The sequence below is a fragment of the Myripristis murdjan genome, chromosome 15 (genome assembly GCF_902150065.1).
Source record: "Myripristis murdjan chromosome 15, fMyrMur1.1, whole genome shotgun sequence".
In the NCBI taxonomy this organism is placed as follows: domain Eukaryota; kingdom Metazoa; phylum Chordata; class Actinopteri; order Holocentriformes; family Holocentridae; genus Myripristis; species Myripristis murdjan.
In genome coordinates this window covers 3,408,144-3,551,435 of record NC_043994.1, presented here as the reverse complement: position 1 = coordinate 3,551,435, position 143,292 = coordinate 3,408,144, and the positions used below count along the sequence as shown (strand labels likewise).

General features: G+C 40.7%; 8 protein-coding genes and 1 long non-coding RNA gene across 12 annotated transcripts; 2 read left to right on the top strand and 7 right to left on the bottom strand.

The window, feature by feature from the left end:
- The first annotated feature begins 11,316 nt into the window (after positions 1-11,316).
- Positions 11,317-19,144, top strand: inaa (internexin neuronal intermediate filament protein, alpha a). The gene is made up of 6 exons (XM_030071183.1): positions 11,317-11,625; positions 14,094-14,324; positions 14,818-15,345; positions 16,782-16,906; positions 17,997-18,261; positions 18,702-19,144. Exons 1-5 carry the CDS (start codon positions 11,332-11,334, stop codon positions 18,199-18,201), a joined length of 1,383 nt encoding a protein of 460 aa, XP_029927043.1. The 5' UTR covers positions 11,317-11,331; the 3' UTR covers positions 18,202-18,261; positions 18,702-19,144.
- Positions 19,145-20,672: 1,528 nt separating this feature from the next.
- pcgf6 (polycomb group ring finger 6) lies at positions 20,673-30,267 on the bottom strand. Of its 2 annotated transcripts, XR_003929498.1 has the most exons (11): positions 29,829-30,267; positions 28,825-28,924; positions 27,823-27,919; positions 26,980-27,035; positions 26,723-26,782; positions 25,357-25,474; positions 24,899-24,926; positions 23,753-23,851; positions 22,268-22,354; positions 21,949-22,097; positions 20,673-21,261 (listed from the first exon to the last, which is right to left on the bottom strand). XR_003929498.1 is itself a non-coding variant. In XM_030071360.1 (10 exons), the coding sequence occupies exons 1-10, from the start codon at positions 29,907-29,909 to the stop codon at positions 22,047-22,049; spliced, it is 777 nt and encodes a 258-aa protein (XP_029927220.1). In that variant the 5' UTR covers positions 29,910-30,267; the 3' UTR covers positions 20,676-22,046. The 2 variants fall into 2 exon arrangements, 1 of the variants encoding a protein (XP_029927220.1); XM_030071360.1 differs by having other exon boundaries at positions 20,676-22,097.
- A 1,814-nt stretch (positions 30,268-32,081) lies between these two features.
- Positions 32,082-46,221, bottom strand: LOC115372789 (RING finger protein 122). Its single transcript, XM_030070920.1, has 6 exons — positions 45,216-46,221; positions 40,349-40,502; positions 37,161-37,203; positions 37,011-37,052; positions 35,702-35,784; positions 32,082-34,854 (listed from the first exon to the last, which is right to left on the bottom strand). The coding sequence occupies exons 1-6, from the start codon at positions 45,238-45,240 to the stop codon at positions 34,734-34,736; spliced, it is 468 nt and encodes a 155-aa protein (XP_029926780.1). The 5' UTR covers positions 45,241-46,221; the 3' UTR covers positions 32,082-34,733.
- Positions 46,222-54,729: 8,508 nt separating this feature from the next.
- calhm2.1 (calcium homeostasis modulator family member 2, tandem duplicate 1) lies at positions 54,730-57,512 on the bottom strand. Its single transcript, XM_030071025.1, has 2 exons — positions 56,964-57,512; positions 54,730-55,143 (listed from the first exon to the last, which is right to left on the bottom strand). Exons 1-2 carry the CDS (start codon positions 57,510-57,512, stop codon positions 54,730-54,732), a joined length of 963 nt encoding a protein of 320 aa, XP_029926885.1.
- Positions 57,513-60,812: 3,300 nt separating this feature from the next.
- On the bottom strand, positions 60,813-63,824 carry calhm3 (calcium homeostasis modulator 3). The gene is made up of 4 exons (XM_030070926.1): positions 63,538-63,824; positions 62,935-63,062; positions 62,600-62,727; positions 60,813-61,262 (listed from the first exon to the last, which is right to left on the bottom strand). Exons 1-4 carry the CDS (start codon positions 63,822-63,824, stop codon positions 60,813-60,815), a joined length of 993 nt encoding a protein of 330 aa, XP_029926786.1.
- Positions 63,825-66,095: 2,271 nt separating this feature from the next.
- hells (helicase, lymphoid specific) lies at positions 66,096-79,829 on the bottom strand. The gene is made up of 23 exons (XM_030070322.1): positions 79,501-79,829; positions 78,892-78,986; positions 78,192-78,310; positions 77,955-78,077; positions 77,743-77,784; positions 77,056-77,089; positions 76,782-76,840; positions 76,649-76,690; positions 76,245-76,472; positions 75,791-75,973; positions 75,491-75,634; positions 74,706-74,902; positions 73,639-73,735; positions 73,324-73,485; positions 72,732-72,886; positions 71,930-72,074; positions 71,143-71,226; positions 70,744-70,863; positions 70,162-70,278; positions 68,969-69,128; positions 68,584-68,680; positions 68,231-68,307; positions 66,096-67,084 (listed from the first exon to the last, which is right to left on the bottom strand). The coding sequence occupies exons 1-23, from the start codon at positions 79,506-79,508 to the stop codon at positions 66,996-66,998; spliced, it is 2,577 nt and encodes an 858-aa protein (XP_029926182.1). The 5' UTR covers positions 79,509-79,829; the 3' UTR covers positions 66,096-66,995.
- Positions 79,830-83,249: 3,420 nt separating this feature from the next.
- On the bottom strand, positions 83,250-109,973 carry LOC115372434 (protein FAM111A-like). 3 transcript variants are annotated; one of them, XM_030070323.1, is made up of 7 exons: positions 109,856-109,973; positions 101,999-102,096; positions 100,649-100,706; positions 99,989-100,048; positions 99,636-99,695; positions 98,629-98,969; positions 83,250-84,732 (listed from the first exon to the last, which is right to left on the bottom strand). In XM_030070323.1, the coding sequence occupies exons 1-7, from the start codon at positions 109,856-109,858 to the stop codon at positions 83,274-83,276; spliced, it is 2,079 nt and encodes a 692-aa protein (XP_029926183.1). In that variant the 5' UTR covers positions 109,859-109,973; the 3' UTR covers positions 83,250-83,273. The 3 variants fall into 3 exon arrangements, with proteins under 3 accessions (XP_029926183.1, XP_029926185.1, XP_029926184.1); XM_030070325.1 differs by lacking the exon at positions 109,856-109,973 and adding an exon at positions 103,420-103,509; XM_030070324.1 differs by lacking the exon at positions 109,856-109,973 and adding an exon at positions 103,415-103,507.
- A 15,340-nt stretch (positions 109,974-125,313) lies between these two features.
- On the top strand, positions 125,314-126,387 carry LOC115372435 (uncharacterized). Its single transcript, XR_003929451.1, has 3 exons — positions 125,314-125,402; positions 125,478-125,554; positions 125,635-126,387. It is a non-coding gene; the product is annotated as an uncharacterized LOC115372435 (long non-coding RNA).
- Positions 126,388-139,398: 13,011 nt separating this feature from the next.
- LOC115372862 (protein FAM111A-like) lies at positions 139,399-141,891 on the bottom strand. The gene is made up of 3 exons (XM_030071024.1): positions 141,833-141,891; positions 140,724-140,939; positions 139,399-139,997 (listed from the first exon to the last, which is right to left on the bottom strand). Exons 1-3 carry the CDS (start codon positions 141,889-141,891, stop codon positions 139,421-139,423), a joined length of 852 nt encoding a protein of 283 aa, XP_029926884.1. The 3' UTR covers positions 139,399-139,420.
- Positions 141,892-143,292: the final 1,401 nt, after the last annotated feature.

The window sequence follows — 143,292 nt, the reverse complement described above, 5'->3', positions numbered from 1 at the left end:
AAATGAGAAAGAACATCTATCTACAGTACAGTAAAATTTCAAAGTATAAAAATATACTACAAATTTTCAGAAGTATAGACAGGCTTTCTCTAGAAATGTGTAGAAACTCTACAATTTTGTCAGTTTAGCTTGCCTCAGTAAGCTTTCAGTCTAGCTGCGTTACCTAAAACATAAAAGCAACATCTCCCTCCCCCTAAAACTTCTCAATATGCTCAGAACCTACTGTAGATTCTTCAGAGAGCCTTGGAAACAAGATTCACTAAACTCACAACATTGTTCTGGAGGTGATGGGGGAGAAAAGAACATAGAGAGTGAAAGGATGGAAGGAGACTGGCTTCTCACTGGTCGTTGGATAGCAGGATGTGACACTGGCAGCGCCTCTGAAGATCGTTAGAAGAACATCCTGTGGAGGGAGAATTGTTTTAGATAAAATTGCCAACATTCCCCTTTTTCTTCAACACCGTGAAACTGCCTCATCCTGTGACCTTTCTGTTATGAGATGGTCACTCTCTGCCCTAAGCCACCCTGCCACCTTTACACACACACACACACACACACACACACACACCTGTAGATGTTGGGGTCAAGGAGCACGGCTGTATCTGTGGGCAGCTTGGACAAATGCATCACTTTGGTTTTCTGCTGCAACCTGTCGCTCTCATTCACCCAAACATCTGGCAGTCTGAGACAGAGAGACAAGATGACATGAGGAGAGGATAACATGAAGTCACGTGGAGCCATAGATGTTGCCACAAATACTTTTTCTGCATGTTGACAAACCATTGATTTTTTTTTTTTTTTTTTTAATGCTTAATCATAAAGCCCCAAACTGTGAAACAAAAAATAAGAACACTAGAGGAAAAGGACGGGGGTGGTGAGGGGACTGAAAGAAGAGTGCAGGACTCACGTCTTCAGGTGTCCAGTGCAATAGGACCTTGACTTTTCCAGAGTCTTCTTTCCTCCTCACTATTACCTGAAATGACAGAGAGCCAGATAAAAATATAACCAAGTGCAGGGACCATTAACCTGCATTTCTGTCATAGATGGGATCCAGGCCAGTGTCATTAAAAAGATGCATAATGACCACAAGGGTTTGGCTGTATTAATGTGGAGGCTGGTATAGTGGGCGGGTAGTTAGTATGTTCATATTTTATTTACAAGGATACAAGGAAGTTTATTGGTCATTATACAACAGGTTGTATAATGAAATTAAAATGTGGTACCCTCTTGATTGATTAATTGATTGTATAAAAAAAATAAAATTATTAAACATGGAGGAGTGCAGATGGTGCATTAAGTAGTCTCACAGCCTGAGGGAAGAAGCTGCTCTGTAGTCTGGTGGTACGGCAACGAATACTTCTGTATCTTTTGCCTGATGGCAGCAGGGTGAACAGGCTGTGGCTGGGGTGGGTGTTGTCTTTTAGGATCCTTTTGGCTCCGCGCAGGCACCTCACCTCCCCGATATCACTGATGCTTGGTAGATGGGTACCAATGGTGTTTCGGGAAGTTTTAATCACTAATTGCAGAGTCTTCCTGTCCTGGGCCGTGCACATCCCATGCCAGTTCGTAATGTTTCCAGTCAGGATGCTTTCAATTGTTCCTTTGTAGAAGTTGACAAGAACTTGGTGCGGGAATTTTGCTTTCTTAAGTTTCCTTAAGAAATACAGCCGTTTCTGAGTGTTTTTAACCAGGGCAGAGATATGTGAAGTCCATGACAGGTTCTCTGTTATGTTGATTCCCAGGAACTTAAAACTGCTCACTTGCCCCACCTCAGCTCCACTGATGTAGACAGGGTTGTGTGTCTTTGCCTCCTTTTTTCTAAAATCAACTATCAGCTCTTTGGTTTTGCTGACGTTGAGCAGTAGGTTGTTTTCTGTGCACCATTCTGCAAGATGGTTGATTTCCTCCCGATATGAAAACTCATCATTGTTGGACATCTGGCCAAGGATGGTGGTGTCATCTGCGAACTTCACAATAGGGTCATTCCACGTCATTTCACCAAATGGCCCATGCACTTGGGTCTCAAAAAATTCCAAGAGTACCTTGCTGCAGGCAAGATGGCGGACATGGGCCATACATCCAATCCATACCGGAAGCCCATACCGGAAGTGTCTTCTTCGTGTAATTTATGGTCCATACGATGCCGGAAGTCTCAAGCAGAAATCTCAAGCGGAAGTTAGTTAATCGCTACTCCGACCAAAAATAAAAATAAAAGCATAAAAAACACGAACTTTTACAAATAATTCTATGGATTTTTTGGCAGTTACATGTTTATCGTAAATGTATAATTGACTAGTTGTTGTTTTTTTTTTTATAACTTTATTTAGTCATCTGAAAAATACAACATTTAAGGCACCATTTGTGTATCCATTATCCAAAGTTGAAATCCATTAAAGAAAAGAATGTTCGGGCGTTTTTGTTAGACATGTAATATACAGATTTTTAGAATAACTTGAGATTATTTATCCATCCGCTGATGTGGGGAATTGACTAGTTATTTTGACTCCGCAAGTTTATAGGCTACTGTAGAACTCACTAATCACTAAGTTTTAATGTTAATGTGTCATGAAGATAACTTTGATAACAACGTTATAAATACAAATGTGAATATTATGTTTGTGTGGTGGTGGTGGTGGTGGTGGTGGGTCCACCCTCACACACACACACACACACACTCTCAATACGACTGAATAATAGCTAATATTGAATAGACTGAATTCTCATATTAAATAAACTGAGGATTAATAAAATGAGAATTTACACAACCAAATTAACTGAAGACTTTCAGATTAGGCAGCAGTTGCAACATGCACAGTCACAACAAATGTCATACTTACTTTGACATTAATTTTAATAAAAAAAAAAAAAAAAAAGCCACTGTAAATCATTGGTGGTACTGCCCAGACATTATGCATTGATCATAAGATCCTTCCTTTATCTCCTGGATCACAGATTACCTGACAGGAAGGCCAGTTTGTCAGGTTGGGGAACTGTGCTGTCTGAGCCACCTCTTTTTCTTTGTCCTGGTTGATGCTGACATGCTTGGTAGAGTAAGTTCCCAAGTCAAACCAACAACCTGCCTTTTAGACCCGATCCCAACATCACTTTTTAAAACATTTTATGGATTCTTTGAAGTTGAGCTCTTAAACATTGTCAATTCTTCTCTTCAGACAGGCGTCTTCCCTGCAGCTTTTAAAACAGCTGTAGTGAGGCCTCTTCTGAAGAAGAACAATTTGGATCCCAGCATTCTTAATAATTACAGACCTGTATCCAACTTACCATTTTTAAGTAAAATTTTAGAAAAAATTGTTTTTATTCAGCTGAATAATTTTTTAATTAACCACTCAATCTTTGAGAAGTTTCAGTCTGGTTTTAGGAGGAACCACAGTACAGAGACTGCACTGCTGAAAATTGTTAATGACCTCAGGTGCAATTTGGACACACACAAGCTTTCAGTCCTTGTGCTACTGGATCTAAGCGCTGCTTTCGATACAGTAGATCACACTATTCTTTTAAATAGACTCAGACACCTGGTTGGCCTCTCTGGCACTGTTCTTAAGTGGTTCATTTCCTATCTCACAGCAAGAAAATTCATGGTAAGCTTGGATACATGCTCCTCAAGAATACATGAGATAAAATGTGGTGTGCCCCAAGGATCAATTTTAGGCCCCATTCTTTTTAATTTATATATGCTCCCACTTGGCAGTGTCATCAGGAGACATGGGATCAATTTTCACAGCTATGCTGATGACACACAGCTGTATATTTCCATGTCTCCTGATGACACAGGGCCACTTGATGCCCTTTTTAACTGTATTTTAGACATCAAATCCTGGATGGCAGAAAACTTCCTGCAGCTCAACCAGGACAAAACTGAAGTTTTAATCATCGGTCCTGGGGCCCAGAGAGTGAAACTTTTACCAAAATTACAAACACTGTCTTTAAACCCATCTAATCACATAAAAAATCTGGGCGTCATTTTTGACTCTGAGCTCAATTTTATTCCACACATTAAAAATGTTACAAAAACAGGATTTTATCATTTAAAGAATATAGCCAGAGTCCGCCCGTTTCTCTCTTGGGCAAATACAGAGATGCTGATGCATGCTTTTATTTCCAGTCGTATTGACTATTGCAATGCCCTGCTTTCTGGTCTTCCAAAAAGAAACATCACAAGTCTACAACTTTTACAGAACTCAGCTGCACGTGTGCTGACGAGGACCAGAAGGCAGGCGCATATTACACCGGTTTTAGAATCACTGCATTGGCTCCCTGTATGTTTCAGGATCGATTTTAAGGTTCTCTTAATAGTTTTTAAATGTCTTAGGGGTCTTGGGCCTTCTTATCTTTCTGAATTACTTTTACGTTATGAACCCTCGCAGACCCTCAGGTCCTCCGACACCGGCCTGTTATGTATTCCCAGAGTTAAAACACGAACACACAGTGAGGCATCTTTCCAGTTTTATGGCCCCCGATTGTGGAACAGCCTGCCGGAGGACCTGAGGGCCGCAGAGAATGTTGATATTTTTAAAAATAGGCTCAAGACCCACCTATTTAATTTGGCTTTTAACTCATGCTCTTAATATACTCTTTTTTAACATTTATTTTATACCCTATACGTTTTGTTTTGGCTCTTAACTTAATGTTCTTATATGTTTGGAATAAATGCCAGAAGAGACATTTAAACAGTGAATTAAAAGGTTACTATATACATAGTAACCTTGAATTAAAATGTTACTATATAACAATATCTAATATATATATATCTAATATTTAAATATCTGTTCTGGCATTTAATCCTTATATTCCTTATTAGCGCATATCAAATCAGATAATGTGTGATATGCATGTGTAAACAGAATAATTCAAAGAAATTGTAACAGACTTTTTTTCTTGTCTTTGTGTGTGTAATCAACTTGTGAATTTTTATAGTGATATCTGAAAGTAAAATTTTTAACTCCTTTCCCCCTGTGTGTTAAAAACAGTGTTTTTTGGTATTATGTGGTCATAAATAGGTGATTTTCAAAACTTTCCACCAATGGGATTTCTTGGGATTTTTTCCCCCTCACTCAGGACAAACTGAGGATCCAAAATCAGTTGAGTTTTTCTCTCTTGCAATTTGTCCTAGGTTTTTTCATAAAATGACTGGACTATACTGTTTGATGATCATTTGAAGATGAAGTCCATCCTCCTGTCCTTTTCAATGAAGTGGCTGATGGCGGGGTCATGCAACCGATCCTTTGATTTCAAGTCCATCAACAGTTCCTTTTCGATGGAAATTAAGGCCAAATCTGACAATCGGGCCTGTCCAGTCGTGTTCCTCGAGCAGGTTTTTATGCGCTTCAGCGCAGAGAAAGACCTCTCCACAGAGGCAGTGGACACAGGGATTGTCAGGATGAGGCATGTGAGGTTGTACACTTGTGCCATGCTTTCTTTCAGGTCTTTTTGGACGAGAAACTGATGAATGTCGGCTGGGCTCTTCCCCGCAAAGTCAGACATGCCGTACATTACTGTGAGTTCGGTGTAGAGTCGGGGCTGATCGAAATACGCACCATAACTCTCCATCAAACTGGAAAAGGCAGCATTGGGAAAGTGGTCACTGTAACGTCCGAACTGTTGTGGGTCCAGAAGGGCCAGGAAAGCGAGCTTTTTGTGGTCACTAAAGCGACTGGCAATCTGGGTCAGGAGGCTGTCGATTACGCTGCAGTAGAGCTCCCTGTACCGTGCGTGAACGTCTCCTTGAGCCCCACGGCCCCGTGGAGGGCCAGCCAAAGCTTGGGTTTCTTCGTAGACCCGGTCAAACTTCTCTTTCTCCTTTTCGATGTTTCTGTGTAGCTCATCTACTCTGGCCAGGCAGAACTGAACATCGAAACCTTTGTTTTGGAGAATTCCAAAGACAACATCCGAATACGAGAAGATGGCGTGGAAAGTTTTCAACCAGAAGCAGAAATCGAAGCTGACAAGGAGGGTGATGTATCCATCAGCACAATTGACAGCGTCATCATCAAATTCCGTGTGGTGGTATACGATGTGCTCGAACACCTAAAGAAGGTTACATGGCTTTTACCTTATGGAAACGACTTTTGGACCTCCAATGAACACAGATTAATCAACCCCCCCCCCTTTAACATGAATAGCCCAGGCCTAGTATCATTAGTTCTTAACATGTTTTATGAGTGGTGTATTCCTCCACACTATCCAATTTCTTTATTATTATTATTATTATTATTATTATCATTATTATTATTATTATCATTACTCTGTCCTACCTCTCTCAATTCCCTGGTCTTCTCTGCCACTGTGCACACCAAACGAGAATTGAAGCACCAGTGAGTAGGAGCTACTCGTGGAAGCCTACGCTGGCAAACATCATCCAACAGCTTGGTGCGCTTTGCTGAGCGGGTGAAAAAAGCAGCCAAGCCGGAGAGGTGTAAAAAGAAGACCTTGCACTCTCTGATCTTGGAGGCTCCCTGTGCCATTACAAGATTTAGAACGTGGGCATAGCAGTGAACAAAGAGGGCCTGTGGAATGGTTTCTTTGACTCTCGCTTGCACGCCGTTCAAACCAGATGCCATGACTGCCGCTCCGTCGTAGCACTGGGCAACCGCTTTATCGACACAGCCACAGCCCCGCAAGAACTCCAGCAGCCGAGTAGCTATGGCCTCTGCTCGTCTGTCCGCTGTCACATCTTCATACTTGAAAAAACGCTCTTTCACCCCATCTTCAGTGACATAGCGAAGCACGTATGACATCTGGGCCACGTTGCTGATGTCTGTGGTTTCATCTACCATGACAGCCACAAAAGGTGTCTTCCTCACCTCCTCCTTCATGTGATCTGTTATGACGCTAGCAACGGCGCTGATCAGGTCATTCTGAATCTTTGATGATGTCCCACTGAAAACTGTTGATGTGGCAAGGTGAGTGCGCAGGTCGCTGTCATACTCTGCCACTAAATCCAGCAATTCCAGGTAATTCCCCCTATTGGCCGAGCCTGCTCCTTCATCGTGACCTCGGAACGGCAACTCCTGCTTGCCCAAGAACACCACACAATTAATGAGACGTTTTAAAATATCCCGATTCCTCCTGACCTTCTCATTATGAGCGGTAACTTCCCGCCGTTGTTGCTCATCCAGCTGGAGCTCTATCCTGGTGGTCCCAAACGTTTTAAGGCGAATAGTAGCCTCAAGATGGCTTGAAGCATTATGATGGCGATGGGCTGACTTGGATAAACTTCCTAAATCAGAAAATCCATCTTTGGCCCGGGACCCACTCTCCGCGCCAAACAGCAGACAATCCCAGCAATAAAGCTTTTGCTCCTTGGTCGATCCTGTCATCCATGGGTATCGCGCGTAATTGCTGGTGTTGAAATGCCTCTCAAAAGCCTTGTTTTTTTGCACCAAATTAAGGTCTGGTGTACGTTTTCCCTTGCTGATTAACTCCAACTTGTCACTGAATGTTAGTCTGGAAAACGGCGTGTTTAATAAACTTGAAACGATATCCTCCTCACTCGCGGCGCTATTCACAACCTCCATCACGAACCAACAGCACAAGCTAGCTAGCTAGGGTGTTTACCGCCGTTTTTTTTTTTTTTTTTTTCTCCCGCTAGCTTGTGATTTGCCCGGGGGACAGCGGGCGGAACTTGTCACTTGTCAAAGTTAGCGATGACAAAGCCCACCCATTCATAGAGAAAATATGATTGGTCAATTTTACTGTCATTTGAAGTTGGTCTCTCATTGAATTACTATTGCTGGGCCCTCTGTCAATTTACAGCGGGCCCGCAGCATTTCCTTCCCAGCAACTGCAGGGGGAGACAAAGGGCTTCTTTCATTTAACCATTCACACTCCAACACAAACTGAACAGGCAAATTTGAAGGGTTTATTTCCTCAGAAACATTTTAGATGTTGATTGCCAAATTATGAATTGATAAAATAAAATTAGAACTGATGACATTTTAAATATTATTTTTAGAATATCTTAGGCCCTCAGAGAGGGCCTAGAGGGCCCTGAGGGTTCCCCTCTGAGTAATAGCCTAGTCAGTTTTATTCGTAAGGGATAATGCGTCGTCCATTAATTTCTGATAATGGACACCTCGTCGGGCATTATCCCTTACATAGCCTACTGCACATAAAACCCATTTGCCCATAAAGCTGACTGTATCAAGCAAGAGCTGCTCTGTATCTGCTGGTAGTAACAGCAGATTAGGCCTATATGATGTGAGTGATGAGAGCCACTTAGTGGTGATTTTTGTTTTCCACTGTGCCCCACTGAGGCGAGCCATTAGTGTCACTGTGGGGAAAGTTTCCGAGTTCACAAATTTACAAGAAAAACTCACAAATTTACAAGAAAAAAACTCGGAAAAAAATAGTTTTTCTTCTCTTTTCTTCTCTCTCTCTCACTCCCTCCTTATTTTTATTTTATTTTATTTTATTTTATTGTTCAAGGAAACATATGGTCTGACTTTGAGTTAATCAGCCACACACTGCAGACGCTGCATCAGGCCGTGTATCAGGCCTGCAGCTGGTGACCACATAAAATTTTACTTTACCATGGTATTTAATAACAAGGAAATCCTGCTGATTTGAGCCTAAAATCACAAGATTGTTTTCTTTTAAATTGGCCCAAGTCAGGGCAATGTCTCCTCAATACGACGGCGTACTGGGGACACTGAAGAAAAAAAAAATACGCGGAGCATGGGGGGTGCGGTGGGGGGGTAAAATTCTGAGAAAAAAACTCGAAAATTCTGACTTTATAAAGTCGCAAATTTGCGAGAAAAAAAGTCAGAAATTCTGACTTTATAAAGTCGCAAATTTGCGAGAAAAAAGTCGGAAATTCTGACTTTATAAACTCACAAATTTGCGAGAAAAAAAGTCGGAAATTCTGACTTTATAAAGTCGCAAATTTGCGAGAAAAAAAGTCAGAAATTCTGACTTTATAAACACGCAAATTTGCGAGAAAAAAAAGTCGGAAATTCTGACTTTATAAAGTCGCAAATTTGCGAGAAAAAAAGTCAGAAATTCTGAGATTATAAACTCACAAATTTGCCAGAAAAAAACTCGGAAAATATATTTACTTTTATGCTTCACTTTGCAAGGTTGGATCAACCACACACTGAATAGCCTACACTGCTGCTTGCCGTATATCATGCCTGCAGTTGATGACCTTATCAAATTATACTTTGCAATCGGCTTTAGTAACAAGGAAATCCTGGTGATTTTAGCCCAGAATCACAATATTATCATGGGTATCCGGACTTTAAAGAGACATTGCCGTGACTTGGGCCTATTCAGAAGAAAACGACACACTGATTTGGATGAGGTGATCGCTTATGTGTATCAGGAACTACAACGCAATGGACAGATGCAAGGATATCGCTGGTTACATCTGCATGCAATTCAGATGGAGTTTGTGTGTGTGTGTGTGTCTGTGGGTGTGTGTGTGGGTGGGGTGGGGGGGATTTAACTAAAATACATTTTTGTACCTTGTAAGGGATGTTTGTGATCTAGCCTATCTGTTGAGCCTGAGAAAAGCCACTTGTGATCGATAAGTTATGCCTACAGAGCGCCCTGCGATGGACTGGCGACCTGTCCAGGGTGTTACCTTGCCTTCGCCCTATGAGCGCTGAGATAGACTCCAGCCCCACCCCCCACCCCCTCCGCGACCCTGGTGAGGATAAGCGGTTTAGAAGATGAATGAATGAATGAATGCCTACAGAGCAGAGGCTGCGGCGACTGGGCCACTTTTACAAGAGGCCCAGCCAATCAGAAGGATCTCTTCGATCAATCAGGGACTTCCACTCACCCCACCGACATATTATCCAATGAAATGAATGAGTTAGAGGCTACTCACATTACAAAGTTTGTATCGCGCCCAAGCGTTCATGCACGAGCACATGCACGGTCACGCACTCAGCGCGAACATGGATACGGTGTAAATCATGCAACTTTCCTCTTGCCTCCGCAAAATTGTTTAATGCGGGCAGTGCGATTACCGGCGAATCGCCTCGTTGCGCAATCAATAATGAACCATGTCGTCTGTGTTGTTGTCCGTTGTGCTGCTGCAGCCGCATATAAACAAAAGTCGGTTTATAATGAAAGTACGGCAGTCTGTGTGCGCGGGGCACCTGTCAGAGTCGGCAGACCTGGTGCGCCGCGGTGCCGGCCGGCACCAGGTCTGCCGCGGCACCGCACAGTGCGCGGCCAACCGGTCAGGTCTGGTCTACCGGATCTGACAGGTGCCGCTCCGGCTGTCAGTTGGACCTTTCTGAAGGAGGAAGTTACCTCCGAAACTGAATGTAAATAAACATCCCTTACAAGGTACAAAAATGTCCCACCCCACACACCCACAGACACACACACACACACACACACACACAAACTCCATCTGAATTGCACGCAGATGTAACCAGCGATATCCTTGCATCTGTCCATTGCGTTGTAGTTCCTGATACACATAAGCGATCACCTCATCCAAATCAGTGTGTCGTTTTCTTCTGAATAGGCCCAAGTCACGGCAATGTCTCTTTAAAGTCCGGATACCCATGATAATATTGTGATTCTGGGCTAAAATCACCAGGATTTCCTTGTTACTAAAGCCGATTGCAAAGTATAATTTGATAAGGTCATCAACTGCAGGCATGATACACGGCAAGCAGCAGTGTAGGCTATTCAGTGTGTGGTTGATCCAACCTTGCAAAGTGAAGCATAAAAGTAAATATATTTTCCGAGTTTTTTTCTGGCAAATTTGTGAGTTTATAATCTCAGAATTTCTGACTTTTTTTCTCGCAAATTTGCGACTTTATAAAGTCAGAATTTCCGACTTTTTTTCTCGCAAATTTGTGAGTTTATAAAGTCAGAATTTCTGACTTTTTTCTCGCAAATTTGCGACTTTATAAAGTCAGAATTTCCGACTTTTTTTCTCGCAAATTTGCGACTTTATAAAGTCAGAATTTTCGAGTTTTTTTCTCAGAATATTACCCCCCCACCGCACCCCCCATGCTCCGCGTATTTTTTTTTTTTCTTCAGTGTCCCCAGTACGCCGTCGTACCTCAAAGTCCAGATCCTGATGAGAAGATTGAGAAGAGAAGATTTCCTTCTGACTGAATCCCAGAGAAGAAAAATTAGTTTTCCCAGTATTGCTCCTTAAGTTTGTGGCCCTATAATCTCTTTTTTTTTATGTTTTTTTTTTTTTAAGTTTTTTCTCATAAATGTTTGAGTTTTTCTTTCCTGGTGTCCTCTCCATTGGACATAATGGTTTGTTCCACCTGCAAGGTTTATAAGCTCCCGCAAAGCTCTTAAGTCTCTCAGTTTTGATCTGTCTAGCCCACAGCGAAGATGAGCTACGGAGACCACTACCCTTCGTCATCCTACCGGAAGATTTTCGGGGATTCGTCCAGGTTTCCAGTCTCGTCCTCCCGCATGAGCAGCGGCTCACCTCGGAGCTCCCCGGGCTTCAGGTCCCTGGCTGCGCACCGCAGCAGCGCCTCCTCCCTGGGCCTGTACAGACGGGCGGGCCGGCCCTCCACCTCCCTCTCCGTGGTGCCGACAGACTGTGTCGACTTAACCCAGACCTCCGTGGTCAACAATGAATACAAAGTCATCCGGACGAATGAGAAAGAGCAGCTGCAGGTAGACGCGCTGTGTAGGGGACAAAGAGACAAACACGAGACACGTTTTGCGCCGGCATTCACAGACAGACAAAAAAAAAAAAAAAACAACAAGAAAGAAATTTCTGACCGGGTGTAATTTCAGAGGCAATACATTTTTAGGGCTGCAACTAATGAATATTTTCATTGTCAGTCAGTTAGTTTTCTATTGATGGAGTGACCATTCAGAGGCAAAAGCAATGACATTCGGAATCAGAATCAGAAATACTTAATTGATCCCCGAGGTGAAATTGGGTCAGTTACAGCTGATCAAAATTCTCAAGCGAAGAATATAAGTATAAATGCAATTATAAAAGGAAATAAGAAACATGTGCATTAGGAAAAAGTGTGTGCTTTATGTAGAAATATGTGCATTAATCCTACTTTGTGCATAAATCCTAATTCGTAAAAAAGTATGTGCATGATGTGCTTTATGTAGATATGTGCACTAATCCTACAATATTATTTCAACGATAAATACAGAAATGAGAAATTCAGATTATGTAAATGTACATCCTTTATATGCACAGGGGTATTGCACTGATGAATTGCTGTAAGGTCCTACAGGTATTAAATGGTTGCACAGTTAAATAGTTAAATAAACAGTTAAACAGTGCACTGAAATAGTTCAGTACTATTTAAGTACTACTACTACTACTACTACTACTACAACTAGCCTACTACTATTACCACTTACTGTTGCTCAGTCAGTCAAATCAGCAGCCCAAAATACATTTTGTAATGAGAGGAATGGATCATATTTGAATAAACTGAATAAATCGTAGCATCTTTGTGATCTTAGTGAAGATGCCATCAGCATTTGTTTTGGGGATTTTTGCTTGATAGGATAAATGACTGAGGGGACCTCTCATTAACTAATTGTTCCAGGGCTACATAGTTTAAAACGCTGGTGCTGTGGCACAACTTGGCAGGGCCGACTCATAGGATGATAGTCCTGTAATGCACGTTTTTAAAAAATGTAAAGGAGCAGACCATCACTGAGTGTTGTTGGCTAAAATCTTAAAATTCCTCCTTATTGTCTATAGGCTATCTACACATTTATACAACAAAGTCCAATCTATTATAAAGGAAATAATGCTTATTGCTTAACATAAGCTGAAACATGAAGAGTTTAGACCTGCTATAGAAGAGGTGTTCTAATTGTAATGTAGTGTAATGTAGATATCACATCTGTGATGAGACAACTCCATATTTGCTTTACTTTTTCCGTGCGGTGTCTATAGCTCTAAATTACATGTGACGGTGCACCTAACAGCCCTAAATTTTAAAGCGACTGAAGGGACGATAAAATAAATGATGTCACAAATGGGATTTGTCTGGGTCTGTACTGTGAATTGTTTAGTCAAGCCTGCATGTAGGATTTGCACATAACCATGAAATAACCCAGACAGTGAATGATGGTGATCGGGGCACCTGGTGAGATCTGTGCCCAATGTGGCCAGTCAGTAATCCTGCCCATCCTAACAGCTTATGGGTAAATTGAGCATAAGGATGGGATAATTACTGGCTCAGCTTCCTCAGGGCTCATGGCATGTTGTACCTCACAACCACCAATTTGACAAAACTGCTTCACATTCCTACTCAGTTCCACAGGTGCACAAACTTTACAAACTGATATTTCACATTATTTAAAAAACGAATATGTGATACAGTCTTATATATATATATATGTATATATATATATATATATATATATAAAGAATTGTGTTCATCTCCACTGCAGACTCAAGGAAATTTATCACCCTAGCTAAATCTGTGAAAAAATAAATACATAATGAAGGAGGCACAGGTGAACTGTAATTGTTTTGTTTTTGATTTTTACAGACAATAGAAAAACAAGTCCTATTCCACCATGTGTGAAAATACTATCAGACTGTTTATCCCTGACGGAAGGCTTAAGCAGAGGTTTTCAGTAGACGCTGCCTGTCGGCTCTACTTTCCATTTGAAATAAATAACAAGAAAAGAGCAATTTGATTTCCTCAAAAAATGGGTACCAGGATTTGTTGCCTTTTACATTGGCATAATCTGCTTTTTTCACATTGGTTCATGTGCTAAAAAAGTAATTTTTGGGAGTTAGTTTGCGACACTATGGAAGTGAATGGAGAGATAGAATTGCAGTATTGTGGATTAGGAACCCAGGGGAGCACAGAGCAGCTAATGTGGGGTTTCACCACTATGTGGACTCAAAACACACCCAGGTAACTACACAGCTCAACACTTTACCAAAGATAAATTTTGCTTTAAGAGAAAGTAAAATATAAGATGTTTATAATTATGGCAGCCTACTGAAAAATCGTGACACCTGCCTCTTCACAGGAGAGATCAAAGAGAGGTTGAAGGTCATGTATAGGGGGTCGGGGAAATGGGCCTTCCTTGCATATAGTGGCTACACTTGAATGTTAACTCTTGTCAAATTGTCGTCACTACAGGGTCTGAATGATCGCTTCGCCATGTTCATTGATAAAGTGCGGCACCTGGAGCAGCAGAATAAAATGCTGGAGACGGAGCTGGTGACGCTGCGGCAGAAACATGGCGAGCCGTCCCGCGTGGCTGATCTCTACAAGCAGGAGATGCGGGACCTGCGGGCGCAGCTGGAGGAGCTGAGCACCGAGAAGAACCGCATCCTCGTCGAGAGGGACAACATGGAGGAGGAGCTGCAAGTAAGTTCACCTGGCGGTTTGGATACGGTGGACAACTGGTTAACTGTGCAATAAGTATTGCATGCCAAACTCTCAAAAATGTTATAGCTTAATTCCATCATGCTTATTGAAAATGGCACAGATATTGTAAATGACATTGCAGGAATTGTTAGGGTGTTTCCAGTAAATCCTGAATTCAAGTGTTTAAACAAGTGGCACTTCATTCCAGCCAATGGCAACATTTTGGATTGGCTCACATATCCTGCTGCTGGCCTCTATGGTGTGTTTTGCTGGGAGGAAATTGTGGTAGGCTAATAGTCCTTGAAAATGGATCATTTGTATCTCACATTTACCAGTGGTTGTGTATGATTCTGAAGATCTTAAGTCATGTCTTTCAATTTTATCTTTCACCATCTCATCTCATCTGTCACCACCTCATCCTCCATTATTTCATTCCCAGTAATCTCATCTCTCCACTTTCTCATCATTTCGACTCATGGCTCTCATCTTTTAGAAACTCAGTGTGAAGTACGATGAGGAGGTGAGGGCACGGGAGGAGGCTGAGCAGACCCTGAAGGTGTTCAGGAAGGATGTGGACAACGCCGCAGTGGTTCGATTGGACCTGGAGCGCCGCGTTGAGTCGCTGCTGGATGAAATCTCTTTCCTGAAGAAAGTGCACGATGAGGAAATCCAGGAGCTGAGCATTATGATGGAGGCAGCACAAGTCTCTGTGGAGGTGGAGCTCTCCAAACCAGACCTCACCTCGGCTCTGAAGGAGATCCGCAATCAGTATGAGTCCATCGCCTCAAAGAACCTGCAGTCGGCAGAGGAGTGGTACAAAACTAAATTTGCCAGCCTGAACGAGCAGGCCACCAGGAGCAATGAGGCCATGCGGGCCAGCAGGGAGGAGATCGGTGAGTTCAGGAGGCAGCTGCAGGCCAAGACCATCGAGATGGAGACCCTGAGGGGCACCAACGAGTCTCTGGAGCGGCAGATCAGAGAAATGGAGGAGATGCACAATGCTGAAATTGGAGCCCTGCAGGCAAGCTGAGCATAATGATATTCATTTCACCAATGACTCTTATGAGTATGCTGTAATAGAAGTAAAACATAGGGATATATGGGCCTACAACCCATTGTAAATAAGGCATATTCAACGCCAATGTTTGATTGAAGAGAGAGATGAAAGGGAATTACTCATACAAACATGACAGACACTAGAATTTAAAACAAGAAGCATGGTAAACTTTCACTTTGGAGAAAGTGCTTGGAAATGAGCTGATTATGCAGTTGTATGAACAAAATGTGGGCCAAGATATCAAAGGAAAACAAAATGGGAAATGTTTAAGCTATTACTTTGTAGCTGTGCTTGAAGATTAACCATATCCTGGTCTTACGAGCCTTGCTGTCCATCGTACTGCATCACTGGCACAGTCTACATTTAGGTCAGTGCTGTCTGCACACTGTAAAATAATAGGATTGGAAGTGAGCACCTCTCACTTCAAGTTCAAGTTCCTCCCGAATTATGTCATGGCTTGAGAAAAGCTGTTAGGTAATAGTCTAGTGCAGGGATTTCCTAACATTTTATACCATGGGCTCTCAGATAGATCCGCATAGACAACTGACCCCCAAAATTTTGTCTGAAGAACTTTGTCCTTGGCCATGATTTACTAGAAAAGTCGATGAAAACAGTGGAGTAAATCTTACAATCAAAATGAGTCATCTTTATACATTCTCTTATCGTACTAATGTCCAAGGAGTGACATAATAGTGAAATGCTGTTCATCCCTTGAGATCCCCAGCTTTGTCCAATTTTGGCAAACACTGGTCCACTCATTGATTTAGTCCATGGCCCATGCAGTAACGCCTGATGCAGGTTTAAGTTCTCCACTCAAGGCCTGACTTGATCATCATGGTATTAATATGGTCTGTTTAACAAGAACAAATCTCAATTTGTGAGACTGACCGAACCAGTTCTTAGAGAATTGACCTGCTGTGTCTTAGATTAACCTGCTAAATCGGATATTGGGATGCCATCTGCTTTCACTGGCTTTTTAGGGTTAGGGTAGAGTTAAGCCCCAAGGGTTTCTGCATTCCCTTACAAAAAAAGAGCTGGAGTAATTCAGTTATACATTGCAGAAGAATATACGTATCAGGGGAACTTTAAAATATCATACAGCTACTGTGTAACAAAAATTATACCACTGCAATCCTGTAGTTATATCATAGCAGTTGATTATGTCTTTATAAACTTACAACTGAGTACTACAGGCACACTATAAGATCCTATAAGAGCACTATGTAACAATTTTAAGATACCAAATACCATAAAATACACTACTATACAATACTGTAACCACACTACAAATCGCTATAGGTATATTGTATCTGTGACTAAATTCAGGTGTTAGCCACTATTAATCATCTCTCCGCCTCTTTGTCTGTCTCTCTTCTCATTTCTTATTTCCAATGTTACAGGACACTATTGGCCACCTGGATAATGAGCTGAGGAACCTCAAGGGGGAGATGGCCCAGCATCTGAGAGAGTATCAGGACCTGCTCAATGTCAAGATGGCCCTGGACATAGAGATAGCTGCCTACAGGTAGTGGCTGGATCACAATAAGGGAGTACAACAGTCCATAAATCCTGGGATGAGGCCCAGGCTACTGGGCTTAATAGCCTTTTTAGATTTTCAATATACTGTAGCCATGGAAACTTTAACTTTTCCATTTTAACTTTTCTGCAAAGCCCCAAATAAATGGAGGTGAATGGAGCACATAGGAAAACTCATCTTGTCCATTCTACCCAGACTATTACAGTGTGACATATGATTATCAGGCAATACTGTAGGAAGAACAAATTAACAACTTAATTTCCAATAAATTACTGGGTAGAAACTAGCCAACAGCATAATGCCAATTCTTACCAACAGTAGTCAGTAATTGACTGCAGTTTGCTTTCCACCATATTTTAAGAGAGTTATAAACACGTCTGACTGAACTTAAAGGTGGACAATGCCAAGACGTTTTAGACTCAACTGACCAAAAACAACAAAATACGTTATTCCATGACATTGTTAGATGAGTTTAAAGCAGTATCACTCATAAACTATTTTAATTATTTGATTTTTTTGTTTGTTTGTTTTTTACTTTTCTTTCAAACTGCAATTTAGAAACTCTCTCCCCAAATTTTCTCCTTGGAGTAGATCACTAACCAGGGATATTGTTAATCACCCCCCTTACCATATCATCACTACAAGTGGATCAGTACCAACAACTCAATGATTTCTTGGCCAGGTGCTGAGTTCAGCTGTGGAGGCCAAAAAGCCTTCATCTTAAAGGACTCATCCACCGCTAATAGAGGTTGATAAAGCTCCCCTTTAGTCTCTTTTGTAAAAGAAAAGACACAGCCTAAGCAGACGTTGGCTATCTTGTAAAGTGGCTGGTAGACTAACAGTCAGTTCATAAGCACTTGTTTGATTCTTTGCATTAAAGATGAAATTCAATTCAGTAATACCATGACAGACTTTTAAACAGTTCCGCTGCTCTGCCCCTCCCGTCAAACAAAATGTTTCGTTCTCCTAAAGGATACTGTATGCCATCCTTTTACATGTAGGATGCTCTGCAGAATACCACTTTATTGTGACCTTAATTGTGTTTTCTAGCCTGACATTTATTTCCATTGGTGTTAAGGAAACTGCTGGAAGGGGAGGAGACTCACTTCAGCTCTGGGATTGCATTCGGTGCTGTCGGCCCCGGTATGAGCTACAGCTTCCAGTCCCGGACCTCAGCGGGCTCCTCCACCAGTGGCAGCCGGAAGGACAAGGATACCCGCAAGGAAGGCTACAAGGAGATCAGTGAAGAGAAAAATGAGTCAGACATCAACTCCAACAATTAAAGAGGGAAAGTAACAAAAAGAGAAAAAGCACGTATGCATAGAGAGAGTTCAATGTTCATATACCGTATTTCACCAATTAATCGCCCGGCCGCAAATAGCCGCCGGGTTCTTATAAACGCCTAGGGTCTGCACGCATTTTGCGTATTAAACGCCCACCCGAATAACCGCCGGGGCGATTATTTGCGTCATAATGAGGTAACCCAAAATAAGGCTACTCACCTTATTTTTGCAGAAGTAAACAGTTAGCTGCAGACTAACAGTGCGGCACTTCTGTTTTCTGTCAAAATAAGAGCGCTAGCTAACGTTAGAACAAAAGGGTGTACCGTAATATTAAATCGACCGACTGAAAGTATGTTGGACAGTAGCTGTCATCACGATAATGACCTGGTGCAAAAATAAATAAAGGCCTGCAGCGAATAGCCGCCTGGTTCTTTTAAACGCCCGGGGTCCAAGTCGATTTTGCATATTAAACGCCCGGGCGATTAATTGGGGAAATACGGTATTTACATAAGTATAAGGTATACAACAGGCACATGAAACTAGGATTAGACCAATATACAGTATATGGGCTTTTGAAGGAGGATACTGAAAACAGCTGCTCCTAGTTCATATTTTGTGCTGATATTCAATACATTTATTTTGCACTATTTTCACAGTGAAACCCAATTAGAAACAAAAAACAAAAAACAAAAAAAACAAGTGCTCAGTGTTTCCTATACATGTTTAGTATTATCAAAATGGAAAAGCCTTTAGATTTTGCATTTAGAAAATCATGGGACAGAAAAGCTCTCCACTGAAATCAATGGAGAGTTTTAATCTTTTTGAGGTGGGTTGTCTGCTTCTTAAAGGGACAGTATAGTTCACCCAGATATATATATATATATATATATATATATATATATATATATATACACCCCCAGTTGTTACATAGGACAGTAGTGGTGCTATCTTCCTCTCATTGTTACTGGAGCTGGATACTGACTGGATGCTCCAAATGCTAACTGTTAGCCTCCTGACATTGAAGAGGACTTCCCCCCAGCTAACAATTTTAAAATAACCTCCTTTATCCACTCAAAGAAGGTCACATTCCAAAAGTAAAATGTACATACAATTACTGGGTGCACATTCCAAATTTTTCAAAACGGGTGCACTATACCTTTAAATGATGCATTAGAATAGAATGAATAAAATATTCTCTCCACCATACTGAAATGATATCCCTAATCAATATGATTTTTTTTAAAAAAGGTAAATAGTAGGTCAGTGTTACCAAGAGGTGAATATAAGATACTGTAATATGTTGTATGTTGTTATAGAATACTAAAAGCCTGCTTCCCTGTAAGGTGTTGATAATATTGTGCTATAGTCCATGTTTCAAAGCTGAATGTTTCTAGATGGATTTCTGTGTTTGTGCTGTGTGAAATTTGCACAAAAACCTACACTGAATGCTGCTAAAAGGGAAGAGTGTTTTGTGTTTGTGTGTCTGTTTGTTTTAGGTAAAAATGTTTTTTGAATTTCTGTATTTTTGTAGCTGGAAACTGAAAGGTTAGTGTAACCTAGTGCCTCATTTCAGTCGTCGCAGCATCCTGTTGTCCTATTGTCATTTGACTAGTACTGTACGGTGAGTGGCACTGGTATAAACCTGGTTTATGATGTTGTGAACCTATTCAGAATTTGAGCCATTTCAAAAACAGAACTAATGAACCTTAGTGGCCATTTTCGTTCCTCTCATTACCAGCAAATTGGCTCACCTCCATGGCTGTTGAACTGACCAAGACCAGGGAATCTGAAATGTTACACTTTCAATAAATTGGTGTTTGCATGTAAAGACAGTTGTTCTTTAAATCATTCCTGGGGGAAAATCCTCCATCACACAGGAAATGATGCATTTTAAGTATCCGGTTTCTGGTTCAATCAGTTTGGAATAAATGATAGAAGGCTACAAAAACCCAGAGCTGCCAGGTCATTTTGTCCCAGACAAGTTAGTTATCAACCTACACACAGTGGGATGTAGGTCTCGGGAACAGAAAATAGGATTGGATTACATCAAAGTCCCAGTGAGCTCCTCTCTCTACTAGGTCAAGACATCGTGTAAAAAGTAATGAATTAATTATACATTTCTAACTATGCAATTAAAATCTCAGACCCATATTTTTCATATATGGGTCTCAGAAATACCCATATTTCTGAGACCCATATTTCGTGTAAACATTCAATGATTCCAAATATTTCAAGTACAATATATTCCAAGAATTAAGCATTTCTGTCAGAACCTTTAGCATTGTTGATAAAGCCACCACATTACACTAAAAGCATACTGAAACAGACTAAATAAACTCTTTTAGGACTAGCAACTCTTCAGAAGAACAGAGCACTGACCATACAAAATGTCGATATACCACTGAGCAAACTCTTCTCCTCAGCTGAAAGGAGACAGAGCACTAAACATGTAGGAAACACATCACAACCAGTTACACAGTCAATTATTTATTCAAGCTGAAAAAAATCCATGTAGCAAAGGTGTTGCATAACAAATCCTATCAAAGATTTTCTATATAAACTCCCTTTATTAACAATTGACAGTTGTATGGAGATATGAAACAGATTTCCTCTGGGAAATGGCATTTATTCACAGCAGACAGCCTGAAAAAAGTTAGCAATTCTTAAATTAGGTGTACACATCAATAAAAAAAGGCAATCAGTTCTAAAGATACAGTGTAGATTTAAACCCCTTAAGAAATATACAAGCCTTTGGTAGTCGGAGTAGTACAAATCTTTTAGTTTGAAGCCCTTTGAAATCACATCAACCTCTGGAATTTAACTAAGAAGACCACAACTGAAAACCTAAAATCCACAAATCAAAAGAAAGAAAGAGGTCCCACGTGTGCCAACAGATGGCTACTCTAGACTGGTTGACGTTTTCAGGGAAACTGTGTCTTTGTTGCATTGGAAGACGTAGTGGTGACAGACAGAGGTGTCTCCACGCTCCTCAGGTAGCAGTGTTGCATCAAGAATGCCTTGACGTTTTCAGGTTTCCCTCTCGTGTTTTTCTTCATCAGGCTATGAGGTGAGGGAAATGCACTGACATTTCAATAAATCAAAACCATATATGACTGTATATTGTTACCTGTATCAAAACGTGACATTTTACAGCTTTGACACGTTTCTACTGAACACTATTAAAGGAAGAAATTACACTGTCACTAGCAGTAGCATTTCACTTTCAAACCAAATGCTTATGCCAACCATATGATACATTTTCTGAGTTAATTACAGAACATTTCACCAAAAATACATTTAAGAGGAAAAAAAAAAAAAAGCTATTTTCGCATTTACCCCTTGGGTAATCCAAAGATGGCTTTGTGTGATTTTGTAGTTTCCAATCTATTGCCATCTCACCTGTCTCTAGGCAAACTTTTATCTATGCAGCCCCAATAAATATAAATTTGGGGGCAGATAGATTCAGTTTGCTGGTGTTGTTCAGCAGTAAAGTCTTTGACAGTTTGAGCTCCACAAACCATTGTTCTGAGGGGAGACAGGGAGGATCGCGGCAGACTGCAACCACACCACACAAACTACGTCTGTCTTTTCTGTTTAGGTGAACTGTTGCTTTAAGTTAGCAGCTTCAACAGTTTTGAGCTGGAGTTTTTGTTAGCAGCAAGTGACAAGCCATTTGATTTATGATAAATCTAACAAGACTAATCAGTGAGTTTTTGAGAGACAGCCATACTCATGCAGAAACTTCACCTTCCACTGTGACAAGAGTCTGACGAAAAGAAACGACAGATAAAAATCCAAAAATGCCAAGGTATCCCTTCAAGTACTACTACAGCTTTCTCTCCAGCTCAAGACTCAGAGGGCAGGACCAGGCCAAAGTGCAGCACCAACAGACCATCCTGTGGGAATATGGAAATTAGGATGAACATAGCAGCCTACATCACATGTATGCATGCATGTATGTGTGTATACAAATGTTCCACAATTTTCCACACAACTTCCATGACTGATGTGATTGATTCAAATACCAGCTTTAAATAGAGTGTGTGTGTGGTTTTATAATGCCTACCTGCAGGGCCTCCTCTCCCATAGAGTTCTGAATGTCTCTGAGTGACTGGTAGTGGTCTAGCAAGTGGTCTCCACAAACCACATCTACCTGGAGAGCACACACAACACCACTGCTTTCAGAGACTGACTCAAGCACTTCCGGCCTGTCCACGGCTATAAAGTTGTTCCCTTTGCTGGAAACTGATTTCCCAATCAATAAGTACATAAATAAATAAATAAATAAATGCCTCATTAACATTACATACTGCATGAAATGCTTATACAGGGTGACCCAAAAAAACGGGAACTTTTGAAGTGCGTATTGGCAGACATGAGCAAGTGGCAGCACAATTTTTAAAAAATGAAAATTCCATCATCGTTTCTTAAATGGCATGTTTTAAGGTTTCAATTACTATGAATAAAATACTTTTCTTACATCACTCTTGGTTTTATTGGATTGTTTAAAAGTTCCCGTTTTTTTGTGTCACTCTGTACAAGTGCAGAGGGGAACAGAGGGGGTGGTCTGGCACAGTATGAACTATTCTGACTTGCAGGAATCAAAGTAGTTTTGCAAAATTTTGGAAGGACTGAATATTTAACTCAGCACTGTAAACAATGGGCTACACGCAGGAGTTTTGAGTTTGACATCTTACTAACACATTCTGTTGCAGCCAGTGTTGCGGAAAAGAATGTGAAGCAAACTATGAACTACTGCTAAGGTTAACTAGTTATAAATCAGAGGGTACTAGTGTGAATAGACAGGCAAATTTAAAATATTGAGGAAACTTTACAGATTGAAATAATTCTAAGACACTACAAGTTGATGTTGTATGGCTGGCTGAACTTCAGGGACTGTCCTGCACATCTCACTGTGCTGAGGTTTACTGAAGTACAACGCTGGAGCCAAGAAATCAGCCTAAGCTGCTAATCCTGTCCACGTGTTACTAAATACAAGGATCACTAAGACCTGAACACTGTCCGCTGTCAAACTGACCACACGGAGCATGATTCTTTTCTTCTCAAAGGCCTTCCCCTCCATCACAGTTTGACCAAAAGAGAAGCACTCACATACGGTGCTGTACACAGATTTGCCTCCTTCAACAGGACTATGTTTTGTTTTATTCATGTATGCTCCAGTACAGTAAAGGAACATGAAGCTTAAAGAGGCAACAAGATGCTGTGACCAAAACTGAGGAAACAACCGTGGCTGCAGTGAAACAGTCACTGCATTTCTGTAAAACATGTCGACTTCTTCATCTGCCCACTTGCTTGAGGTGAATAAACTCTTTATTTGATAAAGCAAAGTCGACAGTTTGGGATGGACATACATTTGCTGAATCAAACAGGACAAACGCAGAGGACTTAATCACATAACTGGTTGCTCTTTGACCTTTGACTTCAGACAGTGCTGCTGTCATGTTGCCAGGTCTGTTTGAAGTAACAGTCAGGATCAAGGCTGTGGTCACGGCACATTCTGCTCTGATTAGATGTAAGCCGACAGACTGACCTGGCAGGTTGGGCTGAGCTCCATCTTCCTCCTGATGAAGAGCTCCACGTGGCGGATGGTGGCCGAGCTGGACACACGGACGTAGCGCCTCTCCAATGGCTGAACAGAGACAAGGGCTGTTAGGCTGGAAGGTGCCAAAGCATTTTGCAAAGTAATAAGCGGAACACAAAACATAGGAAATACCAACTGATAAAAGATTGTTAAAAGCATTAGAGCTGTGTGTTTTACAATTGAGAAATTCTGTCGTGAGAGAACAGTCAACAAAAATCAGCTCCCCTGTAAGTTACATTATGTAGTAACTGCCCTGTACTTGCAATGCTGCTGTTACAGTAATGTGACATTATGCCATCTAACATTATTATTTGTCCATTTTATTCTTTGTGTTTACTGTAATGGCCATCTATGAGTGAGGGTTAAAAGTACAGTTACAGTTTGTAAACTGTTTCTGTACTATCGTGCCCCATACTGGTGCAAAAATACATCTGCCAGTGATTATCTCTAACTGTATATTACTCCAGTGATTAAATAAATCCATGTCATAATCAGTTTATTTTTAAGTCAAGTACTATAAAATACTGATCCTCTAGTTCAGGGAAAGAGTTGCTATGACATACAGTGAGTAAATTAATCTGTGTCACAGAAATCCTTTTGAATTTGAGGTCCAGTATTCTTCTGATCAATCATCTGACAAATTATTATGATCTCTTATCATACATTTGTTTGCTGTTTAAGAGAAGATGATTGAATAAAATATTGAAATATCAATGAGGAGGTTTTTGATATTTATTTTAGGTAACTTAATTGTTATATTAATACAGTAATGAAAATAATCTATAAAATAATTGATAAACTAGTTAGTTAGTTACATGAATCGACTAATAAAAAAATCGTCCTAATTTTAAGTGTCACATTTTGTAGATATTACACCCAAACATGTGAAATCACTTGTATGGTCCTTCAAGACATTTGAAGTGCTGGTGGTGTTGCTCTCAAAACTACTTTTGAAACAATTTCCATGAGGTTCTATATGAATCATTTAAGAAAAGCTTGTTCATATTTTCTTTTGCCATCAACTACGTGCTATCTAATGAAGCAAAATTATAGAATTAGGAATTAACTTTTAATAGAAAGATGTTAATTCCTCACCTTGAAGTTGCTGATGCCCTCTTCAGCCCTGTAAACAAAATATGCAAAATTAAAACTGCAGCTTCATGTTGAGCAAGCCCTGACTGTAGAAGAGGGCCATCTGCTGGTGAAAGCAGCCAAGTCCATCTACCTGTGGCAAGCTCTCACTGAATGCTCTCCCTATTCCTCCCTGCTTTCTTCTGTCCTCACTTATGCTCTGCAGCTGAAGTGTGTTACAGCCATGCTCACCACATAGCAAGCAAAGCAGCCTCCTATATGTAGCACTCTCTGATTCTAACACAGACAACTGTGCTTAATAGTACAAACTTAATTAGGTCTGCACTACTAAAGTACCAAGTTTCTGCCCCCTGCCCTGTTACTGGAGGTTTTCACATGAACTTCTTTACCAAATGTGCTAAATTTCAAGGGAGTGAAGACTTTTTTTATAGCTTTGTAGCCCTGTGCAGTGAGATCCTCACCCTACAAACTCCAACAGCAGTGAGACATCCAGCTCAGGGGGAATGGTAAACACCGACTGGTGAATTATATCCTTCTTCTGCCTCCTCAACACCGCTGGGCCTGGAGGGGAAACAACCACTGCAAGGACAAAGACAAGACGGGCACAGACAGAGTTAGACACACACACAGGGAGACAGGATGCAGGGTTTCCTGCCTCAATTCAAATTATGCGACCTTTCCAGAAGTAGGAACTAATTCATTGTGGGGATGTGCGTAACAGATATATTGGTGAAAAGTTTGTTCCACTCAAGTTGGCCTGAAAACCAACTAAAGGGATGAATGTCTGAAACAAGTTGGGAAATATGTTTTGCTACGTAACAGCACTGACACTTGTAACATTGATATTTACTCACATTATCATGGCATTGTCTAACAGTGGGCAATGTACTTTTCCATTTAGGTATGCATGACGTGTCATAAAAATGTTTAGTAATGAGCTTGGAATTTAATATTCATGTAGATTTCTTACTAAGTAAGAAACTAATAATGGATAAAAGCCAATTTATTCTCAAAGACTTTGCCTGCTTGTCAGGGCAGAGATCATCGGGGCACCAAAATCAATCGATATCTCCATCTAGATGTCACAAATATGCACAGCAACTCTGAAAAGGTTCAAATGAACGGTATCTGAGTTATTGCGTTGATGGCCAGGATTTGACTCACTGGAAAACTCCCTGCTGTGTTCAAGGCACCTCACAACTTGGAAAAAAAGAGCTACAAGTTGTTAAAAATAAATCAACTTGGAATTAAACTCAATTATTTGATGTATATTTATGCAATCTGGGAAATCTGTTTATATTTTGCTATAGCAACATATGGAATTTGACAGCTCTATTACAGTAGTTCTGGGATTTTTTTTACCAGCCTTGTTAGTAGCTAGCAGCACCACACATAACGGAGCGTTTTCATGTTCCTGACCATCTCCACCAATATTCCTTCAGGCTTTTTCCCCGACATTAACCAGCAGCGCGAAGGCAACTTCCAAGATGATTTGAACGCAGCGTTTCATGGAACACAACCTTGATTAATGTCAACAATAACACCTGTGTTTACCTGCTATTCCACATCAAAAATGGCTGCTGTGGAAAACATGTATTGCAGATGACGTGTTGACTGCTGACCGGGTGAGGGGGAACTAACTACAGTATGTGCTTCCTTTGTTCATTCAGAAACAGAGGGAATGTGGTGCACTGGCTTTTGAGAAACATACCATTACAAGGCTTAAGGAAACACTGCCCATCCAGAGAACGACAAGGATTCTTGCACAAGACAGAATAGCTAAACCTGCCTCAAAGCTGATTTGTGACCTATTAAGTCTGAACTTACCTGGTTTTGGCACCTCCAACCCTCTCTTTTTGTAGAAATTACACATTTGTTCTCTCTCCACTGAAAAACAAATAGAAAGATTTCACATTAGACTGAGCACACTTACACAAAAAATGAAGGGGGAATAAGATAAGAAAAAACATTTGGGACTTTTTACACAAACAACGTGTGTATGGGAGTATGTAACCATATTATCTTTATTTATAAAACACTTATAAAGCAACATGCTGTTCACAACAAGAATGCAATGTACTTACATTCCTCCAGAGAGGGAACCATTTTGTAAACAATATCCTGCAATTGTCTGTCAGGCCTGCAGGAGAGCAGAGAGGGGTTTTAATGCAAAACAGTGACAGCTTTGCTACAGATTTGACAGAATTTTTAACACCAGATTTTACAAGAGTTTTATTTTGAAAAATCCATAGTTTCCCAGACCTCAAATTTAGAAAGCGTGAAATCATTATTATAGTATAAAAATGTATTTTTAAAAAGTCCCAGTGCCATTTTCCCTCTACATTTATTTCGTTTTTTTTTTTTTTTTTTTTTTTTTATGACAGTATGATCAGGTCATTCCTTCCTCTTCTAGATTATCAGCCTTTGGGGTACCATACAACCCAACACTCTACCAAAGTTCAGTTTTGCTTTGAATGAGTGTTCCTGGTTAATTCTCTAATGAGGTCGTTGGGATTTGCCCACAACAGAAAAACAGAATGAAAACTTGAGTTGTGGCTCACAAACTTTAGTGACTAAAAATGACAACCCTGTCACAGGTATAAAACGAAATAAAATGTTCAAATAAAACAATGTGACTACTGCATAATACATTGTGCATTGACTCAATAACAGCAGCAAAAAAAAAAAAGTCTTTTTCAAACAGGCGACTTGTTTTCTGTTATCTGAGCCAGCGTATGTATCTGAAAATGTCTGTTAACCAGTCATGCATTTATTTCATATTTTGGAGACACTTTGGTGCATCACTGCCAGCTTCAAAGCCAGTACCAAAGTTATCGTGGTCAACAAAACCCCAAGCTGTCTTCCATGTGTTCAATTAGACAGACAGGGAAGGTGACACCTGCACCTACAGGTAAACACAGGGCTACCTGATGTTGTAGAGTGGCTGTGTCTGGTGGACCACGATGGTGCACGTGGGGCACCTGTTGCTGTAGAAGAAGTGCTTCACTATGCAACTTTTGCAAACTGGAAGGAAGAACAAAATAGTTAGAGCCCCAGAACATCTGGTATGGAGGCAACATCTTGACAAAAATCTACCAAGTTAATGTTGCCTCATTGTTTGGCAAATAATATAAACATCTGAGGACATGGCTTAAAGGTGATAGTTCACCCCTTTTGAAAACTTTGATATTATTTCCTCCGTAGTGGTGCTATCTTCCTCTCATTGTTACTGAGTGCTGCATACTGGCTGGATGCTCCAAATGCTAACTGCTAGCCTCCACGAATTTATTGGATTCATTGTTATGGGTAAATGTTATGGCCCTTTTGTTATGTATGTGTTGTTGAGTAAATGTTGTATGGTTGCTTCATGGCTATTGGCTGATGTGTGATTTGTTTTGAATTATCCTCTAGTTTGTGGTTGTGAAGTTACATGAATTTGTTATTATCTTAAAGGTCACTGTAGGTCATTTCATACATTCAAAAAATACTCTCACTATAATAAATGCCTCCTATGGGGGCTAACATCATCATACATGAATCAAATGTGGTCCATTTTCATTCAGCTATCTGGAGGTCAGAGGTCAAGGGACCCCTTTGAAAATGACTACGCCAGTCTCTCCCTCACCAAAATGTAGCCTGACTTTGCAGTAACATTTCGTCCCCTTGCTGACAACCTGGTACCAACGAACTCCTTAGGTCGTCTAGTTTCATACATGATACCAATACTTTTACTAGTGGATTCAGCAATATTTAAAAAATGATTAAAAAATGTAACAAAAAAGAATCTCAATACTTAAGTGAATCAATTTTTTCCACTCCTAATGTACAGGTGGAATTAAACCACTCAGTTTAGTTGGGCCACCCTGAAACCCACTGAAGACTGCCAGAAGGTCACAGAGCCCACCCTAGTGTCCTGTGCCTAAACTCACATGTGTGAAGGCACTCTGTGATGGTGGTGGCGTCGATGAGGAATCCGCAACAGAGTCCACAGCGAATATATGGGTAGAACTGGTTGAGAGGGAGCTTGGGCTGTGGAGCAAACATAAAAAAAGAGCCAAACCAGTGTCAGGCGTTATAGTTTCAAACAGTCTGGAGCTGCTTAGTGCCTTCTACGCCCCTAGCCTCCTGTTACCTTCAAATTCATTAATGTTTTGGGGTCAATTTGACTCCAAATGATTGACTCTTATACATAAATGTTCTTGAGGTAATCATGTTTTTCCCTCCCAAATATCACATTAGCTTTCAGTGGTTCTCACATTACTACAGGTGTGGTTATGCTCAGTAAGGGCCCTAAAGCAGAAGGAAGATTTAAAGATTATAAATGACATGTTATAGTTCATCAGTGTCATCCAAAACAACTAAAAAAATGTGCGTAAAATGTTGAGTTATATTAAGTTATATTATTACTATATATATATATATTTTTTTTTACTTGCACAGTGGCTGGAGTAGTTGCAATATCATTTCAATGCTGCTGTGGATGTACAGTCATGCATGTGACAAATAAACCTCTTGAATAATGAATCTTAATATGTTTATATACAGCTAAAACAGCTGTTAATTATCATGTTAATTCAAATTCATGTTTATCCAGGTGACTCCATTAAATTAGGAAAAGTCATCACATATGAAGCAAAAACACAACGTTAATGGTGTATTCAGTGTTTAGTTAAACAGTGAATGGGGTCAAACTGCCCTCAAACACAACGGGAGGGTTAACACAACAATCTGAGGGGAAGGACCACTCACTGCTGATCTACTTACTACTCCTGACTCATGGTCTGTTTGTATGAACAGGTTAAAGGAGGAGAACTGGAGGTGGGACGTGCAGATGAGAAGAGACGTGCATCTTCGTTGTGAATGAATGAGAGCTGGGTGTCCAAAAACACTTGTAGTGATGGGAAAGCCATGGCAACAGCGTGTGGTGACCCACCTCGTCCTCTGAGTCGCTGTCTGATGTGTTGGTAGAGCCATCAGGACTGCTGCAGTGACCACCGTGTGTTGGGGACGACATTCCCAACAACACTTTCCACTCCTCTTTAAGGTAACGGGAGCAACTGTCTGGCCAAAGTACTTAAACTGAGAAAATTAAACTTTGCTCCAACCAGCAAGGCTCTCTTCAGCGAAAAAGTCAGTCAGCTGCAGTTGGAGTTAGCCTGACTAGCCTGCTAGCTTGTTTATTATGTCAAATACAGAAAAAAAACAACACCACAAATGTGGTTTTATGTCGCAGCTGCTACTTGGAACAACAATTATATGTCTTACTGGCCGCTGCCACCGCACAAAAAACACTTTGCTACGAAGTAAAGTTACTTATCTAACTCGTGGTTACTTTGTTTGCTTTGGAGGTTCCGGTTTGCAGTCCTCTTCAGTCAGTTCACAGGATTTAAGACTCTACTTCCTGTTCTGCCTTCAAAATAAAGGTCGTCAACATGTTACAGTGTGCTAAGATCTGCTTGTACTGAAACTGATATGTATCGGTGTGTGAGACTATGACCAATGATGGATTTATTTACCGTGATGAACCCAACTTATCAAGTATTTTATGTATTTTTAATTAAACCACACTAGTTTCCAGAGTGTAAGAAGTGTGTACGTTTATTTTTGAAAGCGGCATACCTCTTCTTCCGAGGTTATTGTATCTCAATTGACGCAGACTTCCCGAAGTGGTTAGAAAACTTCCGCAACAAGTGACGAAAATTGCGGCAAACAAGCATCCAATCAAAATGCAGGAGGGGAGGAGTCTATATGCTGACATAGCTCACCGATTATTTTTTATAGATTATTTAGCGATTCATTTAACAATTTTATTGTTTTTATGTGAATTTAAAGAATATACAAAGACTATCATACTTATGACACTAAAAAATTAACAGTTCATCTGTAGTGTGAACTCTTTAATGAGGAATAACTGATGTATTCTTGCTCTCTAATTGTTTTATATTAATGGAGCCTATTTGATCTAGCAGTCTCATGATTTTTTTTTTATTACAATTTGTACAATTTACATATTTTTTAAATCTATGCTCCTGTTTCTTTCATTATGTTGAACACGTCTTCAATAAAGATTTTTTTTTTAAATGTACACACACACACACACACACACACACACACACACAGCTATTCTTACTTAATTTAACCTCAATCAAACCTCAGTCAAAAATTAATTTGTAAGTACAAAATATTAGCAATACACATTGCAAACATCCGTGTAACATTTAAAACATAAAAAACCAAAAACCTAATAACAAAATAGGAGAAATAAATAAAACAGAGTGACATGTAGCATGTAGCATGTAAAAGATGTAAAACAATGTCTCTTCATTTTTAAATTAGCAAAGATTGGAATAACAACTTTATAGTACTGGATGTAATTTTAATCTATTGGCATTTTTTTTAGCAGCAATAATTTTATATGAAAGTTGGTCAGACATATTTTACAGATTTTTTTTTTTTTTTTTTTTTTTTTAAACATTTTTTTCCTTTTGCTGTCTCTGCTGAATTGATATGTAACCACAGGAACAGTGTGACTCTTACCTCGTCAGCCCTCTCTGCAGCTGTAAAGCTGCAGCCATGTTTCTTGTCCAGCAGGGGGCACAAGGCATCAGTCATCTACGTATCATGGAGATGCAGAATATGCAAATATTGTTTTCTATATATCTCCAGTGTTTCTAACCACGAGACTTGTACGTGGCTGATTGTGTGTTTGAACCTTATTCATTTAATAATTGTCTTATTTCAGTCCCCGTTGTGCTAGTTATTACTCTTATTTTCTTGTTTGTCTTTCTTTGGCTCATCTCTCATGTGACATGTTCTGACTGGACTGTTCTGACTTTATTTACTTGGGTTGAATTGTTTTTCTTCTCTTCGTTCTTCTGTCTTGTGCCTGTTTTACGTTGTTGCCTTTGATTCATTCCTCGCCTCTGTGAAGCATCTTTATAGCTTTGTTTTGAAATATGCCAGAGAGTTGCTCTTACAAAAATACGAGCAACTCCCCCCCCCCCCCCCCCCCCCCCCCCCCCCCCCCCCCCCCCGCAATATTAGCCTGATATTAATATAAAGCAAGAATTTATATCAGAACATGAGCAACACTTTTGAAAGGTGAGTATACACCAATTCACACTGAATGTGGATGATGTGAGTTTAGGCGTGCACTCTCCTCTACATCCATGGCCGTCAGTGTTTTCGGCTAGCTTTATGTACACAGTTACTATGGGGAGGGATGCTTTATCCTGCACCTCACTTAGACAAGAAAGCGGCTAAAACGGGCTCTTCATATCAGTGAAATGTGCCTATTTATATCACTGCAGTGGAGAGCAGGTCTTAGACATTGGGGCCTAACATTTCATTGCAGAGAGCTTGGCTCAGTTTTATCTCAGTGGAAACCCCGGCATGCAGTTCTTTGAGAAATGACAGAGCATTTAAGCATCACTGAAACACTATACGTTTTTATTGAAAGCCAGTTATGATACAAAACAACTCCTTAGAAATAACTTAAAGACTATGTATATATTATATAAGTGTGTTGCTTAAAAGGATAGGCTCAGTATTTTTCAGCCCAGGCCATATTAAAATGTTTGTTCCCATCATTTACAGTGGCACATAGCACAACCTCACCACTTTAGTGACAAGACACTGACCACACTGCTGCAGCTTCTCACCGGCCTTCAACACACACCAACAGGGCAGTGGTTCTCAAATGGAAGTACATGTACTCCAAAGGGTGTGTTGCAGTACTGCACGGGGGTATGAGAGATGTTTAAAATGTTGATTTAAATGCATAAATCTTTAAATAATTAGCCTATTCTATAATAAGTTCAATAAAAATGTAAATGTAAATTTGATAAACTACATATTATATTCAGTTCTCCCAAGGGGTTTCCAAAATGTGTGAGTTTGTGGTTTAAATCTGGTGCCATCAGGTGAGCATATTTGTTCACTATGACCGGGGGGAGAGAAGACAAAATCCAGAAAATGGATTCGTGGTTGAAGCGTAGCAGCGATACAGCTGGAAACAAGCAGGAAGAAGAGAAGAAGAAGCAAAAACAGAGCTGACAAAATATCGTTATTATCAGGTTGTTGTCTCTACCAACAGTGTTTTCCTTCACTGGTCAGGGGGTACTTGCCTTAAAAAACATTTCAAAGGGAGTACATTGCTTAAAAAAAAAAAAGGTTTGAGAACCCTTGCAATAGGGAACTTGTTTTTAGCCTCTCAAAAAACATTTGAAATGTCCTTTTTGAAAACAGGAAACATCACAGTGCAGTTGTGTGTCTGTTAGATTTTTAGGACTTAACGGAACAAGTTTGCTTATTACTACATTTGGAACTTCTTTTTTCACAGCAGTACATTACATCCTTGCAGTTGGGTTGTGCTATGTACCATTATAAATGATGGGAATCAACATTTTAATATGGCATGGGTTCATAAATACTAAACTTATTCTTCAATGGTCGGCTGCTCCGGGACCCTTGGTGGTAACTGAATACCTTGAACAGGCATGTGCCAGCATCTGCGGGAGTGGCTTATAGTCTCTTCTAATCCCATCCTGACTCACCTCACTCACCAAACACAGTCTCTCTATCTTCACTCAGCTTGGCAACATGGGATGGAAATAACTGATTGTGCAACAATGGAAGATTACAGCCACCATCCCCTGTTTCTTCTCAGTCTTCTTTGAGCTCCATTTAGTTTGATTGTAATGTCTTCTTGTCCGCTATTGCACATTTTTGCAGTCTCTGCATATACCTTCACATTCAAGGCAATGGAGAGCTGAAGGTATCTGGTCCTTTCAAAGCTGGTGTCAGAGGGGCACATTTACATCTCCAAGGTCTTCCATTATGGAGGAAGGTCAAGATATGTCATCTTCATCTGGATCCATGTGCAGTTTCAGGGAAATTGGAAATGAGCAGATTGCAGTTTGCTATACAAATATTTCTCAGAGGCAGAGCTGCTCTAGATCCATAAATAATCTCATTGGTTGAGTTAAACCTCAGTGGCCAGAATCAAAGAACAACCGTTTTCTTGCATAAGGCTGAAGTTTAGTGAAAACTAGGGTATGGGGTAAGAGGGCAGTTAGCTAATAACGTCAAGTCTTGAAATGGCAATTGTGGTTAATACGCTGAAGTTATCATAACTTGAAAATCTGAGTTGAAATAGCGTGGAACTATAGGTTTGTTTGACAAGACAAAACAAGTTTTTTTTGAATGGATAATGTTGTAGAGTTGTTTTAAATGATCAGTTTTAAACAACAAATGATCATTAGTTCAGCAACTTGTGTAACTTAACCTTTTTGAGCTGAAACCAAACTTATCTTGAAGTTGTGTTAACTCATATTTTTTATGGCAGTGAACTTAGGTTTTTAAGTTGAAACACTTGAATTATTTTTACAGTGTCTTGCTACTAATTCAAAATATGCAGTATAACCATACCGCATTATTTAAGTTAGGCAGTTAGTCTATCTGACCTTTCAAGTTCAAACTAGCAGGACTAGCCTGTAACTGTGGTGATGAATCATTTGAAAAAGAATTCTGCCATTTATATGTGATTTTTTACATATATATTTTGCCTGCTTTGCTCTTCAGCTTTCTCAGTTCACTCACTTCCTCTCTGAAAAGTTGTGCTTCTTTGGCCCCGCTCACTGAGGTTTGAGTCAGTCAATGAGATTACGTCTGTGTGCAGAGCAGTGTTACCTGCAGTAAATGTGTGTGTGCTTAGAAGTCCAATCAGCTGGGACAGACAGTGAAGGGAGGTGGTGTGTGGTGGGAAACAAGCCCCTCTAGTCTCTTGGCTGCAGACTGACTGGAGAGGGTGAGGTGCTGCTGGATATACCTTCTCCTTTTAGACTTCCAGGGGACTCTGGGCCCCCTCGGCCCCTTGTGGGGGGTCAGGCTGAAGGCGGCAGATGGGCTTGTTGCACATGGGACAGACACTGCGGATCTCTAACCATTTTAGCAGACACCTGAGAGGAGTAGACAGATGAGATAGACGTTACTCAGGTCATGAGGTTTGAGCAAGGGAAGTACAGGAGAAAGTTAAGGAATAAGTACAAGAAACAGCGGCATTCGAAAACTTAAAACAGTTACAGTGACTCTGTAAAACGGGCATGTGCAGACATGCCGGCTGAGTATTTACACAGTCTACAGTCTAGTCTAATATAACGGATAATAATTTGATGATGGTAGTATGAGCAGAAAAATGTCAGTCAGCAGTTCAAGCAAACTGGTCTGAAGGCACTGCTGTCGGTGTTACACCTAAGCTGCAGGGCAAAAGGGTAAAACATCTTCATATTCAAATATGCAAGGTCACATCTTATCAAGTATTTGCTTGTCATTTTCCCCAGGGCATCCTAAGATAGTTAATGACTCTGTCTCTCCTGAGACAAATTGTGGTGTTGCACTGCTTTCGTAACTGCTTCAGCTGTTAACTGAAAGTAAAATTCCACCCAAAGGTGGAATTTGGGTTTCATTATGATGAACAGGTTCCTCAAGCTTGTGCCAAAAACACATCTTTACCAATACTAAAGAATATAAATGGAGGAACACTGCAGTTTGTGGTTTGCCAACTGAAACTTTATGGAGACAACTCATTGGCAATATATGAGACTGAATTTGCAGACACAGTGGCTGCACCAACAGTGATTTTCCATGAACATGGTTTTATTTTCTGATTCTGAGCTTGAAATGTAATTGTAGCACTGCAACAGTTTGTATATGTTCACAATTATGGATTCAGCCATCCAAGCTTATTTAACATCATCTATGAATTCTGTTTCAGAGGAGAGTTTCCACCAAGACTGGAGAACTTACTTCTTGTGAAAAGCATGGGAGCATGGACATACTCCAAGCTCATCCCTGCTGCGAAACTCCTCTAAACACACAGCACACGTTTGCTGCAAGATAAAGATGACAGGTTATGACATCTGTTTGTATTGCAATTCACCCCTCAGCCACTATTTTCAGCTAACACAGTTATCTCAGACACAAGCCCTATCATAATTGGGAAATTCAAGAGTTTAAAGGCAGAATGTGTTGAATTTTCCTAAAAAACAATGTACAGAGCCACTGAGTGTGTGTTGCTGTGTGTGTCTGCAGAGACCCTGCCCTCTGCATGGATTTTCTTGTTTTTCCGAGCTCGGGACTCCCCTGGGCATCAGCCTTTGGGCAGTGGGTGTGTAGCTCCCAGCCAATAACAGTGCAGCATGGTGGCAGATAAATAGCAACACATCCAATAGGAAGCTATAAAAAATCTCAAACACAGACCGTGGAAAACAGGAAATATAGCGAGGTGAAACGCCACGAAAACAAAGCTCGTTCCACAGCGAGAGTGAATCTGGGGTTGGCTTTCACGCGCTGGCGAGAGGATGAAGATGAAGAGCAATGCAGTGTTGGCCTTTTTACCTTTACAATTTGGGTGGTCATTTCATCCCGTCACTGACCTAGGAAATGAAAAGTCGCTGCTGGCAGTTAACTTAGCCAGGAAGGAGGGGCCAGCTTTGAATGCTGACAAATCCTACTCATTCTGCCTTTAGTTCAGTGACTACCAACCAACAGGTGCAAGGAATTAGTAAGTCTGACCATCTTTTAAAGGGGCGATATATAAGCAATATTTTAATGCAATATATTTGAGCAACTTTCCAGCAATTATATAAAAACAAAGAAAGGAATAAAGAGGGAAAAAGAATGCAAACCTTTCTAGGAGGCAGAGCTAATCTGGACGCAGAAATAATCCCACCGGTTGAGTTAAACCTCAGTGGGCAGAGCCAAAAAGCAACAGTTTCTCTAGCTAAGCTGGTCAGACCGAAGCTGAAAAGGCAGGAGGTGAAAGACGGGGGCTATCTCACTCTGGAAAACTTGCCTTTGAAAATCTGTGCTTCTTTGGCTCCATCCACTGAAGTTTAACTCAACCAGTGAGATTATTTGTGCCTCCACAGCAGCTCTGCCTCTGATAATGTTTTGTGGATTTAACCTTCCTCTTTTCATTAAATAGTACTCTTGTTACTTATAAACCACCGTGTTGGCCACAATATTTTTGCCCCATTTGCCAATTCCAACAGCTGCTAAAGGTGAAAGAAACTGACCCGGAATTCACCCAGAAAACATCCAGTGTTCAACTTACACCAAGGAGGCTCAGTTTCTTCCCTGCTCCTTTCAAAACAACCTGTTGAAAAGAGTGGATACAGGAGAATGGACACACATCTTAATGGGCAACTAGTCTGCATTAAAGTCAAACTGACTTGGATAGCAATCAAAATGACATGAGTGTTACCTCATTATAGCCATATTGCTCTCTTGCACCTTGTCGCCTCAATCTGCACAAGAAAAAAAAACAGTCACATATTATATAATGCCACATTTCAGAGCCATACAGTGACATAATGCTTCTGACAGACTTCTGTCTTCTCTCACAACATGTCTTGTCATGCTATATGAGTCAACTGGAAGACTGTGCATGCACTCCTGGAATTCACACCAATGCCAAGTTCAAGTCACAACCTGTGCATCTATACTTGCCATGAGCATCTCTGCAACACGTGCGATGGCAGGTGAAGACGGTGCCCCTGCCCCTCCCAGGAGTTCTGACTGAAATCTCATCTGATCAAGCCGATCGTGGAGTTGTTTAAAGCATATAGGATATGTCATTTACTGTCATGAGCAAATTAAGGGTTTCATACCGAGATGAGACACAAACCACTGGAGAAGTTTGACTGATCTCCAGTGATAATGATTGATTTTAAAGCCGCGCTAGAGTTAGGAAACCAACACTGAACAATTCAACCCCAATTTGCTGCAGTCCCTAAAGACATCATCCCTAAGATTAAGTTAAACCAATCTTGTAACGCTTCCAAGAATCAAGACTCTATCTCTGATAGCGTCACAGCTCAAAAATTAGAATCATCCAATGGTGGCAATGGTGGAAATTAGGGATGGGAAAAAAACATTGATTCGGTCGATTGATTCAAATTGATTGTTTTCTTTTTTTCTTTTTTTTTGAGATTTTCTTTGAGAATTCCTATTTCATTTAAATAAAATGAAAATAGGAATAAACAAATTAATTAAAAAATAACTTTGAAAGCATTTAATTTATTTAGTTAGCACAATTAAATTAAATTATTATGCATTAACTTGCATCAAATATACAGAAAAATCATTCATATAGAACTGACATAATTATTATTGTTTTAGTTAATTTATATATTTTTTACTTAAATTTTTACTTTAAATTCTACTACTTAATAACTTCATTCATTTTTCTTTAGTTTATTTTTCATTTCAATACATTTTAACTTTACTTATTTACTTTAATTTAGTTTTTTTTTTTTTTTTTTTACATTTCATCTTTATATATTACATTAATTGTAAAATTAAAAAGTCATTTTTCCAAAGTTGCATGATAATTGCAATACATATCAAACTGGCCCCCAAGTATCATGACTCGTATTGTATCAGTGAGTCCCTGCTAATTCCGATCCTACAACAAAATCCCTGGAAATCCTACAACAAAATATCTGTCCACCAAATGTCATGGAAATGTGTTCCTAAGTGACGTGCAGCTGGCAGACAGACAGGGGTGAAGCCCAGAGCAGCTGCTTACAACATGGTAACATGAATATCTCTGCAATCCTGTCTTTTGAAGGTAACAGTTTCATTTCTAAAACTGATTTATGGCATTTTAAAGTACTTTATTAGTCCCCAGAAGGGAAATTATGTTGTTGATGACTATATTACTCTCACCAGGCATGCAAGTGCTGGTCTGGAATATGTCGTGCTCTTGAAGAGGTCAAAAAGCGGAGCCTGCTATGTCAGCCAGCGTTCAATCACTATGGGTTATTGATGAGCCAAACTCATAAAAGTAATTGCTGCATCTTGAGCTGCTTAGCCAATCAAATGGCACTGAGGGCTGAGCCAAGCAAACAAAGACTCCAAGCTGCTACAAAACTCCTGTCCTGGGAACCGGTAGAACACAAAACCACTGCCTTCTTTCATGTTTTGTCATCTTTTCCCTGTTCTGATGGACTCCTTCCTGCAGGGAGGTGACTGAACCACAGAAAGGCTGCTTATTAAAAGTGATCACACTGACAGAACTGCCTCTGCTCAACACTCAATGTTGTGGAGCTATATGGCTGGTGTGTGCACATACAAATGCGAATAATAGGAACATGAAATAACAGCGTACAAACTGTCAGTTTCAGTCATCCAAGGTGCAGCGGCAGTCCAGCTTCATCTAGACTCGCCCAGCTGTAAACTGAAGCTGCCCATGGACAATATATTGCCCTGGTATTCACTGGTATATCTAAATTTAACTATTTTCATAGCACAAAAATGTAACAAATATCTAAGAAGGGGTGTGTTGATAGGTGGTAGAGTGCGTACCACCTATCAAGGCTGAAGGCTTCTGTGTAGAATCTACCCCGGGCCTACACCGCGGCCTATGCCGTGTGCACTGGTGTGTCCAAGTTGCCCTGCAATACCACCACCAAAACTTTCTCCAGACAATGGAAGAAGTTTCTTTATATACTTCAAACACTGGCAAATGTTACCGATTCAGTAATGTCACTTTGGGTTTTGTATATTTGTGAAAAAACACAGAGCATTATGTGAAATGATTTGTTTGTCCCGTTCAGAGTTTAACCGGCCAGCCAGCTAACAGCTAGCTGCACCAAACTAGCCACAGTTAGCCAGAACCAGACTGGACGGGACTGACTTTGCCTTAAACTAAACCTACACAAATGTCACAAAACAGAATCAGATTTGCATTTAAGGACTTGTTCGAATCATTTCCAGTCGCACAGCCGTCCAAGCAGACCTGCCATAGTTGTTGTGATCTGCGTCACCACAATCAGGTTATGGCGTAGTCTACGTATGTGGTGCCTGGCTGCTGCAGGCTACGCCATAAGCTGTAGTGTAGATTCTGTGCAGAAGCATCAATAGACCTGAAGTCCTTACAGCAGCGGCCTGGTTTAAATCCAGTCTGAGCCCTTTGCTGCATGGCATCCCTCTATCATTCCCCAGCATTTCTTGTCTTTTTTTTTTTTTTTTTTTTGTTAACAAAATCCAAGCATTCTGTGTTTTCACCAGTACTGTGTTCTCAGAAAAAGCCTCTGAAAAGGATTTAGTCCCTCATGGTATACCAAAACTCTCCTGAAAGTCAAGCTAATGAAAATCTTAAGGTGTATTAGCAGCTCCTTAAGGCAGGCTTCACTGCACTGATGAGTAACATCTTCCCAGTTTCAACAGAAAACTGCAATAATGTGATCAAACATCCAGCATAAAAATATGAATAATAAATATATATTCACTAACTGTGGTCGGGGAACAACCTCAATTATGTCGGAGGTGAACCACACTGACTTATAATTTTGTTTTCTTACAAAAAGGCCAATATCAGCTTGACATCTCTGCCCAACCCCTGTGTGAACCCTGTAGGAGCGGTAAGTCAGCTTTGTTGCGTTGTACCTAAACAGGTAGCAGCAGAAGATGAGACTGAGCATGAAGATGAAGAGGCCGATGCCCAGGATGATGACGTAGACATTGAGCGGCAAGTGGTAGATCTCAGACATCATCTTACAGTAGGGATCACAGTTGTGAAATCCGAGACCACACAGATACCCTAACGGGAACAAAAAACTTGGGTTACATTACAAAACAAATACACTTAACACAAAATGCAATGCAACAAAGAGAGTGCTTCCTGTGACTGTTTGACTGAAATTGGGTTTTGCAGGCTAATGCTGATTTGGGTTAAAGTTACCTGTTGTTGCATTTTTTCTTTAAATCTGGCAGTTTTTATGGGCAATAATCATAAGGAATACATGCTTTTTTGTCAGGATGTACAACATACAGTGGTGGAAAAAAGTTTTCGGACACCCTTAAAATTTTACACAATCTCACAATCTCAAATATTATCATGAAATATTTGTGGAAAAATCTTTTTTGTGTTTCAAAAGGTGTGGCTGCATTAGACAGATACAAGCAAATACAAATTAAATTTTTTTGTTTATTGTTTACAAGAAAAACTAACCAAACTAAATTGTTGACAGTGTAATCTTTATCTTCAGGCGTGTTTCCTGCGTTAGGTTCCTTGTTTTAGCCATTTTTGTGTCTGAAGAACTTTCAAATGTGCTGCTTTATATAGACATGAAGCTTGACAACAAAAATTGTGTCTTTTAATAAAAAGAACCACCTTCATCACTGGTACCAAAATGACCCAATACTCAAAATTTCTCGTGTATTTTTATGGAACCAATCAATTTTAAGTTTTTAATGGCTTTTTTAGGATTTGTTTAGTATTTTGGCTGTGACTGTACTAAAGGAAATTGCACTTGCAGACCTAAGAGTGATTCTTAATGCAATATTTCACAAATGCATGGGCTGTCCCAAAACTTTTTTCCACCACTGTATCATTTTTCCTCCCTTTTGTCCAGCTGTTGGTTTCCATTCATTCCACACTGATATAAAAATGAACTTTCAGACACTTCAAACTTTCTTCACTCCAGTATTCCATGACCATAATAAAGTCCTCCACATTAGTTTTCCTAAAAGCAGCAGCACTGTTGTGTTTTGATTGAGTGAAACGGTCCCTCCACCAAAAAATAGTCCCCAGGGAAGCATCTGCTTTAAACAGCCAATTATCAGTTCTGTGGTTTATGAATGTTGATGACTTCAATAGCCACAGAGGCCCAACAAGATCAGTCTTTGAACTAAAAACTTGAGAGATGGGATTTTGATTATATGTTGTGAAATCTTGAGTACCCCCACATGACTGGCAAAATGGTTTGTTTTAGTGTAAAATATGGGTGAATTTTAGTAAAGGGGCCAAACATTCAGACTCACTGGTATGGTCCTTCAGGAATATAGAACATACTCATGTAGGCCTATATCTATGTGGAATCTGATTGAAATGTCTCATTAACGTCAGTCAGGGTTAAGGTCCTACCATAGACAACCAGTGTGGAACCAGTGATTGATTGATTCTGCAGTAATACATAATCAAACAAACTACATCACCCTTCTATCAAAAATGGACAAAACTTATGCTTAACATGATTTGGAGGAGATCACATTGGGGTTTGTCTGTGAATCAGACTTGAAACCTTGAGGTCTTTAAGTCTTGATACAAAGAACAAGGCTCTCATAAATACAACCTTCCCCTGTTCGTAATGCAAGCTGCTAGGCATTTGAAAACATAAAGGCCTTTGAGCACAGTGGCCAGAGATAGAGGGTAGTTTATGTGTGAGGAATTTATCCTACATCACTCTTTGAAAGCCACAAATCAGCAAAAAAAACACAAGGTAGAAATGTAACACAAAGAGCATAAAGGGTGCTTTATATGTGGCATTTAAGGACCTGAATGCATTTGTAAGCATTAAGAGATTTAGGCACGTTGTTTATTACATGGACAGAGGATGATTTACATCATGGGCTTTAACAGGTCAAATGTGAACTGTGATTTAGAATTAGCATAAATGGTTTGCATGCTTTACAGTGGATGTGTGGGTGTGCCTCCATATTTCTATCTTTTCTGTGTTTCATCTGATTGTTGGACTGTCTCTTGTGTCTTTGTGTGTGTGTGTGTGTGTGTGTGTGTGTGTGTGTGTGTGTGTGTGTGTGTGTGTGTGTGTGTGTGTGTGTGTGTGTGTGTGTGTGTGTGTGTGTGCTGGCCATTGCACAGCCTGTGTGTGGAGAGCCTTGTTTCAAATAGCATTCTGACACTGCTTTCATTGTAGTGAATCTTGAGCTGCACAAAATTTTCACACCGAGGTGAAAAGTGACGTGTGAGTACATGTTGGTGAACGGGGTGTAAGTTCAGCTCTGAGGTGCGTTATTTGTGATTTTGTCTATGTGTGTGTATGTGTGTACGAGAGAGCTACAAGTGGTACTTTTTTGGGGGCATTTTTAACAAAACTTTTAACAAAACTGTGGAACTCAGAAGCCATGTCACATTTGTCTCTGATTTGCATTTTGGAGACTTGAGGATCAAAAAAAAAAATCCATAGCACGTAGCAGAATAATTCCTCCAGAGTAATAAATGACATTTGGATATTGGTTTGCAAATGAAAAGCGAACATAGTTTGCACATTTTTTACTGAACACAATCAGTGTAGTAATACCTATGTTGTTGTCCTTGAACAAAGAGAACAGATCAGACAAAGAAATGGACATGGCAGCTAGCTAGCCAGCTTTTTTTTTGTGGTTCAGCAGGGAGTTAGAATGATTCTAGTTGTAAAGTTATTGGGCAAACATGACCGCAGAACAGCCAGCTATGTGTTTAATGTGTGCTGAAGTGTTGCATTTTTGTGAGCAAAGGAATTATTTCAACTGGAAGGCAGCAGCAGAATTCAGGGGAGTCAGTGGATCCAGTCCTATTTAAGAGAGAAACGTGCCGATAAAAATGTCCACGATTCAAATAATAGCTGTGACAGGGATGACTGTGTGAAAACACTATTTTCCATAGAGAAAATGTGCTGGATCGGAAATTCCATATTTGGGAAAAGGCTTGTTGTCAGTCACCACTTTTCAACCAAAACAGTTCTGGTTCTTGAACCTGTTCTGTTTGGGATTCTTGGAACCAAGGTGCTAGCTAGTGAATCAGCCCACATCTGTACCCGTTTGGAGTGGAACCACTGTGTCATCTGTGGTGGACTGGTGCTCTGTTCCAGCCTCTCCTGAAATTCAAGACATGGCCAAATTGAAAGCAATAGTTTTGTTTCTTGGTCAGACTACTGTATCCTCTCCCACTTCTCTGTTTTCTCCATTGTCTCCATCTTTCCCTGTGGAATAATACACACCCACTCTTGCTGTCATCACAGTTCCCACTTCAGGTCCTACTATTTTTTGGTTCCAGCTGGGAAACCAGCTTTTCAGATTCTGAACCAATTTATTTTTGGTCAAAATGCTCAGAGCAGTTCAAAATAAGGTTTGTGAACCAGAACAGGAACCAGCTGTTTGTTGGTTGATGAGGCCTAAATGTTACATCTGACTTCTGAGGCCTATTCCATAACTAAGGACATGGTTTATTGTTTATTTGGATCCCCATTAGCTTTTACAACATAACAGCTACTCTTCCTGGGGTCCATATTTAAATTATACTTTATACACTTAAAAATATACCTCATACACATGTTTTGACATACATGCATACATAAATACATTTACATTACTTCCCCCCACCCATCCCAACCCTGTGGTCCCCTATGGTCCACTATGGTATCCTATGGTCCACTATGGTACCCTATGGTCCACTATGATCCATTATGGTACCCTATGGTATCCTATGGTCCTCTGGTCAAGGGTAAATCCATCAGTTTACCCTCCAGTTTATGAATGTTTAGGACATACATTCATAGTATGCACAACTGGAAGCAGTATCAAACTGATGCAAGTTATCTGAGGACTGGGAGAAATTTGATTTGGTTCATATTAAAGTTTGTTTACCTCATGATAATCACTGACTGGAAGTCACAATCTGCACTCATTTTCTTTATCAGTGCATCACTACCTGGAAGCAAGCTTTACCAGAAGAGAAACATTCCACATATTTGCACAACTTAACGCTCCCACAGTGAAAAACACCTCTCCAACATTTGAAAGCACTTTCATGTGAACATTTACAACCACCCTTGCGTCACAAAGGAATGTGTTCCACTTGCTCCTTGGCCCAGGAACGCCTGCCAGAGTTTGGGCTTCATGTGAAATGAGTGTTTTCAGCCCTAGAGGGTTTGGACGTGGCGCTACTGATTACACACACGCACACATACACACACTTCAGCCTTAAACCAAAGTCAGTAAGTGGTAGTTAAGTCTGCAGTTAGGTCTTTCTTTAGGTCAAATGCCACCGCTTAAATTCTCCAAAGGTGGCCTTCTCCCGGTTCAAAGGTCATTTTGTGCCTTAGCAGGGGTCATGGCCATAGGATGCAGTCTTAGTGTACAGTGTGGACGGTGGGTATGGGGGTGTAGAGTGGTTGAGATTTGGCTGAGTTGAGGTGGCAGCTGTAATCGCAGCAGGATGTTAGTAAATCATTGATAGTGGAGCACTAAAAGGCAGGCCAATGTGTAAATGCATGCAGTCTGGGGGGCCGGGACTGCACCTGAACACTGTTAAACAGGCAAGCAACACTTCATATAATAAGTGCTAAATGTATTTATCACTGGAAAAACTGCAGTTCCTGGTTGTGGAAAACCTCAGATCAGAAGATTCAGTTGGAATATTCTTGAGATCATGTTCCTGGTATGCAGTGGTAACACACATAACAAACCACAACGCTCTCTGAGATCATTGTTCTTGGTCACAGCTTATGATGGAGCATCACACCGGGACACTTACCGTTAAAGCACTGGATGGGGCGCATCAAATCATTCTCTGGCTGGCAAAAACCCAGAAAATCTGAGGGCAGATCACCCGTTGGGGTCGTGACCTCTCAAATGTCCCAAAGTCTGCCTTCCACGGCTGTCTGTGGGACTAAACAGACTGAGTCACAATCTGTACGTTCACTTCTCCTTAGCTTTTACAGAACTTTAATCCTGACTGTTAGTAGACCGGAAGCTGATTGTCCAGTCAGCACAGATGATTTACTCCATTAAGTTGAGACAAATATTCATCAAAGTGGGTCAGAAAATGATCTTCTGTCATCCATGCTCCAAAGCACTGTGAGGGTGTCAGAGAGGAGAATTACTGAAGTCTTTCTGTATTGCACGGTCTCTCCCCTTGAAAACAAAAACACACAACAGTCTTGTGTCTCCTTGGGCATGAACCTGGAAGCCAAGTGAATGAAAGCACATCAATGTCATTGACGGTACAGATACTCCAAATCCCATTCACCACACTAGATATCCGTCTGAGTTCAGTCCCTGTGTTTTTTTTTTTTTTTTTGTGCTTTGTCTCACCCTTAAAATATTGTCACGAGGCTTGCCGTCCTCTCTTCCTCCTGTTTTCCTCTTCTGCCTTCCTGTCCTCTCTGTCTGTCTGTCTTCTTCCTTTGTTGCCTTTTAGATTTCCATGTTGCACTCCTCCCTGGCTGTGAAAACCTGCTGTGGCCAATTAGGGAGAAACAAAAGGAAGGACATGGATGGATTCCCCGGCGGTATAGCCAGCCAGGCAGCCGTCAGTGTTCCTGTGGAAAGCGGCTCCTCATCCCTCCTCTGCCTTCTCCCACCATCTGCCCAGCTTCCCCTCTCCCTGAGCAGAGAAAAGAGGGAGGTATATAACAGACAAAGACACTGAGGCTAATTGAGATCTAGGCAGAGGCTCTGCTCTCTTTCTCCTCTTGTTTTGACATGCACTCTTCCTTCCTCGTCTCTCTCTCTCTCTTGCTCTCGCTCTTCCCCACTTCGTGTCTACAGCCCTCAGTTTGTAAACAGATCCCTGCTCATGTGATTCGCTGTCTGCATCACGGCTCTGCTTTCACCGCCCCCTCCTTCCTCCCTGCTCTCTCCTCCCTCCCTCCCCGCCTGCCTGCCCTCACTTCACCCCCTCCTTCCCCGCCCCCGTCGGTTTTTCCTCCCACCCCTCCACCCCCACCCCCTTTTCCTTTCCAGCTGCAAGCTATTATGAAGTAGCTGCAGAGCAGATGGCAGACAGACAGGCAGACATGAAGGCAAGCCGGGGGGTGAGACAGGCAGTGATATGGCCTGTGCATTAGGTCTAAACTGAAGTTGGCTGATACAGCAGAGCAGTGTTGGTCTTTTATTAATTAGGGAGGATTTTAGAGAACAAAAAATGGCAGCAGATTGACATGGTCAAAGTCAAAAACAGTTCCATGATAGCAAGTCCATAAAAGTGTGTTTTCAGTAGAGAGCTAAAAGATGATCTGGAATTAGCAAAGGTATTCAGTCAGTGTCTCAGAATCAGTTCAGGTTCAGGCTCTCCCACAGACATGTGGCACTGATTGATTCTACAATAATATGCTTCATATGCAACATATCAGAGGTGATTGACACTGAACTGATTTTTAAGCCTTTGAAACCCGAGCAAACTGATTTAATTTCCTTCAGAAATGTGGGAAGACAGGCCATCAGCAAATTACCCAAAAATTACTAAAAAATTAGATTCAAAAAACGGTAAAATTTGTAAAAATAAATAAATAAATTAATTAATTAATTTAAAAAAATAATAATAACAATAACAATAACAAGTATTATATTATTACATTATTATGTTTTTTTTTAAAAAAAAACAAAACAAAACAAAACAAAACAAAATTACCAGGCAATTAAAAAAAAAATTAAAATTAAAATTAAATAAAAATTAAATTAATGTACCACAAAATTACCTGTTATTGCCTGTTCCCATGTTAATTGCATTAACATGGGAAAAAAAAACAATTAAAAAAATTAAAAGAAACTGACTTGACAAAAAATAACAATAAAAAACAATAACCTAAAATGACTAGAAAATGAGAAAAGTAAACAATTAGTAGAAAATCAAGATTGAAGATGAAGCTTTCTTTATTTGTCATTTCCCTATGCACCTGCATACAAAAAAAAAAAAAAAAAAAAAATCGTTCCTTCTAGCCTGCCACAGTATCACAGAAAAGACACAATTAAGAGTAGGTTAAAAAGAAAAAAAAGCAATAAAAAATATGATGAATAGAGATTGCTAAAAACAAATGACATAAAAACATGCAGACACAATAGTGGATGAGGAGCCTGAGCACAATATGACCAAGTGCTATAAAAAAGTTCAGTCAGCAGCACAGGATCACAAAGTGCTGGTGCAGTTCAGTCCAGGAGCAGCACAGCTTGTTAAAGTGCTGCCAAAGTACCAGGCAAGTCCATGCAGACAGCATGAATCACATGTGTCTATATTTATGTGCATATTTATGTGAAAATCACAAGACAACGTCATAACCATAATTATATATTTAAAAGTAACCTACCCTAAAATGACCTAGAAACCTTTTAAAATTTGCAAGAATGTTCCTAGAAAATTACTGCAAAAAATCTCCAAAAGTAAACAGAAAGAAACTGTAGAGTAAAATATGTTATTATTGTTACAGTTATTACCCTGGCTCTCAGTACAGAGTTTCAGTGTCCCATGGTCTAAATGCTGATTTTTTTTCTAACAAGAATAAAATCATAGAGGAAACATTATTTTATTTATTGATTTCTTAAAATTTGTAAAGTGGCAAACTGTAAAGTGGTACAAAATATTGTCTATCAGCAGATTCAATAATAATAAAAAATATATGTATATCTATAGATATAGATATAGAAAGATAGATAGAGAGACAGAGAGATAGAGAGATGTAGATATATAGATGGCAGCCTTTAAAACAGTGTTTTCTTAGGGCAAGCATATTGATCAGGCTGGCCAGACAGGAGGACAAGAGACACAAACCCACAACCACAACATGCCAGACAGAGGAACACATAGACACTGACTGGACTGACAGCAGGAAGATAACAGCAACAGAATGTAGATGATGAGAGAGCCATGTGAGCACAAAGTTAAACAGCATAGGTAAACATGAGAGGCCCACAGACAAGACAGTAAGCTCGTGGCTATATATATACATACATACATATATACACTACTCACAAAAAGTTAGGGATATTTGGCTTTCGGGTGAAATTTATGGAAAATTTAAAAAGTTCACACTACAGTGATATTATATCATGAAAGTAGGGCATTTAAGTAGAAGCATACACTGGTGATTTCCTCATCTCAAACAATTTCTTGAAACAAAAGCCAACAACAGTGGTGGGTATACCACAACAAAAAATGTCAGTGTCAATAACTTGTCATGTGCCCTTGAGCATCAATTACAGCTTGACAACGACGTCTCATGCTGTTCACAAGTCGACTTATTGTCTGCTGAGGCATGGCATCCCACTCTTCTTGAAGGGCGGCCCTCAGGACATTGAGGTTCTGGGGTACAGAGCTCCGAGCCTCTACACGGCGACTCAGCTGATCCCATAGGTTTTCTATGGGATTCAGGTCTGAGAAAGTGCAGGCCACTCCATCTGAGGTACCCCAGTCTCCAGCAGCCGTTCCCTAATGATACGACCTCGATGAGCTGGAGCATCAAACACCTGATGTGAATTTTTGCAAAAAGTACTGAAACACTGAACAGTTGGACATGTGCATTCAAAAGTTTACAGAAGGTCACATTAAGTTCACCTGTAAAGGTTATAATGCATTTTAGGTTCATCCTGAAATTTCACCCGAAAGCCGAATATCCCTAACTTTTTGTGAGTAGTGTATGTATATTTATATATATATATAGGTGGATTGTAAAAAAAAAAAATCCAGAGACAATGACAGAGATAAGTAAAGAGCTAATTTCATTATACAACCTGTCGTACAATGACCAATAAACCTCCTTGTATCCTTGTATCCTTGATAGTCAGTTATGTAGTGTTTAAAAGGGACAGTTCACCCATTTTGACAAATGTGATATTACTTCATTTCCCCCCATCTGTTCTGTAGGACAGTAGTGGTGCTATCTTCTTCTCATTGCTCATTGAATGCTCCAAATGCTAACTGTTAGCCTCTTGCCATTGAGAGGACTTCCCCCCAGCTAACATTACTAAAAAAAAAAAGAAAAATAGCCACCTTAATTCACTCAAACGAGGTTAAACATCACTATCAAGTGTCACTATCCGAAACGAAAATGTACCTATGATATACAGTAGATATAGAGACAGATTGTAGATTGCAGTATTATGGTGCAGCCACATGTAGGTGGCAGTTCTTTTTTACCAGTCTAAATTACAGCGTTTTTTTTCTTTTTTTTTCTTGGCATTCTGTTGTTGTTTACATTCACAGACAAAGTGTGCAAGCTCACCAAGGTTTAGAAACAAATGTCAGATGACTCACAGGTCACTTGTTTAATGGACAGAATTCAGTAACCTGTCACAAGCTGGCATTTTTACATGTTTTGAAAGACATGAGATTGAAGTACCTGTAGCTTTACATATAATGGACTTGTCTGGGCACTTCTTCTCTGCTGTCCCAACCAGTTAAAACTACATGAAGAAAACAACTGAATCCGTCCATTTGGTTATGCCAAGCTTCCCAAGCATGAGGAACTGCTGGTTATTAGACGTCAACATCTCACCTTTTTTCTCACCTGGGGTAATGAACTAAAGGAACACACACTTCAAAGTTCTCACAAAACCTCTCCAAATATGATGGGTGTGAGTTGTACCTCAGGTGATGCAGCCAGGGAATTGTGGCTCTTTGGCTCAGCATATTGAGCTTGAAGTAAAGCAGTGAGATTATTTCTGCCTCGAGAGCCGCTTAAACTACAATCTGTAAACATCCAGATATTAACCTCAGCACACCACTTTTGGTTTCAGTCCACTACCTGGTTAATCTAATCAAACTCAGCCTCTGCGGAATCGATTACTTAACACACTGAAAAATAAAACTTTTACACAATAAGTGTTATTTTAACTCTAAATAATTGAATAATGATTAAATCCAATTGACCTGTGTGTAACTTAAATTGTTCACAGTGATTTGAAAAGGCTACAGGAGGCATTGACCCTATCTGGCTCCATCACCAAACAACAAAAACAGAACATAATCCAAAGCCTGTATAAAAGTAAACAACAACAACAACAGCAAAAAGGACTTTATACACTATATACCTCTGCAGGGGTTTGTAATGTCACTCTGACACATGATGCTGGAGGCTGATGGATGTGACCGCACCGCCCCCTGTTGGATACAGGTAACACTGCAGACAGGGAGGGCAGTCTGTGAGTGATCTGATGGAGTTCGAAGAGGCATTGTATTGTTTGTTTGTTTGTTTTTGACCATTTCAGTGTCACAGTGTAATATTACTGTGTCAAACATCATTAACATCCAAATTCCACATAACCTGCATCTTTCTCAAGGCAAAAAAAAAAAAAAAAAATCACATTCACAGTTTGTCTCCTGTAACTTCCACAGCTTTAGTCTCAGGGGTACTGAAGATTTCACAACATATAATCAGAATCCTTCCATTTCAAATGTGAACTTTTGGTTAAAACAGCCGCCTTATGATGTTCTGCTTCTGTGGCTAATGAAGTGGTCATCATCCATAAACCACACAGTTTATTTATAATTTTTTTTTTTTATCAATTCAATTTTTTTTATCAATATCAATTTTTTTTTACAGGGATTTATACTGCTTGTACAGCACTCAATAGTGAGTCTATAGTCACCCAATGTGTCTCATGAAAAAGAATTAATTGTGACTGTAGCTAGGAGACATTGAGGAATTTGACATTTGTCATTAAAAGATTTGAAGAGCTGCAACACTCTGCTTTAAAACTGATATCGTAACAATTCCCTGTGAACAAAATAAATTTGTCAGAATGTATTAAAATGAGGCAGAAATTTAATTAAACCTGGCAGTGTGATATTTTTCCCAATTATGCAATACATTATGACATGAAGTGGTAGAGTGATGGCTATAACCGCTGACTTTCCATAAGTTAAAGTCAAGAGTGCTTCCATGACCTCAAACTGTTCATCCTTCCTGTGCTGTAGACCTGTTTCCTGAGCAGGAGTCTGGTTTCCACTCCAGTTAAGCTGAAACCATCAGATGAAAACATTTCTCTCTCTCATGTTTTCGAGTTGCAGTTATTGACGGGTGTCAGTCTCTTTTATACGTATTTTGTGGGGGAAAAAAAATAAAATAAAAGTCGGGAAATACATTGTTATATTTCTGCCAAATGGCTTTAAAATGACAAATTTCCTGTCTTTCCCTTGAATACGCCTCTCAAGATTTCATATTCTAGAAATTCCAGTTTAAGACCTCTAAATATCAATCTGAAGTCATTATTACATTGGCCTCGGGTCATCATGTTACTATATATATATATATATATTTATTTTTTTTGTTGTGTTAATCCATTTAAAGGGATTTTGTTTATTATATTATGAGTTGCACTCAGTGGTTTGAATACTGGGATGATACTGGGACTAGGACAATTTGGAAAGAAAGAGCAGACTAATATACAAAATATCCAGCCATTCCATTTAGCTTACACGCACTGTGGATTTGTGAAGGATTTTCCAAACAAGTGCAACAATGAAATTTAAATACAGGGAGCACTCATGTGACCTGTTCTAACAAACACTGGCTTTGCTTTAACACCAGTTATTCTTCTGTAACTTGCAAAAAGCAGGACCTCGGCCAGGGAACTTTTATTAGCAGCTGTCATGGTAACACTGCTTCTATGCAAAGACTGGTTTAGAAGCAACTAAATCAATGCTCAAGTATCAGTATTCACACTTAGTGACAACATAAACCAAACCAAAACTAGAGTGTGTTTGAAGCTCTGTTCATTTTGTTGTCATTTTGCGCTCAGTTTAGTTTGCAGCCTACATCGCCTTGCTTTTCTGATGCATTCATAATGCTTTGAGATGGAAAGACAAGATAGGTAACCACAAACAGGTGCTGCCTGTGAGAGACAGAAACAACACACATGTTCAAAAATAGAAGTGCAGCAGAAGCAAATGCATTAAAGAACCATGCCAGGGATTTTGAATGTTTGGCCCATTTACTACAATTTCCCTACATTTTAGATTTCAACAAATCATTTTTGCAAATCATGGTTGAGGCATCCACCTTATAATGTTCTGCTTCTGTGGCTGCCAAATCATATCGTGGCTGGCTGTGGAAAGCAAACATTTCCCAAATGTTTTCCCTGGTGGAGGGAGCATTTCACTCCACCCAATTTCAAGTCATGAAAACACAACAGTGCTGCTGCTTTTAGGAGAACTAATGTGGACGACTTTATACTGGAATACCGGAGCGAAGAAAGTTTGAAGTCTCTGAACGTTCATTTTCATATCGTAGTGGAATGAATGGAAACCAAGGAATACTCCAACAATTTGCAAAACACCCTTTTACTGGCTTAATCAGACTGAAACAAGATGTTGGATACCATTTTCACCTCTGTACGTCCAGTGATTCAGTTCTAATGGGTAGCATTCCTGTTAGCTTAGCATAAAGACTTAGACCCAATGGGAGTCGTTAGCTTTGTTCCATCAAAAAGTGAAAAAATAAACCCTACAGCAGCTCTGAAGCTGTCTTATTTACACTATGTATTGTGCATTTGAAATACACATCTTAGAATACAAAAAAGAGAGTCATTTCAGGAGATGTTAGATGGTGGAAATGTAACTGCTGAACACATTTATCCTTCCTATCAGTGTCTACCACCCTGATCTGCGCACCGCTGAAGGTAGAGCAACATCTGGCTCAAGTTTGTCAGAGCTATATGTCAGATTCCAACCATCTAAATTCTCCTAAAACTACTCTTGTTTTTTAATTCCAAGATGTGTATTTCAAATATACATGATACACTGTCAGCTTCAGAGCTGCTGTAGGGTTTATTTTTTTCACTTTTTGATGGAGCCAGGCTAATGACTCCCATTAATTTCAAGTCTTTATGCTAAGCTAACACGAAACCCATAGGAACTGAACCACTGGACATATAGAGGTGAAAATGGTATCCAACATCCTCTCAGTATGGGGATGTCAGAAACGTATTCCCATAAGCAGCATAAATAAATAGCAGATTAAGCCTATAGACACAAAACAGAGCTGTAAAATTGTGAATGGAATCTACTGAATGACTTTTTTCCTGTTTCATTGCAATGCATCTTACATGAAATTAAGGTGAGAGAATTGATTCAACCTATCTAAAAACGTATTTCTATTTTTAATTACAGATCTTCATGAGAGAAAAACTAAAGCTGCTTTGGCTAGCCAGACAAGTGTCTTGTGCTGCCTTCTGTTGCTGCAGAAATATTATAATTATGGCTTAAGGGCACATGAATGACCACCAATAAGTTGCAAATTCCACTGGGAAATGCAGTTGAACAGAGTCAGGATCTTCTGTGTCGAGCTACTAAGACATGATACGTCAGAGGCACCTTGACTGAAAAACAGCAGAGAGCATGGAACCAGTGTCAGCAATTCATGGTAAAGTTTTTGGCTGATAAATTAATGAAAACATCAATTACATGTTTGATGTGAATTTTCTCATCTTTACTCTGCAACTGCAGCAATAAGTAGTTCTGTGCGCTTGATTTCTAAAATAATACAACAGACTCCAAAAACCTGCTGTGGTTAGAAGGTCCATTTTTGGCACACGGTGTAACAGGTTGTATTTGCAGCTCCCGTACTTGGACACAGGAGGGTATGAGGAGCAGTTGAAGGAAGCCTTTATCCCTGCTGCTGGTCCCTACACACAGAAAAATGAAGGTGCCAACTTTAACCGAAAATTGTTCTTCAAAGTGATGCCATAGAGAAACTTTTAGATATGGTTCTTTAAAGAACCATTTTTCTCTGTCCTTCAGAGATCCCACGGAGAGCAATAAAAAATGTCTATTTGAGGAACCACCAATGGTACTTAAAAGAAGTAAGAAGAGAAAAGATGTGTGGGAATAGCAGTTAATTCTCTCTTTTGTTTTTATCTTTTTTTTTTTTTTTTTTTAAGGAAAAATTAAGGTGTCACTTGGAACCCAAACCAGTTCTTCATTACAGTGATATAGGAGAACCATTTGTGATTCCACAAAGAACCTTTCAGACCACAGTTCTTTGAGGAACCGTTTCTTAAATGTTTCTTCAAATTCTTTGAGGTGCTGGTGAAATGGCTGTTCCAAGAGCTTAAACAACAGTAACAACCAAGAACTAAAGAATCTTTTTCAAAATAGTTCTTGATAGAGCCAAGTGGTCCGACAAAGAGCCTGTTTTTTCAAATGAGGATCCATCCACCAAATAAAGTAGTTCCGTAGACGTTAATGGTTCTTTAACCACACAGTCTTTTAAAGAACAATTATTTTTCTGTGTGTAGGAAGTAAAACAATAACACACTTTGCTGTCCAGTGACAGTCAACTAATCACATCCATCTCTTTCTCCATGGCCTCAGTGTTATTCTCCAGGCTGTACTTCGCCCACTTGTTGAGCCTGCTGTACAGGGGCAGTCCTTTCTTCTCTCTGTAGAGGTAGACGCCAGTTATCCGGTTCCATTCCACGCTGGAGATGGGACTGGCACTCTGGTACTCTGCAAGCTGCTCCTTCTCCTCCTTGTCCAGTGCCACAAAGCCAAAGAAGCTCTTGACATTCTCGGCAGCCAGGAGGCGGGCGTGGGCAGCGGCCGTCTGTTCAAAGAGGGCCTGCTCACTGGAGCGGTACTGGGACCAGTAGTCCTCCTGTTGGTATCCGAGGGGAGAGCAGCAGCGCTTCACGCACAGCATGAGGAACACGAGCAGGGCCATTCCTGCCACCAGCATCCAGCCCATCAGCTGAAAGAAGCAGTGGAGTCATCAGCCAATCAAGTACTGCAAGTTCTATGCACAGAACCTGAATGGAGTGGAATGGAAGTGTTGCAGTGTCATGGAAGTGTTTGCCCTGGTCATTTTTAGTAGGCTACAAAGTATATAGAGTACAGAATAAAATGACACTTCTGTTTAGGTGCCACAGTGACAACACACATCAGGAGGGCCATAAAATGTGTCACACTAGCTTCAGAACTGATATGTTGTACTGTGGCTGCTTGCTAAAAGCAATAATAAACAATACTAGTTACCACCAACTGGCCCAATCCTCAGTTCCCCTCTAGCAGCAAGGCAGCAGAGGTGGTGCACAAGACACCTCTCCTCGCTTTGGACTCCACTGCTCATTTGGTTGTTGCTGCAAAACTTCTCACCTCAGTGAGTCAGTGACTTGCTGCAAGTCAGTTTATACAGCCTGGTACAATGGTTAGCCCGGTACAACAGTAACAGTTCTTTGCAATGGAGACAACATAGATAAACATGGCCGCTGCTCCAGCCATCCTGCGATGTTGATTGGAATAGGAAAGTCCGCTCTCCTCCATTCAAGTTCTGTGGTTCTGTGGTTCTCGATCAGTACATGCCATACCTAAAGCCTTAGAGATATTGTTTATGTGAGTTTATGTACAAGCTTTTTGCTCTCCATACAATCTAGCGGTCAGATAAAATTAGATCGTGCACATTTAGATACACACTAAATCTCATAGGTTCCGCCATCCAAAGGTTGGAACTTTGAGGCCTGTTTCACATCTGGCCACATCACTGATCTATAATATACTCTTGAAAAAACAAAAATAATCAAGGAATAGGAAAACATTGTCTGAGTCTTAAGTTAACAAACTTGTCACCTAGCCAGCATGGGGGCCTGTCCAGTGGTCCAATGGTGCATTATTCCAAAACTCAAATAGTGCAAAGAAAGTCTGAAATCTATAAATGTGCTTGAGTTTAGGCAGGGGTTTCCTCGGGTGAGGGTTAGGATAAACATGCATATGCACTTCTCAGCACAAATGCAAAACTTGGCATAACCCCAGCAGTCACTGAACTCCAACTACTCCAGAGTAATGGTCCTTCAGAGCAATGGGTGTTTGTTTTCAGGATAACAGCCCATCAGACTAATGGGCTTTCAGTGGCATTAATTAATTTCATGGCATCAATTTAGCAGCTAAGCTAACAGCCAATGAAGTTATCATTTGTACATACCACTAATGTTAAATGGAGCAATTTACTCAGTGCTTTACAAAAATGTTTGGTTTTGTTCTGTCTGTGAAATGACTGAGATGACAAGTGTTACTTTTTTGTTAATAATAAAAGGTAAACTAAAACTCCAACATGATTTTTTTTAAAATACAGATGGTAGAGGTGGAGTTCATAGATTTAGATATTATAATGCCGCTTCTGTGTTACATAATTTGGGCACTCCAATAAATGGCTTCACTTTTTATTATGTCATCAGCGATTCAGTCTCTACTATAGATCAGTGGGCCACACCCAGTCTGCAATGTCATGGCAAAGATTTTTCATCAGGCGTCGATGGCAAGGGCCTCACTGTGACATCACTGATTGGGTGTGGCCACAGGTACAACATGCTCGAAAGTTTCAACCTTTAGTGGGCAGTGCAGCACAGCTGTTGTGCTGGTGTGTGTACACTCTTTAAGAAAAAAGCATAAATGGTCAGTATTCAGGTGTGGTTTGTCTTACACTTGATATTTTACCCTCCTTACTTGTGTACCTATATAAAACCTGAATTAACACTTCATCTAACAAACACAAACCAAAAAAAAGCAGTTGACTACCTGAGATTCGTATTTCAGCTGCCGCTCAATTTCTGCCCAGAGGCCCTTCAGCTCCATCGAAACGTTTCCTTGACAAGGGAACTTTGCTATGACCTTGGAACTGTCTATTGAGAAGCCCTTCAAGGTGCTGGGGTTGACAAATTCACTGAAGGCACATGTGTAGGCCTCGCCTTGCAGCAGAGAGATGACCACCCATGTTACTGGTGCGACCACGGCCCGACCAATGATGGTTCCCAACAGCGCAAAGGCCGCGGCCCCTGAAAGTTTCCGGCAATTTCTGAGGCGGCACTCAGACACCAGGTCCCAGGTGCTCTTGTTCATGGTTACTCCTATGAGGAAAAATGCTAGTGCAGGGACACCGATGGCAGCCAGGCCGTAGCGGTAGTTCCTCCCAGAGGAACATGGGCAATTAAAAGCAAAAACACTGTACATAGTCTGGCTGGCCACAGTGCCCAGAGCGATCAGACCATTGAAGATCATCACATCTTTGCTCTTGAAGAAGAGGGAGACAAACTTAAAGTTCTCTGAGACGAGCGCAAAAGCAGCCATCTTGTATCTTTACTGAGAATAACACAGAGGAGCAGTGAGCTTTTCTCCTAGAGTTTGGACACAACAAAGTCAGGCTGCAGGGAGAGAGGGGGGAGAGAGAGAGGGAGAGAGAGGGGGAACATCAGTGAGACTTTAAACTGAATCCGTCAGTAATGCTGCGTTTCAAAGAGAGATACTGTTGGCTTTGTTTATCACAACTGTGAATGGCTGCTTTATGAATGGATGGATTCAGTTTTCTTGCAGAACATAAGGGCATGCTTCTGGCATCAACTAAAAACAAAACACAACAAAACAAATCTTAGAAATGAAAACATGTTCGACGTTGAGTTTGACCCATAAAAACAAAGCGTGCAACTTGAAAGAACACAAGGAATCACTCATCAGTGAAGTCATGCAAACTTACGCTGCGGCATAGGTCTGAAGTGGGACATGATGTGGCTCAGTCTTTACAAAGAAGCAGCAAAATCTGTGACTTTAAGAGTTAAGTCCACACTTTTACATTTGGAGAGATTTGCCTTTTCTGCGTGTGACTCAGAATGTGCGTGTGTGTGTAGCCTGGGCACCGGTGATGAGTCACAGTCAGGAACTGCCCTATAGTTTCCTCCCCAGTGGAAAAAAAAACTCTGTGTTTAACTGGAAACATGTGGCCAAGTTTCCAGAGCAATATGGCAGCCAGGCAGGACAGCCCTGGAAGTGAGTGAAAGTGAATCATGTTCACTTTCTGTGCATTTTAAGTGCAAATTCTCACTTAAAGAAGAAAATCAATTCCTTCACCACCACGTTGGCTTATTCAGTTCACTGACAAAACAACACAAGAAGATTCTGTAGGACGTCCCTACTCTTGGAACTTTTCTGGGACATTTTCTTTACCATGAAATGGATTCGTTTTGTTAGGAAATTCAAGGAAAATTCTACCCTAAAACGCATTAACATTCCTTTAAAATGGACTGGCGCTGTATATTGTGTTTTATTGTTTTAGGGTGTGATTGTGTTGCTAATTACTAATGTTTGTTTTAAAAAGCGGAATTTTTTCTTCTATTTAACACCATTGCAGCTGTACTGAGAGCATCTCTATTTAATTAAATGTAAAAAAAAAAAAAAAAAAACTGTACACAGTAACTTTTTTATTTATTTTTATTAAATACTTTTGTACAAGACTGTTACTTTGCTGCTGAGAGCATGAGAGTCCTTGTCTTTACATGCTGTTGCAGTGCAACGTGGCGCCCTCTGTTGAAATCCCATGTGCTCCACTATTTGCTTTGTCCACATTTTGAAATGCTGAAAAATGTTTCACTCACAGACTGAATGAGCTATTTTGAGGCAGGTAAAGTGTGAATTTGAACATAGTCGTGTCTGTAAAAATGTAATGTAATTAACGCAGATTTATATTGTAAGGCAAAAGAGATGACACTTTTAAAAGGCATGAGGAATGAGCTGCACTCTTTGGGACACAGATGATTTCTTTCCTGTGCTATTAGAGATGGCAGAAGAGAAACGATTTCTACACATGGCTCAGAGTTCCTCTCCAAAGCTCCATTTGCATGCCATCATCAATTTGTGTGAGTGTGAGCTCAATGTAAAGTCAACAACCTGCATGCAAAGCTAACTAACCCAACTGCCAAACACATATTCAAATGATCCTTGCAACACGATTTTCTCTCACTGGAAAGCAAACAAGGACCAGGCCATCATCACTTCATAAACAGACTCATCATCACTTAGATACAAATGTACATGTACAGCACATGTATGCATGAACAAGGCACATTCACAGCACTTACATATATGCATGTAGAAGCAGTGCATAGGCAGTGAGAAATCTGTGGTGTGTTGTCAGAGAGCTTGCTCAGCTTTGATGACTCTTTGGCACTAATTTACTCTGCCGAAGGTGACATAACAAAAACTGTATGAGGAGAGCCACACAGTAAAGCCACTCTGTACAAGAGTTGTTGTCATTGGTGGGTTTTCGAAGGATTTCCAGATCCATTTCTTTTTGCTAATTTGGCTTTTGGATCCTATTTGCCAAACAATCTGTTCTTAAATTGGACAAAACAATGTGAGTAGAAGCAGGATTATTAGAGTTAAGCTACTTAAAACTAAGTGTGAAAAAAAAAAAAAAACATTTTAGTCAACTGAAATAAAAATAAAAATGGGGCAGATCCACGAGGGTGGATGGCTAAAAATAGGCCTTGCCACCCCAATTTGGGCAATCTAAAAGAAAAAAAGTTGTTAATGGCTGGAATTGACAAGACTGAAAGTCCCCTGTCAGAGTGCAAGTAAAAGCAGCATGAAACTGCGGCATGCACTTCTCAGAGCGATTTCACCAGTGATAGAAATGGAACCACTGATACAACCAGAATAAGGTCATTCTTACTTTTCAACCCTGAAGAAATTAGAATAATCACAGCTGTGACCTGTGTCAGGCTAGTGGGTCTGTATTCAAACAGTTTATGGCGTTTGTTCATTAGAAAAAGTCCATCCATCATTCATCTGTCCATCTATATAAGCATGAGGAGGCGCTGATGTTATTGAGACTGAGACATCTACATGACTGTGAGTCAGCTCTTAGGTACTGTAATACCAATGTCGGACTTCTTAAAGCTTGCTCATATTATAATTAAAAAAAATAAAATAAATAAAACTAATAGTGAAACTAATTAAAACTAAACTAAACAAACTAAATTTTTAAGTTTTTAAATAACAAATAAAACAAAATTAGTAAACCCACTCTGGGAACTAACTGAAACTAAGCTGAAGTGAAAACACAAATTTAAAATGAGGTAAAAATAAAACTATTGAAAAATACAAAATTGTAATTACTCTGAGTATGACAAATCATTTACATTGTTCAATGTGTAACTGAATGTGGAAAAAAAAGCTCTCTACCATGTGGTCAATATTGTGTTATTCTTGCTACAGGAAGCCATGAAATGTGGGAATGCTAAGTATCTAGCAAATTTTGCCCCTTGTTTTTAATCACTACACAGTACTACTACGGCAACATGCTTATCATCCTCAAAATACAGTTAAGGTTGACTTTCATTACTGCATTAGCTTATGTTTAAACACAATCTGAAGTTTGAAGTTGCACTTACCATTAATTTGGTTCTTTTTGAAGTTCTTATCAGTATAACAGAGAACAAAAAATGCCAGATATCTGTTGTAATAAATACATTGACCCAGTCACTATTTCTTGGCAGCTATCAGTCACAATCCTCAGATATATAAAAAGCAGGTTTTGGAAATTTAAGTGAGAAATAATTTGCGTAGGCTTGATTGAACTGACACCACCAGTGTATTCTAGACGTCAGAATAGAGGGTCTTCCCGTCCTGGTCCTCCCAGGTAACGCATGCCCTGGGTCTGTAAGCTATCCTGGTGACATCTAACTCTGGCTTAGCATAATACCACTTGTTCAACAGCTGATCCACCTGCTCTTGCTTGGTTATCCCGTGAAGTCTCTCCTCCTCTTCATCTTCCTCCTCCTCCCTGTAGCATCTGATGCTGGGCGGGTGTGGAAGACGGAGTATGGTGTCCTCCCTCATGTCCTCGAAAAACTGCACCACGCATTTACGGGCAAAGTCGCGGGCATGCAAGACACAGGTTTCGTCAAAGAGCTTCTGCTCCACGTCAAGGTAGTTGCTCCAGTAGCGTGTCTGCAGGAAGGTGGCGTGGTCATCGAAACAGGGCTTGATGAGGCGTCCCAGTGCTCCAAGCAGAATCAGAAGGAGTAGGATGGACCAGCCAACAGCCTAGCAAGGGCAAGGAGAGTTATCAACACAAAGCCCACAATACATATCAGTCATTTGGCCCATAATGTGACAAGATTACAAAGAGTATCAGTCAACAGAGCCCATTGTCCCTGATACGCCCACATTTGGAGGATGGGTTAGGTACACAAGCTACTAACAAAAGCCTGTCCAGCTGACTAGTATTACATCAGTTTTTCACAAATCACTTCACCATGGAGGGTTAGTGAAGTCTAAAAGGCAAAAGACAAAGCTTGTTAAAGTCATAATATTTGGAGTGGTGTGTGTGTGTGTGTGTGTGTGTGTGTGTGTGTGTGTGTGTGTGTGTGTGTGTGTGTGTGTATGTTACATGTTCTTATACATGTTCTTGTACTTCTATCCTTGTGAGAACCAGTTGAAGTTCTAGACCTTTGGACTGGGGCTGTTTTGGATGGTCCTCACTTATTCAAGGGGTTGGTCTCGGACAGTCTCAGCCAACAGTGACCAGGATGTCCCCAATGATTGGTCTAAGTCGTTTTGAGTAAAACTGCTTTATGTAATGTGTAATGTCTGAGACACTGCTGCTTGAAACTTGGTGACCTGTGGCCTGATGTTGGTGCTGTAGTGGGCCAACTAGTTTCATTTTATGGATACTGGATATCAATGTAAAAACACATAATTTCCCTAAGGTTCATCAAATTTGACTCAGCTGTGGACATTAATGCGTGACGCTTAGGGCCTTGTTGGCCTGGTGGTGCCATTGTCTTGGACCATTCATTCATCATTCATTCATCTTCTAAACCGCTTATCCTCACTAGGGTCGCGGGGTGTCTTGGACCAATGACCTTTATATTCAAAATGGCAGACCCCAGTGTAAAAATCCATCATTAGCCCTAGTTTTGTACAAAACAGGCTAGCAGAGACTGAGAAATCGCACACGCTGGATGGACGACTGGACAGAACCCAATCCATGGTCCATTTTCCTATTTCCAATCATGAAAGCTGGACAAGTAGTTCACAGAAGTTTGTATTGACCTGAATGCTGAGCGTTATTTTTCTCCATGCATCATTGCTGAGATGTTTACTGCTGTCATGCTTGAAATAGAAGTTGTGAACTAGGAAGCTTTGAAAGGCTGCAATCAACATCTCGTCCAGAATATTCTTGCAATGCTGAACTGTATCGCTCACAGAACAAAACCACATCATAAAGCTAACTGTTTCTCGGCCTGTTTCCCTGGTTAGGTCCACTTAACTCTACAGGAAGTGAATGGTGTGGAAGTGTGTAAGCATAGTTTGAAAATTAATATTGATGATAGAAGGTCCAAATAAGGAAAGATGTACGTGTCAGGGTAATATCGTACTTGCGAATAGCAGCGGATGTAACGAGAAACTGCTTTGCGGAAAGAGCTATTCCTGAAGATGCTGTCTTCTTTACAGGGCACTTTAGCCATGATCCTGATCAGATCCAGTCCTGTATTGTTGGGCATACCTGAGGAGAGGAACCACAGACAATTTGGGCCATGTAATTTCAATCCCACCGACTGCAAAAATAATATAAACATGGCATGCAACATAACAGCCTTGATTTAAAAATTATTGTAAGAGTAATGGCAGACAGTTCTCAAATACTACACTATGATTGTGGAAAGCCAGATTTTACATGACAGGGTAAAATGTTATGTGCGCTTCCTAGTACCTGTGAAGGGTTTAGGGTCTACACTTATACTGAAGGCACAGATGAAGATCTTTCCATCCAGCAAAGTGACCAGAATCCACACCATTGGTGCCAGCAGTGCCCTCTGAATCATGGCAGAGAACAGGTACCTACAGGAAGGGGAATACCCAAATTTCATTCATGGGACCACCACAGTTTATCACTACTGCTAAAAAATGTAACGTATACCTTCAATGTATTCAACTAAATAAATTTGTCTTGTCTTTAGCTGTTAACATTCCTTGGCTACAAAAAACTACAATCTTGTTTCAAAGCTTAAAAATCCTTCTTCAGCTTGTGTGCTTGTATACAAATTCCAGCTTGTGATTGGAATAGACGAGCATCAATATTTTACCTTGATTTACCTCATCAGTGTACTTCACAAAGTGTGGCCCTAATATGCACATCTAGCACATGCTGGTAATATTGAAAAGCTACTGGACATAACTGTGATTCAAAACATAGTCAGCAGTCAATGGTTTAATGATAAAAAACAAAACAAAACATGGTGCTCCGTTACGCTTCAGATAATTATCAGTTGCTCTGTAATCTTTGATAAAAACAAAAGAAAAAGAAGGCACTCACTTCACCACGGCAGGATTTTTAGACCGCTCCCCAATGGGTCTCATCCACTCATCCATCATGACACCTGTATGTCGATTGACCAGGACCCCCAGGAAGAACAGTATTATGGGCGGGACGATCATCACCCCCAAAGAATAGAGTTTGTTATATTGAGGAAGGCAGGGGCAGTTGAAGTCAAAACTGGTGTACAGCTTGACACTGACCAAGGCCAGTATGATACAGATCCCATTTGAAATGGACTCAGAGTTGGATTGAAAGTACTGCAGGACTAACTTCAGACGCTCCATGGTTTAATTCTCAGTAATGGCTGAGAGGGAAGCAGCAAAACAGCAAGGTGGTAGCAACTGGTGCTAGCAAACAATAAAGAATAATTATAACAGCAGTTTCCCAAATACACTGACTAAAGTATCCCTGTTAACACCTTCTGTAAAAATGCGCACTGCATAAGTTTGTGTATGCAGGCAGAAAAGTGTCTGTCACAAGATTAGAAAACCTATCAGGTAAGTAATTCTTAACTGCAAAACAGGTAGAATTCACCATACCACGATGATCTCTTCCCAACAACAGCCTCAATTCCACAGTTCAGGGATCTTAGTTTACTACCTGAGCTTTACTGGGACAATTCCAGACACGAAGAGAGTCCTGCAGTGATCTAGGGAGAGGCTGAGAGCACAAGTAGCCAAGTGCCACTGCTGTTGGACCACACCCTGAGCCAGTGTTAAAGGAGTACTCAGCCATTTGACACACAAAGGCTTTTGGAGAGAAAGGGAGATGTGCAAGTTTTTGATGGGAGTGAAAGTGCATGGTTGCTGCTCTTAAACCACTTATTCCAAGTAACCGCAAGTAGTAACCTCTATATGAGTGACCGAGTACCTTAAAGGTGATGGTGTATTTGTCAATGATGGTGAATTTGACCGAAATACAAACACAGCGCTGAATAGAAATTTGTTAATACTCTGCAGCTTCATATTGTTCATTTATTTACACAGCTCTCAAATACGGGGTATGACAATTAAAAAGGTAATCTTAACCTGAGTAAATTGAATCTGGCAAAGACAAACACTCATATCAACAACAGCTGCTGTGATACGAGGTCAGCTGAGGGAACATGAGGATTTAGAAGCTGTTTGACCAGTCTAAACACTGCAGAGAGATCCTCTATAGGCCCCAGCAACCCAAGCCTCAAAACCATTGATCTTGAGGAGCTGACCGCTAGATGTTAGCATGAACCCAAACAACACAACCGATCATGTGAAACTTGAGAACAACCAAAGATAGTCACACATTTGAGGCTTGTGTAGTAGAACTCAAATAGTTCACACAAGATGTAACACTCAAGTCCAGCTTTCTCTGGACATAGTGCTCTCTTAGAGAATTTGGATGTTTTGATTTCTCATTTCTTGTGTGCAGATTTCATGTGAGTGCACCTGACCCTGAGTTTCATTTGGGCAAAATTAAGCACTGTAAAATAGCCAATAAGTTCTCAGCCTCAAGCTGCAGTGTTTCTGGTACATCAAATAGTAAAATAACTGCAAACATAATTCGTATAATTCAGGAGCAGGCAGACAGCATCGGTGTCAATTCACTAAACCTTTATCTAGTCATCTAGTCCCTTTGTCCCCATCGGAGGACAGAAAAAGCAACGACTGATTGACAAGTTATTTGATTAACATGCTTATATCGAGCTTATTTTGGCATTTTTGCCTTCACCTCACAGTGGAAAGAGACAGGGATACTGGAATAAGGAAGGATAAGGAAGCTGGATCCGCCAAGCGGTTGGTTGGTATAGTGTTGGTATGGTGCTGAGGGAGTTGCTACGATGTTGTGAGTGACTGCTAGGGTGTTGCTAGGCAGTTGTTATGGTGTTCCTGTTAGTTGCTAGGTCATTGTTGGTGGTTGCCGTAGTTTTGTGGATGGTTGCTAAGTCATTGCTATGGTGTTGTGGGTGGTGGATAGGGTACTGCTAGGCTGTTGCTATAGTGCTCTAGATGGTTGCTAGTTCATCGCTGCGGTGTTATGGGGGCTATGTATAGTTTTTAGGTTATAAAATACGTGACGGTCAGGGAAGCCCAGTCCACTGTCTTTCTAAGTGTGGGCTTCATTGAGTGGATGGGGCTTAGTTGACTTCCATGCATTTTCTAACAAATAAACCATATAATTGGTCTTGACCATTCTCTTAATGACACTTTTATTGAACTATGGCTTCAAAATTCCAGGTATTTGGGAACATTTGGATAATCATTGCTTTCTAATATATTAATAAGGGCTACAAGGTAAAGATTTGAACTGAACATGGTCAGAGCAACAAGGTAACCAAGGTATCCTACAATTTGAGATACAAAGGCGGTGCGCTAAAAGTAACAAGTATCTTGCATTTAGAAGTTAAACAGGATAAGGAAGGATCTTGATTAATGTACAGTACCAATATACCTGAGGTTCCCTGTTAAGGACTGTACTCCAAAATATTGAAATGCTTTTCTGAGGATAAATAAATTAAAGGCAAACAGCTGGCTTCTTTTCCCTTCTACACGGTGGATCAATGAATCACAAACCACAACTTCACGGATGTTAGATTATCAACTTTATTTATATGTGAAAGAAAAAAAAAAATTTGTTTCAAGACTGGCTTCCTTGAATGAAAAGTGCTGTGATACAACATACAGTTCCAATGGACAACTGGTCCTGAACCAAACAGAAATATCTTGACAAGACTCACTTTTTTTTGTTGCACCTCTTGAATACCATCCCTGTTTGAAAGTAATATCATCCATTGATAACAAGGGTTTGATAAACGTATACTGCCAATATATGGGAAAGATATCAGCTTTTTATTAAGAACTGCAGTGCTGTCCATCTCTGATCTGATGGATATGATACAGTTTGATTGCATATTTATTGTATGTGATTAATATTAGCTTTTAACCTGAACAGGTTCTAATGAGACATTTTGATGGAATTCCACACAAGTGATTTGGTAATTATGAACAGTATTATGAGCTTCAATTTAGATTTTTTATTGTCCCATGATGGTCTATAAAATGCTGGTTCAAAGATGTTCTACTGCCAGCAAAAAAAGGGGCGAAAAGAACCGGGGCAAATCCATGTCTGTTTTGGGTATTTGAGGATGAAAGTGGCCAAATTTAAAATTGAATTTCAGCACAAAATATATGCTACTATCAATTTTAACCTTCAGATCCCCATATTGGTCAAACCCTAAATCCAGTGGTTCCATCTCCCAAACAGTACAATGATATAAAAAACAAACAGAAAAGTTAAAAGTAAAATAAAGACCAAAAATAGTTGTCAAAGTTTCCAAACAGCAGTTTTAGGGTTACATCAAGTCCTTGATTTTTCAGTCTGTACTACGAGTGACAGCAGCGTTGCAGTCCAACTGGATCCGGCTCTAGCTTTTTGTTCTGAAGGAATGTTGTCAGTTCAAATCTAAACAAACTGTGTCTTCAGGTCAGACTGATCTCTGCTGACTCTTTATCTCCAACCACTCTGAAGACTCCAACCTTCTCTTGCTTCACACCCTTTTTTCCCTTGTCTGAAAAAAGATTGAGATTGCTCAATAAACAGAAAACTGTTGCACACAAATTGGGACCATCAGTACAATACAGAGGTATAAATTCCAATAACAAATCCCAATATAATAAGAAATATGAAATACTGGAAGGACAATGCAAAGAATCTATGTGCTACTTGACTAAGTAAAAAGAGGGGGAGGTTCATCCGATAGTGAAACTGGGAGTCATGACTAAATTCCTGACCCATAAAAACATAATATAAAATAATAATATAAAATAAAATCCCCTCTGTATCAAAATATTTTGACTAATGGCAACAATTTGTTAAGTAGGTATCAAGCTGGATATAAAGTTCAGAGTCAGAGGTAAAAAAATAAAACTAATGCTTATTTATCCAATGATAAAAATGTTTTACACCCAGTCTGGTATCAGTAATTTGAGTGAAATTAGGCATCCTTTATCCTCTGTGAATCGCCTTTGGAGTCTGGTTTATCTAAACATTTCTCATAGGACCTGAGTAACTGTATTGTACTGGTTTGAATATTAATATAACTGAACAAGAGTATGATAATTCAAAGCCTGGGACCTGGACTGAGTGATGCAATTTTAGCTTTTATCAAGACTTAACTTTTATCAAGACTTGTTTCAGCATTTTTCTCCAAGGTAGAGATTGGAAAATGCCAAACATCTGGATAATCCTGGTTCAAGTGTAAAGCTGGATTTAGGGGTTTTAAACACTAAAAGCTTTATACCTAACCAAGGCACTGAATACAAGACTGGATGTGGGGAAAACACTGTCTACATACATCTACAAATAGTATTTAAAGTACATTGTACCAAATGAACATAACCTTCAAAACCCTCTCTTAACTGCTACAGCAGCTGCTTTGTGAACTTTGGTTTTAAAAAGATCATTAGATTAACAGTCTGAAGGAAATTAGGATTTCATTATTTTTTTTACTTAAGAATTACTAAAAATATATTATAGTACTCTATCCAGTTATCTAATACAGTCTGTTGGCGTACTTTAATGTAGGTTTTGTTTACAGAAAACATAAACAGATGAGGTGGCAAAGTAGAGGCAGAGATGTTACTTGGCATGGCCTTGGGTTCTGTATTGCCCCAAAATAATTAATTCTGCCTCCAGTTTAAACTGAAGTACTTACCCAGCAAGTCACTGCGATCCAATAATATCTCCAGGTCTTTGTCGCTAATCACCTTCCCCTTTGATCCTTTCACCTCTCTGAAGACAACGACAAAAACAAAACAAAACAAAAAAAAATCAGCTACTGGACATTCTGGCTCCTGTGAGTAAACATGTTCTGTATAGCATACGACAAGTTCTCAGCAAGTAATAGGTTTTAATCTATGCAAGTCACATTCAAATTTATCTGACATCTGTATTTAAAAAGGAGAATTCTTAGCCACGAGCTACTTGTCATTTCATTAGTGAACATCAAATTCATTAGGGTAGATTTTATATGAATATTCTACACCAAAGTAGAGGAGGACTTCTTACTTCTCAGTGCCTCTGTCTTTGAGCAGCTCCATCAGCTCATCAAGATCAATGCAGCTTTTAGACTCTTTCAGTTCTGCCTTCCCTCCTTTGAACTTGTCTGAGGAACAACAAAGGAGTGAATAAAAATACCTGTGGGGACTGGGGGTTGTTGCAGCAGCAAACAGGAACAGGTTATAGCAAACAAACACCCAAAAAAAAAACATTAAAAAAAAACACCCTTCACACACCAAATTTATAACCAATGAAGGACAGCTCCATGAGTATTTTTGATATATTATAGTTTGCTTGAAATTTTGCACTGCAAACATAACTAAAGCACTAGGCAATACTGTACATCCATGTGACTTGTCAAACTTCCTAAAATCTAAAGAGAGTGGGTCCTCACTCTTATGGATGACCATCTGCTCCAGCTTCCTCTTGGCCGAGGCTCTCTCCAGAATCTTCTGATCAACGGTGTTGGCTGTGATCAGGCGATACACCACCACTGGTTTGGTTTGCCCAATGCGGTGGCATCGGTCCTGAGCCTGCAAGTCTGCCTGGGGGTTCTGAGATGGGAGGGAAACATTATGAAACTCATTACAGACGATAAATGTACAGGTCATTGGTGTAAAGCCATGGCAACCATTTACAGTGTTACATAACACCTGGCAGTCTACACAGCAAAATGGGCATATCTTAGAGCTACATTGCGTTCTGGTCCATTAGATGCTACCGTTTGTGTACAGATTGGTGTGTGTCTCTTCTAAGATGGATTTGTAAGATCACTGAAGGTTAAAAATAGTGGGTTAGAGGCTACTCACATTACCAAGTTTGTACCGCACCCAAACACGTTTGCCCCTAAAATCCGGATTATTTGACCAGTGTGATCGTTCCGTTCCGTGCTGGAATACAGTACACTTCCCCCGCTCTGGCATGGTTGGAGGAGGTGTGCTCCAGCATGGTACGGGCGCATACACGACCACATGCATGGTCACACACGCCACGTGCAAATGTGGATACAACGCAAATCATGCAACTTTCCTCCTGCCTCTGCAAAATTGTTTAATGCGTGATTATCAGCGAATGACTGCATTGCGCAGTCAATAATCCACCATGTCTGTGTCATTGTCCGTTGTGCTGCTGCAACCGTGTGTAAACAAAAGTCGGTTTATAATGAAAGTACGCCAGCCTGTGTGCGCGGCGCACTTGTCAGATCTGGCAGACCTGGTCAAGGCACCGGCACCGGCACCAGCACCGGCACCGGCATCGCACGGTCGCGCAGCCACCTGGTCAGGTCTGGTCTGCCGGATCTGACAGGTGCTGCTCTGGCTGTCAGCTGGACCTTTCTGAAGGAGGAGGACGTTACCTCCGAAACTGTCAAGGTAAGGTATTTTTCTTTAGCAACATGTAACTATAGCCACAGAAATGAATCTGGGGGAAACCCTTTAGATTGTTAAATCTGCAATTAAAGAAAAAAAAAGTTTCTACCAGCAATGGATTCAGCTCATTGCTGATTGCAATTTTATATATTTGTTCTATCACACAACACTGCAACATGTATTACACTGCATGATTTTCACATGAAGAATCTGCACCGACCCAGTCACTGTCGAAGATGATGACTGTGTCAGCAGCTGTCAAGTTGATTCCAAGTCCTCCTGCTCTGGTGCTCAACAGGAACAGGAAAACTTCTGGATCTTTGGCAAACTTGGTCATCTGGGAAAGCAAAAATTCTTGGATGATGCATGGAGAAGTGATGATAATTGTTGTGTTCATTTTCATGCAGAATTTAAACAGAGTTTGAGGAAAGTGCCCTTTCAGTTCAGTCTGATTTCTGGCCATATCACAATGATTGAACTTGTCAAATTGGGTGGGTGGGTGGGTGGGGGGCAATCCAAGAAAACTGCTGCAGATACAGGGGACTTAATAACTCCATTTCTACATATGTAAACTGCGGATTTACAGTTATGTTACAATAACCATCTCCTGCTGTTTTTCACTTTGTCATATTTCTGCAAATAAAACAATGAAATCAAATTCTTCCTCCTCTACCCACAAAGCACTACAATGTTAATGATCCTTTCTTTGGGACAGGAAACCTCATCTCTCGTTTGGGTCTGAGGGTGTTTGCATTGCTGGTTGACTACTTTTGAAGGGATGACCTGCTGAATAAAAGCTTACATTTTCCTCTCGGTCAGTGTAGGACATGCTGCCATCCAGCCTGCTGTACTGGAATCCACGCAGATAGCAGTAGTCAACCAAGATATCCAAGATGGAGGTCATCTGACTGAAAATCAGAACCTAAACAACAACACATACCAGTCAGTCCTACCTCAGCATGGCTGAGAATTAAACTACAATTTATAAAGTAAGACACCAAGCAGGGAAACACCTAAATATTACTACACAGAAGCAAAAATGCCAAAATGTGGAATGTGTGACTGATTTAAGGTCTTAGAAACAGCATCATTATGGCATATCTTAAAGCCTATTTACTGCATGTTTTGGTTGGCCAAAACTAATTAAATTCTATTTTTCTTCAGACCTTCTATTAAGTTTTGTCACTGGTGGCCCTTTTACCTTGTGTCCCCGTTTCTTCAGTGCAGGCAGCAGTCTGTCCATTATGAGAAACTTCCCTGAGGTCTGCACCAGCTCTTCATCAATCTGCAGTTAGGACAGAAAACCAGAGTTGGAAAGATCCAGTTGTCAACAAACAGAAATCAACAAAGACAACACACAGACATCGCAGTCCAAACTGCAAACACGATTATGATCTTTATGTTTAATCAAACTAACTGCGCAAGACACTGTCTCACTGACAGCTGCCGAAGTGATGATACTACAAACTTAACATTACAGGGGAATGGTTAGCACTACTGGCATACCAGGATAAATGTTTTGTCACAAAAGGAACCAAAAACAGAGACCATATAAAAGACAGGTTATATTATAGACAGGTTTATTATTATTGATCCATTTATACACTGAAGCTTCCACAGGCCTCTCTCTTCCAACCTTTAGGATTCTCTGTATGTTTGGAACAAAAACTATCAGGTTTATATCCACTACAGACAAAATGCATGCTGTCTCTGCTTGCAGCCAGCTGAGCACTAAAAACAGCAGAAATATTCAAGAGCAGAAAACAACACTTGTGAATTCACCGGCTTTCCAAACTGCCAGGAAATTATGCACCAAGGTTGTTGTTTTTTTTAATTAGGCAATGACCAGACCATGTCTGTTGATGTGAATGAAGTTTCATTGAATGTTTTGTTGTAATCCATCCTACCTAACAGCATCATCTGAAATGCATTGGCTTGGTTCTATTTCCAGAAGCTAAAATGAGGCAATAAAATAGACTCTAAGGTACCTTGAACTCCTGTGTGGCAGGGTCCAGTGGGTACTCAAGAAGGTAGGGGTGGTTGCAGCATTTCCTCAGCAGCATGAGGATGTTCTGCAGTTTTATATTGATCAGGTTGTCCAGCGGGCACTGGACATCTACCACTGGCCTAAGGCTGGGAAGGGAAAAAAGATCCTACAGATTAGGGTTAGGCTGAAATCAGTTTGCCTACAATACTGGGATAAAACATCAACACATCAGTAAAAAAATTAACAATACTGACCTTCAAAGGCCAAAATAACACCAACACCATCAAAGTACAGTACAGACAGCTATCAACAAGGCCACAGCTCTATACATATAGACATGATTTTACACTATGACTAATATCACAACTGAAACGACAGTGGGCCTTCATCTTAATGTGTACAGTAACCCTGTGGCCTTGAAACCTCACAACATTAATATTGTGACTTTACAATTTTAATTTTTAAAAGTGTGTGTGTGTGTGTGTGTGTGTGTGTGTGGGTGTGTGTTGGGGGTGGGTGTTCTTATTTTTATTAGTTTGTAGGATTTTTGGTCGTACTTTCAGGTTTTTAGGGTTGTGGAATCATAAATAAATTCCAATAATCATAACATCTACTATTTGCTACGTCAAATGATGTGGTGAATTCAAAAAATTCCAACTCCATGGAATCTATTCTTTTTACATGGACTTTGATGGTTAAAAACTATCTGTGTGACCTACAGTCTTAAGGGAAAGATGTTTATGGGTTAAATGTTGCTTTAGGGGAACTGAGAGTTCAAGTTTCTGTTGGGTGTAGCTGCTGACCTTTGCTCTTGCTCCTCACGGGCCTTCTCCAGCTGTTTCTCCAGGTACTTCTCCAAGTCTATAGGAGTAATGCTATCAGTTTCTTTGTAGTCCACTATCTTACGGTTCCTGCGCTTTGGCCTGCCACTGGTGGTCTGTGCCTCTGGAGCCTCTGCCTAAATGAAGCAGAGGAAAGAGGGTTATTATCTTTACTTTTGGAGAGATGGCATTCCCTTCATTGTGAACAGGTAATTCAAATGAAAGATGTGGCCAACTACCTGGTAAAAAAAAAGTCAAAGTTTCAGGTCTGGTGGATAGACAGCCTAATAAGGCTATCCACCAATTTTCCAGACAGTGATGACTGACTGGGCAAAAGCTGTATAAGGTAGTTTGATATATGCACTGAATGGTGGTGCTCCTGAAACAGGAGCACCACCATTGGGCCAAGTGAAAATACTGCAGCACAATGATGAGGCTGGTGAAACACGTCCTTTCTCAAAATTACATCAAAATTGTTTGATGCAGTAAATACAGAGATCAGAGGCTAAACTATGAATCAATCTTCATTTCTTCAAGAGCAGACAAACCAGAGTGAAGGTCATATGGTTGTTACCTTCTCCACACCCAGAAGTTTTCTGATGGTCTTGTTGACCACGGCCGTGTAAAAGGTCTCCTGCTTGGGCGTCAGAGGAGCATAAACAATAATCTCCTTCTTAGGAGGAACCTCCAGCGTAACATCCGACTTCAGCCTCCTCAGCAGGAACGGAGTCAGAATCTGAAAGAAGAGAAAACTTTTGATGGTCAATCCCAATGATTTCTTACCACCTGAAGGAAAATCTGACCCACACAACTTCTGGAGATGGCCTTAGGATGAGATATACTGAACGATAACACTGTCATATTATCATGCCATATCTGTAGGACTGACCTGATGCAACATGCTCAGGATGTTCTGTTCCCGCTCAGCAGCCACCACGTTCTCAGCCTCGGCACAGATGCTGTCATAATCAAACCATGACTCAAAGCTGCAGAAGGAAGCACATCAACAACAGAAATTCAAGAAATTACACAATTAAACGCAATTCAAAAAATTATACCATCAAAAGCATTTTCTTCCACACAACATATGCAAACTGCATTCACTCCCAAATCACAACCATTACTGGTTAAAGAACACTGAGTATTCCTTGTAGGGGTGGGTGATATAGCCTTATTACCCACCCCTATATTTCAGGGTAATTTGCGGTAGCAATATTCAAAACAATATGAAATAAATAAATAAATAACAAAAACAGCATTAACTACAATGTTCCCCACAGACAGACTCCCCACAGACCACAGCTTTACCCTGCTCACTGTGCTCTTCCCTCAGTCCCCAATGATATTATTATATAACACTTTTCTGTGTACAAATTTAAACGGTATCATCATGAACTATATGATATGGTACAGGCCTAAATACTAGCCTTGTTATTGTATACAGCCATCTTTATTCTTTTTTCTCAAAAACATAGGATCTAAAGATGAACAATTACCATCACAACTTTGAGGTGAAGAAACACGTTCTTTGTACAAAGCCCATAAATTAGGTTGTTTTCGTACATTCAGTTCAATAACAAGAGGTTGTGTTTTTTAAGACAACGCTCTAAATGATTAACATAATTTAGTACAATGTACATGTAACAAGGACATTAGTTTATCAAAATGCGCCCTAGATGAGCCTGTTGCTATTTGTGCTTACACTGAAATAATGAAAATGAACTTAAATGAAACAATGGTCTTTTTAAAGACTCTCACTTTAAACTCTTTCACACTTTAAACTGAGTCTGTTGTGTTTTTGTTATTACAACAGGTTTTTATTTGCTTTCTTACGGCCAAAATTGGGCAGCATGAATGCCTGTTATCTGTGCTGTACATGGCTCAGTACATCTTTAGTACTCAGACTCACGTAAGGTCTCAGTATGCCAGCAGCTGAACAACTCGAGGGCCCCATACCTCTTGAGGTCGTCAAAGACCTCTGGCAGCAAGAAGTTGAGGAGGGACCAGAGCTCAGCCAAGTTGTTCTGCAGCGGTGTGCCACTCAGCAGCAGCTTGTTGTCTGTGGGCAAGAGCTTCAGCTCCCGGACCAGCCGGCAGTTCAGGTTCTTTATCCTGTGGCCCTCGTCCACTATCAGGTACTTCCACTGGAACCGCTGGGCAGGGAGAGAAAACATTATCAACTTATTATTTATCAGTTTGCTTTAATGTCTTTGGTTCGGCCAATGATCATCTGCCTTAAAATTTCCTTTATGGATAAGACAGGAAACATTAGCAAACATACTGTAGCTAATGGAATATTATTAATATGGTAAACTTAAATGCACTGCTGATGGAATTAACTATTATAAAATGCTACTATGAAAGAGGCTTAGCTCTATATATCACTATATGTCACTGTATTGCAGAACGGCAACTACATGCTACTCCAACAGTATTGTCAACTTTAATCTCATTTGTATGGATTATGTTAAAATTGTTTAAAAAAAAAAAAAAAAAATCAGCTCATGTGTTAGGATTTAAGTACAATTTGCACAATTATACACATTTATCATTTTATTATTATGAATAAAGTATTATAAATGTTTGAAAATTATAAGTTGTTATAAAATGTATAACTGAATAAGACTTTGCTCAAATACACTGGTTTTCATGTTTGGTCTTTCTTACAGTGTAGCTAGGGTCTTCATCCTCACTGAAATTAGTCATTCATTGATTTAGGACCAGATCAGAGACAATCCTACCTGTAGGAACTTCCTGTCGATCATGGCGATCTCGAAAGAGGTGATGACGACGGGATTCATGCTGAGCGGGCCTTGAGGCTTGCGAATTTGCTTTAGCAGCTTGGCCCTTTCTTGCTGAGTTCCGTGGTAAAGCAGCGCAGACACCTGGGACAAAGCATGAGGCACAGTCGTAAACACATGCTATATAAATATTCGCAGACTGAATTGAGAAAAGGAGGGCTACACAAGGCAATGGTAGATGGATTTCCACAAACGTCATGAGTAAGGACAACAGCATTTCACAAACGTGTGTCCTCATACCTCTGGTGTGAAGCGCCTGAATTCACTGATCCAGTTGGGCAGAGTGGAGAGAGGGGCCACCACCAGGAAGGGGCCCAGCACCTTCTTCTCTATCATCATGGCGATGTGGGCAATGCACTGGATGGTCTTTCCCAGTCCCATCTCGTCAGCCAGGATCCCGTTGATCCCGTTCTCCCACAGCATCTGACAACATGAATAAAAAGAGGCCACTCCATTTGAATCCACTCAGCAGGTGGAAAATCTTTGAGTAGTGAACAGGTGGCCCTCTCCCATTCATCAACAGCTGCTTCCATAATAGATAAAAGATATGGACATAATCAAATCTCACAAGATCAATCTCTTTCTTGGAGTTTCTGGCATAGAATGGTCTAACTTTGACACTAAAAAGTGAACAAACACTGGCAAACTTTCAGTATCTGCCTGTAAAAGTCTGTCGTAGTTGAGCTGTACTCACCCTCAGCCACTCGATGCCCTCTATCTGGTACCATCTCATGATGCCGCCGGTAAACAGCTCGGGCTGCTGGGCCGGTACTGGCTGGCCGTTCACCTTCCTGTCAGGATGCAGAAGATGCTTGGCGTTGTCTCGCACTGTTTCTGACAGGCGACTCTTGATGTCGTGGTTGGAATCACTCAGCTTCTTGATATCCTCAGCATCGAGTTTCTTCTGGGCCTGTACCTGTTCCTGGGTACCAAAAACAACATTCATTCAATAAAACACAACAACTGTTTTTCTTTTACATTCATATATCCCTCTATTATCTTCCAGTGTCCCAACATCCCAATTTCCCCATGGAAATCAATTTTATTTCTTCCCAAGAAGAACTTGCTTTTAAAAAATATCAAAATAAGATGAATTACCGTTTCTTCTACTTTCACTTTCTTGGCCTTTGACATGATTTCCTGAAAGAAAAATTAAAACAGCGACCATGTGAGCAAATTAGTATACTGCAACTGACAGAATGAAGAAAAAAAAAATCAGAGAATGCCTTACTTCTTTAGACATTATATCAGCAATTTTGTAGTCATCATCCCTCCTCCGCTTCTTTTTGTCTGCATCATAAGAAAGGAATACAAAAGACAAAGTCAGATGTTGTCATCTTTAGATTTCTATTTAGGGTTTATAAGATGGGTATAAACTTTCAACATGGTTGTTTAACTCAAGCTTAAGTCTAATGAACAGCATAGTTTCAGTAGTATTAACTTGTTTTTAATCTCTTTCACGTCTATATAAATATAAGATTTAACGTAAGGGGAGACCTACTCACCTTTCTCAGCTGCTGTGGTGCTTGTGTTCACCGTCTGACAATGGGAATAACAGTTGATTGAGTTCCATTATGTGACAACAGCATTTCAATGCTAAAGGCAGAGTGAGTAGGATTTCTCATAGCAGTGTGTAAACAACATTCAAAGTTTTCATTTCCCAGGGTGGCGACGGAATGAAATGCCCACCCAAACTGTAACGTCACCTTCCTAGGAAAAAGAAAAAAATGGTCCCACTGGCACCTGCCTGTCCAACAAAAAATCCTCATCCTCTCCCTCAGTCCTCACCAGCGAGTGAAAGCCAACCCAAGATTCACTGTCGTTGTGGAACGAGCTTTTGTCCGCTTGGCGTATTGCCTCACTAGATTTCCTTTTTACTGCAATCTGATTTTCGTAACTTCTTATTGGATGTGGTGCTATCGATCTGGCAGCATGCTGTGTTGTGACTGGCTGGGAGCTACACACCCATTGCCCAAAGGCCGATACCCAGAGTCCCAAGCTCAGCAAAACAAGAAACTCCAGGCAAAAGGCAGGGTCTCTGCAGACACACACCAACACACACTTCTAGTGGCTTAGAAGTGATGATTGAGAGGGATTATTGTTGTATGAACTGATTCAATGTTTTTATAGGAAAATCCTACTCTTTCTGCCTTTAACTATGACCATACATAATCAGTGAAAGATGTACTTACCTTCTTGGCCTTTTTTTCGAGTCTCTCCTTCCTCACTTTCTCCTGAATTGTTAGGAAAAAAAACACAAGGTGATGCTGTTTTGTCAATTTTCACATTAACCCTCTGAAACCAAGGCATACATTTATCTAGAAAGGTTTAATTTCAAACTCCTGTCTGTCTATATATATAGATACGGGGATGGAGGAGTAGAGGATTCAGAAAGTGGACCTACCTCTTGCTGCTGCTGCTCCATCTTAGTCAGTAGGAATTTGGAGTAGATGTTGCTCTTCTCAAGCAAATGCTGCAATCTCTTGAAACGCATCTCATGAGAATCCCTTTGCAACGACTGCTGAGCCTTGAGGTGGAAGTTGAAATGTTATACATCAGCGGAAGACATGGTGTTTGATATGATCCAAAACAGAAAGTTGTGGGGGTGGTGGGTGCATCTTGAGGAATCAATGGGACAAACCTTCTCTCTCATCTCCTTTTCTTTCCTCTCCCCTTCCTCCATCAGTTGCTTTTCTTCTTCCTCCATTTCTTTAGTGATGACGATGTCAGACATGACGTTCTCAGATTTCACACTGGCATCTTCAAAGAAACAACAGCCATTTACAACAGCCAACAGTGCTATTTATCGATGGTAAAACTAGCAGGGCTGGGACGATACATCGATCTCCCGCTTTGATAATATCACAGTATGTGGGTGCCAAGTCAATGTATTGCAATTCTTAAGTATTGTGATTCAGCAAGTACTGCAATTCAGCATTACGATTTACTGAAAATTTTGATTTCTGAATAACACTCTGGTTTGTGGATGTAGTTTCATGAAGCTGTGATTATCCTAAAGGTCATTTTAAACAGTGATGTCAAGTTTGAAAAAATGCTCTGACTGCAGTGAAATGGCTGCTATGGGGGCCAACATCATCACACATGAATCAAATGTGGCTCATTGAATCCACAAGAGTCTCAGCTTTCCAGTCAAAGCCAACTGATGCAACTCCAAGACTTTGTAATGCCCTGTTTCATCACAGGGCATTAAATCACTGCTATTTATTCAGATATATCATTCTCTATATTACCTACCAATGGAATGGCAATAACATGTAATAAATAACCCGACTCTTCAGCTATGTCGCTCTTTACTTGCACTTTGAATTCTTGTTACTAACCATTTTCTGCTGCAGTCTCCATGGCTGTGCCCAGAGGCTCCTCAGACTCGTCAGGTTTGGGGCACTGAGGGGACACGCTTCTTTCTTCCTTTACACTTCCATTACAAATAAATAAACAAACACAAATACTTCAGTCCACATGGAAATTTGTCCTACAACACTGAGTGTAATAGTATCGCTCGTCGCGCTAGCTACACAGTGAATGCAAATAGCATCACACAGCATCAGTTAAAACAAAACATTAAAGTTTGACTTTGCGTTTTCTTCTCAGCAAAGGCACACACACATTGTGGAGTAAGCTTTTTGTGTTCTAGTAAATTCTTTATTTCAGTAACGATAAAACCTTTAAATGGAAAAGTGGTCCACTTCTCGTCGTCAGTTTTCTTCACGGTGTAGTAAACGGTATCAGGGACATAGAGGAAATAGGCATGTCGTTTTATATTTACTTTTTGTAACTAAATGTTGTGGAATGGAGCGGAATGAATGGATTTTGTTTATAAACAACTGTATCGTGGCTCCCTATCAAAAAATACATGACATTTTAAGCAACAGATAATGTCTGTATATGGTATTTTTCAGCTAGGTAATTAACTTAACTACTGAACTTACCAGCTCATTGCTGCCAACTGTCACCCACCAATGTAGTCACCGTTAGAAAACTGTAACGTTAACAAATATAAGCAATGTTGCTGCCTTCCGAAGGACTTTTCTTCAGCGAAACATCAACCGGTGGCAAGTTACAAAAGCAGCTTATTCAAGCGGAGACCTCACTAACGGACGCTAGCCAAAGGCTATCCAACTAGCTCTTTCAAAGTGTGCACTAGTGCTGATATTATATTGATAACTAACAGCGATTTATTTTTCTAAAACTGCTGTACAACGAGTGACAACCTGGATGCGGAGTGGAGACAGTCTCTGCTGCAGCGTGTTTCCCGAGTCAAGCACAAGAATACAGAATTACATTTGCGGCCATAATTTCAAAGTAAAATACTCTTTACGCCGAGGTCAATAGTTGCAACTTTGTTTTGAGCGAGTGCGGGGACCATTACTTTGAAAGTAAGATCAGCTAACTTCCTAATTTTTGTTTCCTAAACGTGACTAGCTTGATACAACTAAGCGTGGCGTAGTGGGCGGGGCAGTCCAAATTCGCGCCACTTAGGTCCAAACCACTATACATGAAATAGGGATGTAATGGACTTAGCAAAACAGAAATTGCATTATTTTAGATGAGACTATACATGACAGAGTACAATGAAACAATAAAACTTATTTTAGAACTTAAGTGTGAAAGTTTATGCAAACATTGAAGCATTTCAGTGACGGGGAGAAACACTTCTAATACAATTTACCCCTGTGGGTTTACATACGTGTAAAGCTCAGCTCAGTATTTCCCGCGAATACCGTCAGTTGTATAAAAAAAAAAAAAAAAAGGCTTATCCAACCAACAGAGGTCAGTGAGGTCATCACTGAGCCCCGCTGCAATGTGCTTTAAACAGGTTTTTAGCTGTTTGGGGACTCAAATTCTCAAAGTCTTTCCACCATTGCTTTTACTTTTCTTTACCCTGGTCCTCACTGTAATTTGAAAAACCTTATTCCTCATGGGGAAATGCTGCAATTTTATTACAAGAAGTCACAATAAAAACAATACAGCATGAGGGAGAATGGAAACTGGTATTTTATTGAGCACACAATATATAGTGAATGACATAATGAATGGTGTAACAAAAATGAATGATGAAATGTCTTAAAAATATGTTGCAAATCTATTGAACAAAAAAAGACATTGCACTTCCTCCTACCTCAGAGGCATAAACTTGTATGGCTGAAGAAGACTTTTTGTCCAAACACATTGCATGTCTGAGTGCTATAACCTGCTTTGTGGTCTGCTTGGTGTTAATTTATGTAATTTATATGCAAAGTTGTCTGCTCATTGTTTTTTTGTTTTTTTTTTGATTAATGTTGGCCCAATAAGCACCTAGAGACTCCACCATTTTTCTCCCTTTTTCTCAGATATATTAAAATAATAAATACCCAATTTCCCTTTGGGGATCACAAAATTATTTCTGACTCTGATTTTGAAAGACCTTGCTCCTTGAATAAAGACTGATATGAAACAGACATTTTGACCAATGAAAATGTACTCTAAACTGCTGGACTAAGTTCCGTATTTGGACATAAAAAATGTCTTTAGTTCTTGCATGTATTATTAATTAAAAACTGTTATTATATTTTTTTAAAAAATTGTTTCACAGGTTGAGCCGCAAACCACGCCCAGGAGATGGTGCTATAGTCACAGCAGAGAATAGCTATACACACATAGCCTGCACAAATGCCTTTCAGATAATGATTTTATTTGTTCTTTCATCTCCTTTATCATAATAAATACTGTAAAATCAAAGTTGGACTCCCTCGGGTGAAGGTATGCAAAGTGCAACACCTTATTATGCTGTGTATCCACTTGATTCTATTGATCACAGCTCTGACAGGAAGTCCTGGCTCACTCATCAGACCTTCTTGTCTGCTGAAATGCTGAGTATCAGCTGAGACTATGGGCCCTATCTTGTGCCACCCGCTATCCGCTGCCACTACCCGCTACCCGCAAATAGCGGGTTTAGGGAGTCTGGCGCAAGATAGGGAGTCTGGCGCAAGATAGGGCCCAATATTCCTTCTACTGCAAAGACCTTAACTCTGGTAGGATTTGCCTCCAAATTCAGTCTACAGGGTGTAAAGGTACAAGGCCTATATAGTTCTATATTGTTCAATTTTATTCCACTTTACAGTTCAGTGCCAAATTAAAGGGGATATGTTGGTTGCTTTAGGCTACATTTTATTTTTCAAACACGTGTACCACATTCACACTGTATTTGGATGCATCCCAACAAAAAGGGCCCAAAATAAAAATGGTTAAAAAATGTATTTCCATAAAGGTTAAAAAAAAGAAAGAAAAAGTTTATCTCTTCATTTCCATGAATGTGTCTACAAACAAGTTTATTCAGTAGTCATAAAATAAAATAAAAAAGGAAACTGGAATTCATTTGTGTTTGTTTTTTTCATTTGTTACAAAAGAGTGTAACCATAAACTTCACCAATACAGTTTTTTTCATTCGCTTTTTCCAGTCTAATGAAACTGGGATCCACTTTGTCGTCATCTTCACCTCCAAACCACAGCAGAAGTTTTCTTTTGCAAATGTGTTCATACCTTTTCATTGGATTCACACATTTTTCACACTCTTTGCACAACACTTCTCACATGTGTCATTTACATGGCCCTGATTCCATTGACTTCACTCTGGTAATCAAAAGCAAAACAGCTGCTCACAGCTGATAGAAATGACCTGCATCACTGTGAAACCACTAGTGCACCTGCATCACTACCCTTTCCACAAATCACCATTCACCAATCAATCAGTATGCACCTACAAAAAAGGGGCCTATAAATTGTATTCTGTATTTTTTTTTTCTCAACTCCTTTGAGTTTTTCTGTGTAATACTGTATGTGACCTACTGTATTTCAGTTTTTCCCATCAACACAGTACAATTTCACTTCAAAGTCTTTCTGAGTTTGGATGCAATTCTTTACTGTAAGTTCACATTTGAATGTGCAGCTCACAGGAGAACCTTGTTCAAACTGACAGCTGTATTTTGTATTCTGCTGTCAACATGTTACAGTACAGTAGAGCTGATTGAAGGAATCTACTCATTTGGGTAGAAGTTGAGTTGTTTGAGGGAAATATTGGCTCTTGCTTTACAATATGTAACTATGTAAATTGTCAAAAATATGACTGCAATACACACAGGAAAAAGGTAAGGTTGAACCTGCTCAGACTAAAAAAGGTGTGTTGCATTTTGGTGTTGAGTATGAAGTGAGTGAGTGGTTGGATTAGTTGTATTGGGCGGTGACAAAATGTGCTTTTGCTGCATGTCTGAAATGTTTTGTCATGGTAAGAGCCTTTTGCAAACAAAATGTGTTATTTTGAGAAGTGCGCCTCTCATTAGGCCTATGGATTAACTGTTTTGATACCAGCGTTTCTGAGTTGACAGAGGAGGTAAAGCGATTGAAAAAAACTGTAATAAACCATTGAATTTCAAGAGAAATCACTGTTTCAGTGGCAAAGTCTAAAATAACAGGTACACAAGGCATACTCTTGGTTATCAAGTCAGTCACATAACTTAATCTTACAGAAAATCAAAATGACCACTCTGTCAGCCTTGGTATAAAATGAGTTCATAAAAAAAAAAAAAAAAAAAAAAACAACAACAACTGGAAAACACGTGATATACTAAATCCCACTGTAACCAAGTAAATGTCAGGGTGTGTGTGTGAGGGGGGCTTTGTTTGTTTGTTGGTTTTTGACACGGCCAGAAGATTTAAGTTACTCTTGCTATCCATCAGTCTCCATTGGCTCATCATCACTGTTGGACTCACCCACCTCTTTCAAATGTGGGTTGTTCTCTACTTCTTTCAAAACTCTCTGCAAAAGCTTGTCATCTTTTCTGTCCTTCAGCTTCATCACAAAGTTCTTAAATATGTCAATCAGAGGATGGGCGTACTCTATCACACTCTTTTCATTCCCTGAAAACCCATAGGTAAAGCCAGCAGTGTGCAAACCAAACACCCTGCAATGAGCATCAAACACTGGGGAGCCAGAGGAGCCATGATACATGAAAGTGTTGTAGGTCCCTACTTTGTCCACATTAGGTCCACCCTGCATGATGTTCATAATGCCTTGATTTAGCACTTGTTTGATTGAATGGAGAGTTAACAGAGTGTCTTTGTAATGACTGAGTGCTGCCTCCCCTCTCTTCTCTTTCTCAATGATACATGTGGGATCCATTTGTTTCACACCACCTGCAGGGTGACCGATAATGCAGGCTTCACCATTTTTAGGTACTGGACCACATTTCTTAAGTAGTCCTGGTGGAAGCTTCTTTTGTGCCCGAGAGGCCTTTGTGTCAGGACCTACTGCCAGTGTGTCACGGTCAAGCTCAAGTATGGCATAATCCAGTTCAGATCCACCACTATAACTGAAGTCAATGATTGTTTTCTTAACTTTGAATCTAAACCAATCTCCACCAGATGGTTTTTCATAGTTAAATACAGCATAAACATCTGTAGGTAACTGCATCGTATCCTCCAGCCTTTCATCACAGTCTTTGAGTAAATGACCATTAGTCAAGATGAAGTTATCAAACAGTATAAAGCCAGTACCCTGACAAAAATTCTCAACAATGACTTTGCAAACTGACTCGCTAGATGCTAGCAGCTGCCTGACTCTGTGAACTTCACTAAATGCCTGTTGGATCTTGCCAAAGTTTTCTTTCTTTAGATTCAGAGCTTTCTGAAGAGAATCACCAGGAAATCGACTCTCCATCAATTTCTTAAGAGCTGGAAACTGCTCACGTAGGAGTTTTAAAGTTTCTTCATCATCATTGCTGACACTCTTGACATTCTTGCCACTCCAACTAACTAGATCTAAGAGTGCTTCATTTGCCCCTGACGTCTTGCTACTGTTTTGTGAATCATGTGATGCCTCTTGGTTTTTCTGCTTAGTTTGTGATATTCGTTTTTTGCCAGAGACAATGGATTTGGCTATTATATTTTCTGGACCTTGTGTTCGTGGAAGACATATCTTAAAGAACTTTCCATCTAGCTTTTCAACTGACTGAGTGTGGTAAGTAAGACTGTCTGAGTCTGCCTCATCAGACAAGGTGAAGTTGCTGAGGTTATCAATGAAGCGACCATCTCTTTTGAGTGCTTCTTCCACAGTCATCCTCTTCTCTGCATAGACACACAGATAATCAAACTGGTTGTTAGTGTTACTTCTTAACAGCTGCTTTGTTTTGGTGTCTGTTCCCCCAGTTTTATGAATGAAGAACGTAACATATCTGCCCTGTGAAGGTGTCTCTTGGTCATGTTGGGTCTCTTCAACCTTTTGTTTTTTATGATATATTTCCAGCACTTTATCATCTTCAATTAAATGACAAGGGAAATGCGTTGCAACAGCAACTTGCCTCTCTTGCATGGACAACTTAATCACAACATTTTCATCTTTATATTTTTTTGCATTATATTCACTATGTGTTTTCAGGGCCTCCAGGACTGTGGCAGGGCAATCAGAGTCAATGGTGTACTTTGTCACATTTCCTCTGAATTGAAATTTGAAATGATGGGAATGTCCATCCTGCAATAAATCACAGAAAGAGGATGAGAGTGAGATGCAGAAGCTTCCATGGTAATCATGCAACTTGTTTTATGCAAGTGGAACGTAGAGCTGGGTGATATGGCCAAACAATAAAATCTAAATAAATAAAATCTAAATAAAATCTTTCACGATTTACAATTTTGACCGAGATTTTTCTTGTTTTTCACTGACTACTATTAACTAATGGGAATCTTAGCAGGCATGATCATGTGAACGGTGATTCACTCTCTTATTTTGTGGGCATTCACGTTCCATGTAGATGAGTGAAGTGTTTGACTAAATCGATTTAATCAATTTATCACCCAATCCTAGAAGAATTCATTGCACAGTCTACTGACCTGTAAGTCACAGTCCTCCTCCTTCACTGTCGCTACACTGGGTGCTGGATTCATCTGTGGGATGAGAACATGTCATATACTTTTCTAAATTGATGCTGTAGACCTGTGTTTTTTGAAAAAAAATTTCCAAACATGAGGAAATATAAGCCAACAAAATCAAGAGAGAGGAGGAGAGGGGCCTTAAGGAAAATGTCAGAGGTGGCAGAGACAGCCTCCAGATGGCTTTATATTCTCTGATCTTTGCTAAATGAAGACAATAAAGAAGGTCCTCAAGCCATGAGGAGAGGTGTGGTGGATTAGGGCTTTTACGCAGTAACAAAACAAAATCCATCTGCAGGCTACTTATGAAAAAAGATTTTGATTTTCATCCAAAATACAAACCCCAGTGATAAAAGACATCTACCTCAGTGAGGAAAAATACAATCAAAAGATGAGAGGCAAACTGCAATATTAATGACAGAATAGCAGCTTCCAAACCTCTACTTTGACAGAAACAAGTCAGCATGGACCTCACAATGCCAAAATTTGACTGTTGAGGAATGATGGGAAGGGTTTTTACAGATAAATCAAAGTTTGAACTGGAGGTTCAATCACAGCCTGTGCAAGGAGGCCACATGAAACCACTGGCTGGTAGATTTTACCTTGTGTTTGCCGTCTCCCTCTGCCATGTTTTGAGGATTCAGGAAAGACAGCTCTCTCCTGTACAAAGAACCAACATGTTCAAAACTCACTGTTTTAATTAGAATCGTTATTGGTATCATTATTAATATTAAATTGACAGAGAATCAGCAGTACTACAGAGACATGCATTAAGAAGGTAAATGACCTGGTGTTTGCTGATTCAAGGTGTTTCAGTGCTTTGTAAACAGGCATGTACATTCTTTAGCAGTGGGCTGAACAATGTAGGTCAAAATATCTGAATGACCTCTGTGCTTCACCTTCCCTCACCATTACACTGAGGATTTGAGCCTTCATTGCTATGTTTCTTCCTATGGTGTGGTAACTGCATTGTCATCGCTTCAACAGACAGTCTCTCCACAGTAGTGTCAGAAAAACTAAATTTGCCATAGCCTGGATATGAGGGTAACATTGACCAAAACCCAAGCAATGCCACAGCAGTAGAAAACTCTAAAAACTACACAGTTAAAAACATTCTGAGTGATTATTGGACAAAACATGAGCAAGCATTGGATCATTTTGGCCACATTGCTTGGCAACTGGTCTATACCACAACAAGAAAAAGGGGAAATAAGAGATATAATATATATTAGGGCTGGGAAAATATGTTTATCTCCCGATTTGATGCTGTCACCTAACTTGTATGCTGATTCAATATGTACAGGGTGACCCAAAAAAACGGGAATCTTTGAAGTGCGTATTGGCAGACATGAGCAAGTGGCAGCACAATTTAAAAAAAATGAATATTTCATCATTGTTTCGTAAATGGCATGTTTTAAGGTTTCAATTGCTATGAATAAAATATTTTTCTTCCATCACTCTTGGTTTTATTGGATTGTTAAAAAGTTCCTGTTTTTTGTGTCACCCTGCATTTAGATTCTTAAATATTGTGCTTCTACAAGTATTGCAATTCAATATTGTGATTTTTGTTTTTTGGAAATATCCTTTAGTTTGTGGATGTAAAGTTCCATAAAGATCACAATAGGTTTATACATTCATGTGAAGTTTGAAAAAATGCTCTGCTATGGGGGCTAACATCATCACACATGAATCAAATGTGGTTCATTGAATTTACAAGTCTCAGCTTTCCAGTCAAAGCCAATTGATGCAACTCCAAGACTGTTTAAGTCCCAGTCTGCACAAACACACCGTTTTACAGCAGGCCACAAGAACACATGTGGACTGCAGGGTTTGTGGCCCAAACTGCATGGGATTAGCAGAAGGTGGGCATGTCTGCAAAGGGGAGAGCTGTGGCTGCCTAGAGAACCCATTTTCATTCACACATCTGGAGGTCAGAGGTCAAGGGACCATGCTGGAAATGCCAGTTTTTCCCTCACCAGAATTTAGTCTAACTTTGGAACAACATTTAATCCTCTTGCTTACAATCTAACATGACATACTTGGTACCAACAAATTCCTCTCATAGGAGACCAATATCTTTACTTTAAATCAATTCAGTAATAAAAACAATAGAAAAATCTTTCAAAAAAAAAAAAAATCCTGATGGATAAGTAAATTGATTTTTTTTTTTTTTTTTTTTACCACCACTAATATATACTATAAAAATAAGCAGAGGAATCTGTTAGGCTTCAACATTAACATTAAAACATGCTATGAGAGAAAATGAATTAATATGTCCCTGGTAATGAAAAATAACATATTGTTCAGTTATCCCATTCTTTTGTGCCTGGCTGTATATTAATTATTTCCTATTCAAACACAAGCTGCAGTGGCTCAGTGAGAGCCTGACAAACCTGTAAGCTGTGTTCTGTGAAACAGCAAAGCATGGATGATGTTGCCTCATCACTTGTAGAAAACACTAGCAGATGGGATAGGCTTAATGAAGACTAATCGCTGATTTCATTTATTGCAACTCTGTATAAATTATAATTGAATCTTTATTCAGACACAAGGTCCACATAACAAATGAAATTGAAAATAAAATCAAAGATAAAACAGACGCAAAAGTGAAGAAATACATTATACAGTGCTATACCATTAAGTTACCAAAAAAAAGTCATATATACACACATACGTACATGTATACATATATATACACACACACATACATATATACATATATATACATACATATACACATACAAATTAATACAAATTAATATTTAACCTCACAAACACTGTTATTATGATGTTAATTAACTCTGGGGATCTGAATTTTGACATGTAATCAATATAATCTGTCAGCTAGCAGCAAAAGCATTGGATTACCTGCGGGAAAACTGATGTGCTTCACAGGATGTAGCCTGCTGCTGGAGTTTGACTGATGAGTTTTCTGCCTGGCCGTCCTGTGCTCTGGTCAATAAATCCTAAATAAGGACGCAGCACATCAAAAACACATCATGTACAGCAAGGGCGTAGGTTTGATTTTGACATTGGTGGGGACATAAAAGGTCTCCAAGGCGGCGCCCCTGAAAGTTGGTGTTTTTTGCATTTATGATGCAATTTCACGTCATGTAGAGCTGATCAAATAAACAAGCAAACGATCATAATCAGAAAAAAAAAAAATATTCAGGAATTTACATTAATGTTTATACTGTATATCTGAATATCTATACTGACTACAAGTATTTAATAATTCTGTAATGTTGTAAGTTAAAGGCAACTAAAGAAAGACAAGCAGGCAATTTAACTGAGTTCTTGTCTTTAGTGCAACTGTGCATCATAATGTACATCAACAACACCATACAGAAACATAAATAAAATAAAATATAATAAATATTTGACACTAAATACCTAAATACAAACAGGTAAGTGTCCATTGCCTTGCTCTCATTTGAAAAAGCCAAACACATGCCTACGCTGGTCTGTAACAGAAATGAACTGTTGGCAAAGTTCTGTCAGGTCAGTATTGTCCCGTTTGTCCTGATGGACATGGCACACAGCAAGACTGTTCAGTCTTACTTGTGTCATTGTGCGTCTAAGCCATGTTTGAAGTCTCCTGAGAGCACTGAAACTGGGATGACTAAAAGCAGCCTGACAAGGGTTTCAACCTGATCAAACAGGCCTCTCACTTCAACTGTCAGTCCTCTCATGATGTCAGCCACTTCAGCACTAAATTTGAAGGTGTATTTGGACCGAAACATGGCTAGTTGGACTTTTAATGTCTCCCTCTTCAGTTCTGGGTACCGATTAACAATGTCATTCACTTCTCCAGTTAGGAGAGTTTCCTCCAGCTTCTGCAAGAGATCTAGATCCTGGTTGGTTGAACCTCTCCTCAAACTGAACAAGTACACTATCTAACATTTTATAGAACTCTGTTCTGTAATGCTCCTCAGCAGACTTGGGAATGTGCTGGCTCACCTCACCAGTGTATCGTTTCGGTGGATTTCTCTCGTGTGGAATCTGAATGCTCAAGGCTCAAGAACCAAAGAAGTCAACCACTGCCACTGCTTTCTCAAAAAACTCATGAAATCTCTCCACTTTGTTTTGCCCTGCAGAGTAGATCTGACATACTCTATGGCACTTCTAATCCCTGCAACAGTTTTAGCCCTTTTTTTGAAGGGATGTGGTCACATACTCCAGCTCCTCTATCACTTCTAATGCCAGACAAAGTCCAAGTACAGTTTTCCCTTTCTCAAACCTCTCTCGCAGACCATTTGCTCTCATGCCTGTGTTAGACCCTTGATGCCATCTCCTCGCTAGTTGAAACATTTTCATACTGAGACAGCACTGCTGATAGCTTTTCCTCTCACTGTCCACCTAGTTGGGCAAAGTGGTCTGAGTGATGTTGACGGTCCTGAACATACTGCTGTTGAAAATATTGTCTTGAATTTTCCAGACTGTTTGCTTAATGTCTGTAGCTCATGGACCCAAGGCATCACTGATCAAGGGACTGGCTAAGCATGCAGACTGTATGATGACTGCTGTCTCTTTAGTTCTGCTTGTGCTGCAGAATATCTGCCTGACATATTAGCAGCACCATCATATGTCTGGGCTCTTAACCCAGACATGGGCACATGGGCCTCAAGAGGACATCCTCAGCCATTCTTGCAATCTCCAGTCCAGTAGTCCCAGGAACCTAATACAAACCAATAAAAACCTCCTGTGGTGCCAGGTCATGGTCCACATATCTGAAACAAATAGACTCTTGCTCTATTCCTGAGACATCTTGCGTTCCATCAATGAGTGAGTACTGCAAAACTGGTAGTGATTAGATGGACTGTGCAATACTCCTGACAATACAGTTTCCTAGCATTTGCAGAATCTCATTTTGCACTTGAGGAGAGGTATAGTCATGACAGCGAGTTAGCCAACTGGAGAGGCATGCATCACCCTTGGCTTTGAATTTCAAAATCTGAAATAGATTGCCATTTTGTGTCTCATGGCCTTGCAGTGCCAAACCCTGCCTAGCGAGGTACTGTATTGAACCTACAACATTTTGCAGGCAGTGCCTAGCATCTTCTTGTTGTTTTATCCAGGCACTTGAGAGTTGTGAATCTATTGGGGTTCCCTCCTGAGCACTAACTGTGACTGCATGATTTACAATTCTGGTGGCATTGAAAACTAGCAAGAGCATCCTTCCAGTTATTAAATCCCTTTGATGAGAATGCAAGGTCTGTCTTTTTGGACAATGTACTTTTCTTAACAGTGTATGTTCTCACACAGTGAAAACAGAGAACACCCTTGATGGAGGGGCTATAATGAAGTCATGGATACTGTTTGTACCAACTGTCTTGAAAATGGAGGGTCCTATTTGACAGCTTTTGAACTGCAGTGTATTTGGGGTCAGGTTGGTTTGGCTTGGCTTGAATGTCAAGAATATCTTCAGTGCTACACTGTTCTTGATTGCTGGCACTTTCCCTGTCACTCTCCCTGCTGCTGTCTACAGCTGGATCAGTTTCCTGAGGAATAAAACAAAATATGCAATTGGCAACTCTGTAGCAACTACTGCAAACACATATACAAACTGGTAATACATTTACACACGATGAGACCTCGTAGTACACCAGTGGCCTTAATATAAAACTGTACAAAATAATCAGCCATGTTTACTCTTATTATCACATTGTTACAATCCAATACTTCACCTGTGAGTCTCCTGTCTCTCTACCTGCATCTCCTCCTCCTGCATCTGTACCTGGCAGGTTTGCTTCTGTCACCTGACAAAATACAATGATGCATGGTTTATAAACACTGAAAGCCACATGGGTGAACCATTTCTACAGATCATCATCACCCTAACATTTATCACAATGCTGAATCTCACTACTAACATACCTCTGTCATTATTCAACCTCACCTGTGAGCCTTCAGCCTCTCCTCCTCCATCTCCCCCAGCCTCTCCTCCTGTATCTCTACTACCTGTCACCTGACAAAAGTATGTTGATGCATGACATATGAACAGTGGGACAGTTTAGGATGCAAAAACCATAGATTTTGATCGTATGGTTATAATCTAGATATTGAAAAACATCTAGAGTATAGAAAAAACTAGTTTCACAATTATTATGAGTAATTTATTCCACATCAATATGGATGTATAAAATCACATGAACATTTGTAATCTGAGGTTTTACTGTATTTTCCTCACAGATTTTCTTTGTTGGTGTTTTTCAAACAGTTGCTTCCTCTCAAGACACAAATGATACATGAAAATAGTACATAAAATAACAAATCTCTGTGTTGTTGAGGCTCTACAGTTCTATAAGCTTGACATTTTAAATCATAGTTAGTAAAAATGTATAATTCCTTCTTCCCTAGAGACAACAGGCCAATGTGCCTGATAAAAGCTCTCATTTCAAAGAGGCGCACTGAACTGTTGTTATAACTGCCACCTGACAAAATAAACAGTGAAGAAAAACATCAGTAGCTTAGTTGATGATCATTGTTATCACCATTATTATCAACTATACATCAGCAATATAATAAATAAAGTGGGCCTGTTTTCTTTGAATAACTTACCCTTTGACTTGGAAAGAAACTTCTTATGTCCTTGTTCCTTTTTTTGGGACCCATCCTGGCTGTGCCTTATTATCAAACACACACACACACACACACACGCACAAAGACAAATGTGAATGTAAATGCAACCACTGATATTCAAATCCATGTAGCTGATGTGACTCAGGCAGATGGAGTGACAGTGGGGATGGCCAATCACACATTAGCAAGAAAGGGCAGAGCCAATCGATGAGCGATATTTAGGTTAGAGGCGGGACTTCTAGCAGAGACCGACTGTTAACCCTTTGTGTACCATAAGCATTGACTAGACCCTGACGGACAGTGTTTATATTGGTAGGGACTACACACTAGTGGCTGGATACTGGTAGGGACGTGTCCCTGGCATCCCTACTCAATTCTATGCCCCTGATGTACAGATTAATCTACAATGCATTTACATTTTATATTTTTTATCTGTAGAAGCTGATGCCATGATATGGGTCACTGATGCAAGATACCATACAGGTCACAAGTTTGGACAGACCTGATTGATTTTATCTTTCTCACTCTCTTTAAGACATCGTGTTCAAAAGCTGTATGGTGAAATGCTTGAAATTAGTTTCTTAGATGACACCAATGTGGCAGAGAAGGACATTTTTTGTCTCACAAATGTCATAAGTGTAACTTCTGCTGTGGGCCACCTACTCTCTTCTCATTGGCCATCTGAATCATCTTCTCTGTACTATAACCAATCCCTGTGGCCTCTTCAGTCATTTAAACCAAAGACTCTCTATACAGAAGAAGCTGCAGTACAAGCTGTGCCAGTGGTAAGAAATGGTATCACCTCCAGTCTCCCATGTAGGAATAGGAAATAGAAACTGAACACATTTAAAAAAAAAAAAAAAAAAAAGCCACACACAAGGATATTGCACTGTTGAATGAAAAATTATTGCACAATTAAATAGTTAAATAAATAATTTAACAGGAAGTGATGACTTCCTGTGGTGCTCTGTAGTGCACCTCCTTACCTCCTGCATTCCAATCCAAGGACATTTGAAAGTTTCAAGCACAGTGACCACACCCATCAAGAGCACTGATGAAACTCAACGACATGACACAAATTCTACATGCTCTCTGTGAGCATCAGAGCCACAAGAACCATCAGAATGGCAAAGATCAAAAGAGTAATCTGTCTTCACTTTTTGGTGCACCTTTTTTATTATTATTTCCAAATTTCCGGTTAAAAGAATCTAGGCTGAACTCTCTGCTCTCCTCCTTTCAGAATGCCACTGGTAAAGACAAAAGTTATTGTTTCTAAAAAAGTAACTCACTAACTTTGATTCTGAGTGCGTTTCAAATGAGCTACTTTTTACTTTTACTTCTGTAGATTTTTACAGCAGAGCATTCACTTCTACTTCAGTAAAATAAACAATAAAAACAATAAAACTAACAATAAAAGCTAACACTTGAGTAGCAGCTTGTGGTTGTCTTTCCACCGCTGTTTAAAAGCAACCAAATGTGTGCAGACAGGCTGTGGACCTGACGGGCCTGAGCCAATGTCCCAAATCAACAAACTGTTTCTGACTGTGATGTGAGTCGCCTGTTGTGTCCTCAAGCAAACCAGCTAGGCATAACAGAACTGCTACTTCTGCTATTTTGTGTTGGCCTGCTCAAAGTGTACATACCGCATAAACCGAATAAATAAGACCTCACCTGTTGGCCTTGGCATCAAAAACTGGCGGCAGCGGCTCTACGACCAAATGTTTCCCGACTGAACACCTCACAGACAGTGCTGGGATTCCTCTGAATGGCTCTTTGCTACGAGGGATGTGAGATAAGTCCAGATTACATTTATTGCCCAAACCCATTCCCTTTAGCTGAGGTAACTGAGAACAGTTTCAAGGCCCCCTCAAATTCCAGGGAGACCCATCCATCCCTATACTCCCTTACTAACAGCGGAAATCAGTTCACTCAAATAATTCTGAAAAGGCAATTCAGTTCAGCAGTCCGCCAAGACCACACATACATAATACACACATACATACATACAAGTGGGTGCCTGCACACAGCAATACACTCATAAAACAAAAAAAGTAAAAATCTTAATTTATATCAGGCTTTGGGAAATTATTATTTGATTCAGAAAATGAACTAAAAATAAATGAAAACATGATCAACTGATTAATCACAACATGATTTTGCTTTGAGGTTATTTAACGTAAAAAATGGACTGAAAAACGAATTACTTAACTTAGTTATTTAACCTAAGTACAAATTATGATTAACTGAGTAATGCAATGTGTAGCAGTGACATAGAATCAGTATAGGCAACCTTTGTGGACCGTGTTCCGTGTTTAGCGCTGGCATTGATTTTTGATTTTTATTTATATCTTTCATGGGCTGACATTTGATAGTTTTTGCAAAGATCAAGGTGTTTAGTAATTACAGGCCTAAACATCAACGCTGCACCCAAGCAGAACGAGCAGCGGTCCACTCAGACCCCCTGTGCTTTAATCCTGACACCGTCCCAACCCGCCTAACCTGGCTACACTACTCTTACCTAGGGTTGCCAACTTTCAGGCAAACAAATAAGGGACTTTTTAATGAGATCTTGGTGTGACTGTAGTCTGCTGTCCCACAGCTCTGCACACAAAGGGCTCTAGTTTCGCAGACCAGGCGAGGCGGGGGCGTAGCGCAGATGCGCTTCGCCAACTGGGTGTGGCCAGGCGGATTTTCCAAGTTTGGCACGCCGCGCTCAGTGGCGCAAGTACTCCGCTGTCCCTCCTACCGGCGCAAGGGAGGAGAGAAGGCATGGAGTGGGTTTGACACAGCCGATTCACATGTAACCAATCAAATGAGCCCCTGTCCTCGCCTTTAAAATGCACTGCGCAAAGGCGTAATGAAAGTTTACACAACAGACAAGGAGGTCTACTGCCGCAGGCGGAGCGGAGCTCAGGAGACAGGCGCGGAGCGGAGACCGGCGAGCAGTGCAGACACGTCACCAAAAACTCACAGGCAGGCTTCCAGAATGTCAGGCACATGAACGATGCAATAAATACCGAAAAAAAACACTATTCAATGCTACGATCACAATCAGCACATACATATATCTCCATATCAACTGTCCCGTCACAGCTGATGTCAGATCAAAGGAGATTGGCACCGGTGATGTGCGCCAGCCAGCCAAACTTCCACTGCGCCGGCTCCGCTCCGCCTTGCGCTGAAAGTAGACGTGGTTTCAGACGGCGAGCTTTTGGCGCACCTCGGCGAAGCCTTTTAGCACGAAACTGTCACTGCGCCAAGCCGAATCTGTCGGCACCTCCCCCCGCTGCGCCGCCACTCCCATCTCGGCGCAAGTCCGCCTGCGAAACTTGGACACTGTCCGCCTCTGCCGTTTCGCCGGTCGAAACTAGCTCTGCGCGGGGTTCGCCTCACTGCGCCACCCCGCGCTGCGCCGGGAAACTAGAGCCCAGAGAGACAGCCACAATGATGCTTTCCTCAATTGTTGTTTTGCCGTTCTGCCAAAATCCGCCAGATTTTTTCCCGATTCCAATATTCTCTCCTATTGGACTCGCCAAGGTGACATCACTGGGCGCTGTGCCCAAGTTAAAAAAAAAAATTAATTTGGGCACAGCGCGCACGGGCCCGGCACCAGCCTCTAGCTGCACTCAGCTCGGTGCAGAATGCTGCGCCTTTGCCTCCTGGCTCCTGGTTACCTGCTGCTGTTGCTATGGCGGGGTGGGCACAGTGTAGCTTAGCAACACTGAGTGACAGTGCTTTGACCAATGAACGGAGAGCACACTCACTGAGTGACAGTGCTTTGACCAATGAACGGAGTGCACACTCACTGGCTCCGCTCATTGGTCAAACAGCGGGAGAGGGGGCAGACTCTCAAAAATACGGGACAAAGTGCATCCCTTATTGGTTCAATACAGGACGTGTGTTTTGGTTGCCAAATACGGGACGATTCCGTATTTCAAAGGACGGTTGGCAACTCTACTCTTACCTGTTGAAAACCAAATCACATTTGGGCCCCCACTCAAAACCCTAGTAAAGTCTAAATGTAAATTATCAGTGACTAAGAAAAGAAAAGAAAACTAATGCCAAAACAGATCCCCCAAACTAATAACACAATGGCCTCAAATCGAATTAAAGATTGTCACGGTGTAATCAGCCAAAAATGAGTAAACAAAGTTTACAATTCCACAATTCTCTAAGGTTTACAGTGTGTTAACGTACAAAGACACGTGTAGTCTACACAGTTCACAAAGCACAAGGTAACAAGTCGAGAGGTACAGAGGAGGCTGCTCACATTAAATCACAGCCGCACCTGTTACTGTCACAGAGACGCTTTCAGCGGCTGGAGAGGGATGATTCTGCAGGATGCCGTGGCATCAGTCCATTCACAAAATAAAACAGACTGAAACAAGGAAAGCACACCACAATGAACAGAAACTAAGCAAGACAGCGAACATATGGAATAAACAGTGGACGAATGTAAGAAATAATGAGGGGCGGTCACGCAAGGACCATAAGATGGTGATTTTTTTTTTTTTGTTACATGCTGAGCACATACAGTATAAGCTGCTTTCTTTACTTAATCTTCATTCACTCATAGTCACTGTTGATCACAAGTTCCTTTTTCAGCAGTGCCTTCACTTCCTCCAGTTCAATGCTCTCTACTGCTTTCCTAACTCTGTCCAAAAGCTCTTGATCTCTCTTCGGATTCATCACAAATTTCTTAAGTATGTCAATCAGAGGATGGGCAAACTCTATTGCACTGTGTGTATAATTTGGAAACCCAGAGTCTAAAATAACAGGTACACAAACAAGGCATATTCTCGGTTATCACATCAGTCACATAACTAAATCTTACAGAAAATCAAAATGACCACTCCGTCAGCCTTGGTATAAGATAAGATAAGATATTCCTTTATTAATCCCACGGTGGGGAAATTTCACGTATTACAGCATCAAATTACAGGATAAAATGAGTTCATAAAAAAAAGAAAAAAAAAGAAAACACTGGAAAACACTATGTGATATACTAAACCCCTCTGTGACCAAGTAAATGTCAGGGTGTGTGTGTGAGGTGGGCTTTGTTTGTTGGTTGGTTTTTGACACGGCCAGAAGATTTAAGTTACTCTTGCTATCCATCAGCCTCCATTGGCTCATCATCACTGTTGGACTCACCCACCTCTTTCAAATGTGGGTTGTTCTCTACTTCTTTCAAAACTCTCTGCAAAAGCTTGTCATCTTTTCTGTCCTTCAGCTTCATCACAAAGTTCTTAAGTATGTCAATCAGAGGATGGGCGTACTCTATCACACTCTTTTCATTCCCTGAAAACCCATAGGTAAAGCCAGCAGTGTGCAAACCAAACACCCTGCAATGAGCATCAAACACTGGGGAGCCAGAGGAGCCATGATACATGAAAGTGTTGTAGGTCCCTACTCTGTCCACGTTACGTCCACCCTGCATGATGTTCTCAATGCCTTGATTTATGAGCACTTGTTTGATTGAATGGAGAGTTAACAGAGTGTCTTTGTGAGGCTCTAAATGACTGACTGCAGCCTCCTCTCTCTTCTCTTTCTCAATGATACATGTGGGATCCATTTGTTTCACACCACCTGCAGGGTGACCGATAATGCAGGCTTCACCATTTTCAGGTACTGGACCACATTTCTTAAGTAGTCCTGGTGGAAGCTTCTTTTGTGCCCGAGAGGCCTTTATGTCAGGACCTACTGCCAGTGTGTCACGGTCAAGCTCAAGTATGGCATAATCCAGTTCACATCCACCACTAAAACTGAAGTCAATGATTGTTTTCTTAACTTTGAATCTAAAGCAATCTCCACCAGATGGTTTTTCATAGTTAAAAAAAGCATAAACATCTGTAGGTAACTGCATCGTATCCTCCAGCTTGACAACACAGTCTTTGAGTAAATGACCATTAGTCAAGATGAAGTTATCAAACAGTATAAAGCCAGTACCCTGACAAAAATTCTCAACAATGACTTTGCAAACTGACTTGCCAGATGCTAGCAGCTGCCTGACTCTGTGAACTTCACTAAATGCCTGTTGGATCTTGCCAAAGTTTTCCTTCTTTAGATTCAGAGCTTCCTGAAGAGAATCACCAGGAAATCGACTCTCCATCAATTTCTTAAGAGCTGGAAACTGCTCACGTAGGAGGTTTAAAGTTTCTTCATCATCATTGCTGACACTCCTGACCCTCCTGCCACTCCGCTGAATTAGATCTATGAGTGCATTTTTCCCTGACTTGTTGCCACTGTTTTGTGAATCATGTGATGCCTCTTGGTTTTTCTGCTTAGTTTGTGATTTTCCTTTTTTGCCAGAGACGATGGATTCGGCTATTATATTTTCTGGACCTTGTCCTCGTGGAAGACATATCTTAAAGAACTTTCCATCTAGCTTTTCAACTGATTGAGTGTGCACAGTGTAACACTTTGGATTTGCTTCATCAGACAAGCTGAAGTTGCTGTGGTTATCAGTGAAGCGACCATCTCTTTTGAGAGCTTCTTCCACAGTCATCCTCCTCTCTGCATAGACACACAGATAATCAACCTCTCTGAAAGTGTAATGTGTTAATGGCTCCTTTCGTGTGGTGTTTGCTCCTCCAGTTTTATCAATGAAGAACGTAACATAGTCGCCCTGTGAAGGTGTCTCTTGGTCTGGTTTGATCTCTTCAACCTTTTTTGATGTTTTATATATTTCCAGCACTTTATCATCTTCAATTAAATGACAAGGGAAATGCGTTGCAACAGCAACTTGCCTGTCTTGCATGGACAATGTAATCACAACATTTTCATCTTTATATTTCTTTGCATTATATTCACTATGTGTTTTCAGGGCCTCTAGGACTGTGGCAGGGCAAACAGGGTTAAGGGTATACATTCTGTCTTTGTCACTGAATTTAAAGTTGAATTGATGGGAATGTCCATCCTGCAATAAATCAGACAAAGAAGATGAGAGTGAGATGCAGAAACTTCCATGGTAATCATGCAACTTGTTTTATGCAAGTGGAATGTAGAGCTGGGTGATAAATAGCAATAAAATCTAGATTTTTGACAAACTTCTCACAATTTACAAATTTGGCCAAGATTTTTCTTGTTTTTCACTCACTACAATTATTAACCAATAGGAAATTTAGCAGGCATGATCATTGAACTGGTGATTCGCACTCACATTTTGTGGGCATGCACATTCCATGTAGATGAGTGAACTATTTGACTAAATCGATTTAATCTTTTTTTTTTTTTTTTTTTAATGATGCGCAGGTTGAGTGGCAGCAATTCCGAGTGGCTCGCTGTTATTGAGTGTCTTGTACCCTTTTAACACTTCCCAAACCCCCCACCACCAACAACCCCCCACATCCACATCTGGACTGGACGTGAGCAATAATTGTGCTGCTTTTATGATGCTTTTATTATGTATTCTTTATATTTATCTATTTATTACTATATTTTATATGTTTGTGTTTTTTGAGCTGCTGGATACCTGAATTTCCCTGTGGGATGAATAAAGTATCTTCTATTCTATTCTATTCTATTCTATTCTATTCTATTCTATCACCCAATCCTAGTAGAATTCATTGCACAGTCTACTGACCTGTGAGTCATAGTCCTCCTTCTCCTGCTTCACTTTCGCTACACTGGGTGCTGGATTTATCTGTGGGATGAGAAAAGGATTTAAAACATGTCATGTACTTTTCTAAATTGATACTGTAGACCTGTGTTGTTGTTTTTTTTTTTAAATCCGTTTTTCAAACATGAGGAAATATTAGCCAACAAAATCAAATGAGAGGAGGAGAGGGGCCTTAAGGAAAATGTCAGATGTCAATGTCAATGTCAACGCATTTTGTGGACATTTACGTTCCATGTAGATGAGTGAAGTGTTTGACTAAATCGATTTAATCGATTTATCGCCCAATCCTAGAAGAATTCATTGCACAGTCTACTGACCTGTAAGTCACAGTCCTCCTTCTCCTCCTTCACCCGTGCTTGACTGGGTTCTGGATTCATCTGTGGGATGAGAAAAGGATTTAGAACATGTCATATACTTTTCTAAATTGATACTGTGGACCTGTGTTTTTTTTGAAAAAATCCGTTTTTCAAACATGAGGATTGGCCAACAAAATCAAGAGAGAGGAGGAGAGGGGCCTTAAGGAAAATGTCAGAGGTGGCAGAGACAGTCTTCAGATGGCTTTATATACTCTCTTTGATCTTTGCTAAATGAAGAAAATAAAGAAGGTCCTCAAGCCATGAGGAGAGGTGTGGTGGATTAGGGCTTTTGTAACAAACCAAAATCCATCTGCAGGCTACTTATGAAAAAAGATTTTGATTTTCATCCAAAATACAAACCCCAGTGGAAAAAAGACATCTACCTCAGTGAGGAAAAATACAGTCAAAAGATGAGAGGCAAGCTGCAATATTAATGATAGAATAGCAGCTTCCAAACCTCTCCTTTGACAGAAACAAGTCAGCATGGGCCTAACAATGCCAAACTTTGACTGTTGAGGAATGATGGGAAGGGTTTTTACAGATAAATCAAAGTTTGAACTGGAGGTTCAATCACAGCCTGTGCAAGGAGGCCACATGAAACCACTGGCTGGTAGATTTTACCTTGTGTTTGCCGTCTCCCTCTGCCATGTTCTGAGGATTCGGGAAAGACGTCTCACTCCTGCACAAAGAACCAACATGTTCAAAACTCACTGTTTTAATTAGAATCATTACTACTATCATTATTATTATTAAATTGACAGTTAGAGAATGAGCAGTACTATAAAGACATGTGCATTAAGAAGGTAAATGACCTGGTGTTTGCTGATTCAAGGTGTTTCAGTGCTTTGTAAACAGGCATGTACATTCTTTAGCAGTGGGCTGAACAATGTAGGTCAAAATATCTGGATGACCTCTGTGCTTCACCTTCCCTCACCATTAAACTGAGGATTTGACCCTCATTGCTATGTTTCTTCCTATGGTGTGGTAACTGCATGCTCATTGCTTCAACAGACAGTCTCTCCACAGTACCCTCAGAAAAAATAAATTTGCCATAGCCTGAATATGAGGGTAACATTGACCAAGACCCAAGCAATGCCACAGCTGTAGAAAACTCTCAAAACTACACAGTTAAAAACACATTCTGGGTGATTATTGGAGAAAAACACAAGCAAACATTGGATCATTTTGGCCCCATTGCTTGGTAACTAGTCTATACAACAACAAGAAAAAGGGGAAATAAGAGATATAATATATGTTAGGGCTGGAAGGATATGTTTATCTCCTGATTTGATGCTATCACCTAACATGGGTGCCGATTCAATATTGATTAGGATTCTTAAATATTGTGCTTCAAGTATTGCAATTCAATATTACGGTTTATTGTGATTTTTGTTTTTGGAACTGTCCTTTAGTTTGTGGATGTTCAGTTCCATAAAAATCACAATAGGTTTACACATTCATGTGAAGTTTCGAAAAAAAAATGCTCTGACTGCAGTGAAATGACTGCAATGGTGGTGAACATCATCGCACATGAATCAAATGTGGCTCATTGAATCCACAAGAGTCTCAGCTTTCCAGTCAAAGCCAGTTGATGCAGCTCCAAGACTGTTTAGACCCCGGTCTGCACAAACACACCATTTTACAACAGGCCACAAGAACACTGCAGGCTTTGTGGCCCAAACTGCATGGGATTAGCAGAAGGTGGGCATGTCTGCAAAGTGGGGAGCTGTGGCTGCCCAGAGAACCCATTTTCATTCACACATCTGGAGGTCAGAGGTCAAGGGACCCTGCTGGAAATGCCAGATTTTCCATCACCAAAAATGAATTGCCACTTTCACGTATTGCAACCCTGTATAAATCAACATTTAATCTCACAAACACTATTATTATGATGTTAATTAACTCCGGGGATCTGAACTTTGACATGTAATCAATATAATCTGTCAGATAGAAGCCACAGCATTGGATTACCTGCGTGAAAACCGATGTGCTTCACAGGATGTAGCCTGCTGCTGGAGTTTGACTGGTGAGTTTTCCACCTGGCCGTCCTGTGCTCTGGTCAATAAATCCTAAATAAGGACACAGCACATCAAAAACACATCATGTACAGATTCATCTATAATGCATTTAAAGTTCCTTTTATATTTTTTATCTGTAGAAGCTGATGCCATGATATGGGTCACTGATGCACGATACCACAGAAATCACAAGTTTGGACAGACCTGATTGAATTGATCTTTCTCACTCTCTTTAAGACATCGTGTTCAAAAGCTGTATGTTGAAATGCTTGAAATTAGTTTCTTAGATGACACCAATGTGGCAGAGAAGGACATTTTTTGCCTCACAAATGTCATAAGTGTAGCTTCTGCTGTGGCCCGCCTACTCTCTTCTCATTGGCCATCTGAGTCATCTTTTCTGTACTATAACCAATCCCTGTGGCCTACTCAGTCGCTGAAACCACAGACTCTCTCTACAAAAGAAGCTGCAGTACAAGCTGCTCCAGTGGTAAGAAATGGTATCACCTCCAGTCTCCCAAGTAGGAACAGGAAATAGAAATTGAACACATGTAAAAAAGCCACACACAAAGATATTGCACTGTTGAACTGATTAATTATTGCACATTTAAATAGTTAAATAAATAATTTAACAGGAAGGGATGACTTCCTGTGGTGCTCTGTAGTGCACCTCCCTGCCTCCCACATTTCAATTCAAGGAAGCTTGAAAGTTTCAAGCACAGTGACCACACCCATCAAGAGCGCTGATGAAACGCAACTACATGGCACAAATTCTACATGCTCTCTGTGAGCATCAGAGCCACAAGAACCATCAGAATGGCAAAGATCAGAAGAGTAATCTGTCTTTACTTTTTGGTGCACCTTTTTTATTATTATTTCCAAATTTCCAGTTAAAAAGAACCTCAGCTGAACTCTCTGCTCTCCTCCTTTCAGAATGCCGTTAATAAAGACAAAAGTTATTATTTCTAAAAAAGTAACTCACTAACTTTCATTCTAAGTGCGTTTCAAATGAGCTGCTTCTTACTTTTACTTCTGTAGATTTTTACAGCAGAGCATTCACTTCTACTTCAGTAAAATATCATCATACTAACAATAAAAACTAACACTTGAGTAGCAGTTTGTGGTTCTCTTTCCACCGCTGTTTAAAAGTAACCAAATGTGTGCAGACAAATCAAATCAAATGTCCCAAATCAAAAAACTGTTTCTGGCTGTGATGCGAGTCGCCTGTTGCGACTCGCATCACAGTCATAGGCATAACAGGCATAACAGGCATAGGCATAACAGAACTGCTGCTTCTGCTATTTTGTGTTGGCCTGCTCAAAGTGTACATACCACCTGAAAAAATAAAAGCAATCTCTGTAAACAGTCATACCTCACCTGTTGGCCTTGGTGTCAAAAAGTGGCGGTGAACTGAGAGACAGCAGCAGCTCTGTGACCAAATGTTTCCCGACTGAACACCTTACAGACAGCGCTGGGCATTTATATTACACAACAGTATGGTGAATGAGGAAGAAAACCTAATGGAGTTCTCTGAATGGCTCTTTGCTACGACCGATGGGAGCCACGCCCAAATTCCACTTCTTGCCTGACAGGTGTTCCACTGCTCATCCGGATTACATGCGGATATACTGAGTTATGAATGTAATGAATGTAACCCTAACCCTAACCCTGATTTCACATTATTTGGCTTTTAACTTTGTTTCCTACAGGTGAGGTATTTAACTTGAACAGCCGCTGAACTGATTTGGTTTTGTATTACATACTTGACATGTATGTGCATGTATGTGTGTTTATGTGTGTGTGTGTGTGTGTGTGTGCGTGCGTGTGTATTATGTCTGTTGTAAATTCTCTATGTCTGTTTATGTTTGTCTAAATAAAACAAAAAAAGTAAAAATCTTGAATTTAATTCTTTAAATATTAGGCCTTGGGAAATTATTATTTGATTTAGAAAATGAATGAATGAAGAATGAATGAAACTGATAACATGATCAACTGATTGATCACAACATGATTTTGCTTTGAGGTTATTTAACTTATAAAATGGAATTATTTAACCTACAAGGATACAAGGAAGTTTAGTTGTCATTATACAACAGCTTGTATAGTGAAATTAAAATGTGGTTCCCTCTTGATTGATTAATTGACTGATTGTGTAGAAAATAGAATTATTAAGCCTGGAGGAGTGCAGATGGTGCATTTAGTAGTCTCACAGCCTGAGGGAAGAAGCTGCTCTGTAGTCTGGTGGTACGGCAGCGAATACTTCTGTATCTTTTGCCTGACGGCAGCAGGGTGAACAGGCTGTGGCTGGGGTGGGTGTTGTCTTTTAGGATCCTTTTGGCTCTGTGCAGGCACCTCACCTCCCCAATATCACTGATGCTTGGTAGATGGGTGCCAATGATGTTTTGGGCAGTTTTAATCACTCGTTGCAGAGTCTTCCTGTCCTGGGCCGTGCACATCCCATGCCAGTTTGTGATGTTTCCAGTCAGGATGCTTTCAATCGCTCCTTTGTAGAAGCTGACAAGAACTTGGCGTGGGAATTTTGCTTTCTTAAGTTTCCTTTTTTAACCAGGGCAGAGATATGTGAAGTCCATGTCAGGTTCTCTGTTATGTTGATTCCCAGGAACTTAAAACTGCTCACTTGCTCCACCTCAGCTCCATTGATGTAGACAGGGTTGTGTGTCTTTGCCTCCTTTTTTCTGAAATCAACTATCAGCTCTTTGGTTTTGCTGACGTTGAGCAGAAGGTTGTTTTCTGTGCACCATTCTGCAAGATGGTTGATTTCCTCCCGATATGAGAACTCATAATTGTTGGCATCATTGGTGTCAGCCGTGAAATTCATAATAGAGTTCTCTCCATGTCGGGGGTTGCAGTCGTGGGTGTACAGCGTGAACAGGAGGGGGCTGAGCACACAGCCCTGGGGCGCTCCGGTGTTGAGCACTAGAGTGGAGGAGGAGAGACTGCCAATCCGAACTGACTGGGGTCTGTTTGTGAGGAAGTCCAGTATCCAGTTGCAGAGAGTGGTACTGATGCCCAGAGTGTTCAGTTTTCCAATCAGCTTCATGGGGGAGATTGTGTTGAAAGCTGAGCTGAAGTCAACAAACAGCATTCTGATGTAGGTGCTGCTTTTCTCCAGGTGAGTGAAGACTGAGTGCAGAGCAGTGGAGATGGCATCCTCTGTGGATCTGTTGGTTCTGAATGCAAACTGCTGAGGGTCCAGACTGGCAGGGATGTTGTTCTTTATGTGCTGGAGAACCAGTTTCTCAAAGCACTTCATCAGGATGGGGGTGAGTGCCACAGGACGGTAGTCATTTAGATCAGACACTGCAGACTTTTTAGGCACAGGGATGATGGTGGCTGTCTTGAAGCAGGTGGGAACACTCTCCTGTGACAGCGATATGTTGAAGATGTCAGTAATGACATCTACTAGCTGGTTGGCACATGTCTGTGGAAAGGCCCACCAGCGCATGTATTTTTACCGGAAGCTCAGATGTTTTAACGTTGACAAGTCTTTTATGAGAATGTTTTACTCTTGTTTTATTGAGTCTGTTTTAACCTTTGCTTTTATATGTTGGTTTGGGTCACTTTCCCTTAAAAACAAGAAGAGACTGTCAAACATTGTTAAGATGTGCAGCAAGATCGCTGGTACTCATCTTGAGGATCTCTCCGTATTATACAGGGTCAGAGCCACAAAGAAGGCCCAGTCAGTCCTGGCTGATCACAGCCACCCCCTGTGCGGGGAGTACAAACTGCTACCTTCGGGTCGTAGATATGTCCTGCCGAGATGCAGGACTAACAGTGTCATGGTTTTGTGTTTTGTTTGGTTCTGTTTCATGTGTGTTTCTGTCATGGTTTTGTTTCTTGTGTTTTGTTTGATTCTGTTTCCTGAGTTTCTTTTGCCTAGTTCCTTTCAGTTATTTCACCTGTGTCTTGTTTGCTCCTCCCATTGCCACACCTGTCCTGTGTCTGTTAATCATCCCTGATTGTTCTGATCCCTCCCAGTGTTTCCCTCAGCCTATCCTCTGTGTTCTCCTGTCTTGTGCTCCAGCCCCTTCCCCAGGTGTGTCTTGTTTTATGATTAGTTCTTGTGTATTTAAGTCTTGTCTTGAGTTCTGTTCCTTGTTGGTCCATTGTACTGTTCTGTTCTGTGCTGTGCTGTGCTGCGCTGCATTGCATTCTGCTTCCTGCCTGAGTTTCTTGTGTTCCCTGCATCACCTGTAAGTTTATTAAATATTTTGTTTGCCACTGAGCTTTTTTCCTGCCTGCGGCTCCTGCTTTTGGGTCCTCCACCTTCCTCCAGCCTCCACCGTAACAAACAGACTTAAAAATTCATTTGTCCCGGCCTCCATTGGCTTACTGAACGGCCTCCTGTAACCCTTGTTGTGTTTATGTATGACTTTTTATGTATGACTGTTGTTGTATTATACTGTGTTTCATTGTTTTTACTGCTATCTGTGGAACAAATTGCCCCTTGGGGACAATAAAGTTTACCTTGAAAGTTTACCTTGACCTTTAGTACACGGCCAGGGATGTTGTCAGGCCCAGCAGCTTTACTCATATTCACTTTCAGCAGGACTTTCCTCACATCCACTGTGGATACTGACAGTGGCCGGTCCTCTGGAGGCGGAGTAGACTTTACAGCTGATTCCTTGTTGAGGAGGTCAAAGCGAGCATAAAATGTGTTTAGCTCATCTGGTAACGTGGCCTCACACATGATGGGAGCACTCCTGCTTTTGTAGCCTGTCACACTTTTGACTGCCTGCCACAAGTCTTTGCTGTTGTTGGTGTTGAGGTCTCTCTCCAGTCTCTGCTGATGCCTTCGCTTTGCCTCCTTGATGCCAGCTTTCAGTTTTGCTCTGGCAGTGTTGTAGGCTTCTTTGTCACCTGACTTGAAGGCAGCTTTTTCGGCTCTACATAGAGCTCTCACCTCTCCATTCATCCAGGCTTTCTCATTAGGGAATGATTTAACTGTCCTTATTTTTACCACATCATCAGCACATTTGCTGATGTATGATGTCACTGATGATGCGTATTCTTCAAGGTCAATATGGTTCTCCTGGGTAGCAGCATCCCTGAACATCTGCCAGTCCGTGCATTCAAAACAGTCCTGTAGAGCTGCTGTAGCTTCATCTGTCCACACTTTAACTGTTTTTACAGTTGGTTTGACCCTTTTTGTCAGCTGGATGTAGGTAGGCAGGATAAGCAAGGAGATGTGGTCTGACTGGCCAAAATGAGGACGAGGGACAGCTCTGTAGCTGCCAGGAACATTGGTGTAGACATGGTCCAGTGTGTTGTTTCCTCTGGTGGAGATGTGGACGTGCTGGTGGAATCTTGGCAGAACAGTTCTGAGGTCTGTTTGATTAAAATCCCCAGCAACAATAATAACTGCATCTGGCTGTTTTGTCATGTGACTGCTGATGACCTCATAGAATTCTTGGAGTACATTTTTTGAATTTGCATCCGGTGGAATGTAAACAGCAGCAACAAACACACTGGTGAATTCTCTAAACAGGTAATATGGCCGACATCTCAGCAGTAAAAACTCAATGTCAGGTGAACATTTTCCATCCACTCTGACTGCACCTGTGCACCAAGCATCATTGATGTACACACAGAGCCCGCCCCCTCTCGTCTTACCAGAGTCTTGTGTTCTGTCAGCCCGGAACAGGCTCCGCCCGTCCAGTGCTAAAGCCTCATCCGGTATGTTGTTATGGAGCCACGTCTCTGTCAGGATGAGAGTGCCGCAGTTCCTGGTTTCATTCTGCTGGGTCAGCCTGAGTCTTATCTCATCCATTTTATTTTCCTGCGACCGGACATTTGCCAGGAGTAGGCCGGGTAGTGGGACAAGCCTTGGGTCCAAGCCTTCTTAGCCTGAGTCTTATCCCGGCTCGTTTCCCTCTCTTCCTGGGTCGACCACACCGCTTGCGATGACGTCTGGTCCGAATGTTTTTGAATGTTGGATCTTGAGATGCCGAGAGCAGAGATTGTTTCAAGGTCAGCTGCACTCAATCCAGTCACTGCACCTCCTCCTCCGATACCGACGAGCGTATCACCGTCATAAGAAATGCGATTCCCAGCAATAAAGTGAGAGAATTGCTCCTTTTTCGCATTTTCATGTTAAAATGGAGGGAGCCACCAGCTGCTGCATCTGTATGCGCCGCCGTTAATCACCATAGTGAGTGAAGCAAAGTTACACAAACACTGGTAAATTATGGCAAAATGAACACAGCAGAAAATAAAGTGGTATAATGACTGGAACTAATCTGTAAGAGACAAGTGGTGGGTAAGGAGAGTCTCACCCACTTTGTCACACCTGCCCAGTACCATCCCAACAGTGAAGCATGGTGGTGGCAGCATCATGCTGTGGGCTGTTTTTCAGCAGCAGGGACTGGGAGACTGGTCAGGGTTGAGGGAAAGCTGATCGGAGCAAAGTACAGAGATATCCTCAATGAAAACCTGTTCCACAAACCTCAGGATGTTCAGGAAGGTGTGCCAGAGGCACACCTTTCAACATGACAGTGACCCTAAGCACCCAGACAAGACAACACAAGAGTGGCTTAGGGACAACTCTGTCAATATCCTAGAGTGGCCCAGCCAGAGCCCTGACTTGAACCTGATCCAGCATCTCTGGAGTTTCCTGAAAATGGCTGTGCACTGACAGTCCCCATCCAACTTGACCGAGCTTGAGAGCGTTTGAAAAGAAGAATGGCAGAAAATCCCCTGATCCAGGTGTGCAAAGTTTGTTGTGTCATACACAAGACTCAAGGCTGTAATTGCTGCCAAAGGTGCTTCAACTAAGTACTGAGTAAAGGGTCTGAATACTATTTCAATGTAATATTGCAGTCTTTTCTTTTTAATACATTTACCAAAATTTATACAGCAGAAGATGGGCAAGGCAGGTAGCAGGTGCAGGAAGCAGGCACACAGGCTGGCAGAAAGAACTTGTTGGGTGAGATAACTGGGCATTTTTACAACAGACACACACCACTTAGTAACAATAATTCAAGTTAGACTTGCCCAATCATTACTCAAACACACACACACACACACACACACACACACACACACACATACACACACACACATACACACACACACACACACACAGCAAACAGGGCTAACAACTGCAATATATTTTTAGCTTAGGAGGGCATGTATGGGGATGTTGGGTAGCAATCAGATGTGAGGAAGTTTTCAGATTTTTCAAATATCCATCTGAACAGAGGATTTGGGTTAGGCAGTCAATCAACTGAAATCTTTTTTTTTTTTTTTTTTTGGTCTTTTTTTTTTTAATCTGTATCATTTATACTCTCATATACAACTGGACAGATGTGGAAAGATCTGGACAGATTTATTTTTTCTTTTTCTATATTGGAAACATGTCTACCTATTTTTTTTTTTTTTTCCAGTTTTAGCTGTTATCGATGCGTGCATGTCTGGTTCCATCAGTACAAGTGAGCAAGGTGGAGGTACATTCTTTTCCACAAAACAACACACCTCGAGGTGTGGTGTGCATTTCTCTTGTATGAATATTGTCAGTGGTAGCCCTGCCTATGTTGGTGCCCTAGGCAAAATTGCTCCCTTGTGCCCTTCCATGCCTAACTAGAGTATTTATAGTTCAACAGGTGCACTAACCAGTTTGTAGCAGGATGTAGCTCCACAGTTTGATACCCAGTATTACTGGTTTCATGTGAACAGGTATTAGAGTAGTAGAGAATTGAAACAACACCCTCAGTCTGTTTAGAAGTTACATATCATATCATATCAGATACCAGCATGAAAGCAACAATGGCACAGTCCCATAAACAATACCTACCATATTGTAGACCAGTGGTTGGTAGTTTTTTTTTTTTTGTTTTTTTTTTAACCAAGGCGCCCCTGAAACATATTAGCCAACAGTACAAGTAATTAAAAGGCACATGTTTATGGCAGCATGGTCTCCCCTCTCTCCTCAAGAAGCAAACCCAGACTGGCTTTATAGGCTGATCAATTCACACCTCTGACTTCACAATGTCTTCAATTGAGGAACATCAAAATAACATTCAGAAACCTAAACAACATTGGAAAAAAAAAAAAAAACCTTCACTTGGTTTGGCCCAGTGATGTCAGCAATGATACCAGGAAATGCTGGGTGACCCCCTCCCAAACACTAGTCCTGCATGTGGCTCTGAACAAAGGAACAGACGATGGTAAGTATAAACAAAGAACCAAACAATGAATGTTCAAATCTGCAACATAAATAAAGGTAACTGAAACTAACTCATGGTTGTATGTTTGCTTTAACTTTGAATTCCGATGCTTTGATGTAAAGTGGAACCAAAATGCTTTACACAAACAAACTCCAGATACAAGGATACAAGGAAGTTTATTTGTCATTATACAACAGGTTGTATAATGAAATTAAAGTGTGGTTCCCTCTTGATTGATTAACTGATTGTATAAAAAAAATAAAATGATTAAACATGGAGGAGTTCAGATGGTGCATTTAGTAGTCTCACAGCCTGAGGGAAGAAGCTGCTCTGTAGTCTGGTGGTACGGCAGCGAATACTTCTGTATCTTTTGCCTGACGGCAGCAGGGTGAACAGGCTGTGGCTGGGGTGGGTGTTGTCTTTTAGGATCTCACCTCACCTCCCCGATATCACTGATGCTTGGTACATGGGTGCCAATGATGTTTTGGGCAGTTTTAATCACTCGTTGCAGAGTCTTCCTGTCCTGGGCTGTACACATCCCATGCCAGTTTGTGATGTTTCCAGTCAGGATGCTTTCAATCGCTCCTTTGTAGAAGCTGACAAGAACTTGGCGTGGGAATTTTGATTTCTTAAGTTTCCTTAAGAAATACAGCCGTTTCTGAGCTTTTTTAGCCAGGGCAGTGATATGTGAAGTCCATGTCAGGTTCTCTGTTATGTTGATTCCCAGGAACTTAAAACTGCTCACTTGCTCCACCTCAGCTCCATTGACGTAGACAGGGTTGTGTGTCTTTGCCTCCTTTTTTCTGAAATCAACTATCAGCTCTTTGGTTTTGCTGACGTTGAGCAGAAGGTTGTTGTCTGTGCAATCAGCTTCATGGGGGAGATTGTGTTGAAAGCTGAGCTGAAATCAACAAACAGCATTCTGATGTAGGTGTTGCTTTTCTCCAGGTGAATGAAGACTGAGTGGAGAGCAGTGGAGATGGCATCCTCTGTGGATCTGTTGGTTCTGAATGCAAACTGCTGAGGGTCCAGACTGGCAGGGATGTTGTTCTTTATGTGCTGGAGATCCAGTTTCTCAAAGCACTTCATCAGGATGGGGGTGAGTGCCACAGGGCGGTAGTCATTCAGATTAGACACTGCAGACTTTTTAGGCACAGGGATAATGGTGGCTGTCTTGAAGCAGGTGGGAACACTCTCCTGTGACAGTGATATGTTGAAGATGTCAGTAATGACATCTACTAGCTGGTTGGCACATGTTTTTAGTACACGGCCAGGGATGTTGTCAGGCCCAGCAGCTTTACTCATATTCACTTTCAGCAGGACTTTCCTCACATCCACTGTGGATACTGACAGTGGCCGGTCCTCTGGAGGCGGAGTAGACTTTACAGCTGACTCCCTGTTGAGGAGGTCAAAGCGAGCATAAAATGTGTTTAGCTCATCTGGTAACGTGGCCTCACACACAGGGGCGCCGCCAGGAATTTTGGGCCCATGAAAAAAAAAAAAAATCAATTTACTCGATGATGGTTTAATAATTTTATATTAGTTTTTACCTATTTTTTGGGGCCCCTGTCAAGCAAGGGCCCTTGGAATTGTCCTAACTTTTCCCTTTTCTAACTTTTACAGCGCCCCTGCTCACACATGATGGGAGCGCTCCTGCTTTTGTGGCCTGTCACATTTTTGACCGCCTGCCACAAGTCTTTGCTGTTGTTGGTGTTGAGGTCTCTCTCCAGTCTCTGCTGATGCCTTCGCTTTGCCTCCTTGATGCCAGCTTTCAGTTTTGCTCTGGCTGTGTTGTAGGCTTCTTTGTCACCTGACTTAAAGGCAGCTTTTTCGGCTCTACATGGAGCTCTCACCTCTCCATTCATCCAGGCTTTCTCATTAGGGAATGATTTAACTGTCCTTATTTTTACCACATCATCAGCACATTTGCTGATGTATGATGTCACTGATGATGCGTATTCTTCAAGGTCAATATGGTTCTCCTGGGTAGCAGCATCCCTGAACATCTGCCAGTCCGTGCATTCAAAACAGTCCTGTAGAGCTGCTGTAGCTTCATCTGTCCACACTTTAACTGTTTTTACAGTTGGTTTGACCCTTTTTGTCAGCTGGATGTAGGTAGGCAGGAGAAGCAGGGAGATGTGGTCTGACTGGCCAAAATGAGTATGAGGGAGGGCGCTGTAGCTGCCAGGAACATTGGTGTAGACATGGTCCAGTGTGTTGTTTCCTCTGGTGGGGATGTGGACGTGCTGGTGGAATCTTGGCAGAATAGTTCTGAGGTCTGTTTGATTAAAATCCCCAGCAACAATAATAACTGCATCTGGCTGTTTTGTCATGTGACTGCTGATGACCTCATAGAATTCTTGGAGTACATTTTTTGAATTTGCATCCGGTGGAATGTAAACAGCAGCAACAAACACACTGGTGAATTCTCTAAACAGGTAATATGGCCGACATCTCAGCAGTAAAAACTCAATGTCAGGTGAACATTTTCCATCCACTCTGACTGCACCTGTGCACCAAGCATCATTGATGTACACACAGAGCCCGCCCCCTCTCGTCTTACCAGAGTCTTGTGTTCTGTCAGCCCGGAACAGGCTCCGCCCGTCCAGTGCTAAAGCCTCATCCGGTATGTTGTTATGGAGCCACGTCTCTGTAAGGATGAGAGTGCCGCAGTTCCTGGTTTCATTCTGCTGGGTCAGCCTGAGTCTTATCTCATCCATTTTATTTTCCTGCGACCGGACATTTGCCAGGAGTAGGCCGGGTAGTGGGACAAGCCTTGGGTCCAAGCCTTCTTAGCCTGAGTCTTATCCCGGCTCGTTTCCCTCTCTTCCTGGGTCGACCACACCGCTTGCGATGACGTCTGGTCCGAATGTTTTTGAATGTTGGATCTTGAGATGCCGAGAGCAGAGATTGTTTCAAGGTCAGCTGCACTCAATCCAGTCACTGCACCTCCTCCTCCGATACCGACGAGCGTATCACCGTCATAAGAAATGCGATTCCCAGCAATAAAGTGAGAGAATTGCTCCTTTTTCGCATTTTCATGTTAAAATGGAGGGAGCCACCAGCTGCTGCATCTGTATGCGCCGCCGTTAATCACCATAGTGAGTGAAGCAAAGTTACACAAACACTGGTAAATTATGGCAAAATGAACACAGCAGAAAATAAAGTGGTATAATGACTGGAACTAATCTGTAAGAGACAAGTGGTGGGTAAGGAGAGTCTCACCCACTTTGTCACACCTGCCCAGTACCATCCCAACAGTGAAGCATGGTGGTGGCAGCATCATGCTGTGGGCTGTTTTTCAGCAGCAGGGACTGGGAGACTGGTCAGGGTTGAGGGAAAGCTGATCGGAGCAAAGTACAGAGATATCCTCAATGAAAACCTGTTCCACAAACCTCAGGATGTTCAGGAAGGTGTGCCAGAGGCACACCTTTCAACATGACAGTGACCCTAAGCACCCAGACAAGACAACACAAGAGTGGCTTAGGGACAACTCTGTCAATATCCTAGAGTGGCCCAGCCAGAGCCCTGACTTGAACCTGATCCAGCATCTCTGGAGTTTCCTGAAAATGGCTGTGCACTGACAGTCCCCATCCAACTTGACCGAGCTTGAGAGCGTTTGAAAAGAAGAATGGCAGAAAATCCCCTGATCCAGGTGTGCAAAGCTTGTTGTGTCATACACAAGACTCAAGGCTGTAATTGCTGCCAAAGGTGCTTCAACTAAGTACTGAGTAAAGGGTCTGAATACTATTTCAATGTAATATTGCAGTCTTTTCTTTTTAATACATTTACCAAAATTTATACAGCAGAAGATGGGCAAGGCAGGTAGCAGGTGCAGGAAGCAGGCACACAGGCTGGCAGAAAGAACTTGTTGGGTGAGATAACTGGGCATTTTTACAACAGACACACACCACTTAGTAACAATAATTCAAGTTAGACTTGCCCAATCATTACTAAAACACACACACACACACACACACACACACACACACACAGCAAACAGGGCTAACAACTGCAATATATTTTTAGCTTAGGAGGGCATGTATGGGGATGTTGGGTAGCAATCAGATGTGAGGAAGTTTTCAGATTTGTCAAATATCCATCTGAACAGAGGATTTGGGTTGGGCAGTCAATCAACTGAAATCTTTTTTTTTTTTTTTTATCTGTATCATTTATACTCTCATATACAACTGGACAGATGTGGAAAGATCTGGACAGATTTATTTTTTCTTTTTCTATATTGGAAACATGTCTACCTATTTTTTTTTTTTTTTCCAGTTTTAGCTGTTATCGATGCGTGCATGTCTGGTTCCATCAGTACAAGTGAGCAAGGTGGAGGTACATTCTTTTCCACAAAACAACACACCTCGAGGTGTGGTGTGCATTTCTCTTGTATGAATATTGTCAGTGGTAGCCCTGCCTATGTTGGTGCCCTAGGCAAAATTGCTCCCTTGTGCCCTTCCATGCCTAACTAGAGTATTTATAGTTCAACAGGTGCACTAACCAGTTTGTAGCAGGATGTAGCTCCACAGTTTGATACCCAGTATTACTGGTTTCATGTGAACAGGTATTAGAGTAGTAGAGAATTGAAACAACACCCTCAGTCTGTTTAGAAGTTACATATCATATCATATCAGATACCAGCATGAAAGCAACAATGGCACAGTCCCATAAACAATACCTACTATACTGTAGACCAGTGTTTGGTAGTTTTTTTTAATTTTTTTTTTTTAACCAAGGCGCCCCTGAAACATATTAGCCAACAGTACAAGTAATTAAAAGGCACATGTTTATGGCAGCATGGTCTCCCCTCTCTCCTCAAGAAGCAAACCCAGACTGGCTTTATAGGCTGATCAATTCACACCTCTGACTTCACAATGTCTTCAATTGAGGAACATCAAAATAACATTCAGAAACCTAAACAACATTGGAAAAAAAAAAAAAAACCTTCACTTGGTTTGGCCCAGTGATGTCAGCAATGATACCAGGAAATGCTGGGTGACCCCCTCCCAAACACTAGTCCTGCATGTGGCTCTGAACAAAGGAACAGACGATGGTAAGTATAAACAAAGAACCAAACAATGAATGTTCAAATCTGCAACATAAATAAAGGTAACTGAAACTAACTCATGGTTGTATGTTTGCTTTAACTTTGAATTCCGATGCTTTGATGTAAAGTGGAACCAAAATGCTTTACACAAACAAACTCCAGATACAAGGATACAAGGAAGTTTATTTGTCATTATACAACAGGTTGTATAATGAAATTAAAGTGTGGTTCCCTCTTGATTGATTAACTGATTGTATAAAAAAAATAAAATGATTAAACATGGAGGAGTTCAGATGGTGCATTTAGTAGTCTCACAGCCTGAGGGAAGAAGCTGCTCTGTAGTCTGGTGGTACGGCAGCGAATACTTCTGTATCTTTTGCCTGACGGCAGCAGGGTGAACAGGCTGTGGCTGGGGTGGGTGTTGTCTTTTAGGATCTCACCTCACCTCCCCGATATCACTGATGCTTGGTACATGGGTGCCAATGATGTGTTGGGCAGTTTTAATCACTCGTTGCAGAGTCTTCCTGTCCTGGGCTGTACACATCCCATGCCAGTTTGTGATGTTTCCAGTCAGGATGCTTTCAATCGCTCCTTTGTAGAAGCTGACAAGAACTTGGCGTGGGAATTTTGATTTCTTAAGTTTCCTTAAGAAATACAGCTGTTTCTGAGCTTTTTTAACCAGGGCAGAGATATGTGAAGTCCATGTCAGGTTCTCTGTTATGTTGATTCCCAGGAACTTAAAACTGCTCACTTGCTCCACCTCAGCTCCATTGATGTAGACAGGGTTGTGTGTCTTTGGCTCCTTTTTTCAAAAATCAACTATCAGCTCTTTGGTTTTGCTGACGTTGAGCAGAAGGTTGTTGTCTGTGCAATCAGCTTCATGGGGGAGATTGTGTTGAAAGCTGAGCTGAAGTCAACAAACAGCATTCTGATGTAGGTGCTGCTTTTCTCCAGGTGAATGAAGACTGAGTGGAGAGCAGTGGAGATGGCATCCTCTGTGGATCTGTTGGTTCTGAATGCAAACTGCTGAGGGTCCAGACTGGCAGGGATGTTGTTCTTTATGTGCTGGAGATCCAGTTTCTCAAAGCACTTCATCAGGATGGGGGTGAGTGCCACAGGGCGGTAGTCATTCAGATTAGACACTGCAGACTTTTTAGGCACAGGGATAATGGTGGCTGTCTTGAAGCAGGTGGGAACACTCTCCTGTGACAGTGATATGTTGAAGATGTCAGTAATGACATCTACTAGCTGGTTGGCACATGTTTTTAGTACACGGCCAGGGATGTTGTCAGGCCCAGCAGCTTTACTCATATTCACTTTCAGCAGGACTTTCCTCACATCCACTGTGGATACTGACAGTGGCCGGTCCTCTGGAGGCGGAGTAGACTTTACAGCTGACTCCCTGTTGAGGAGGTCAAAGCGAGCATAAAATGTGTTTAGCTCATCTGGTAACGTGGCCTCACACATGATGGGAGCGCTCCTGCTTTTGTAGCCTGTCACATTTTTGACCGCCTGCCACAATCATTCATGGGCTGACATTTGATAGTTTTTGCAAAGATCAAGGTGTTTAGTAATTACAGGCCTAAACATCAACGCTGCACCCAAGCAGAACGAGCAGCGGTCCAGTCAGACCCCCTGTGCTTTAATCCTGACACCATCCTGACCCATAACTTTTCCAGTGGAATAAAATATCCTGTTGATTCTGCCGAGTGCAGCTGAACTGTCAGAGCTGATGGACCAAATGCAAACTGACCTGCAGCTATAAAGCAGCTGATTTGTGTGTAAAAACACAGACTGTGTATCTGACACTTGTTTCAGCAGGCTCTGGGTTCAGTTTGTCTTGTTTTATATTTACCTCGTCTGTAATTTCTGACACACATCAGAGCCATAACAGTGGGAGAGGCCCCGCCCACTGGCACAATCAAACTTCTTTTTCCACTGCAGCACAGAACCCAAAACTCTCAAACCCGCAGGAATAATTAATATGAATCTGAACCGTTGAACCGTCATGAGTTTTTATTTTTGAGGATTTTTTTTTTTTTTTTTTTTTTTTATTTTTGCTTTCAACTCAGTGTAGTTTCAGTTAGTTTCCAGAGTGGGTTTGCTGGTTTCAGTTTAGTTTGTTTCAGTTTAGTTTGTCTGCTGGTTTCAGTTTAGTTTGTTTGGTTTGAGTTGAGCTTCTCTTATTGTCAGTGTTAGTTGGAGTTAGCTTTTTTATTCCAATGAGGTGTGTTTGTAGGTATTCCAATGCAAAGCCAACACTTTGTGAAGGCAGCTCATGTCGACATCCCAGTCTCAGTAAACATCAGCACCAGTGCCTCCTCATGCTGGTGGTGTTCACACATTTGACCAAACTGACAAACAGAAAAAATAAACACCTTTCCTGTATATTTTTATTCTGTTTTAGTTAGTCTAGTTAGTTTTCTTTTTTTTTTTCCTAAAGTCTAAAGACATCGACAGTATCCCACATATTGAGTTTTAAGAATACAGTTCTATGTATTTGGAGCACAAAATGAATCTGAAAGCAAACAGTGAGAGCCAGACGCTCAGCCATGTCCTCAGCAGGTTATTGTCTCTAACTAGCGCCACATGCATTTGCTGCATCCATGCCATTGTAATAAAGTGAACCTATTTACCTACAAAAGAATATATTTTAAATTCAACGAATCAGGTCAGGGGTCTTTCCGACTGATCTAAATTACATCACCATCATCATCATGTTTATTTACACAGCACTTGATAAAAACAGGTTGTGCTTCACAACAAAGTGGAATGGAAACAAAAGAAATGATGTGTGCCAACATTTTGTCAGAAGAAATTGCAGTAATAATTTACATGTGAAATATGTCATAAGTAAATTAGAATGAGGTTTTGAAGCTTCACAGTCAAATAGTACACATTCAGAACAGTAGTTTTATTACAGCAGACTTGACATTAAATTGTGTTCAAGGTTTAAGGTTCAATTTATTGTCATAGAAAACATGTTGGGAACGAAATTCATTACCCAGCTCCAGCAGCGTACATAATAAATAATGAATAACTAAAAAACGGATCCAAATAAATCAATAAATTAGTAAATGAATAGTTAAACAGCCGAGCAGCATAGACTCAAGCAGCAAGTCAGTTAGGGCAGTAAGGTGCAGTAAAGTGCAGAGGACAGATCTCTTATGCCACAGAGTTCAGCATTGTTGATACAAGCTTTACACTTTCTGTGAGGCAGGTGTAAATGAAATAGATGGAGAAAAAAATTAGGCCCTGAACCCAAATGTGCCTAAATTTTCCTCAACTAATGTTTCAGGCACAAACATGTTTGCCCATGTTTCATGAAGGAGAGCATGTGCTGGTGTGCAGACACTGTACAGCCTGAACTTTTCCTTTGGGAATGCTGAACCTGATCCAGTGCAATACATGACATTACACTGCCATCTACTGATAAAACCAAGGAAACGACATATTTGCAAGCTGTCTGAAACCCCCATGAACTACACCACTGAATCTTTATTGTAATTTAAGAAAAAATCACAAAATGTCATTCTTACCATATCAAGTGGTTCAAATCAGTATGGTAAGCAGGGGTGAAAATCCCATTTCATTATTGGGGGGGACAAAAAACAGCAAAATTTCAGAGAGTAATTCCCGGAGGGGACATGAAAAAATTGCTGTCTGGCACGACTGTACCTCCTTCTTATACTAAATAGGTTCATTCTGCCTACAGCCTAACCGATGTACCTCCCTCTTTCTCTCTTACGCTCCTTTTAAACTTGTCGCCGTGTTGAGCCCTCAGCATATTCATGTTTTAAATAATGGTATTAAAGGCAATAATCCTCTAACCAAATTTCTTTGCTCACTGTTCTATTTCCACTACAGTCCATCAAAGTAGCTTTACAAGCACTAGAAACTCAAAATGAGCTCTAAAAGTAGAGGAAATACCCTGAATAATCCAACTACATCAAACTATTCTTCAAAAAACAGATTTATTGTAGTGTCAACAAAAAACAAAGCAAGATATGGCATCAAATAGTGGCATACAGTATATGTTTGAGCTGTACACTGTCCCTTTTAGATTAAATAAGAAAATGAAATGAAACTATGTCACACAATAATGCAACTTAAAATGCACAGCCCTTATACATTTATATTATTAACTGTAACTGTGGGCCTAAACATCAAACTCAAAGTACAAATAGCCTACTTTAAATAAAAAAATAGATATCTATCTAGAGACAAACTCAAAATATCAGTAAAATATGAACTATTTCTGACATTAATATCCTGACAGACTTTTTGAAAGAATAAAAAACTCAGTATTTGCTCCTGTGGTCTGTCCTCTCTCTCCCTCACTTGTAAACAGCCATTAGCTATTAGCTTAAACAGTGAGCTGAAAGAGGCAGGTTTTGGACCGAGCAGGGGAAAAACATCGCTTTATGGATGGAGGGGGTCTTGTCCCCCCATCCCCAGCAATGCTGAAATAGCCAGAAAAGCAAACTACCTGAAAAAACAAGGAAAAATAATGAACACATGGACAACTAACTGTAAAGTTTTTATAAAACTGAATGGACCAGAAGAGAGAGTACTGGTTATCAGAAGATTGAAGGAGCTGGAGAAGTATCAGTGATGAACGGGACTGGAAGGTAACACACATCTGCACAAACATGATGTATCCTGGAGGAACTCAACTCATTTACATCTGGAGACAGTAGTAACACAACTCAAAGGAACAGTGACTATCATCCTTAGTGTACTTTCTGTGGCGGAGTGTAGGAGGGTAGATTGAAGTTACTAGAAGTTAATATTGCTATGAGGAAAATGGAAAGCCAGACAACGCCACCTGGGGAGTTTCACCCCAGGAAATACAAAAAGGACACAGGTTCGTTCCCAATTAGGAGGCAGAGGCAAGTATTGACAATTGAAATAAATTTTATTAAAGATAAGCAAAATAATCAAAACCAAAAAGCAGGGGCTGGAGCTGCGGAAAAGGAAAAAGAAATAGTAAAAACAGCACAACTATAGCAATTTATAAATTACTTTATTACATTTAATACTAAAAAGGCCTGAATATAAATTCTAAAAAGGACAATTACAAAAGCTAAAACACAGCCCAACATAAGTGAAACTAAATAGAAAAAGGAGTGGAGGCCACTTGTGAGAGGCAGACTACACGGAGGGGTGCCTAGGAGTGCTACCGCTATTCACCAGTGAACACAGCAAACACAGCAAACCTCACACAAGACAATGGTGCAGTCTATGGTGTCCCAGTGTAACTACTCACACACAGAAAGTGAAGGGACCTCACCACAAGTGCCTAGCCCCTCAGCAATATGGCACTCCACTCCTGAAATAAAGGAAAACTCACAAAAACAAACAACTCAAAACAGATAACCAAGTATCCCAGCTGTTAACTAAATGGGCAAATAAACAACACCTGGGCATAATAAAGGGCAAAGTGATAAACAAATAAGGCAACAGATAAATGAAAAGAAAAAGGGAAATAAGTCAAAGGTAAAGTAGGCAAAGCAGCAGTAGTCAATGGGGCAGGAGGACCTAAAAGAGGGGGAAACCACAGTTAATTTGGCCCTTTACCATTCCCTGAACTGATGAGGAGGAACCCTACTCACCACCTTGAGGCCTAGATATTAAATGGGATGGCAGGAGAGCAGGGGGCTATTCCATGAAAGCAGCTAAAGAAAGCTGCGCTTACGTGATATAGCCTGGCTTGAATTAGCGTCAACTTTCACTAAAGCCTCAACCCGTTCCACCAACGCGATTCAGCCGCGTCAAGTCAGCGCTAATTCTAGCCACGTTTGAACAAGCCTCAAGTGCGCGCGTTCACGGGGCACATAAGCAGCCCAGAACAGTCGATTGTCGAAACGAACGTACAACTGTCTCAAAAGGAGGGGAAAAGGAGAGCCTCGACATTTTCAGCGGCGGAGCAGACACTACTGATGGAACTATATGAAGAATATAGAGAAATCATCACAAACAGGGCCGGTTTTTGGCATAGGCGGTATAGGCAATTGCCTAGGGCGCCATCTGCTGGAGGGGCGCCGCTAGTGGCCAGAGGGGTGCCGGAAGCAGAATTGTTGACCGGCGCGACCATAGATATCTATAATAAAGGCTAGATGTCTCGTGGGCGCTGCCGGCCAATGGAGTCGCACGTCCGCACATGGCGGCCATCTTGCCACAGTCAACTCGCTCACCCATAACATTGTGTGGTAGTGGTGCATGTACTTTTAAATAACCATAACTTGCTCAATTTTCTACCGATTTTCAAACGGTGTGGTTTGTTATAAACGTCAGAGATGTAGCTATAATACTGCATTTAATTAATAATTTTGTTACACTTCCAGTCAAACACCCAGAATTGTAGCCACGTTAATAATGTTTGTAAGAAACCAAACCGTTTGTAAATCCGTCCAGATTTCAGCGAGATAAGAGTATTTACGTTTGTGCAGATCGCTCACCTTCCGTCTGTTACCATAGATTCTGCCAGAGAGCTTGCCTGTGGTAAGATGGCCGCCCGGTGATGACGTTACAGACTCTGCCGTAAGACATCTAGCCTTTATTATAGATATCTATGGGCGCGACACCGTCGGGATATGGAAATCAAAAAACTGGAGAAGGAAGTAGGCTAAGTAGCCTATAAATTTAAACACAACAGAAAGCCATGGTTTGGACTGTATTTAATGCTTTCATTCTTTGTCTTCACAGCTTGAACAAAATGATGATTATTGAGTTTGTTTTGTTGTTGTTTTTTTAATGGTTAATAGGCTAAATGATTTCAAAACTTAGGAATTTACATTACATATGAAATTATAGGTAGGCTACATGTAAAAATCCAAATATAAAGGGATCATTCAAAAAGTGGGATGACCATGAATCCAATTGGGATTAACTGAAATATGTGTCCTTACGTCCCTCACCTGTGTCAACTAATCTATTGGCTTCGGGCAGAATAGAGGCGGGTCATCGCAAATTGCGGGTGGGAAATAAAATAAGACGTCTTTTTTTATTTAACCTCATGTTCTTTTCAACCCTTTTATGTTCAACGCTTGTTGTTGCATTTGATGTATGACTTGTGCTATATGAATAAAATTTGATTGAGTAATTGATTGTTTATTCGGTTGATTTCGGAGACTGACAGTGATAACACATGATTTTCATTAGGTTTATTTTTATTAAGTAAACACGTACATTCATGCTTGGTCACATTGTGGGAAATAGGCTAAGTCTGAATTTATATTTCCGAACACGGACATGGTGCTACATAATTAAATTTGAACTTAATTCGCTCTGTGCACAAGACGAGTGACGCACATCCGGTTTCGCCAGATAACGGCACTTCAGTTTCCGGTCTGTGTAATGGCTAACCCTAACGCTTACATATTCTCCCGGTGCCTCACGGATTTGCCCAGACTAACGATAAACTATGTCCACCGAAACGTTGCTGCCACTTCCCCTGCCCCCAAAAGCAAACGAGAAAAGGGTTTTAAGTTATACATCTCCAGCTATTTGCACAACATCGAAGGTATGTAATTTAGAGAAAGCTAGCTAACGGTCGTTAGCTAGCTTTAGCTAACTAACGTAGATGGTTAGCACCAGGCGAATCACACCGTAACGTTTGTTGTGTAAAATGAATCTCGTTTTTGTATCCAGTGGCAAGTTAGCTGACTATACCTGAGGCCTGTATCATGAAGCGGGATTAAGGCGTTAGCGAGATAACCTCAGGCTCAACTCCAGATTTTCTGTATCACAAAGCTGGTTCACCTCTCATCGGGATAGGATACCTATCCTAAACCTGTTCTGAAAGCTAGCCTGCTAGGGTTAGGGATAGGGCTGACCCTGCTATCAACTTGATGTACTGACATGATTGAATTTTGGCGTCCGCTTTATTTTATTATAGCCTGTAGAACAGACACGCAACACGTCTGTGCAGTGCAGTGAGTTCAGAGGTGTCAGCGTCAGATGTGGGCTACTTGAGCCACTGATGTGTAGTTTGCGCATTTATGCCGTGGCTGCCTTCTCTTCGCGGCAGCCACGGTGTTCGATTTAGTGTGTACATTTCGTTTTTCCTCCTCATACTATTCCAGTCAGCTGCCTCGGAACCCTCCCTTACACATGAGCGTTCACGGCTCTTGATGAGACAAACCTGGATTGAGTGAGCGAGTTGATAACCGGCATCGTGATACCGGTTATCCCCGATCACCCTGATCTCTGTTAGTGTAGCCGGATAGGTCTGAGAAATCCTGGGTAAACTGAGCTTGCTTCGTGATACAGGCCTCAGGTATAGTCAGTTAACTTGCCACTGGATACAAAAACGAGATTCATTCTACACAACAAACGTTACGGTGTGATTCGCCTGGTGCTAACCATCTACGTTAGTTAGCTAAAGCTAGCTACGACCGTTAGCTAACGTCCTCTAAATTACATACCTTCGATGTTGTGCTTTTTTTGGGGGCAGGGGAAGTGGCAGCAACGTTTCGGTGGACATAGTTTATCGTTAGTCTGGGCAAATCCGTGAGGCACCGGGAGAATATGTAAGCGTTAGGCTTAGCCATTACACAGACCGGAAACTGAAGTGCCGCTATCTGGCGAAACCGGATGTGCGTCACTCGTCTTGTGCACAGAGCGAATTAAATTGAATATGTGATGCCAGGGCAACAATATAGACGTGACGGAGCCGTCATTTGGGGGTCTGTTTGCATCCGTCGGACATTCTCTGACAGCAGCTGAGCTAAGCTTGACCGTAAGCCTGCCACGGAGCAGGCTAGTTCTGCTGACTAAGTTGCCATGGTTACTGAGCTGCAACTCATATAAGCCACTTTGATGGAACGGAACTCTCACTTAAATTAGCGAGACTCATCGAAATAAGCCAGGCTATCCCGTTAGCCAGCTTGATGGAATAGGCCCCAGGAGGGAAATCCTTGACCCTAGGCAGCCAACACACACACACACACATTACACTAGGCTGGAGGTGACAATACAGGTAAGGAACCACCAAACACAACAGTTGGACACATACCTAGTGAAAACAATGTGCAGCCACAGCAGGGACAGGGCATGAGGCAGGCAGAGAAAGAGAAAGCTCACAGGTGCCTTTTATTTCCTGACTCTGATTGAAGGGGGCTGAGACAAGGGAGGAGTCAGCCTCAGGGTGCACTACCCTCCTGCACCACTGGGTTAGGTTCACCACATTTCATAGAGAAGAGAATGGTATTTGGCAATTTGGTATACAATAAGATCATTCCTGGATTCACAGCACCTTGCCCTTTTCCCCTTATAATACAACAAGGCAACCGGCTGGCAAATTTATTTACAGATTGGACTGTTTTATGGCTTCAATTATTAGGGATTTTGCTGGTCATTATGGCATCCTTAGCCTAATATATTGTAAGCCATGTCCTTATTATGTACATGCATGTGTCCCTCTAGGTGCAGTCTGCTCCAGACAACATCAAACTCAAAGTACAAATAGCCTACTTTAAATAATAAAAAAATAGATATCTATCTAGAGACAAACTCAAAATATCAGTAAAATATGAACTATTTCTGACATTAATATCCTGACAGACTTTTTGAAAGAATAAAACACTCAGTATTTGCACATGTATAAGATAATTACTGTAACTCCCTTGGTTTCTTGAAGTGGTGGTCTCTGGTGGTCTCTGGGGCTTGTAAAAGAGTGTACCTGGTGGAAGTCTTTAAAATTGCATAGGTAACTGTTCAGGGGTGCATCCAATCTACAAAACTAAATCAAAGGTATAAACCTTACACTTAGTAAAGGTTTTATAATGTTTTCCTCTTTGTCTTTGGGTTAATAAGCCTGAGGGAAAGTACCTTTTTGTTGTATATTTTAATATACAAATTTTGATCTTCTCCAACATTAACAATGACGGCTGCTTCTACACAGATGAACATGTGGCAAGTGGTTCGGTCCCTCCTGGCCACTGTGTGGCACTGTGCCAGGTTGTGCCATCTTGAGCCTTAGGCGGAGCTTATATAAGCCAGGTGCGCCCATGCCTGGGTCTTCCTCCTTCCCGAAGCATTTTCCGGGTTAGCTGCAGCATCGTGGGCAGCTGGTGCCTTTGTTTGGCGTGGCGATCGACGAGGGTCATATTACCACTCAGGTAAGGCCTCGTGCTGTTTTATTTACTGTTGAACGCGCAGCAGGCATCTCGGTGACGGTCTCCACCTGTTTGTAGCGTGGCTGACCACTGGTCCAGGGGCGGACGGACTGCTCTGCTGGAGGCCCGCTGTCGCGTGGTTGTCTGTCGACTTGGTGAGTCGTCTTGTCTGTCTCGTGCTGCTACCATTAAGCTCCCTGTTGGCAAATATTTATGGTGTGTTTTCCTGCTGCAGCTTTCGCCCGTTTATTACTCCCGTCCTCCACAGTGAGGTCGCACTGTGGCACAGCTTGAGGGTATGTACCATGCTAAATTCGCTATACAACTATTATTTAGCGTTTCATGGACAATTTTTATTTGTTTGTGCTAATTTTGTTATTGTTTTCAGCTACCGATCCAAGATCGGCTGCTGCTTTGGCTCGGCTCTGTTTTGTGTGTGTGTTTGCTCCCTCTCACGGGGTTACGTCGTTGGCCAGCCGCCGGAGCTGCGAGCCGCTAACCCGCGGCGATAAGGACCGGCTCTGTCCCCGCAGGCAGTGCGTGGCCGGACCCCATACCCCGGAGGCCGGCCCTATACTAAAGAAGCGCCTGCAGAGTGGGAATCTGCTTTTAAGTTGTTTAGTCATTCGAGAGTTGCCTTGAGTTATTGTTTTGTTTTGTTTGAGCGAATTGTTATTGGTTTGTTGTTTTTCAATTATATTTATTTAGAGAGATGCACCAGGGGTCAAGTGGCTGGTAGTTTTTAACCTTTCCCTTCCTCTCTCTGGACAGGTGCTGAGGCCCCCGGCAGCAGCCCGGTTTCCTGGTGGTGGTGTTTCCTTCACGTTCCCTTCTTGGTTGGTGTGCAGTGACACGGGTGCATAGTTTGAGGACTTTTGTTTTTCCCTTTTTTTACTCCCCTGCTGCCACGGTAAGCCCCAGCCCTGTCCGACTGTTGCCCCTCTACCAGCCCTTTTTAAAAACAGTGATGTGACTTTGCCCTGGTGCTCTATTCGTTGTTATTTCTTTTTGTTAATAAACATTTCTTTATTGTAAACCGTCTCTGCCTGTGATACTGCGAACCTGAGTGGCCCCCTGTGCATTAGCTCTCTAATTAATAATTTCCTGGGGTGAAATTCCCCAGGTGGCGTTGTCGCATACCATACTTATGTACTAGCCTCCCTCACGCTACAAACAGTACAACCAGACCATCACAACAGACAGCAAATTATCTATAATCCATTTCAACAGCAGAAGCATGTATTCAAACTTCAACAACATCAAGGAATATTTAAGTCGATTTACTGAACCATTCAAAGTAATTGCCATATCAGAAACATGGATCAACACCAATAAAGGCATGGATTTTGAACTGGATGGGTATGAATTTAATTGTATAAACAGAAAGAACAAGAGTGGAGGAGGAGTGGCTGTGTATGTGGATAAAAACTTAAACTATACGATGGTTGAAGTATGACAACAGTGGTTGACAACTTATTATAATGCATAACCACTGAAATCTGTGAATAAAAAAATAAGAACATAATAATTAACTGTATATACAGAGCACCAGGCTCTAGTATTGAAGTATTTAAGGACTGGGTAGAAGAAATGTCAAAAACTAATGTCAAAAACTAATCAAAAAGTTGTTTTTTATCTGTGGCGATCTAAACATTGATCTTTTAAATTCAAATAGGCACAACCTGACAGATGAATTTATTGATACTATGTCCAGCATTAACTTATATCCAAAAATCACCAGACCCAGTAGAATCACATCCCACTCTGCCACTTTAATTGATAACATATTCACCTATGACATTGAAAACAATACCGTAGGTGGATTATTAATCAACGATATTAGTGACCACTTGCCAGTTTTTATTGTCTATAACAACAACTACAAGAGAAATAAGCCAGATGAAAAGGTAAAATATAAACATGTAAGAACAGAGGAAACCATGAATGCATTTAAGTGACAGTGAAATAATATTTCAACCAGCAGAATAAACACGAGGCATCAGATGGTTTATAAAATGAAATATCAAAATCAGTTGAATAAAAGTGACGATTCTGACAAAACTCAAACTGAGGGAAGACCTCCATCAAGGGTCGACCCTCACTGTGAGAGAGGGCCAGTTCCTCTGCAGGAGTGTATGGCTGAGTGGGAGACACATTCATTTACTGAACACATAAATGTTATTGTAGTCAGATCTACTCGTGCCGTCATGGCGGGGAAGTAATGGCAATGACAATTTTTTTTGCCAGCATTCCTTGCAGCTTCAACTGTGTTGCTTTTTGCCTGGGTGATGAATTTATATTCTTCGTATTTATTTCAGATTATTGTCTGCTCCTCGGTTGTGAAGTATGCGGCTCAGGTGGATTTTTCCTTGTCTGTGATTGGTCATGGGGTAGAGAGGCCCACACCGATATTCTTTCAGGGGGCCCAGAATTCCTGGCAACTGCCCTGGCTGCAGGTTTTCATTCCAACCAAAAATTTCAGCTTAGGAGGGCATGTATGGGGATGTTGGGTAACAATCAGATCTTAAGAAGTTTTCAGATTTTTCAGATTTCCATCTGAACAGAGGATTTGGGTTTGAACTGGCTGATTTAATAACTGTGAGCAACTATGAGGTAGATTTAAGTTGAAATGACTAATACAGCAGTAGTACAAGATTGGAGAGTGAAATGAAGAAAACCTGAGTGAGAAAAAGTAATATAAAAAAATGATTAAAATGTCTGGACAAATCCACTCTAAAATGTAAGTCATTTTAATATAAATAGGTGTAGCTCCACAATTTGATACCCAGTATTACTGGTTTCATGTGAGCAGGTATGAGAGTAGTAGAGAATTGAAACAACACCCTCAGTCTGTTTAGAAGTTACATGTCATATCATATCAGATACCAGCATGAAAGCAACAATGGCACAGTCCCATAAACAATACCAACCATATTTACCATCTACCATGCTTTGCCTACCCTACAGCTGCTGTTTCATGTTTTCAGCACCACAAATATAATTTAGAGACATTTTAAAGTGGGGAAAAAAAGCTTTATTACAATGTAAAAGAACACAACATAAACTTTAATAGGCTCTCACATTCCCCCTCACAGTCTACGAATCGTGCATTTTAAAAATTCTACAAGGGCAAAATCCTTGTCCTGAGGTGTGTGACAGGATGGAGTAATGAAATAAATAAATAAAAAAGAACCACATGGGTAAAGGAGATGTTTAAGTTCTAAAAAAGCATAATGAAAGTAAATTAAGTTTCTTGCTTGCAGGAAGTGTTTTTTAATATTTGTTTTTAGCTCAAACAGTCACAAAACTACAGTAAAATAAATATGGCTTGTTTGCTGTCACTAACGACATGGCTTTTTTTTTTTTTTTTTTTTTTTTTAGCATTATCAGTACAGCATTTCAAAGAATAGCAATATTTTCTTACACCCCTACTATCTATCAAAATGTAATTTTGTTGAAATGTCTACATTCTACAGTACATAATTGTACAGTGTCTTACTCTCCCACACTCAGCTTTGCTACATACTTGCTACATTCCAAGCTAGCTACATGTTCCAAGCTAACTACCTAGCTTATCTACCTAATTTTGCTAGCCTGAAAATTTACCTCTCCGCTGTTCCCCACAATAATTCTTTTTCTCTTTAGCCTTATCTATGATGTTCAAAATGTATACATCCAAAAACTAACATATGTTATTCATAATTATTACAGTTGAAATAAAATGTTTAGGCCTACTAATAGAGTGGTGAAGTCCCGCCCCTTCCGGTGGGCCCCCATGGGACCTTTCAGAGCGAAAAAAATGAATGGTGTTCAATGGACAGAAAATAATTATTTTCTGGTCCCCCCCGTCGTTATGCCATGGATTACACAAATGCTGTTTATAGGCTTAAATAACAAATTTTCATGTCAAGAGTTTGACCGTTTATTGCGCCATTGTTCAGTTAAATGCTGTTGAGAAAACACAATTAGAAAGACGACATGCTGTGTCGCGTATGTGACGTCACGTCATCGCCCTTTCCCTCCATCCAGATTCAAGTCAAGATGCCGGTGTGTTTTGTTCCCAATTGTCCGCGTCTCCGAGGGCCGACGGAGCGCCGGGCCGGGCGGGAGGGCGAGCGGACCCCGCCGTCGGGCCGAAAAACTCAGAACGTCAAAAACTCAGCGCGGAGCAGAGAAATCGCCATGTCTGTTGTAGGCTTCCAGTGCGGGTGGTGACGTATATCATTCACACCGAGAGCAGCGAAGACTTGTAGTTCACAAAGCGGGCTCACACAAAACCTAACATTATTAATATTCTTCGCGCTAAATTGTAGTCTTCTTTGCGTGAAAAATTATCTTTAAATAAGATAAGATAAGATATTCCTTTATTAGTCCCACGGTGGGGAAATTTCACGCATCACAGCAGCAAAGTGGATAGCAAGATACGAAGCACAATTTACACAATAAACAGTATATACAGATAACAGTACCAAAGAGCAATATAAACACTGTAAACAAGGAATGAGCAATATAAACACTGTAAACAAGGAATGAGCAATATAAACACTGTAAACAAGGAATGAGAAAAATACTCTGTGAACAATTTAAACCACAGAAGAAAAAAAAAACCCAAAACCTGGGGGACAACACACTCCACCAGAGGTTCAGGGTTAGTGTGAACCCATGAGACCAAGTGGCAGAACCTGACTCCCGGACCTGGGTCTCAGGAACTGTCACACTTGATCCTGCCTTATGGGATCTCCCCTTCCCTCCCATCTTTATGTGTGTGCAGTAGTGCAGTGTGCGTGTGTGTATGTGTGTACGTGGGGGGTGGGGGTGTGTGTGTGTGTGGGGGGGGGGGGGGGGTGTGGTCTACTGGGAGCACTGCTTGTTATAGAGTCTGACAGCTGCAGGAAGGAAGGACCTGCGATAACGTTCCTTCACATATCACAAATATCAAAAACAACATATGTGAAATCCATGGCACAATTCAAACGGGACCAGAAAATAATTTTTATCTACCCATTGGATCGCATTCATAATTTTTTGCTTTTGAGGACCCATGTACCGGAAGTGGGTGGGCGGGACTTCACCACTCTATACCTTGATGGACTGTCCATTGGATTGCTTGTCGCAGGAAGCATATGCTAGCCAGCTCGTTGGCTAGCTGGCTTGCAGTGGTGGTTGTGGTGGTGGGGCAGAAAGTGTTTGAGAAACTGAGTGTGTATAACTGTATTTTTTCTTAATTTAATGTGTATTTACATTTTTAAAATATTTTAATGAATCATTTTAATATTTGTATTCATTTTAACAAATCAAATGCCTGCTATGGCCACTGGGGGGCGATTTTGTGACGGCCCAATTAGAGTACCTGTAGAGAGAAAGTGGCGACAACTCCGTTCACTGCAATGGTTCAGTTTTTCACAGCAATGGTGGCGTACAGGGACCCTCGAAAGTTCCCAGAAGTTAGCATAAGCTAACCGCCGCACAATGTATTTCAACGGAGCAGTTTGTCGGAGCTACACTTTTTCAAGGTAAAATGTTTAAATAATCGTATTTCCATATCAGTTGTGCATCGAAATCAAATTGACACGAGCATGGCGTAAAATTAATACCCGCCAAGCGCCAATGGCGGGTAAAAAAATAATTTGGTGTGTAAAACAAAAACACACACCAGCCAGTGGCCGATGGAAAATTTTGAATTGCATGTGAGTTTTTCCGGGCTATTTTGACCCTCGCGGCGCGCTGTAGTTGTGTTGTGACTTGGTACGCCGGGGGCCGGGAACAGCATGACGTCAGCCCTTTGTTTGAAGATGCATTTCTCTGGATTCAATAGAAGTGCAGCTTTCGTTCTCAACCACACTAATGATAGGCCTACTAGCCAATCAGAAGTAGGGCGGGGGCAGGACTTGGGTGTTGACAGTCAGGCGCTCCATTTGCCGTCAAAAGTGAGCCTCGTCAAACTTCAGTGATCCACTGCAACCCACAGGATGGACCGCAGGTCCAAGAAGCCCGGGGAACACAGCAACCATGTCTCTTAAACCGATGATGTCGGCACCGACAGGATTCGGCATGCCTACTTTACATATCGATATCTCCTAGACTATTTATGAAATAAACAAACTTTAAAAAACGTCAGAAACGGAGATTTGCATCTATATACAGTGCCATTACGGCAACTCCGTACGACTTCTGAAACTTCGACCGTCCTATCACAGAAGAGTCCCCGGTGTGTCACATGTTTGTAATATGAGCTTCTCATACCGTAACTCCTGAACCAATGGTGCGATTGAAAAAATTCAGACGGTTTCTGAAAGCAGAGAACCGGAGCTTTCCGATGCTGTGCAAAAGCACTCAGTCATTGCACAATTCTACAACCATAAAAAGCAAAATAAATCAAGGCGGATTTAGTTTAATTGCAGGGTTAAGAGGGTTAAGAATAAATGGTGCTGGGCTTGGATAGAGGAGAATGGGAGCAATGAGGCAATAGATAGTTACAAGATAGTTAATAGGGTTATTTTCAAATAATGTATATATGTTATATGATGAAGTTTGCTGCATACATAGCACTTTTTAAATATATTTTTAATACATGATGATGATGATGATGATGATGCAGCACCTTGAAATGAAATAACCTAATTTAAAATAAATAAAATAATCTAATTGAATCTGTACATAACTGTATTCTTTAAGTGTTGTTGAAATTGGATTTTCATAATAAAAACTTATGGTAATTATTTTAAATCAAATAAGGCATGATTTTTTTTTTTTTGGCCGGTGAAAAATATTTTTGGCCGGTAAATTTAGCCAATGGCAGATGAGGTAAAAAGTTAATTTTAAACCCTGGACACGAGTATGTTGACGGATTGTCACGGCCTTGATTAGTAGATTTAGAAAATATAAACCAATAAAAGTTTAGGCTAGCACACTGGATAATGATAGCAACACATGCCACAGGCTGATAAATGCAAATTCTGTTCTTAAATATAACCTCAACCAACGCTGTTGATAGCGAGGTTAATATGTAGGGAGAGCTATTGTACTTAACTTCTATTTAATTTTAATTTATTATTGAGGGTTAGAACCTTCAGCTGTTCCAGGGTTGTCTGGCATTAACTGGGCTACTGTTCTTCTTCACCTTCCTGGTCATTTTTAAATGGTTTTTCCTATCTTTTTTTTTTTTTTTTTTTTACATTCTGCAACCTCAACCTTATAAATCTCCTTTTAATACAAACAACTTCCCTTGGCTTTTGTGTTATTTTCTCTGTTCTGTGTTCTCAGTTTTTAATTAAAAAAACATTAAACTTCCCAATGTTGTGGTCTTTGAAAATGTGCAATGCATTGTTTGAATATGATTACCTCACATATTTTTTTTGTTTTCACAATCAATGAAAGTGGTCATATTTCTCCTGATGACTTTAGCCATCCATATTTTCCTCCTGTCCCTGTCTTTGGGGAAGCCATACATGCGCATGCCTTTCTCTGAATGATTGGAGCATCCCCATGCAGCACAGCATACCATGGTGAAGACTGTGTTCAAGGACTGCAGAGAAAACAAATGGCTAGACATGCTGATCTATTAGAGTTCTATGCTGTTGTAAAGGAATTCATTTTGTTATTAAATGCATTTGGAAAAACAAAGTGTGTGTGTGTGATTTATTATGTATAATATGTAGAGAGTAAGTTTGGGAGAGTTAACAGTGATAGAAATCCATATATTTGCCATGAATTGAAATCAAAATTGTATTTATTTGCCATGGATTACCTGTAAGAACTCTATATTGTGAATTCAGACTTTTGTAGTTACTTGGAAAATCATAGTCTGCCTCAGTCAAAATAATAATAATAAAAAAAAACAACATAAAACTGAAAATATTTATATTTTATTGCTGTCAACGACTGTACAGGTTTAGTGAAGGTAACAGACTTAAAAGTAATTCACACAAGGAGATATTGATAAGTAATAGTAGTTAGCAAAATGATAGTCCATTTATTTGCTATGAATAGAAATCCAAATTTTATTTATTGGACATGGATTTTGTCGTGGCAGAAAGTGGTGGTTCAAAAAGGAATCAGATGGTCGAGACACAGGTATCAGATGGGGAATCTCTTTATTCACAGCAGCCCTACTAACAACGCAGATCAGAGAAAACTCTTTTAGAACCCACATTACAGATCATGCCATCTCTTTTTATACCCTGTGTGTGTGTTGTTTATGCAATGTTGAACAGTTTTTTCATGACATTTTGGCAGACCTAACTTCCGAATAAGGGGGAACATTTCTCACTCTCACTTATCTTGGGACTTCAACCAGCTACCCCTGATTACTTAATACCATAAGTGTGTATGTGGTGTGCCTGTCTTTTTCCAAGAATCACCAGATGTTTCCTGCTCATGTTTTTAGCCTATCCTTGTCCTGTTCGGCGCCAGTACAGGCCACAATGACCTGGCACTCACACACTTCCTGCCGCCCGAACAGGGACATGACTTGACCTGCCTATTGGACCCTATCACTCTTCTACAATTTCCTGTAAGAACAGTTATCATTATGTTGTGAGTCCAGACTTACTGGGCTCTATTTTCGCAGACTGGGCGAGGTGGGGGCACAGCACAGCTGCGCTTCACCAGTGGGGTATGGCCAAGTGGATTTTGCAAGTTTGGCACGCCGTGCACTGTGGCGCAAGTACTCTGCCATCCCTCCTACTGCTGGAAGGGAGGAGAGAAGGCATGGAGTGGGTTTGACACAGCTGATTCACTTTAAACCAATCAAATGAGCCCCTGTCCTCACCTTTAAAATGTGCTGCGCGAAGGCGTATTGAACGTTTACACAACTGACATGGAGGTCTACTGCCGCAGGCGGAGCGGAGCCGGTGTAGTGCAACTTTGGCTGACTGGCGTGCAGTGTGCACACGTCACCAAATATTTTTTTTATTCGACTGACTGACCAATAAAAAAAGGTAGCTCAGCCCATTACTCTTGATTGATTCTGACTTTTTTTGTGGTTTAATTGGTCCATTATTCATGATTGACACTGGACTGGCCCAATCACAGCCAACTGCCGAGGCAACTTCCCCCTCTGGCTTTGACTGTCGATCAATCAGTCATGCCAGGACAAATCGAACAAACGCTAAAATGGAGGGAAAATGCAAGGGAGTCATGGAGAAATTAAGAGAACAGAAGAGAAAATCCCTTCAGACAGATGCTGCCAAATGTGCAAAACTGAGTGCGTTAAATAGTCCACTTGTCCACAACACTTGCTACTCTGCTTTGATAGTTCATTCTCTAAATCAAGTAATCCTTTTTCAAAGCCTAATATTTACACAGCTGAATCTAATCAAGACTTTTATTTATTCATTTATTTATTTATAAACACATAGCACATGGCTGACAAGAAGAAGTGAGCAGTGTTGTAACTTAATAGGTTGCAATGTTAATAATTTAATTCATTGCATAATTGATTGATTGAAAGCTGTTAAAAGTATATTATTATTTACAGTTTAAAAAGAGTAAAAAGATTTGATTTTATTTGATATTGTTTGATGGCCTGCGATGGACTGGCGACCTGTCCAGGGTGTTTCCTTGCCTTCGCCCTATGAGCGCTGGGATAGGCTCCAGCACCCCCCCACGACCCTAGTGAGGATAAGCGGTTTAGAAGATGAATGAATGAATGATATTGTTTGATATTTGCACTACAGCAACATTCCCACTAGCCTCCTGAAAACACTAGCATCAAGCATGCCGAAATGAATTTTTGAGGTGATTAACAAGAAAGCTTTTTTCCCTTTGCCATCAGGAGGTCATGACAGTGTGGATACCTGACAGAAAATGACACTGAATCCACATTTTTGCCAAGATTTAAAGGCTGTGGTCTTAAACTTTTGATCAGCTGATGAACAGCCTATTTCAGTTTAATGGTTGTTTGCAATAAATTGCTTACTCAATTTTTTTTGTCTCACTACCATTTCGTCTTTTTGCATTTTGAAGCTCCACTTAGAACCTTTTTAAGATCCAACAGTGCAAAATGTAAATTCTTGCAATTTCTCAACTAGTCTTAAGATTTTGATCAGGAGTGTATGCAGTTTCAACCCCTGGAGGGACTTGATCAGGCCAACAATGTGTGAACACTGTCCATTTATTCTAGAAAGACACAAGGCAACAATCAAATGGATGATAAGAAAATTATTCTGGGTGCATTTACAATACATTAGTAACGTTACTAGTCCTTGACATTAGAAGGCGCTCTAAGACCGCCCAGCTATCCAGTCCCAAACCAGAGGTTGATTCAGTTAAGGATTCAGTTCACCCAAGGAGGTCAAAAGGAGTTCACCAGGCATCTTAGGTCCGGACGTAATGAACGTTAATGTGTGTTCAGTCTGCGAGCATGTTCAGACTTCAGAAGACCCCTTTGGATTGAGTGCTCGCATAGCCTTAGACTTCTGTCCTATGATGCATATTTAGCAGATAAGAAGATGAATTTGTTTAGAAGTAACATAGCCTTGAGTGCTACAGTGGGATATGCTAACGTAATGTAATGACATGTCCAACAGTGCAACGTTAGCTCTAGCTATAACGTTATAACGTTAGCTGTTTGTTTTGGCCCTCTATCATTATAGCTAACGTTAGCTGTTTAGCTAGAGTCTAACCATTATAAGAATGAATGAATAGCCTACTCACCCAGCTTTGCAACTGCAGTAGGACTCAACAATTTTTTTTTTTTTTTTTTTTGGTGTATCTCAATTGACACTGAATGAGGTAGTTGTGTTTTCCTCATGCTACGCCAACACTTGGCATCCACTCTAACGTTAACATTATTAATGTTGTCACCTGCAGCTCCTTTATCAAAAAATTTGATGTTATGGACATATCCCTGGGTAAAATAATTTAGCCTTCTAGTTAACACCTTCTTGGAGAATATTGTTATGTCATTCGTTAGATAATGTAATCCTATATTATCGGGGATTAAAGCTAAATCATCTGACATCTTGAAGTTGCAACTGCCGAAGTGAGACCAGGTGATTACATTGAGGTAGGGCAATGGCTTGTGAGACATAGCAACAGTAACTATGCGTGCTGCCAGTGTCGGAATGGTGAATTAGGGAAGGCCAGCACCTTTATACTTTCTGATTTCATAACAATTGGCTTGATTACATTCGGAGTCTGGTTAAAGCTGTTACTGAACAGGTTTCAGAGCCTTCTTATCCCTATTAGGTCTTAAGAAAGGTGGCATGTATGAATGACTCAAGGAGCTCTTTCAGCTCTGTACGCGTATTACCATGAACGAACCTGAGTTACCTTAAACGTGACTCAGCGTTTCTCCAACAGCCAAAGATGTACAGAGTGCTTTTCTGTTACAGACTATAAGTGACTTTGTGTTTTTAACGATAATCAAAGCAGTGATACATGACTGTCAAGCATGAACAGTAGTGAAAAAACAGTGAAATCGTGAAAACGAGAAGTGGTGTGTTACAACCCAAAATGATGTGAAATGTCTGGGGAATTGAGGGAAGCAACAAATGTGGTTGTACTGGCGTGTAAAGCCGTTTATTTGTAGGAGAACAGGTAAACACAAAGGCACAAAAGGGGAAGGCAGAGGAATGATGACACAACAAAGAGCAAAATACACCAAAGGAAAAAAAAAACAAAACAAACACACTAGCCTGCTCTTTAACAAAAGAAAACACTAAGAAAAAAGAAAACACAGCTGAAAGAAGAAAAGAAAAATGCCTAACCTGGCTACACTACTCTTACCTGTTGAAAACCAAATTACATTCGCGCCGCCACTCAAAACCCTAGTAAAGTCTAAATGTAAATGATCAGTGACTAAGAAAAGAAAAGAAAACTAATGCCAAAACAAATCCCCCAAACCAATAACACAATGGCCTCAAATCGAATTAAAGATTGTCACGCTGCAATCAGCCAAAAACAAGTGAACAAAGTTTACAATTCCACAATTCTCTAAGGTTTACAGTGTGTTAACATACAAAGACACGTGTAGTCTACACAGTTCACAAAGCACAAGGTAACAAGTAGGGATGAGCGAATACACTACTATCTGTATCCGTATCTGTTTAAGCATCTACATTAGACCAAACAAAAAAATACTTTGGGTTCGGCTTCCTTGTCATTTAAGGGCATGAATAGGTAGGGAATTTATTTTATTTTATTTTTTATTTCATTTAGCATTTAAAGGATGGGTAGGGGGGAATTATTTTATTTTATTTATTCATGGGAAGGATGGGTAGGTAGGGACTTTATTTTAATTTTTTTTTTTTTTTTTCGTGCCCCCATTGTGGAGCCAAGCACTTGCAAATCTACAATGACATTGTTACAACCTCTTTCACTACAGCTGCAAAGGTTTTCTCTGGTAGTTGATTATTTTCACTGGTGGTTTGCGAGGACAAATCCACACACTGTGCGGAAGTCCATTCTTTCCAGCCAGTGCTGTCAGTGGCACGTGACTCAATGAAGTTATTTTCCGAAGGTCGCATAGTGCCTTTATTTTATTTTTTTATTTTATTTTTACACAGAGGCCAATAAAATAACCTGACTTGGGGGTTAATTGGGACACGTTGGTCGGGAAACCGGAACCCAGAATGATTTTGTCTGACCTTATTTGTATCCGTACTCGGAGTGGGCGGGGCCGAAACCGGAAAGTTGCTGGGTTTGACCGGAAACGGGTGGGCTTACCGGTATGTTATTTTAAGCCTGAAATTGATACAAGTTGATCGAAGTTGCTATATTTATTGTTTCTTATATATATACTGTCAGAACAGCCTCAGAATTGAGCTTCAGATCAATGTGTTTTGATCACAATAGTAATGAACTATTTACAGAACAAATTTTTATAAACACAGAACATGATATTCTTAAGGCATTAATGAATACAACACAATGCAGTAGGCAATTATGAAATACTAGAGTGTACATATACATATATATATATATTAGTAGATAGATAGATAGATAGATAAATTTGTAATATTTATACTATTACATTCTTTTTTATGAACTACAGTGAGAAGTGTCAGACTCTCAGTGCATGCAGCCAAAACAAAATAAAAATAATAAAGTCCTTTGTGGTGTTCAGCTAATGTGTGTGTGTAAGTGATGTGTGTGTGTTAAGACTGTGACTGTGACCACGTCCGGTACAAGCAAAATTTTCCAACTGACTTTATATCAAAAACCAGCCAGTAAGAGCGAGCAGATGGTCAAAAAAAAAAAAAAAAAAAAGAAAGAAAGAAAGAAAAAAAAGCAGCGTGTCGGCAGTGAGAGACGCAACGCGAGCTGCATTCAGCCCTAACCCCTAACCCTAACTCTGCTCAAAAGCAGCGCGTCTCTTATCAACCATGTTTAGCAGAAACTCTACTGACTATCAGTGATTACAGACCGAGCGAAGAGCGAGCTGAGAAAAAACCTGACCGCTACTGAAGAGAGACACGACGAGAGCTTTCACACCTGTCAGACCGCTGATGCGTAGGGGAGGGGCGCTGGTGTGTGACTGGCCTATCACACAACGTGACACAGTCAGCTACCTAATGAAGATTTTCATTCATCACCAGCACAGACTCAGATTACTCATATTAACTTGATCTACTCGTACTTGGCAAAAGGGCTTTATCCACACTGGATACTCGCCTTCAGCCGAGTATCCGGCTCAACCCTAGTAACAGTCAAGAGGTCAGAGGTGGACTGCTCACATTAAATCCAGCCGCGCCTGTTACTGTCACACAGACGCTTTCAGCGGCTGGAGAGGGATGATTCTGCAGATGCCGTACATCAGTCCATTCACAAAATAAAAAAGATTGAAACAAGGAAAGCACACCACAATGAACAGAAACTAAGCAAGACAGCGAAAGTATGGAATAAACGATGAATGAACGTAAGAAATAATGAATAATGAGGGGCGGTCACACAAGGACCATGAGATGGTGATTTTTTTTTTTTTTTTTTACTGCTGAGCAACATACAGAGCTATAAGCTGCTTTCTTTACTTAATCTTCATTCACCTCATAGTCACTGTTGATCACAAGTTCCTTTTTTCAGCAGCACGTCACTTCCTCCAGTTCAATGCTCTCTACTGCTTTCCTAACTCTCTCCAAAAGCTCTTGATCTCTCTTCGGATTCATCACAAATTTCTTAAGTATGTCAATCAGAGGATGGGCAAACTCTATTGCACTGTGTTTAGCGTTTGAAAACTTATAGGTAAAACCAGCAGTGTGCAAACCAAACACCCTGCAATGAGCATCAAACACTGGGGAGCCAGAGGAGCCATGATACATGAAAGTGTTGTATGTCACTACATCATCCACTTTACTTCCACCCAGCATGATGTTTTTAATGCCTCTTTTTTCTAAATTTTGGAGGATTGGGTAAAGAGCAAACAGAGTGGCATTGTGGGTCTTTAAACGACTGTCTGCAGCCTCCTCTCTCTTCACTTTTTCCATGATACATGTGGGATCCATTTGTTTCACACCACCTGCAGGGTGACCGATAATGCAGGCTTCACCATTTTCAGGTATTGGACCACATATCTGAAGTAGCCCTGGTGGAAGCTCTATGTTGGGCTTCTGTTGTGCCTGAGGGGGGCCTCTGTGTAAGGACCTACTCTCAGTGTGTCTGGATCAAGCTCAAGTACGGCATAATCCAGTTCACATTCATCAGTAAAACAGAAGTCAGTGATTGTCCTCTTAACTTTGATCTCATACCAATTAGTATCAGATGGGTCTTCATAGTTAAATCTAGCCCATACATCTTTGGATAACTCCCACTTATCTTGCTGTTGGACAGCAACACCCTTTTTGAATAAATACGCATTGGTCAGGATGAAGTTATCAAACAGTATAAAGCCAGTGCCCCAACAGAAGTCCTTTACAATGATTTGCAAAACTGAACTGCCCCATTCTTGCAGTTGCCTGACTCTGTGAACTTCACTAAATGCCTGCTGGCTCTTGTGAAAGTTTTCCTTCTTTAGATTTACAGTTCTCTGAAAAAGAATCATCAGAAAATTGACTCCTCCATCAATTTCTGAAGAGCTGGAAACTGCTCAGGTAGGAGTTTTAAAATTTCTTCATCGTCCACGTCGGCACTCCCGCCACTCCGACAAACTAGATTAAGAATGGCTTCTGCCCCTGACTTCTTGCTACTGTTTTGTGAATCATGTGATGCCTCTTGGCTTTTCTGCTGAGTCTGTGATTTTCCTTTTTGCCAGAGACAATGGATTCGGCTATTTTATTTTTTGGACCTTGTCCTCGTGGAAAGACATATCTTAAAGAACTTTCCATCTAGCATCTCAACCGATTGAGTGTGCTTAGTGTGACCGCTTTGGATCTGCTTCATCTAGACAAGGTGAAGTTGCTGAGTTCATCAATGAAGCGACCATCTCTTTTGATAGCTTCTTCCACAGTCATCCCCCTCTCTGCATAGACACACAGATAATCAGCCTTTCTGAAAGTGTAATGTTTTAACGGCTTCTTTCCTGTGGTGTTTGCACCTCCAGTTTTATGAATGAAGACGTAACATATCTGCCCTGTGAAGGTGTCTCTTGGTCTGGTTTGATCTCTTCAACCTTTTGTTTTTTATAAGATATTTCCAGCACTTTATCATCTTCAATTAAATGACAAGGGAAATGCGTTGCAACAGCAACTTGCCTGTCTTGCATGGACAATGTAATCACAACATTTTCATCTTTATATTTCTTTGCATTATATTCACTATGTGTTTTCAGGGCCTCCAGGACTGTGGCAGGGCAAGCAGGGTTAAGGGTGTACAAGGGTGTCACATTTCCTCTGAAGTGAAATTTGAAATGATGAGAATGTCCATCCTGCAATAAATCACAGAAAGAGGATGAGAGTGAGATGCAGAAGCTTCCATGGTAATCATGCAACTTGTTTTATGCAAGTGGAATGTAGAGCTGGGTGATATGGCCAAACAATAAAATCTTGAATGTTTGCCAAAACTTTTCACAATTTACAATTTTGATCAGGATTTTTCTTGTTTTTCACTCACTACAACTAATAGGAATTTTAGCAGGCATGATCATGTGAATGGTGATTCACACTCACATTTTGTGGACATTCACGTTCCATGTAGATGAGTGAAGTGTTTGAATAAATCGATTTAATCAATTTTTATTATTATTATTATAATTGTTATTTTTTTTTATGATCGCACCCGGTTGAGTGGCAGGCAATTCAAGTAGCTCGCTTGTGTCTTGTACCCTTTTAACACTTCCCAAACCCCCACCACCGACCCCCCACATCCACATCTGGACTGGACTTGAGCAATATATATATGCGATATATATATACTTATTATATATGTCATATGTTGTGTTTTTTTGAGCTGCTAGATACCTGAATTTCCCTGTGGGATGAATAAAGTATCTTCTATTCTGTTCTATTCTATTCTATCTATCGCCCAATCCTAGTAGAATTCATTGCACAGTTACTGACCTGTAAGTCATAGTCTCCTTCTCTTCCTTCACTCTCACTACACTGGGTGCTGGATTCATCTGTGGGATGAGAAAGGATTTAGAACATGTCATGTAATTGATACTGTAGACCTGATTTTTTTAGAAAATCAATTTTTCAGACATGAGGAAATATTAGCCAACAAAATCAAGAGAGAGGAGTAGAGGGGCTGTAAGGAAAATGTCAAAGGTGGCAGACACAGCCTCCAGATGGCTTTATATACTCGCTGATATTTTCTAAATGAAGAAAATAATGAAGGTCCTCAAGCCATGAAGAGGTGTGGTGGATTAGGGTGTTTACACAGTAACAAAATAAAATCCATCTGCAGGCTATTTATGAAAAAGATTTTAGATTTTCATCCAAAATAGCAAACCCGCAGTGGGAAAAAAAGGAAAAATACAGTCAAAGATTAGAGACAAACTGCAATATTAATGACAGAATAGCAGCTTCCAAACTTCTCCTTTGACAGAACCAAGTCAGCATGGGCCTAACAATACCAAACTTTGACTGTTGAGGAATGATGGGAAGGGTTTTTACAGATAAATCAAAGTTGTGAACTGGAGTTCAATCACAGCCTGTGCAAGGAGGCCACATGAAACCACTGGCTGGTAGATTTTACCTTGTGTTTTGCCGTCTCCCTCTGCCATGTTCTGAGGATTCGGGAAAGATAGCTCTCTCCTGTACAAAGAACCAACATGTTCAAAACTCTTGTTTAATGAGAATCATTATTACTACTATCATTATTATTATTAAATTGACAGTTAGAGACATGCATTAAGAAGGCAAATGACGCTGGTGTTTGCTGTTCAAGAGGTCTCAGTGCTTGTAAACAGCATGTACATTCTTTAGCAGTGGGCTGAACAATGCAGATCAAAATATCTGGATGACCTCTGTGCTTCACCTTCCCTCACCATTACACTGAGGATTTGACCCTCATTGCTATGTTTCTTCCTATGGTGTGGGAATTGCTTCACCAGACAGTCTCTCCACAGTACCCTCAGAAAAAAATTTATTTGCCATAGCCTGAATATGAGGTGACATTGACCAAAAACCCCAAGCAATGCCACAGCAGTAGAAAACTCAACAACTACACAGTTTAAAAACACATTTTGGAGTGATTATTGGACAAAACACAAGCAAGCATTGGATCATTTTGGCCCCATTGCTTGGCAACTAGTCTATACAACAAGAAAAAGGAGAAATAACAGATATAATATATATTAGGGCTGGGAGGATATGTTTATCTCCCGATTTGATGCTATCACCTAACTTGTATGCTGATCAATATGTATTTGGATTCTTAAATATTGTGCTTCTACAAGTATTGCAATTCAATATTATGGTTTATGTGATTTTTGTTTTTTTGGAAATATCCTTTAGTTTGTGGATGTAAAGTTTCCATAGAGATTACAATAAGTTTATACATCATGTGAATTTCCAAA

What these genes read in the sequence shown, in the direction of transcription:
- calhm3 (XM_030070926.1), bottom strand. Translation starts at nt 63,824, where the DNA reads ATGGAGCGTCTGAAGTTAGTCCTGCAGTACTTTCAATCCAACTCTGAG. An exon ending in AGACCCTAAACCCTTCACAG is followed by an intron (nt 62,728 to 62,934) that starts GTACTAGGAAGC and finishes TCCTCTCCTCAG; the next exon opens with GTATGCCCAACAATACAGGA. An exon ending in ACATCCGCTGCTATTCGCAA is followed by an intron (nt 61,263 to 62,599) that starts GTACGATATTAC and finishes TGCCCTTGCTAG; the next exon opens with GCTGTTGGCTGGTCCATCCT.
- calhm2.1 (XM_030071025.1), bottom strand. Translation starts at nt 57,512, where the DNA reads ATGGCTGCTTTTGCGCTCGTCTCAGAGAACTTTAAGTTTGTCTCCCTC. An exon ending in AGCTGAAATACGAATCTCAG is followed by an intron (nt 55,144 to 56,963) that starts GTAGTCAACTGC and finishes TGCTTCTTTCAG; the next exon opens with CTGATGGGCTGGATGCTGGT.
- pcgf6 (XM_030071360.1), bottom strand. Translation starts at nt 29,909, where the DNA reads ATGTCGTCCCCAACACACGGTGGTCACTGCAGCAGTCCTGATGGCTCT. An exon ending in CTGCTGTTGGAGTTTGTAGG is followed by an intron (nt 24,927 to 25,356) that starts GTGAGGATCTCA and finishes TTTTGTTTACAG; the next exon opens with GGCTGAAGAGGGCATCAGCA. An exon ending in TGGGAGAGGAGGCCCTGCAG is followed by an intron (nt 22,098 to 22,267) that starts GTAGGCATTATA and finishes ATATTCCCACAG; the next exon opens with GATGGTCTGTTGGTGCTGCA.
- inaa (XM_030071183.1), top strand. Translation starts at nt 11,332, where the DNA reads ATGAGCTACGGAGACCACTACCCTTCGTCATCCTACCGGAAGATTTTC. An exon ending in ATGAGAAAGAGCAGCTGCAG is followed by an intron (nt 11,626 to 14,093) that starts GTAGACGCGCTG and finishes TCGTCACTACAG; the next exon opens with GGTCTGAATGATCGCTTCGC. An exon ending in CTGAAATTGGAGCCCTGCAG is followed by an intron (nt 15,346 to 16,781) that starts GCAAGCTGAGCA and finishes CCAATGTTACAG; the next exon opens with GACACTATTGGCCACCTGGA.
- LOC115372789 (XM_030070920.1), bottom strand. Translation starts at nt 45,240, where the DNA reads ATGCGCCCCATCCAGTGCTTTAACG. An exon ending in TTCTGCTGCTACCTGTTTAG is followed by an intron (nt 37,204 to 40,348) that starts GTACAACGCAAC and finishes TTTCTTGTGCAG; the next exon opens with ATTGAGGCGACAAGGTGCAA. An exon ending in AGAAACTGAGCCTCCTTGGT is followed by an intron (nt 35,785 to 37,010) that starts GTAAGTTGAACA and finishes TTTATCTTGCAG; the next exon opens with CAAACGTGTGCTGTGTGTTT.
- hells (XM_030070322.1), bottom strand. An exon ending in CGTGAGGAGCAAGAGCAAAG is followed by an intron (nt 72,075 to 72,731) that starts GTCAGCAGCTAC and finishes TTCCCTTCCCAG; the next exon opens with CCTTAGGCCAGTGGTAGATG. An exon ending in GGATCGCAGTGACTTGCTGG is followed by an intron (nt 67,085 to 68,230) that starts GTAAGTACTTCA and finishes ATCTTTTTTCAG; the next exon opens with ACAAGGGAAAAAAGGGTGTG.
- LOC115372434 (XM_030070323.1), bottom strand. An exon ending in GCACATCGGTTTTCACGCAG is followed by an intron (nt 100,707 to 101,998) that starts GTAATCCAATGC and finishes TTCTTTGTGCAG; the next exon opens with GAGTGAGACGTCTTTCCCGA. An exon ending in AGGAGGACTGTGACTTACAG is followed by an intron (nt 99,696 to 99,988) that starts GTCAGTAGACTG and finishes CTCATCCCACAG; the next exon opens with ATAAATCCAGCACCCAGTGT.
- LOC115372862 (XM_030071024.1), bottom strand. Translation starts at nt 141,891, where the DNA reads ATGAATCCAGCACCCAGTGTAGTGAGAGTGAAGGAAGAGAAGGAGACT. An exon ending in AAGGAGACTATGACTTACAG is followed by an intron (nt 140,940 to 141,832) that starts GTCAGTAACTGT and finishes AAAAGGTTGAAG; the next exon opens with AGATCAAACCAGACCAAGAG. An exon ending in GAACTCAGCAACTTCACCTT is followed by an intron (nt 139,998 to 140,723) that starts GTCTAGATGAAG and finishes AGCTTGATCCAG; the next exon opens with ACACACTGAGAGTAGGTCCT.